The 129,286-nt window shown below is 42.5% G+C and overlaps 1 protein-coding gene across 4 annotated transcripts; it reads left to right on the top strand.

Moving 5' to 3' along the window:
- The first annotated feature begins 13,413 nt into the window (after positions 1 to 13,413).
- On the top strand, positions 13,414 to 84,719 carry AP3S1 (adaptor related protein complex 3 subunit sigma 1). 4 transcript variants are annotated; one of them, XM_056537429.1, is made up of 7 exons: positions 13,414 to 13,696; positions 23,445 to 23,536; positions 26,284 to 26,395; positions 53,067 to 53,138; positions 58,834 to 58,941; positions 83,298 to 83,323; positions 83,956 to 84,097. In XM_056537429.1, the coding sequence occupies exons 1-7, from the start codon at positions 13,628 to 13,630 to the stop codon at positions 83,963 to 83,965; spliced, it is 489 nt and encodes a 162-aa protein (XP_056393404.1). In that variant the 5' UTR covers positions 13,414 to 13,627; the 3' UTR covers positions 83,966 to 84,097. The 4 variants fall into 4 exon arrangements, with proteins under 4 accessions (XP_056393404.1, XP_056393402.1, XP_056393400.1 ...); XM_056537427.1 differs by lacking the exon at positions 83,298 to 83,323 and adding an exon at positions 77,317 to 77,358 and having other exon boundaries at positions 13,415 to 13,696; positions 83,956 to 84,075; XM_056537425.1 differs by lacking the exon at positions 83,298 to 83,323 and having other exon boundaries at positions 13,424 to 13,696; positions 83,956 to 84,719.
- The last annotated feature ends 44,567 nt before the right edge of the window (positions 84,720 to 129,286 follow it).

Below are 129,286 nucleotides of genomic sequence, written 5' to 3'. Positions count from 1 at the left end.
AAAGTTAAGGAAGGAAAATATATATTCCAAATGAATTATATATTGATTAACATATACAATGTTGAATCATAAAGTTAACATGTTTTTAGTTTTGGAAGACATCAGAGGGCTTCAGAGTTCAGCAGCAAATTTCCAATATTTCACAAAATGTTCAAAATTTGAATTTTTCAGGGACCAGTTCAGTTCTGAAGTGGATTTGAAGGGCCTTTATATTAGAAATAGCCCATAAATTACCCCATTATAAAAACTGCACCCCTCAAAGTATTCAAAATGACATTCAGAAAGTGTGTTAACCCTTTAGGTATTTCACAGGAAAAGCAGCAAAGTGAAGAGAAAATTCAAAATCTTAAAGGGGTTCTCCGGTGCTTAAACATCTTATCCCCTATCCAAAGGATAGGGGATAAGATGGCTGATCGCGGGAGTCCCGCCGCTGGGGACCCCTGGGATCATGCACATGGCTCCCCGTTTGTAATCAGTCCCCGGAGCGTGTTCGCTCCGGGACTGATTACCGGCAACTACAGGGCGGGCGGCGTGTGACGTAACGCCTGCGCCGGCGTGTGACATCACGCGCCGGCGTTACGTCACACGCCGCCCGCCCTGTAGTCGCCGGTAATCTGTCCCGGAGCGAACACGCTCCGGGGACTGATTACAAACGGGGAGCCGTGTGCATGATCCCGGGGGTCCCCAGCGGCGGGACTCCCGCGATCAGGCATCTTATCCCCTATCCTTTGAATAGGGGATAAGATGTTTAAGCACCGGAGAACCCCTTTAATATTTTACACTCGCATGTTCTTGTAGATCCAGTTTTTAAATTTTTACAAGGGGTAAAAGGAGAAAAATCCCCCCAAAATTTTAACCCAATTTCTCTCGAGTAAGGAAATACCTCATGTAAAGTGTTCGGCGGGCGCAGAGGAGGGCTCAGAAGGGAAGAAGCGACAATGGGATTTTGGAGAGTGAGTTTTCCTGAAATGGCTTTTGGGGGGGCATGTCACATTTAGGAAGCCTCTATGGTGCCAGAACAGCAAAAAAAAACAAACAACACATGGCATACCATTTTGGAAACTACACCCCTCAAAGAACGTAACAAGGGGTACAGTGAGCCTTAACACCCCACAGGTGTTTGACGACTTTTCGTTAAAGTTGGATGTATACATTTTTTTTTTCACAAAAATGCTGGTTTTCACCCAAAAGTTACATTTTTACAAGGGGTAATAGGAAAAAATGCCCCACAAAATTTGTAACCCCATCTCTTCTGAGTATATGGAAATACCCCATGTGTAAACATCAAGTGCTCTGCTGGCGCACTACAATGCTCAGAAGAGAAGGAGTCACATTTGGCTTTTGGAAAGCAAATTTTGCTGAAATGGTTTTTGGGAAGCCCCTATGATGCCAGGACAGCAACAAGAAAAAAAACCACATGGCATACTATTTTGGAAACTACACCCCTCAAGGAACGTAACAAGGGGTACAGTGAGCCTTAACACCCCACAGGTGTTTGACGACTTTGGATGTGTAAATTATTTTATTTATTTATTTTCTAAAATGCTGGTTTTCCCCAAAATCATACATTTTTACAAGGGGTAATAGAAAAAAATGCCCCCCAAAATTTGTAACACCATCTCTTCTGAGTATGGAAATACCCCATGTGTGGACGTCAAGTGCACTGCGGGCACAGTACAATGCTCAGAAGAGGAGTCACATTGGAAAATTTTGCTGAAATGGGGGGGGACATGTTGCATTTAGGAAGCCCCTATAAGCCAGAACAGAAAAAAAAAAAACATGGCATACTATTTTGGAAACTACACCCATTCAAGGAACGTAACAAGCAGTACAGTGAGCTTTAACACCCCACAGGTGTTTGATAATGAATGTTCATTAAAGGAGATATCCAGTGCTGAAAAACTTATCCCCTATCCTAAGGATGGGGGATAAGTTTCAGATCGAGGGGGGTCCAACCTCTGGGGCCCCCCGCAATCTCCTCTACGGGGCCCCAACAGCCCGCGGGTAGGGGGCATGTTGACCACTGCACGATGCGGCGGCTGACATCCCCCTCAATACAACTCTATGGCAGAGCCGGAGCGCTGCTTTTGGCAATCTCCTGCTCTGCCATAGCGATGTATTGAGGGGGCGTGTCGGCTGCCGCTTTGTGCGGTGGTCGACACCCTTTATCTGGCCAGAGAGCCAGGGCCCCGTACAGGAGATTGTGGGGGGGCCCATTGGTCGGACACCCCGCAATCTGAAACTTATCCCCTATCCTTAGGATAGGGGATAAGTTTTTCAGCACTGGACTACCCCTTTAACGACGCAGGACGTATATTTACGTCCTGCGCCGGCTCCCGCGATATGAAGCGGGGTCGCGCTGCGACACTGCATCACATCGCGTCGGTCCAGGCGCTCATCAACGGCCGGGACCCGCGGCGATGTCCGGCATTAAAGAGTACCTGTCATCATCTAAACTTTCCCTGATTCCCCTTCCCATCTGTCCCTTTCTCTAACTATGCCTATCCCTGTGTTTATTGAGGTTTAAAACGCTGTGGAAATACCTTTTTTTTATCCCTCTTCATTAGCTCAGGAGCACTGTCTTTCTGAGGGGTGGAAGGAGGCGGGTCCCGGCAGGCATGATGTCACATGAAGCTTGGCTGGGACTCTGCTTCTGCCAGTCTTCCTGTATGCTGCTCTCCCTCTGCAGCAGTGTTTCCCAACCAGGGCACCTCCAGCTGTTGCAAAACTACAACTCCCAGCATGCCCAGACAGCAAACAGCTGTCCAGACATGCTGGGAGTTGTAGTTTTGCAACAGCTGGAGGCACCCTGGTAGGGACGGCAGCCTGTCTCGCTCTCTCTCTCTACTGTGTCTCTCTGCACTAAAAAGTCAATGCTGAGAACCAGGGGCTGAGGGAGCAATTACAGAGGCAGCGATTAATATGAATGTCAGGGGGGGGGGGGGGGCACAGAGCAGGGAGTGCAGTGAGATAATACAATGTATAAGATAACGTGTGGTGAGGGGCAAGGAGAACACAGAGCAGGGGGGAGGGGGAGGTGACTGGCTGTTATATGAGAGGCATGTGCAGGCTTGTAGCTCACAGGCTGGGAGCGAGTCCTGAGCTGAGAGTACTGAACTTCCGGTGGAAGGACCAGAGCCCTTCAGCATTAGTCCTAAAAGCTGTACACTTACTATGAAAAGCATAGGATGCTGCTTGCAGACCAGGCATAGAAGAGTGACCCCTAGTGGCCAAAAGTATAAAATGAAAAAACTGGTATAAATATTAATATTTTTTAATGAAGATATATTACAATATATCTTCATTAATGATTATGAACAACATATTAAAAGTTTTTGTTGATGACAGGTGCTCTTTAACCCTTTAGAAGTGGCGGTCAAAGCTGACCGCCGCTTCTAAAGCAAAAGTGAAAGTATCACGGCTAGTCAGTCGGGCTGTTCGGGACCGCCGTGGTGAAATTGCAGCATCCCGAACAGCTTGCAGGACACCGGGAGGGCCCTTACCTGCCTCCTCTGTGTCCAATCGGCGAATGACTGCTCCGTGCCTGAGATCCAGGCAGGAGCAGTCAAGCGCCGATAACGCTGATCACAGGCGTGTTAATACACGCCAGTGATCAGCATAGGAGATCAGTGTGTGCAGTGTTATAGGTCCCTATGGGACCTATAACACTGCAAAAAAAAAGTAAAAAAATTGTGTTAATAAAGGTCATTTAACCCCTTCCCTAATAAAAGTTTGAATCACCCCCCTTTTCCCATAAAAAAAATAAAACAGTGTAAATAAAAATAAAAATATGTGGTATGGCCGCGTGCGTAAATGTCCGAACTATAAAAATATATTGTTAATTAAACCGCACAGTCAAGTCCAAAAAAGCGTATTTTGGTCACTTTTTATACCATTAACCCCTTAAGGACCCAGCCATTTTACACCTTAGGACCCGGCCATTTTTTGCACATCTGACCACTGTCACTTTAAATATTAAAAACTCTGGAATGCTTTTAGTTATCATTCTGATTCCGAGACTGTTTTTTCGTGACATATTCTTCTTTAACACTGTCACGATGCCGGCTGGCAGGTAGTGGATCCTCTGTGCCAGAGAGGGATTGGCGTGGACCGTGCTAGTGGATCGGTTCTAAGTCACTACTGGTTTTCACCAGAGCCCGCCGCAAAGCGGGATGGTCTTGCTGCGGCGGTAGTGACCAGGTCGTATCCACTAGCAACGGCTCAACCTCTCTGACTGCTGAAGATAGGCGCGGTACAAGGGAGTAGACAGAAGCAAGGTCGGACGTAGCAGAAGGTCGGGGCAGGCAGCAAGGATCGTAGTCAGGGGCAACGGCAGGAGGTCTGGAACACAGGCTAGGAACACACAAAGAAACGCTTTCACTGGCACAATGGCAACAAGATCCGGCCAGGGAGTGCAAGGGAGGAGACCAGATATAGCCAGGGAGCAGGTGGAAGCCAATCATGCTAATTGGGCCAGGCACCAATCATTGGTGCACTGGCCCTTTAAGTCTCAGGGAGCTGGCGCGCGCGCGCCCTAGAGAGCGGAGCCGCGCGCGCCAGCACATGACAGCAGGGGACGGGAACGGGTAAGTGACCTGGGATGCGATTCGCGAGCGGGCGCGTCCCGCTGTGCGAATCGCATCCCCAACGGCCATGACAGTGCAGCGCTCCCGGTCAGCGGGACTGACCGGGGAGCTGCAGGGAGAAAGACGCCGTGAGCGCTCCGGGGAGGAGCGGGGACCCGGAGCGCTAGGCGTAACAAACACAGTGGTAAAATTTTGTGGTAACTTGCATCCTTTCTTGGTGAAAAATCCCAAAATTTGATGAAAAATGTGAAAATTTTGCATTTTTCTAACTTTGAAGCTCTCTGCTTGTAAGGAAAATGGATATTCCAAATAATTATTTTTTTTATTCACATTTACAATATGTCTACTTTATGTTTGCATCATAAAATTGATGAGTTTTTACTTTTGGAAGACACCAGAGGGCTTCAAAGTTCAGCAGCAATTTTCCAATTTTTCTCAAAATTTCCAAAATCACAATTTTTCAGGGACCAGTTCAGGTTTGAAGTGGATTTGAGGGGCCTTCATACTAGAAATATCCCACAAATGACCCCATTATAAAAACTGCACCCCCCAAAGTATTCAAAATTGCATTGCGTCAGCATTTTAACCCTTTAGGTGTTTCACAGGAATAGCAGCAAAGTGAAGGAGAAAATTCACAATCTTAATTTTTTACACTTGCATGTTCTTGTAGACCAAATTTTTGAATTTTTACAAGGGGTAAAAGGAGAAAATGGATTGTTATTTTTGTAGCCCAATTTCTCTCGAGTAAGCACATACCTCATATGTCCATGTAAAGTATTCGGCGGGCGCAGTAGAGGGCTCAGAAGCGAAGGAGCGACAAGGGGATTTTGGAGAGTACGTTTTTCTGAAATGGTTTTTGGGGGGCATGTTGCATTTAGGAAGCCCCTATGGTGCCAGAACAGAAAAACCCCCCACATGGCATACCATTTTGGAAACTAGACCCCTTGAGGAACGTAACAAGGAATAAAGTGAGCCTTAATACCCCACAGGTGTTTCACGACTTTTGCATATGTAAAAAAATATATAATTTTTTTCACTAAAATGTGTGTTTCCCCCCAAATTTCACATTTTTGCAAGGGTTAATAGCAGAAAATACCCCCCAAAATTTGTAACCCCATCTCTTCTGAGTATGGAGGTACCCCATAAGTTGACCTGAAGTGCACTACGGGCAAACTACAATGCTCAGAAGAGAAGGAGTCATATTTGGCTTTTTGATAGCAAATTTTGCTCGGGGGCATGCCGCATTTAGGAAGCCCCTATGGTGCCAGGACAGCAAAATAACCCCCCCATGGCATACCATTTTGGAAACTAGACTCCTTGAGGAACATAACAAGGGGTACAGTGAGCATTTACAACCCACTGGTGTCTGTCAGATCTTTGAAACAGTGGGCTGTACAAAATTTTTTATTTGCACAGCCCACTGTTCCAAAGCTCTGTCAGACACCAGTGGGGTGTAAATTCTCACTGCACCCCTCATTACATTCCGTGAGGGGTATAGTTTCCGAAATGGGGTCACATGTGTTTTTTTTTTTTGCGTTTGTCAAAACCGCTGTAACAATCAGCCACCCCTGTGCAAATCACCTCAAATGTACATGGCGCACTCTCCCTTCTGGGCCTTATTGTGCGCCCACATATGGGGTATCGCCGTACTCGGGAGAAATTGCATTACAAATTTTGGGGGGCTTTTTTCCCCTTTTACCTCTGGTCAAAATGAAAAGTATAGGGCAACATCAGCATGTTAGTGTAAAAAATTTATTTTTTTACACTAACATGCTGGTGTAGACCCCAACTTCACCTTTTCATATGGGGTGAAAGGAGAAAAAGCCCCCCAAAATTTGTTAGGCAATTTCTCCTGAGTACGGCGATACCCCATATGTGGCCCTAAACTGTTGCCTTGAAATACGACAGGGCTCCGAAGTGAGAGCGCCATGCGCATTTGAGGCCTGAATTAGGGATTTGCATAGGGGTGGACATAGGGGTATTCTACGCCAGTGATTCCCAAACAGGGTGCCTCCAGCTGTTGCAAAACTCCCAGCATGCTTGGACAGTCAACGGCTGTCCAGCAATACTGGGAGTTGATGTTTTGCAACAGCTGGAGGCTCCATTTTGGAAACAGTGGCATACCAGACGTTTTTCATTTTTATTGGGGAGGGGAGGGGGGCTTTGTAGGGGTATGTGTATATGTAGTGCTTTTTACTTTTTATTTTATTTTGTGTTCGTGTAGTGTAGTGTAGTGTTTTTAGGGTACAGTCACACGGGCGGGGGATTACAGCGAGTTTCCCGCTGCGAGTTTGAGCTGCCGCGCAAAATTTGCTGCATCGCAAACTTGCAGCCTGATACTCACTGTAAGCCCCCTGCCCATGTGAATGTACCCTGTACATTCACAGCGGGGGATCTCCAGCTGTTGCAAAACTACAACTCCCAGCATGCACAGTTTATCAGTGCATGCTGGTAGTTATAGTTTTGCAACAGCTGGAGGCACACGGGTTGGGAAACACTGAGTTAGGAAACAGACAATGTTTCCCAACCAGTGTGCCTCCAGTTGTTGCAAAACCACTACTCCCAAACATTCTCAGGCATGCTGGGAGTGATAGTTCGGCAACATCTTTAGAGCCAGATGTTGCCGAACTACAACTCCCAGCATGCTTGGAGTTGTAGTTTTGCAACATCTGGAGGACTACAGTTTGCAGACCACTAATACAGTGGTTCCCAATCTGTGACCTTCCAGATGTTGCAAAACTACAACTCCCAGTATGCCAAAACTGTCCAGGCATGCTGGGAGTTGTAGTTCTGCAACATCTGAAGGGCCAGATGTTACAGAACTACAACTCCCAGCATGCCTGGACAGTAAGGGCATGCTGAGGATGTGTAGTTTTGCAACATCTGGAAGGGCACAGTGGTCTCCAAACTGTGGACCTCCAGACGTTGCAAAACTGCAAGTCCCAGCATGCCCAGGGCTGTCTGGGTATGCTGGGAGTTGTAGTATACAGGGTCCCATAACAGCAATGCATGTCGCTTTACGGCGACGTGCATTGCTGTAAAGGGCCCGACCGCGGCTGAAGATCCACTCACCTGTCGCCGCCGCCGTCTTCATCGCCGGGATCCGGGTCTTCAGGGACGAAGTAAGTACCGGGGCCGGGCCCCAGCACTCCCCCGTCCCCCGCCGCGTCCTCCGATCTTCCTCCCGTCCTCTCCGGACTTCCAGGGGCCGGGCAGGGCGGGAGGAAGTAACCGCCCCCCCCCCCCCCCCCTGCGATTGGTCGGTTAACTAACCGACGGATCGCAGGGGATCGGAGGAGGTGACAGGCTTGCAAAATTACCGGGCGTTCGGGTCCCAGAGACCCGATCAGCCCGGTATCGCCGCAGATCGCAAGGGCGATTTCCCCTGCGATTTGCAGCGATCGCCGACATGGGGGGCCTACATGGCCCCCCTCGGCATTTGCCCTGGATGCCTGCTGAAGCATTTCAGCAGGCATCCGCTTTCGATCCCCGCCCGGCGCGCGGCAGGGACCGGAAACCGCCAGGGCGTAAGTTTACACCCTGGGTCCTTAAGTACCAGGGCGCCGGGGCGTAAAATTACGCCCTGGGTCCTGAACAGGTTAAAAAATGAATAAAAAGTGATCAAAAAGTCCGATCAAAACAAAAATCGTACCGATAAAAACGTCAGATCACGGCGCAAAAAAATGAGCTGTCATACCGCCCTGTACGTGGAAAACTAAAAAAGTTATAGGGGTCAGAAGAGGACACTTTTAAACGTATAAATTTTCCTGCATGTAGTTATGATTTTTTCCAGAAGTACGACAAAATCAAACCTATATAAGTAGGGTATCATTTTAACCATATGGACCTACAGAATAATGATAAGGTGTCATTTTTACTGAAATATGCACTGCGTAGAAACGGAAGCCCCCAAAAGTTACAAAATGGCGTTTTTTCTTTGATTTTGTCGCACAATTATTTTTTTCCGTTTTGTCGTGAATTTTTTGGGTAAAATGACTGATGTCACTGCAAAGTAGAATTGGTGACGCAAAAAATAAGCCATAATATGGATTTTTAGGTGGAAATTTGAAAGGGTTATGATTTTTAAAAGGTAAGGAGGAAAACGAAAGTGCAAAAATGGAAAAACCCTGAGTCCTTAAGGGGTTAAAGTGGGATTTGAAAAGGAAGAATTTGATTTCTTTACACTAAAATGCTGGGGTTACCCCAAATTTTTCACGTTCACAAGTGGTAAAAGGAGAAAATGTCACCGTAAATTTGAAAATACACTTTTTTGCAGTAAGGACATACCTCATATCTGGACGTAAACTGCTCTGCAGGTGAACACCAGTCTCAGAAGGGCAGGAGCGCAGTCAGGGGCCTTGAGCATTTACATAGCTGCCTATGGAGCCAGAACAGCGGGACCCCCCCTCAAGGAGCGTGTCATGGGATACACTTAGTTACTAAAGTGGGGTACGGTGGGATGTAAAATGATAAAATAGGTTATGTTCCCAAAATGATGACCCAGAGCATAGCCAAAAGTAAAAAATATGCCCACCCCAAACCCTATACTCTGAATCATCATTCTGAGAATGTGATGAGTGTGGCCGTCCCTAACCTGTTGCCTCAAATGCGCACCCTGCTCAGGTGGAGAGAGAGCGCTGCGCATTTGAGGCAACATAAAAAAGTCCCCAATGATAGTGACTCAGTGACCCATTTTTTTTTTTTATAAAAGAGTTTTTGGGGCAATTTATTGGTTTAATGGGGTTAAAATATGGAATGTACTCTGGACTTGGTACATTGGGGTCAAATTATGGGAAATTAAAATGAAAAGAGAAAATTTAGTACTGCATGGAAGTGTGATACTCCCTGAAGCAGTTTTTAATGCAGAGGCCCGGATGATTGGGGCAAGTGTCACATTGAGTGGTGGTGTCCTTCCGAATCCCCCTCCTGTTACACACACTGCATTTTTACTGGGATCGTCCCTTCTTTCTAGTGTGGGGGACCTCACCTGGAAAGTGCTGGCCTGGGACGATCCTGGCACCTATAACTTCAGTTCCTTGGGAAGTCCGGCCTGCTCTTTCCCGGTCGCCAAAGATCAGGACCTTTAATACTTCTTCTTGGAACTGGAGGAATGTCCCTGTGTTGACAGCGTACTAGGACAGTACAAAAGAGTTGTACATGGCAACATGTACCAAGTAGACCGCAACTTTTTTGTACCATACCGTGTTTTGCACATAGCCATGTATGGCTTGAGAACTTGATCAGAAAGATCAACTCCCCCCATATACTGATTGTAGTCCAGAATACAATCAGGCTTGAGGACCGGTGTTGTGGTACCTTGCACAGGGACAGGTGAGCTGCTGTTACCATGAATAGTGGTCAGCATAAGGACATCCCTCTTATCCTTATACCTGACCAGCAACAAGTTCATCCCTCCAGAGACCCATAACTTTAATATTTTTCATCAACATTTGCCCACAGTTGTGAAGGTTTAAAAAATGATCTAGACAAGAGTCCATCAGATTAAACACATTTCACAAGTAAAAATTTCACACACGAAAATTTGCAGGTACTCTCACAGCATGTAATTAGCTTGTTTGGGACATGAACTCTGCACCCAAGGGTAACTTGGGATACCTGCGTATTTCACACAAGAAAAATAGGGCTTTAAAAAATATCATTTTGGGTGCATTTTATTAATTTCAGAATGCATATGTGAACAAGAGCAAATTGAAATGGGCATGGTCAGATCCAAAAATATTTTATATATTGTTACTGATGAAAATTAAAAACCTTTTTTTTAATATGATTGTTAAACAATTTTTAGAATATTTAATAAAGAAAATGGCTCCTGAAAATTCCACCACTAGGGGTCCCCACACCTACTGGGACACTAGCCAGTCCTGCAGCAGCATCAGGCTTGTCAATGAGTCATGGACAAGAGCTGAGTCATGGACAAGGCTGCATGAGCAGACACAACCAATCACCTCCCACCACCACAAGGGAGGGACACAACCCCTTTTATAACAAATATAGGTGATAGAGGCATAAAAATAAGATGTACATGGTCAGGATTAGGTACTGAGTAAGATATAGTTAAGACCTATAATTTTTAATGATGTCCTGAAAGCAAACAGTGTTCCTTTCCTTCTGGGTCCCACCGTTAAATCAATCAAATATGGCCTAAGCTGGGGCATTGTCAAACACGAGATGAACAGCGTAATAAAATATGGGGCATGTTTCCTCCTGTTTAAACGCAATGTACAAACAATATGTCCCACAAATGATGCATTTGTAAAAAAAAAAAAAAAAAAAAAAAAATAATAAAAAAATAGCATATTTAAATTTTTTTCACTGACTTTGCAACCATTCCATCCACACAAAAGAACTCAAAGTACTCACTTTATGGTCTAGGTATATACTTTAGGGGGTGTAGTTTGCAAAATAGGATCACTTGTGGGGGCTCTGTATGGTTCTAGCAGCTAAAACTCTTTGCAGGCATGAAGTGCGCGGCCTATAATCCATTTGGCCTAAAATGATGCCTTGAAAGCCGAATGGCGCTTATAATATAAGAAGCTACCGTATATACTCGAGTATAAGCAGTTTTTCAGCACGATTTTTCGTGCTGAAAACACCCCCCTCGGCTTATACTCGAGTGAACTCTCCGCCTGTCAATCCCTTTCAGTGGTCTTCAACCTGTGGACCTCCAGATGTTGCAAAACTACAACTCCCAGCATGCCCAGGCAGCCATCAGCTGTCCAGGCTTGCTGGGAGTTGTAGTTTTGAAATCTCTCGAGGTCCGCAGGTTGAAGACCACAGCGGCTTTCGTCATCATCCAGACCCCCCCTTTAGTTTTCTACTCACCTCCCCTCGGTGGGAAGAAAGGGTGAGCTGGTCCGGGCCATCTATGCTGCAGGGACCGTCCAGTGGGGAGGGTTAGTCGTTCCGGGCTGTCCACTTTCACCGGGGGGGGACCCTCTTCTCCACCCGGCTCCGGACTAGTGACGTCCACAGGTTGAAGACCACTGGATTGACAGGCAGTGATGATGAAGGGGGGGGGGGAGGGGGTGGGATGATGACAGGGGGATGATGAAGGGGGGGGGGGGATGATGACAGACGGTGATGATGAAGGGGGGGATGATGACAGGTGGTGATGATGAAGGGGGGGATGATGACAGGCGGTGATGATGAAAGGGGGGGGATGATGACAGGGTAATGATGAAGGGGGGGGATGATGACAGGCGGTGATGATGAAAGGGGGGGGATGATGACAGGGTAATGATGAAGGGGGGGATGATGACAGGCGGTGATGATGAAGGGGGGGATGATGACGGGGGTGTTAATGACGGGGGTCTGGATGATTACATGTAGGGGGATGATGTATTTCCCACCCTAGGTTTATAGTCGATTCAATAACTTTTCCTGGGTTTTTGGGGCGAAATTAGGGGCCTCGGCTTATATTCGGGTCAGCTTTTACTCGAGTATTTACGGTATGTGCAAAAAAAAAAAAAAATGTCTTACTAATGATGTATTTGTGAAAAAAAGCTAATTTATTTTTTTTCCCACTGACTTTTTAATAATTCCTGCTAAAAAATATGATGTTAAAATACTTACTATAACCCCTTAGTGAATACCTTTAGGAGTCTAGTTTTTAAAATGGTGTCATTTTAGGGTGTTTCTGTGTTTTACCACCTCTCAGTTTCTGCAAACCTTGCTTAGCATAAAAAAGATGTACTTGAAAAAATTTCAATTAAAATTGTTAGGATTCTAATACATTTAAAATGTTAATTTAAAAAAAATGATAACAAAATAAAGTAGTCATATGAAAGTATACGTTTTATTAACTATTTTCACAGTATGTATAAATATATGCAACCGATCATAATTTTTTGCATTGTAAAAAAAACTAAAAAAAAAATTACAAATGATATCGGCTTAGGCTGCATTCACACCATGTTTTTACGTTACGGGTGCCGGACCCGGCTGGGGGAGGGGCAAACGGTGACTCCGGTCAGCTAATTTTTGACCCGTATCCGGTTTTGTGACCAGACCTTAAACTGTAGTATACTACGGTTTTAGATCCTGTCAGGGAACCGCATACGAGTCAAAAACGAGCCAACCGGAGTCACTGTTTGACTCCGGTCGGCTCATTAAAGTAAATGGATTTCAGCGCTGGTCTGGCTGAGGTACGGGAGAGCCCGGTTTGCCCCTCCCCCAGCAGGATCCGGCACCCGTAATGTAAAAACGAGGTGTGAATGCGGCGGGACTGCATATGGCTGGGGGGGGGGGGAGCTAAAACCGGGCGCTCCTGTATACCTGCCGTATGCCGCCCGTATGTAATTCATTTCAATGAGCCAACCTTCACTCCGGTCAGCTCATTTTTGCCCCGTATGCGGTTTTTCCACCGGACCTAAAACCGTAGTGGACCACAGTTTTCGGTCAGCGTTTCACTCCCGTAAGCTCACTGAAATGAATTACATACGGTCCCTTATGGCTGAAAACGTGGTGTGAACCCAGCCTTACTTTTACTATTTACCTATAGTACAACTTGTGACAAAAAACAATGTCAGAATTCTTGTGATTGGCAAAACATTACCAGAATTATTCATTAATAAAGTCATATATCCCTGATTTGAAAAAACAGGCTTGGTCTTTAAGTGGTGTGCATGCTGGGAGTTGTAGTGTTGCAACAGCTGGAGGCACCTTGCCTTACAAGAACGTCTCCATAAGCAGTATAGCAATTCACATTACAGCCGTCATTCATTGACTCACCGCCTTCCCCGAGCCGCTTACACTTCTGGCGCGTTATTAGTGACGTCACGAAGCTGCCGCTGCCATTCCGCGATCGTCAACCCTTGCCAGTAACGCGCTGATTGGCTAGCCTTCCAGTCACATGACTCGAATGACGTGTCCCGGGAAGTGGCTGATGTAGCTGTATCGAGTGGGATCCGTGAATTTTAACGTGGAGCGCTGGAGACCCGGGCGGCGATCAGGAGATCACATACGTGTCCGGGGGCGACATCCCGGTCGCTTGCGCTCCAGTTGCACATTCCGGCGCCATCATGATCAAAGCCATCCTCATCTTCAATAACCACGGCAAGCCGCGGCTGTGCAAGTTCTACCAGCACTACGTAAGTGACACCTGCTGATGGGGGAGCGAGGGGGTGACAGATGTCGGATCAGCCACTGATGAACTACAACTCCCAGCTACACCAGTGTCAGGCTTTGTTCTGTGTTGGGTGGGCTCAGATGCCATGCTGTGCTGTCAAACCTTCTCATATGTCATAGGGGTCTAGTACCATGCATCCAAATAGGAGCCATGAAGGTAATGTGAACGAAGCCTGAGAAGAGTATTAGAAGATACATTCTACTGCTTTTTGAATTGGTCCATTATATCAGTGTTTTCCAACCAGGGTGCCTCCAGCTGTTGCAAAACTACAACTCCCAGCATGCTGGGAGTTGTAGTTTTGCAACAGCTGGAGGCACACTGGTTGGAAAACACAGCATTATATGACACTTAGGCAGGGGTCACACCGATCATCACAAATACCAGGTAAAATGGTTGACCCTGTTAACGTAAATAAGGTCCTCCAGGGGCCATCGATCTGCTCCTGCAGTTTTTCCCATTGTTCTGGGTCAGTGATGGAGTAGAACAATGGAAATGGTTAACAGCGAGATGTTACACACGGTGATGTCAGTCTAGTGACATCTGTCTGACCAGCCACTGGTATATGAACTACAATTCCCAGCAGGCCATACTTCGTTAGCTAAATTTTGGATTTTGTTTACGTCTACGTTGGGTGGACTCTTCAGATCGGCTGCTTTGGCTTTCTAGGCATGCTGGGAGTTGTAGTTTTTTGCAACAGCTGGAGGTACAATGGCTGGGAAACACTGCTCCATATCATCACTATAATACTTAGACCCTTTGAACTGAACATATACCTAAAGACTCCCATATGCATTAGGGAAAAGTTGATTCCTCCGGCTGGCTGGCTATGTTGTGTGTATGGTGAGAGAAGGATTGGGCAACTTGGATTTCAGTGCTTAACCCCTTAAGGACCGGAGGTTTTTCCGTTTTTGCATTTTCGTTTTTTGCTCCTTGCCTTTAAAAAATCATAACTCTTTCAAATTTACACCTAAAAATCCATATGATGGCTTATTTTTTGCGCCAGCAATTCTACTTTGTAATGACGTCAGTCATTTTGCCCAAAAATCTATGGTGAAGCGGGAAAAAAAATCATTGTGCGACAAAATTTTAAAAAAAACGCTGTTTTGTAACTTTTGGGGGCTTCCGTTTCTACGTAGTACATTTTTCGGTAAAAATGACACCTGATATGTATTCTGTAGGTCCATACGATTAAAATGATACCCTACTTATATAGGTTTGATTTTGTCGGACTTCTGGAAAAAATCATAACTACATGCAGGAAAATTAATACGTTTAAAATTGTCATCTTCTGACCCCTATAACTTTTTTATTTTTCCGTGTATGGGGCGGTATGAGGGCTCATTTTTTGCGCCGTGATCTGAAGTTTTTAACGGTACCATTTTTGCATTGATAGGACTTATTGATCGCTTTTTATTCATTTTTTCATGATATAAAAAGTGACCAAAAATGCACTATTTTGGACTTTGGAATTTTTTTGCGCGCACGCCATTGACCGTGCGGTTTAATTAACGATATATTTTTATAATTCGGACATTTCCGCACGCGGCGATACCATTTATGTTTATTTTTATTTTTATTTACACTGTGTTTTTTCTTTTATGGGAAAAGGGGGGTGATTCAAACTTTTAATAGGGAAGGGGTTAAATGATGTTTATTCACTTTTTTTTTGCACTTTTTTTTTGCAGTGTTATAGGTCCCATAGGGACCTATAACACTGCACACACTGATCTTTTACATTGATCACTGGTTTCTCATAAGAAACCAGTGATCGATGATTCTGCCGCATGACTGCTCATGCCTGGATCTCAGGCACTGAGCTGTCATTCGGCGATCGGACAGCGAGGAGGCAGGTAGGGGCCCTCCCGCTGTCCTGTCAGCTGTTCGGGATGCCGCGATTTCACCGCGGCTATCCCGAACAGCCCACTGAGCTAGCCGGCATGCTTTCGGTTTCACTTTAGACGCGGCGTTCAACTTTGAACGCCGCGTCTAAAGGGTTAATAGCGCGCGGCACAGCGATCAATGCCGCGCGCTATTAGCCACGGGTCCCGGCCGTTGTTAGAGGCCGGGCCCGACCCGCTATGACGCGGGGCCACGCCGTGGCCCCGCGTTATAGATCGGGAGTGGACACATGACGTTCCAGTACGTCATGTGTCCTTAAGGGGTTAAAGGGGTACTCCGGTGAAAACCTTTTTTCTTTTAAATCAACTGGTGGCAGAACGTTAAACATATTTGTAAATTACTTCTATTAAAAAATCTTAATCCTTCCAGTACTTATTAGCTGCTGAATGCTACAGAGGAAATTACTTTCTTTTTGGAACACTGATGACATCACAAGCACAGTGCTCTCTGCTGACATCTCTGTCCTTTTTAGCAACCATGCATAGCAGATGTATGCTAAGGGCAGCATGGTGGCTCAGTGGTTAGCACTGCTGCCTTGCAGTGCTGGGGACTTGGGTTCAAATCCCACTAAGGACAACAATAAATAAAGTGTTATTATTATTATTATTATAATAATGTCAGCAGAGAGAACTGTGCTCGTGATGTCATCAGAGAGCATTCCAAAAAGAAAAGAATTTCCTCTGTAGTATTCAGCAGCTAATAAGTACAGGAAGGATTAAGATTTTTTAATAGAAGTTATTTACAAATATGTTTAACTTTCTGCCACCAGTTGATTTAAAAGAACAAAGGTTTTCACCGGAGTACCCCTTTAATCCTTTAGTTCTTGCTGGCCATAAACTACAGCCAGAGGTGTCTGACAGCTTCTTTTTCCCCTTTCCCTATTAAAGGGAATCTGAAAGCAGGGTCACCCACATTAACCTGAATATACAAACAAATAGCGTGAGTGACCCTGGGTCTAACACTTCTTACCGGGTGAAAATTGGTGCAGTCATCCAGGAGATAATAATCTTATTGCTAATAAGGTAATTCCTTCTCATGTGCACTGGAGGCGGACCCTGCTGTATGTGTCATGCTTTCTCCCATCCACTCCGCCCCCTTCCCTGATGACTCCGCCCCTTCATCCCTTCTATTTCTCCCTTTTTCCTCAGCATGTCTACAAAGAGGCGGAGTTATTGGCCGCTGCGGGCTGGAGAAAGCATTGCTCATACAGCAGCAGCCATCTCCTCCTCGGAACAATAACCATATTAGCAACAAATTAAATGTTTCATGAACGGCTGCACCGATTTTCACATGGTAAGAAGCGTTAGAACCAGGTTCAACAGTACTATCTGCCTGTATACCCAGGTTCATGCAGGTGACCCTGTTGTCAGTTTCCCTTTAAAAACACATGCATGCACAGCTGAGCATAGCGTGCATGTGTATGGGGGCAGCAGGAGGAATAGTCAACTGAACAAGTATTTAACTGAGAGCCATCTATGGTGTGTGGGCTTCGGTGATTAGCCAAGCAGGGCGCGTTCCCCTCTTATATGCTATTTTAGCGGGACTCAATAACCTAACAGACCATTCTATCGAGTCCTGTTAAAGGGGTACTCCGGTGGAAAAATTCTTTCTTTTTTTCTTTTTTAAATGAATTGGTGTCAGAAAGTTTAACAGATTTGTAAATTACTTCTATAAAAAAAATCTTAATCCTTTCAGTACTTTTTAGCAGCTTTATTTTTTGAATTTCTTTCTTTGTGTTGTCCACAGTGCTCTCTGCTGACACCTGATGCCCGTATCAGGAACTGTCCAGAGCAGGAGAGAATCCCCATAGTAAACCTATGCTGCTCTGGACAGTTCCTGACACGGACAGAGAGCACTGTGGACAACACAAAAAAGAAATTCAAAAAATAAAGAATTTCCTCTGTAGCATACAGCTGCTAAAAACTACTAAAAGGATTAAGATTTTTTAATAGAAATAATTTACAAATCTGTTTAACTTTCTGGCACCAGTTCATTTAAAAAAAAAAAAATAAAAATAAGTTTTCCACCCGAGTACCCCTTTTAAATTAGTGTATATGGCCCGAACTGTATCACTAGGGACTCAGTAAGGGTCATCGGCGCCTGCTGCTGCCTGCCCTAGTATATGTTGTTGGTGGGATGCCTGTAGTGGACATCTTAAAAACACAGTAGGGGAGATTTAACAAAATCTGTGCACAGGAAAAGTTGCCCATAGCAACCAATCGGATCGCTTCTTTCATTTTGCAAAGGCCTTGTCAAAAACGAAAGAAGGGATCTGATTGGTTGCTATGGGCAACTAGGTTACTTTTCCTTTGCACAGGTTTTTTAAAAATCTCCCCCTTTAAGAACACACCATAACACTTTCAGGATCTATGGTGGAGATTTATCAAAAGCTGTGCAGAGGAAAACTTGTCCAGTTGCCCATAGCAACCAATCAGCTTGCTTCTTTCATTTTCATGAAGGCCTGTGAAAAATGAAAGAAGCGATCTGATTGGTTGCTATGGGCAACTGAACAACTTTTCCTCTGCACAGGTTTTGATAAATCTCCCCCTATGTGTTACAGCCAAACTATGTCAGCAAATTCCCTAAAATATTCTATTTGTGTGCCAAACACCATCTTTCTCGCTCTTCTATAAGCAATTGAATTATTGTGTAATATTTGAATGCTTCCCATGGTTTTCAGCGCTCCTCCTCCAAGGAGGCCCAGCCCGCTACAGTATATTGTCACAGTATGGCGTATATTGCTTTTATGTCCGGGCACATGTATTTTCTATGTATCTGCACTAACTCTTTTATTGGACATTCACACACAGTCTGGATAAATGGATGAGGCCAGCCGTCTCTCACATGACCCCGTGTAATGAGATTTAGTGACGGATGGCTAGTAACAAAAGGCGCGTTTATATAATGAAGGGCTGCGAATGCTTCCCAACAATCGCTACTCACTAAAGCACATGATGGATCTGTTGTCCTTTGATCAGTGAAGAGTAGCAGGACTGTCCCTCATTTGCACGGCTATTCCTGATATAGTGATGAAAGCGTCTGTTGTCTACTGTGTTACTGTTCATCTTTTATTACTATTTACACCTTCATTAAAGGGATCGCATGGAGAAGTGTTTAAAGCGCATCTCTGCTTGTATATTTGGAGCAGAATATAAGTAATATACTCAATAATCTACATTTATTGTGACTGTTAAACAGTCTTTAACAACCAGGGTGCCTCCAGCTGTTGCAAAACTACAACTCCCAGCATGGCCGGACAGCCAAAGGCTGTCCGGCCATGCTGGGAGTTGTAGTTTTGCAACAGCTGGGGGCCTCCTTATTGGGAAACACTGCTGTAAAGCACACAATGCAAATAAAAGAAGTATATGGGGGAATTACTCCCTCATGAGTGTCTTTGTTTTTCTGTAGGCCCGTCCAGATATGAGGTAAGCTCTGCTGCTCCTACACTCCTACTCCTACACCAGATCGGGCTCTGGTTACATTGGGGATGTTTATTAAGCTGGCATACTCTCTGAAGTTGCACCTTTTTGGGCAGGATTGGCAATATTGGCTTAAAACTCGCCATTTCTACTCAAAAATGGCCAATTTTTGAGGATTTATGACACTTGCACCAAGGGGACCTGATGGAGACTGGATGAAGGCTTGGCCCTCAATGGTGGGGGTGTGCCAAGCGCATGCCTTCCCCACATGCAACTTTCGGGCAGACTTGCCACACCTAAAGGTGGTGTGTGTGTGTGTGTGTGTGTGTGTGGCTGTCGTTACACACACACACACACAGACACAAACATATATATATATATATATATATATATATATATATATACACACACGTATGTAACGACAGCCACAGACCTGCTGATGTGTATATGGGTGGTGTACATATGTGTAACGGCAGCCACGGACCCGCTGATGTGTATATAGGTGGTGTATATATGTGCAACGGCACATGGGCGATATATATGCTCACTTGCAGACACGTAACATGAGATCCGGTTGAAGATGGGCGAGTCGGTCAACTGAGGCGAAGACTGCGATCATCCCCCATTTTTTGAACAACAGCCACCACTATGAGTATAATCTTTTCTCTTCCCCCTGTATTATTTCTGTGCTTTCCCCCCCCCCCCCTTTTTTTTAAGGAGAAGGGATGATAGTGATCTTTTTAAAACGGTCAGGATTTATGTTTTGAAAGACAGACTGACAAGACAGGTCTGGACATTGGGTGATGGAATTTAAGCTCTACCTTAGAGGCCCATACCTGATGGTTTGAGGACAGCAGGGGATCACCTTAAGAACCCCGTAAGGGGTCGGCAAGGTACAAGTCCCTCTTTAGGTCCCTTCCACAAATGTAGGTCGAGAAGAATTGACATCGTCCACAATCAGTGGAACCATTGCAAGAGGTAGCGGGACCTGGTGAGTGGTCACCCTTGTGCTTTTACAGACATGCAAAATGGTCTATGTTAATCTGTCCATAATTAATCTTTTATATTTAAGTAGATTAGGCTATAGTTACTTGGAATTTATTTGGTACATTATCTATTAGCCGACCGTTCATTGATATATGGCCAGGTATCTCTTCTGAAAAAAGCAAAAGAAAAAGACGAGGGGGGTACCATGTGGGCAGGATTGCCCATTTGTAACATGGCAGCCTGTGACATCTTGAATTCCAATGAGCAAGCGCAAGGAGGCGTGGCCCGGATACAGGACTGTGACAAATTTTTTGACCCAGTGATGTGGGTTGGCCGATGACGCGGACTGACGACTTCCGGTATGGCCGGAAGTTGTGATCCGGGACTTGCGCATTGAGTTTGTTTACAAACGGAGGGAGCGGAGTGAACAACCATGCGCTATTGGAGGAGTGACGCAGCCAGCAACAGCTGATGACCGCCCACTACACCGGAGATCATGAATATAGGTACACAATCGGACACTGGAAGTATTGTAACTTGTCACTTTCAAGTGGGGTTTTGCACTATATGATTATTGGAAGATGCTTTTGTTGTATATGTATCTTTATATGCTAATAGATCACTGTGAGTGAGATTGTTTAATCACTGTTTACTATATGACGTCACGGGATTGTGACAGTTTTTGACACCTCCCGCTCATCAATGTGTGCTAATTGAGGGGCCTATAAATATATTGTGCATTTCACTTGTGCTTGTGCTTGAGAAAGGCTCTATTGAGGAGCCGAAACGTTGCGCTTTTCTACAGATGTGTGAATAAATACACCCGCACGGGGTTACACGTACTTGGAATGCCGCTCTCTTTGTTTTGTGGTGAATTACTTGGGGCCTGAGTCGGACCCTGGAGCTGACCACCCAACAGGATCTGGAATCCTTGGCAACAGCCACGCATGGTGCTTCTTCATTTGGATTGTTTCTTATATATATATATATATATATATATATATATATATATATATATATGTAACGACAGCCACAGACCTGCTGGTGTGTATATGGGTGGTGTACATATGTGTAACGGCAGCCACGGACCCGCTGATGTGTATATAGGTGGTGTATATATGTGCAACGGCACATGGGCGATATATATGCACAATGGCAGACACAGACCTGCTGTAGGTATTAAAGAAGCAAGCGCCTCTTAGTAAATCCTCTTAGAAAATGTGAGGAGCTTCACTAACATGCAGCGGATAGTACATTTCTGCCATTGGGGTATGGCCATACATGGGTTATTGACTTGGAATGTGAGGAAACATATTGCACAGAGTACTTTTCTGTGGTGTCCTTTAGTGCTGTTTAGTTATACATCATAATGTGCTCAGATGCTCATACTAAGAGCTTTACCCATAATAATGCTGACTCTAAAACAGTTATTCAGGTACATATATATGATTTGTTGTATGATAGAAAAGCAGGCACATGAGCTTTATCTGTTCAATAAAAAACATTGGTAACTGCTCATATCTGTGCTTTTTATGCCTACAGCAATGTTTTTTTGCCTTTTTTTTTAAGGGTAGGCGTCACACGTGCCATATTTTGCTGCATATTTTCCTACACATTAAGGATGGGTACTCCCGTGGAAAACTTTTTATTTTTTTAAATCAGTTGGTGCCAGAAAGTTAAACAGATTTGTAAATTACTTCTATTAAAAAATCTTAATCCTTCTTTTACTTATTAGCTGCTGAATACTACAGAGGAAATGGTTTTCTTTTTGGAAAACAGCTCTCTGACATTATGACCACAGTGCTCTCTGCTGACATCTCTGTCCATTTTAAGAACTGTCTGAGGGTGGGTTCACACTACGTTTTCTCCCATACGGGAGCGCATACGGCAGGGGGGAGCTAAAATCTCGCGCTCCCGTATGTCACCGTATGCGCTCCCGTATGTCATACATTTCAATGAGCCGGCTGGAGTGAAACGTTCGGTCCGGTCGGCTCATTTTTGCGCCGTATGCGCTTTTACAACCGGACCTAAAACCGTGGTTGACCACAGTTTTAGGTCCGGTTGTAAAAGCGCATACGGCGCAAAAATGAGCCGACCGAACGTTTCACTCCGGCCGGCTCATTGAAATGAATGACATATGGGAGCGCATACGGTGACATACGGGAGCTCGAGATTTTAGCTCTCCCCTGCCGTATGCGCTCCCGTATGGGAGAAAACGTAGTGTGAACCCAGCCTGAGTAGGAGAAAATCCCCATAGCAAACATATGCTGCTCTGGACAGTTCCTAAAATGGACAGAGATGTCAGCAGAGAGCACTGTGGTCATGATGTCAGCAGAGAGCTCTGTTTTCCAAAAAGAAAACCATTTCCTCTGTATTCAGAATCTAATAAGTACTGGAAGGATTAAGATTTTTTTTAATAGAAGTAATTTACAAATCTGTTTAACTTTCTGGCACCAGTTGATTTAAAAAAAATTTTTTTTTTCAAGGGAGTACCCCTTTAAAGTCAATGGGTAACAAAAGACTCATCTGATTGTGCTACCTTTTGACTTCAATGGGTAGAAAAATACGCAGCAGCAAAATACGGCACATGTGACCCTATCCCAACATTTGTGGAATATTTTTTCCTTTATGATGTCTAAGTATCTTTGTGTATGTGACAGCACGTTTTGGACCAGATTAGTTATAGCTTTAAGCCAGCAAATGTTTATTCATATGTGAACCAGAAGCTTTGTTAAATAAGCCCAGGCTAAATAGTATAGCATGCTGCACTATTTTGTCTGACAGTAACTTGTTAGACCCCTCCAAAGTCAATGGAATCTGCCGGGTGCCATTGGTATCGAGCATACACAGGAAAGAAGAATGGTGGTGTGAACCCAGCCTAACACAGGAGATGCTGCACCATGATAATACTACCTATAAAGTACACACTGTGCTTTTGGTGTCTGATCCTATTATGAATGACAGAACCAGATAAGAGATAAGAATAAGAGATTGGTTCCCTGCACAGTCTCCGCACCGCAGAAACTGCTTCTGTATTGCTGTATGTTGTAGAGATGTCTGTTCTGCAAGGGTTATAGTTACTGAATGCACATAGTGCTGGCAGGACGCAGTCCACAGGGACGGATTCCAGAGATTGTTATCCTCCTGAGACTGTTAGACAAATACCCTTATAAGTGCGTATCAGTGCAGTCAGTGCATGTAGAATAGAATATTGTTCTGCTGGTTTACAGTATGTGCCTTGGTGCAGCGTTACAGGTTAACCCTTTTCTAGGATATTTACTGATAAGTTCCCGCAGCTGGTTCTCAGATGAAGCGTCCATGTGACTGCTCCCCCTTGGTAACACTGCTCTGTTCTCTTCCTCTGACCTAGTTTTCATACATTACTGTTAATCTTTATATTTTCAGAGTGAAGATATTCAACAACAGATTATCCGAGAAACATTCCATTTAGTGTCTAAAAGAGACGAGAACGTCTGCAACTTCTTAGAAGGAGGATTGTAAGTATAAAAAGCTTTGTGTCATTGGTCAGATCTGTGAAGATTTACATGAATAAGTCATAAATCGCTTCTGAAATATAAAAAATCACCCATGAATAGGAGTTCTTGAGTTGTCTGTCCAGTTGTTATATTCAGATATTCTTGTAACCGATCCATCTATTTTATGTGGCTTTGAAGAACCTAATTTCATCCGTCGTCATAGACAGTCCCTCTAAGAATGTGGGTCTCCCTACTGGCACCCCTGGCAAACAGCTGACTTTGCCAGGAAAGCTGTGACCTGTCGTGCATTTTCCTTGCAGCAGAAGTATTTCATGGCTGTAAAATGAATGGTTGTCCATGTAATGGAGGAAAGGCTTGAGTCAGAATGGGAGCTACGGAGCCATTTCTGAAAAGGTTCCCTCCCCCCCCCCCCCCCCCCCCCCTTCATTAAGTCTTAAGTCTCATTAAGGGAACTCCTGAGCTGGGGAACCATAATCCATCATCGGGCACAGGAGGAAGCCATAGGGTAAAGGATTACTGGGTTTTCCAGACTTATTATTATTATTAATACTTTATATTAATATTTTTATTATATAGTACTATATTATAATAGGTTCAGCAGCTTTTTAATATTCATTTTCCATCTTGTAGCCCTCAGCTGGCAGTCCCACACTAGGTACATTCCTGATCTAGAGACATCTCTTTATTTCTATTCTTTTGGGCCTCTGCAGTTTTGGGCTCTTAGTCATGTACTTCCTGGTTGAGAAGTTGCTCAGTACTACAATTCCCACAGTACAATTTATCACAGTATCTCCCTCTCCCCCTGCCTACTTTCCCCCCAGCAGTCCTACTAGTTTCCCACTTAGAGCTGTTGAAGAACATCTAATTTCACGGCATACTATAGCCCAATCAGTAAGATTGCACTTGCTGTATTCGTTGCCTGTCTGCTTCTCTGCCTGTGACATTACTCAGCACAAGGCAACATGCTGTGAGCACGGCTCATTCTACCTAGATGTCCCAATTAAGATACATATGTATATGACAGAGAGATGATATAGGCTGTAGGGGCTGGTCAGAGGTGGTGACATCACTCAGGAGCTAGACCTCAGAGACAAGATCCAGCAACATCTCCTGAGACAGCAGATCATAAAGGATGAGGCGGGGAGCTGGAGAATACCACACTGAAAATAAAAGAACTACACACTATACTTCCTGTCAGTGGTGAATCACATGCTAGTCAGTGCAATATATGAGAACACTATTTTAGTAAGTGAAATATCTTTCATAGCCTTATTTAAATACAAGGAAAACTGGGTTATAGTGCGAACAGAAGTAAAATGGAGTATCACTTACTAAAATTAGGTCTCCGTGTTGTCAAGATATGACCTTCCGGTATGCCGCACTATGTCCGCCCATCTCATGCTTGTTCATTTTTTTTTTCACTCTCGCGTTACTAGAAGTGAAGAAATTAATGTGCATATGAGGGACCGTCATAGTGAGGCATACAAGACCAAGGCAGATGAGCTTGAGAAGCTGCCCCGCCTTCATTGCATACGTAACAGAATTAGCATTCTAGCAACAGGGACCATATCTTCACAACTAGGGGACCAATTTCAGTAAATGATGCCTGATTTTCCTACTGCTCACCTGCAATATAACCCAGTGTATTGGGTTTAGTGTGGTGAACAGCCTGACAGTTTCCCTTTAACGGAGGAGAGTTCTTAAAAGGTGCACGGTATTACAAAGCTTTTCTGTTAAGGACAGGTGGAAAAAAAGGTACACAATATCATTTACTGACGTGCTTACTATTCATGTACATTACACTGCAAGAACAGTCGGAGTATATATATATATATTTTTTTTCTACTTTTATTTATTTATATATAATTTAAAGGGAACCAATCATCAGATTTTACCCTATATAACGCTTGGTAAAGCGTCATATAGGGTAAAATCTTTATTTTCGCCATTCCCGGGGGACGCTCCTGCCCCCAGGGATGGTGAAGATATGAAGTTATAAACTAGTCACCGCCGCCGCCGTAAGTAGTCACCTGGGCGGGGAGCTCTTCTCATCTACTCCCGTTCTTCGGCCGGCAGCGACGCCCCCTCCGCTTGATTGATGGGCTGCGTCATTGTTCCGCTCACTGAACAGACGGAGCAGAGTGATGACGCGGCCCGTCAATCAAGCGGAGGGGGGTGTCGCTGCCGGTCGAAGAACGGGAGTAGGGGAGAAGAGCTCCCCACCCAGGTGACTACTTGCGGCGGTGACTAGTTTATAACTTCAAATCTTCACCATCCCTGGGGGCAGGAGCGTCCCCCGGGAATGGTGAAAATAAAGATTTTGCCCTATATAACGCTTTACTAAGCGTTATATAGGGTAAAATCTGATGATTGGTTCCCTTTAATAATGCCTTGACAGGTTATCGTTTAGCATTTAGGGCCTGGGGCCAAATATGCTCTTTGGATATCTGCATGATTCATTTGGTGTTTTACATTGTCAGCTTTTTCAGGAATAACTGTATTTTATTATAAATAGTTTGTAACTTCACCGATAGATCTAATATTAGCTGAAAAAAATAAGCCTGTAGGAGTCAAAGAGTTAGTATATATAAAACATTTTTTCTGGTCGGGCTCAATAAATCTCTTGTTGAACATGAATGTTAATATTAATTCATGTGTAGCTAAATGCTTATTTTTAATATATAAAGTGGACTAAGCCGAAATAGCAGTGATGGATCAGGCTTGATTGATGTTTATTCTGTTTACAGGTTAATAGGGGGATCTGACAACAAGCTGATCTATCGACACTATGCAACATTGTACTTCGTCTTCTGTGTGGATTCCTCAGAGAGCGAACTTGGAATTTTAGATCTTATACAGGTAAGTAGTGCATTTAAAAACATTGTAAAGAGAGAAGAGTGCTCAGCACTGGAGATAAAGCTGCTTATATTACTAGTTCAATATCGGGGACTCTATTGTATGCTGATAGGAGGTACTTTTTGCTTGAGGCACAGATGTAAATACAATGTATAAAAGAACAAAAGTTGCAGCACAGCACTCCTTGTGCTCCAGAGTGCTGTGCTGTAAGTTTTTGCTCATTTACCTTGCATTTAAAAACATCCCATGATGGGGAAAATCTGGATACAGTAAGTGTGTAAACCCTAAAGACTGGAGAAGGATATGCCCACATTGATCAGGTCTGAGCCCCGTAATTTGGTAACCGAGAATGAAAACGCTTGCAGACCTTTGAAATCACTAACCCCCGCACCGATAACCTAGCACACATTGTAAGGGGTCTCATCACTAGGATACACTATCGATGTCTACTAAAAGAAGAAAAAGAAGACGGGGGGCACTCACGATTCTTCTCTTATCCGGACATTATTAGGAGGTTGTTACAGCAGCAGGGACGCCAGATACATGTTAAATCGCATCAGACCAGCACTGAACGGGAGCTATGATGGTGATAGCTATTTTGCGCCACTCCTGGCGCTTCTTCAAACCACCGCCGGGAGCGCCGCGAAATAGCTATCACCATCATGGCTCCCGTTCAGTGCTGGTCTGATGCGACTTAACATCTACCTTGCGTCCCTGCTGCTGTAACAACCTCCTAATAAAGTCCGGATAAGAGCAGAATCGTGAGTGCCCCCCGTCTTCTTTTTCTTCTTTTGGTTATTACTTTGTACTTGTGGGGGTTTGCACCGCGAGACGACCTTAGGACTATATCCACATTACATGTGCTGGTCATTGCCGTTACCTAGTCCGTGAAGTGCATTATTACCGCTAGTGCCGACAGCTCTCTCTCCCGACTATAACTATCAATGTCTGATTGACAAGATCACATTTATGTAACCCACTCTAGAATTAAGTGGTTATGCCCCTTGTCTTGGGTTGGCTGTAATGGAAGTCCATTAAATATAATGGTTAGCAATGCAACTATCCAGAATAAACTAAGCCTACAGGAGATGGAGTTGCCCTGGCCTTTCCTAGCACCATCTTTGTGTAGGTGAATAATCCAGCTTCTGTCGATCATTTTCCTCACATAGAAAGTTTTTGCCAGATCACAGCTATGATAAGCTATAATTCTTTAGATCATTCCAAATTGTGAGAAGTATTCTGGGGAGCCACATATTCAGAACTCCAGCAAACTGCAATGAGCCCACATCATAGTCTGCCTTTAATGTTATTACTTGGGACCCTTTCAGATGGGCCAACAGGAAGCGTATTGACCCTTCCAGATGGGCCATCAGGTAGTGTGCTGATCGGCACTGGTTTTCTGAAACTTCACAAGGCTCAATCAGTTGTGCAGCATCAGCACCTCTAGATCATTCATGTAGCCCATTAAATAAATCCCTGTTGGCTGCTCATCCTCTCTCTACACAGGGCAATGTGCAACCGATGGCGATAATTTATATGGTCGCAGAAATAATGGAATCAACTGTTGAACATTCGTTTGACTTCCGATGACTTGCCCTTTTACTTGGGACTATTATTGAAAATGAACATTTCTAAAAAAAAACGCTCACTCACCCGATACTTGGCCCAAGTAAAAGAGCCTTTAGAGCAGCAGTGATATCAAACATTACCATTACTGGTGAGAACTCACATTGGGAACTATGGTATTTACTGAAGTTTCTTTTCAACACTAGTTTATTAAAATGTTCCTGTTTATTAAACATGTAGGTATTGTAACCAAAAATTCTGCCTTTTAAAAAAAAAATCTAAAACAAGTTTTGTTAGGCTATGTTCACACTACAGAACTAACAAGGAAAATGTCCTTGCTTAATTCCTCTTGGGATTCGTGCCTTTCTGTTCCATGGTGAATGGACCAGAAATGATTCCTAAGCAGCCATCATGTTTTAGGATCCAATGAATAGGTACATTGTATGTGCTTCCTCCTATACATGTAAAATCTACACTCCAAAATTTTCCTGAGTTGTATTTTGGAAATTCTAGAATGAACCAGCACCAACTCTTGAAATTTTGAGGTATATCAATCCTTAAAGAGTACCTATCATCAACTAAACTGTCCCTAATCCCCCCACATCTGTCCCTGACACTCACTAACTCTATCCCTGTCATTATTTCTGCTTCAAGCCCCCTATAAATACCTTTTAGCTGTCCTGTTCGGCAGCTCAGGATTCTGCCATGTGCGAGGGGAGGAAGGGGGTATGCCCCAGCAGGTGCTACGTCACTGAAGCCTGCTGGGGAGGAAAGCTTCGACCCTCTCTTCACGCTGGACCGAGGAGAGCAGCGGAGCTTGCAGCTGCTGGCCGGCCAGGAGAAGGTGAGATCTTTTTACACGCAGCTCTGTCACCTGTCTCCAGTCAGCTGGCCATGTCCGCAGCTGCTGCGGGCACAGCGCACGCTCCTGCCTGTCTGATTGACACGTGTCCCGGCTGCAGGCTGAGATTTTGGACTCATGCCAGCCCAGCTTGAGTCAGAAATCTATAACGGACTAGCGGCCTGAACACGTAGGGAGCCCCGTAGTGGTGGTTATTACAAAATGTATTTTAACATGAAATATCCTTTTTTTTTTTTTTTTTAAATAGAATACATTTAGTAACTTGCTAGGAAAGTGTTAATGTCCAACATATTAAAAAATGTTTTCATGACAGGTACTCTTTAACATTGACCTTTTTGTTTTTCTTAAAGTGTTATCACTTACAAAATCTTTAGACATGTTGTCCAGACATGTCAAATGTTTCGATTGCACCAGGTTTCAGTCCTGAAACATGCTGCGATTGCTAGTTATAAGCCAAGGAAGTTCACGCAGTGCGCGCCTCAGTCCCTAGCCGGCCACCACATATGAACTTTTCGCAACATAGTCTAATATGGTGAAAATATTGGGTTTTATTGTCAGCCGAGCTGCCATGAACTCCCCTGGCTGGTAACTCACATTTGCAAGGTGGCGTCATCAAAACTTTTGACATATCTGGGCAACATGTCAAATGTTTTTTCAAATGATAGTAACACTTATAAAGGATTAAATATATAATTAAACCCTTGAAAGAACTTTGTTATTAATAGTATTAATAATAGTTATTAATAGTACATATTGGTGCTGAGGAAGGTTGCACACATGGAAGGACTATTATATCAGAGTGATCATGTGGGTTCAGAAGTTGTCTGTTCGATCACTGCAAGAGCCTAGCAATGATGGACAGCCAGGCTCCTTGTGTAAGGGCTAGGATCAGTCATAACTCCATTTGCAGCAGTTTATCCCATTACATGCCACAGTCAATAATTGCATCTCAATGGTTACAGGTAGGGGGCACCTTCGAGTGCCAATAGGTATGCCAGTTACGACATACCAGAGGCGTTAAATACAGTAATATATGTGTACAAAAGCATTATACAAGCTATCACAAGATCACATTGTGAAGTCCTAGTGAGACTAAGAAGTAAAATATGTATATTGCAAAAAAACTGAAATCGTCAGCACCTTAATTAATAAGATGAGGACAAATGTGCAGGTGCACGTCGCCATGGCAAATGCAAAAAAACCATAGGAAAAGGTTGCAGCAGCACTCTACAAATGACAAGGCACATGTGTACTGTAGATATGAAATATTTAAACTCTCTTACTGCTATATAAACTATAAATGTAAATTTTAGGCTCTTTTTGATCACAACATGCTATATTTTTGCTTACATCCCAGAAAATAACAACTAGTAATGTACATGGACCCAAAATGGTTGTATTAAAAAATAATAATAATTTTACTCTTCCTGCGAGACAAACAAGCCCATATACAGTTACATCAACAAAAAAGTAGGTTCGTGGAATGCAGTAGGCATTTCCATTAAATGTGCTATCAGTGTACAAAACTAATAAAACGAAAAAACTTTATATATTTAGTATTGCCCATCAAACAAAGGCACACTATAAATGTAAAAATGGCAGGAAACAATGTGGTGTTTTTTATTTTCATTTTTTTATTGTTTTTTTTTATACAACAGTAAGCCGACATGTAAAAAGGGATATTGATACAAAATGTATTATAATTTTTAATTATACAGCAAAATATCCTTTATTTGCTGAAACTAGAATACCCCTTATGACCTAAAAGACTCCACTACAGAAATCGAATATTCGGTTACAAAATCTACATAGACGCGTCTGTCATATGGGGCTGGTCGGTTACTCTGACAGTCGATTCAGTAAGTAGAAGTGGTACTGTCTGAAGTCCTGTTACTTCTCAAGGTAATTATGTTGCTTAAACGCTATTCAGAAGCTGGTTATTGATCCCAGGCTGTCATATCATTTTACTTGAGATGGCAAGGCTGAAATATTCATGAAATAATAGAAGACTGCCATGAAATATTCATGCAGGACTGACCTAGATATTGAGATCGTGTGGCTGGTTGTGCACTGTATGTCGGGCCCTTCAAGCAGCATTAGCCATGTGAAGGATGATATTTCGCTTTGCTCCCCTGGCGGTCGACATCATGTTGTCTGTATTGATGTTCTGTAATCCAATCGCTTACTCTGTTGCTTTATATAATAGGTACCAAATTGTTAACAAAATATGCGTATGATGAAAGGATTGTACAGAGAGTATATACAAGCCACTTCTAGTGTTTATAAGGTACCTACTGTATTCCTTATTAGTCATGTCCTCATATGACAGAATGTGATATGTCATCATAGTTACATTGCCATCCTGTTAAATGGGAATAAAACAAATGCATTAACCTGTTAACTACAGTTTCGGCATCTTTTGCCAGGGCTTAAAGGGGTACTCCGGTGGAAAACAATTTTTTTTTTTTTTTTTTTTTAAATCAACTGGTGTTAGAATGTTAAACAGATTTGTAAATTACTTCTATTAAACATCTTAATCCTTCCAGTACTTATCAGCTCTTGTATACTACACAGGAAGTTGTTTTCTTTTTGAATTTCTTTTCTGTCTGACCACAGTGCTCTCTGCTGACACCTTTGTCCATTTCCGGAACTGTCCAGAGCAGGAGCAATTCCCATAGCAAACCTATCCTGCTGTGAACAGTTCCTGTCACGAATAGAGGTGGCAGCAGAGAGCACTGTGGTCAGACTGGAAATGCATTTTAAAAGAAAAGAACTTCCTGTGTAGTATACAGCAGCTGATAAGTACTGGAAGAATTAAGATTTTTTAATAGAAGTAATTTGCAAATCTGTTTAACTTTCTGGCACCAATTGATTTAAAAAAAAAAAAATAATAATAAATTACTATTTTCCACCGGAGTACCCCTTTAACTAGCAGTAGATTGATGGGCACTTTTCATAGAATCCATAGACTCTTCAGAACCATTTCTGCCAGATCTTTTGCGTTGTACAGGGAATATATTTGGCAGTGCTGCTTTATACGTCCTTTTAGCCGGATTACAGATTACATGATCTCTGGGATGCTGCTTCCTGCCTCTCAGCTGCTGGGTGTATCTTAATTCAGAACAGTTATCACCATTGTCAGGACTGTGTCCTCCTAGCTGTGGTAACAGGTGAAAGCCATAGTGTAGGGTCACTGTCACGTCTTAAGGTGATCATTTTAAGGGTAGTTGTACAAGAAAAAATATCTGAAAGTTAATAAATATTAAAGTAAAGCCCTGCCATTTTGGCATAAATTATGCCTTGCATTGGTAATGAATCTGCCCCAAAGCGTACCTCATGTCACTAGTTAAATTAGAAGGTTTATCCAGCAGTGTTTTTTTTTTTTTTTTTTTTTGGGTGGTGGTGGTGGGGTTCAATGCTGCCCAGCCTTGAAAAATAATAAAAAAAATAATAAAGTATTTAAGTTGCTTCCATGCCGCCGATACCTGTCCTGTTCTTCAGCCAATATCTCTAATGCATTCTCTTGCCCTACACTTCACACTATTGGCATCACCAGGGGAGTGGGGGAAGGTAAGTTAAAGTTTGTTATTTTTATTGTTGCAGCTGGGGCAGAATGGAAAGAAAATGCTCAATGACCACTTTAATTTTAAATTTGGCACCTAAATGCCAGAACGGGCCGTTGTCCCCACTCCCCACCGTGTATAACTTTGCGATAGGAGTGAAAGCTTCCCAGTCTTCAGAGCACCTGCCTCCGGTGTAAGATCCAGCTTAATATAATTCTGCAGCACAGGGTCTCATGCTGGAGACTGTTCTGTGCATACGGAGTGGGAAGTTTCTCCTACCGCATATTTATATACGATGGGGAGAACAGTGCCTCGGTTCAGGCATTCAGGCAAATTTGAAATATGTTATTTTGAAAGATAAATACATACACAGTGCTGCCAGAAGCACAGGAGCTCTGGCGATACACTTTAACTATGTAGATGCCAATCGATAGCAATAATAGCCTCTAAACAGCACCAAAACTGAAGCACATTCTAACTGTCTAGATCAATGTTTCCCAAACGCGGTCCTCAAGCACCCCTAACGGGTCATGTTTTCTGGATTTCCTTAGTCTTTCACAGGTGATATAATTGTGGTGATACCGGATTCACTGACCAGAATTATATCACCTGTGAAAGACTAAGGAAATCCTGAAAACATGACCTGTTGGGGGTGCTTGAGGACCGCGTTTGGGAAACACTGATCTAGATGGTACGATTGCTATCAGATCTAAAACATTTACAGGGTTCAGAACATAGCAATGCAAACATATTTTTTAAATTTTTTTTTTTTTTTTTTTTTTTTTTTTTTTTTAAAGCAGTAACACAAAACACAAATTTGGCATCATTTTGTTGGTACTGACCCTGATAATAAAGTAAATGGTTTTTGTTTTGTTTTTTCAAATTTTACCACACACATATTTTTTGGGGGATTTTGCTCTAAAATATGCAACTTGTCCTGCAAAACAAAATGTGAAATTTGCCTGGTTGAAAGGGGTTAAACAAAACTGTCAAAAATTAGTTTGCAGTGCATTAATTTAAATGTCCCAGAATGCAATGTATTAGCAGTGAAACATACGCTTGTACCTGCCGACACATATTCCAACTGTTGCCACTAGTAATGAAGTCCTGCTCTATAATATAAGCTGTACACGATAAGGAAAATACAGCAGTTAACTTATCTGCATTATATATATATATATATATATATATATATATATAATATATATATATGATTTTGGCTTACTCAAGTTCATTTGGATGTAGTCTTGCTTTTTTATGTCTGTGTCAACAGTAGGGTCTTCCTGGGTCTCCTGCCATAGTTTCATTTATTGTAGAGGTTGACGGATAGTTCGTGCTGACACTGATGCTCCCTGAGCCTGCAGGACAGCTTGAATATCTTTGGAACTTGTTTGGGGCTGCTTATCCACCATCCAGACAATCCTGCGTTGACACCTTTCATACATAGCTTTCATACATAGCTACAGTGCTATGGGTTGCAAACTTCTTGATAATGTTGCGCACTGTGGACAAAGGCAAATCTAGATCTCTGGAGATGGACTTGTAACCTTGAGATTTTTATATTTTTTCCACAATTTTGGCTCTCAAGTCCTCACACAGGTCTCTTCTCCTCTTTCTGTTGCCCATGCTTAGTGTGGCGCACATACACACAATGCAAAGACTGAGTGAACTTCTCTCCTTTTTATCTGCTTTCAGGTGTGATATTTTTATTGCTCACACCTGTTACTTGCCCCAGGTGAGTTTAAAGGAGTATCACATGCTTGAAACAATCTTATTTTTCCCCAATTATGAAAGGGTGCCAATCATTTTGTCCAGGCCATTTTTGGAGTTTGGTGTGACATTCTGTCAAATTTGCTTTTTTTCCTCTTTTTTTGGTTTAGTTCCAATACACACAAAGGGAATAAACATGTGTATGGCAAAACATATACGGCAATCCTTTTTCTGCGAGAAATACTTAATTTTCTTGAAAAATTTCAGGGGTGCCAACATTTACGGCCATGACTGTATTAGGGATCAACAGATATCGTTTTTTTAGGGCCGATACCGATAATCGGTGCAGGTTAGGGCCGATAGCCGATAACTTATACCGATATTCCGGTATAAGTTATTGGCTATTTAACCCCCTGCGACACCGCTGCAGATCATTGATTTAAAGCGAGCGCTTTAAATCAATGCACTGCGGTCGCTTTTGCAGGGCCATAGGCCGCCGCCGCCGCCACCACCCGCTTCTCTCCCCCTACCTGTCAGGGTGGTCCGGGCCATCCATCCTTCCTTCCTGTAGTGTCCGGGGGCGTTCCGGGTGAAGAGTGAACCGGTCCGGGCTGTCCTTCTTCTCCGGCGGTCATCTTCTCCACTCCGGGCAGGCTCCGGCCTAGTACGCTGCAGTGACGCCCGTGCGCAGCGACGCACCTGACGTAGCGGCGTCTATGCAGTGTACTAGGCCGGAGCCTGTCCAGAGTGGAGAAGATGACCGCCGGAGAAGAACAGCCCGGACCGGTTCACTCTTCGCCCGGAACGCCCCCGGACACTACAGGAAGGAAGGAAGGATGGATGGCCCGGACCACCCCCATTACGGGTAAGTTAAAAAATTTTATTGACTCGGAGGGTGGGGGAGTGGCCCGACCGGTATAGCGGTATGGGCAAAAATCCATAACGGTATACCGCCCAGCATCACGGTGGGGGGTGCGACGCGGTGCGGTGGGTCGCCGGTGCGGCAGGTCGGGGGGGGGTGGCGGTCGCGGTGCGGTGGGGGCGGTGCGGGGGGCGGGGCATCATCGGCTTATCGGCAAGGTAATTGCCGATACCGATAATGCCCAAAATCGTGATTATCGGCCGATAATATCGGCCATACCGATAATCGGTCGATCCCTAGACTGTATATATAGCACATGTAGAACAGAAAGGCATGGCACTCACCAATGGCATTAAAAACTTCTTCTTTAGCTCAGCGTGAAGCTTACAGGTGCATACAGAAAGCAGGAACGGACGGACAAGGGTACGGGGATGGCTCCACGGGCAACAGTGCTGTTTCACGCAGTTCGTGCTTCTACTGGCAAGTAGAAGCGCGAACTGCGCGAAACGGCACTTGTACACTTCGGGGGAGATTTATGAAAGGATTTAGACTGTTTTTTCCTGTTTAAATTAGTTGCACAGAAAGTCGCAGTCTAAATATGTGTGACTTTTTTGCGACTTTTGCTTTAGAGGATTTTTAGAACATGATTCATTCTAGTCTATTTTAGACAGAAAAATGCATTGGTACTGAATTTATCAAAAACGACTTTTCAGCGACAAGTCTCATCCGCTGAAAGTACGCTGAAATGTCAGACCATGCTGGAGCAGGTTTAAATAGTCTAAAGCATAGATCCCGAAGTCTGTGCGCAGAATTTATCAAGAGCCGTGCGCCTTCTGATACATTAGGCGCACAGTAGACCAGCCTAACCCTCTGTAGTTTGGTCTATATTGATGCGGGACATAGAAAGCTTTGATAAATCTCCCCCTTCAAGTTGAAATAAAGAAGAAGGGGGAGATTTATCAAAACTGTCTATGTCCCGCATCAATATAGACCAAACTACAGAGCATTAGGCAGGTCTATTGTGCTCTTAATTTATCAAAAGTCGCACTTTGCGCACAGACCTGTATTTTAACCCGCGACAACATGGTCTGACCTTTCATTGTACTTTCAGCCGATGCGACTTGTCGCTGAAAAGTCGCTATTGATAAATTCAGCGCCAATGCATTTTTACATCTAAAATAGACTAGAATGCATCATGTTCTAAAAATCCTCTAAAGCAAAAGTTGCAAAAAAGTCGCACATATTTAGACTGCGACTTTCTGTGCGACAAATTTAGATGGGAAAACACTGTCTGAATCCTTTAATAAATCTCTCCCGAAGTTTTTAACGCCGATGGTGAGTGCCCTGCCTTTCTGTTTTGCATGTGCTATGTTGGATTGTACTTCTACTAGTGGAGTTTGCTAATAATATCCACTCCAAAGGGGGATTGTTATCACTAGCAGTGCCGAATGTTTCTACAAGTGGATTTGTAATTATTATATATAGTTTACTAAGTATACATGAGCTTCAGAAAAACAGCCCTGTCTTGTATGCTTAGTTATCAGTGTGAATAGAAAAAAAAACATTTTGGGAATTCTGATGTTAGATAAACCAATCCATAAATAATATCAAAGTAACCTGCATGAGGTAAAATAATTCCCGGGATAAGCTGTACACAGTTTCAACAACAAAGCGTGCTGATGGAGGGGGAATACCCATGAAATATAACCTTTAATAAATATACATTAAAATCACCAAAATAATCCAATAGTGCTCAAATCACCCAGCACCAAACAAAAATAATAATGATAATCTGCAGCTACCACATGTTGATGTGGATTTACATATGAATAGTGAATAGTTTTAATGAAGAAAATCCCGACGCGTTTCTGCCTCAGTAGTGTGGCGTCATCAGGGGAATTACTATATTATATGTAGGACTAAATTATTCCGTCCATACATAGAGGTTAGCTGCAATAAACATTCAAGAAAAACGGAGACCAAATGTATATAGTGATATTAGGGGTGACACCCGATACATAGTGTACACCCCCTATTGAGTAGTAAGCAGCAGTATTTCTGGAGCTGAATACGGTCCTCAGGGTAACCTGCAATTCAAACACAGATATATACAGGGACTCAATTTATGCTCCTCCACAGTTAAATACTGTAAAATGGTAGCCATTATGTTGCATTATGTTGTCGATACCTAAAGTTAAAAGGCATATAGGGTCCCAATGAATATACAGCAATGGCTGGTACCTGCAAAGCAAAACAGTGCAAAGAGCACCGGCTAAAGTACTCGCTATACTGCCGCCTTGACTTCGGTTGAGGTGCTCCGTGTATGCGCCTTTACCCGTGGCGGGGCGGGGAGCTGTCTAGTTCTGATGGCTGCTAGGCGCTCACTGGAGCCCTCACCGGCGTGTGATGTCATATCCTGCAGCCGGAGCGCTACGTCATAGCGTCCAGCCCTCTCTGACATCAACAGAGGGAGGTTTGCAGTGTGACAGTTAGCGTCCATAGTAACGGCTCTACAGAGGTAGTATTAGCAAGTTCAAAGACTTGGTGGTATTAGTTGTGGTGCGTGCTGACCAGGATAAGGAGCGGGGGGGGGGGGGGGGGGGGGGGGAGGATCGCGACCACACCGTGCCCCATATCATAACCCACCTACACTCTTTTTGCAGTAATAATTGGTCATAATTCCCTCCCCTAACTGGGGGTTTAACTTTTTCCAGTACAAAAAATTTAAAATCACCTTATATGCAGGCCCCCCCCTGGGGGATTCAGTTACATCACAGGTTGCATGTATACCCTCGGGAATGGTATGTTACCTGGTTCTTATCCATGCTAACAGGGAATATGGTGGTTATTGTTAGGACCTGGTTCTGCTAGATACTATATGCCAGTTAATATATACACCTGCCTGTCCCATGTGGATGCTTCCATGTCTGCATTAAAACTATATACTTATAATAAGGGGTTTCCTCCTCCCCCCTTTTATCCCCTGCCCCCCACATTGTTTATGCTCATGATCGCCTTCTCGGTCATCTGTCTCGCGTTAGTAAGTTATCTCTCACTCATGATATACATATATATATAATAATCATGATTTAACTTTAATGCTGTATGTACCCAGGATGAGGAGGGACAGGGGAGTGGAGGAGGATCTCCACAACTTAGCTCGCAGGTCCCTGTGCCCTTATTATGATATGGGGCACGGTGTTGTCTCGATCATTTCCCCCCCCCCCCCCCCCCGGTTCTTATCCTGGTCAGCGAGCACAACAACTAACACCACCAAGTCTTTGAATTGGCTAATACTACCTCTGTAGAGTCTAAGCGAATTGCCTCCGGTTCATATTAATTGCAGCCGTTACTATGGACACTAACTGTCACACTGCGAACCGCCCTCTGTTGATGTCAGAGAGGGCTGGACGCTATGACGTAGCGCTCCAAGCTGCAGGATATGACATCACATGCCGGTGAGGGCTCCAGTGAGCGCCTAGCAGCCGTCAGAACTAGACAGCTCCCCGCCACTGCGGGTAAAGGGAGCACCTCAACCGAAGTCAAGGCGGCAGTATAGCGAGTACTTTAGCCGGTGCTCTTTGCACTGTTTTGCTTTGCAGGTACCAGCCATTGCTGTATATTCATTGGGACCCTATATGCTTTTTCTCTGTAGGTATCGAGGAATATTATTGGGGCATGTGAGTGATGCAGCAGATATCTATACATGGCTACCATTTTACAGTATTTAACTGTGTGGAGGAGCATAAATTGAGTCCCTGTATATATGTGTTTTAATTGCAGGTTACCCTGAGGACCGTATTCAGCTCCAGAAATACTGCTGCTTACTACTCCTATAGGGGGTGTACACTATGTATCGGGTGTCACCCCTAATATCACTCTATACATTTGGTCTCCGTTTTTCTTGAATGGGAATTCTGATGTGTCTGCATGCTTCTTTTTTGAACAGTAGATGGTGCCAGAAACTCTTTTTTAAGCTACTCTCTTCATATTGTGTTTCTTTCTAGGGACAAGTTTAGAGAGTTTGCAGCTTTTTTTAGGTTTGTTCATTACGAGTGTCCTTATTCTAGAAGGCAGCAACACATCCACTTACACAATACACGTGTAACCTAGTAGTTGTCTTAATGAATTTCCACTAAATAGAATTTATTTCATCATTAATATTGTTACAACTGTTGTGGAGCAACTGCATTTACATGACGGTTTTCACGACTAGAAACAGTAATGGCTATTGTTTCTCTCAGAATTTGCAGCAGAATCCCATTGATCTCGATGTGATTCTGTTGCTCAGTGCACACTACAGAAATTCCAAAGCGGAACTTCCGACACTAATTTGGATTCTGCTGAAGGAATGAACATGTTCATTCTTTTGGCGGAATCTGCCTGCAAAAGCCCATTGGTCAATGGGACTTTGAATTGCAGGGGCTAATTTGCACAACAAATTCTACACAAAAAATTAACCCCGCACGAATCCACTGATGAAACTTGGCAAGGAAGTTCCTTGTAAATTTACTTAGTGGGCCCTTACCCCCTTCTGCATTTGCAGGACATTTGCCCAAGGTACAATTTTTATGCATTTTTTGTTTTTTGTACATCTTTGTATAAGTTTTTACTGCATACAGGGAGGGGGGGGGGGGTCTACATTTTAACTTATTTTGTGACTTTTCACGTGAATTGGTTATACCCGACCTTATTAAAGGGTTATTTGGCAAAAAAATGGCCAGCATTCGGAACTGAATGTTCCGAACACAGTCTTCACGCTGCAGTGGTCGGCCACATCCCTTGTGCTGGGTGCCCGCCACAACTTTGAGTTGCGTAGCTGCACTCCGATCCTGACAGTTAACCCCTTCAGTTAAAGTCAGCGTGACTGCAGCACCAATCGCGGTGACAGAGGGAGGGAGCTCCCTCTGTTCTCCATTGAGACCCTGTGATGTAATTGCAGGGTCTCATTGGTAGCCATGGCAATCAGAGACCTCCGAACAGTCTCTGGTTACCTGGCTATGGAAGCCGATCAGGCTCTGCCCGAGGCAGAGGCTGATCTGCTATGCCTGTCATTGTAAAACTAAAATAAAAAGTAATCAAAATGTCCCATGTGCCCCATAGTGGTACCACTTAAAATGTCAACTCCTCCCGGCAAAAACTTGCCACCACACAATATTGTTGGTATAACTATAAAAAAAATACAGCTATCAGACAATGGCGGTGCGCAAACAAGGTTTTTTTTTAATCAGAAATTGTTTTTATAGTCTAAAAGTAATAAACCATCAAATAAAGTACATAAATGAGGTATTGCCATAATCGTGCCATTGATACTACATGGTAAACCCCGTAAAAAAAAAAAAAATAATAATAATAATCATCGTGCCAAAATTACTGCTTTTTGGTAATCCTGACTTACTAAAAATGTTATAAAAAGTAATACAAATGTCAGACATAACCCAAAATAGTACCATTAAAAACCATTGCTTAAAAAAAAAATAAGACCTCACAGAACTCCATTGGTAAAAAAAAATAAGTTACAGCTCTCAGAATATGGTGACACAAAAAAAAATGTAACAAAAAATTTTTTGGTGATGTAAATGGGATAAAGCATAAAAAATTATATAAATTACGGTAGGTATTGCCATAATTGTCCAAACTGCAGACTAAAAGTACCATGTTATTTAAACAGCATGAAGAATAACAGTAAAAAAGTAAATAAAAAAGTCGATCAGCGATCGCGATCAGCGTCACATGTACCAGTAAAAACCTCAATTTGTCCCGCAAAAATATTTTGGCATACAAAGGCCTCTGCATCTTGATTAGATGCTTACAAAATATCCTAAATAAAAGGAAGACCCAAAATCCACACGGTGCTCCGTCATGTCGGAGGCCTATGTGTGAGACATGTCAAGGGCCACATATGAGAGATTTCTAAATATGTCAGAATTAGGGTAAATAAATATTGAATTGAATTTCTCTGTCAGCACCCGCTGTGTTACAGAAAAAATGGAGCAAAATATCATATTTATGAACAGAGGCAAACTTAACAGGCACTAGATGGCTAGTGTGAACAGAGGCAAACTACTACACTAGTTTAGATGCAGAGAAATACTTGGGGGCAATGGGGGCAATTCAAAGTTCCTTTGACTAATGGGCATTTCCGGGTGATACCTCTGACAGAATGACTGTTCTTTCGTCAGAATCTGGATGCACACTGAAAGTTCCTCTATGGAACTTCTGTAGTGTGCACTGAGCAGCAAAATTCCATTGAGATGAATAGGATTCTGCGGGCAAATGGACTCTGATTGGAATTCTCAGCGGAAAATCAGTATGTATGCTGTCTTAGAGAGGACCTGTGACCTCTCCTGGCCATCATATTTGAGTTTTTAGTATATAATTGCATACCTTAATAAAATAACAATTCTGTACATCTTTTCCTATTATGTTCACACAGGCAATGTCCGCGCAGAAAATTTCCGTGCGGACATTGGCCCAACAGCGGGGCTCTGGCAGAACATGGCAACGCTAGGACTGCTCGAAAATGTGCTGTCTCATAGACTGCAATGCATTTCCATGCAAACTGCGGCATCTGGATTTTGCTGTGTGCACAATGCAGCAGAAACCCATTGATATCAATGAAACTGTGCTGCTGCGGAATCTCCGTGCAGAATCCATGGAGGCTGATTTCACATCACTGTCAAGCTCTGTTTGCGGAGTCCTTTCAAATGAGGTGACATGAGCAGAAAAAATACTGCAGGTCCATTTTATGCAACTGCCCATCCAGGTCCGTTCTTTGTCACTGGAACAAACTGCAATGGAGCCCCGACTCAGATGTGAACATGGCGTAACACTGTGTTGTGCCATTCATGTGTTTATTCTTACGGGAAAAGTACGGCTAAATAGCCAATGGAATGTTACCAGTCGAGGCATGTCCATACGACATCTGCTGCTATCCACACCCAGTTGGCTATTTATTCATGCTCTTCTAGTAAGAAAAACTTCATGTGCATGTAAAGTACATCACCGATACAAAAAAGTGGGGTAAAATGTATAAAGCCATGTATAAGTGTTATTTATTGAAAAGTCAACATATAAGGGTTGTCCATTTGTGGACCCCATTTATCAAAACAAAAATGGCATTATTGCTTATTTCAACTAATATGCAGTTTCATTTCGTGCATGGTTATTGGTCGCTATTAGAGATCAGCAAATTTACAGTAAATTCGATTCGTCACGAACTTCTTGGCTCGGCAGTTGATGACTTATCCTGCATAAATTAGTTCAGCTTTCAGGTGTTCCGGTGGGCTGGAAAAGGTGGATACATTCCTAGGAAAGAGTCTCCTAGGACTGTATCCACCTTTTCCAGCCCACGGGAGCACCTGACAGCTGAACTAATTTATGCAGGATAAATCATCAACTGCCGAGCCGAGAAGTTCGTGACGAATCGAATTTACTGTAAATTCGCTCATCTCTAGTCGCTATCATGACAATGGACTTTTTTTGTTCGTTTATAAAAATAAAAAAAAGTCCTTCAAACTTCAGTTTGTGAACATGAGTAGTAAGGTTTTTGGTTTCACTTTGTTTTAGTAGCTTCCATTTTCCTAGCTGTAGGTGGATAACTTTGACGGTAAACTGCATTTCCAAAATATAGTCAATGCCATCTCTAATGTTTATCTTGAAAAATGAATACTGACTTTTCCAAAGTGTTTTCTTATCTTAAGAGAAAACGCTAATGGAGACTGTCACATTTTCTGTACAACCAGTGTAATTCTGAATGGCAATTTTCTGTCCTCCCCCTGGATATCTGTCAGGAACCTTAGGAAATCTGTCCGGTAAATGCCGTAGCTTGAGTCACTGGGAGTTATAATAAACTTATTCCTCAGCGCTATACGACACAGGATGTTTTCACTGCTTGTAAGGACTAGAATAATAAAGGTGCACAATTCACGATGAGAGATAAGAACTAGGTCTGGAGAAACAGTGTTTAAGGACTCACGTACATTGGCACGAAGCCTGTACCGCTGTACGGTTGTGCATGGAGCCTTTGTCGCTTCATTCATTCGTAGCCATGTGCGGATATCCTTTTCCCCTTCAAGCATTGCTACCTCTACTCTGCAGATATGGAGTTCTATATGAAGAACAAGGCATACAGAGGTACAGTACAGGGCTTATGGACCACTGTGGCAACATATGGAGTCCCTATGGTTCCATAGAACAGACCTATAGTACTCTGTGTGCCTCGGTGCACCATCATATTCTTCTGTAGACACAATTCCTCAATGAGAGGATACCATTTCAATTGTCATGCAACATATAAATATTACTAAGGTTCAGAATGGGCCTACAGTACTCTTTAAACCTTGTGTTACTTACACAAATCCCTATGGCTATGTTTCTACACAACTCATTTTTAGTGCTTGTGGTCTGCATAAAATGCCACTAAAAAAAACCTGCCCCCTCATGTGGCACAACCAAGATGCGGTATTTGTGGTGTCTTTAAACCCACCTTGCATTTTTCTTTTTTCTTTTTTTGCCTCCCATAAACGTATTTGGGAGGCAAAAAAAAAAAACGGGATTCCCTGAAAAAACAGCATAGTCTCAATATGCTGTGGAAAATTCTTAGCAATACAGTGGTCCCTCAAGTTACAATATTAATTGGTTCTGGGACGACCATTGTATGTTGAAACCATTGTTTGTTGAGACCAGAACTCTATGGAAACCTGGTAATTGGTTCTAAAGGCACCAAAATGTCATCCAAAAATAGGAAAAAGTGAGAATTAAAGAAAAATAAGTAGATAACTAAAATAGATAAAGCAAATCCTTACATATAAAAGTAAGGAAGATCTGCTGGAAGCTGTAATCACTGTCTATGTCAGTGTTTCCCAAGCAGGGAGCCTCCAGCTATTGCAAAACTACAACTCCCAGCATGCCCGGACAGCCAAAGGCTGTCCGGGCATGCTAGGAGTTGTAGTTTTGCAACCACTGGGGGCACCCTGCTTGGGAAACACTGGTCTATGTAGAGGACAGGAGCTTCTTTGAGGTCCTGTACAGTACAGGCACTGTCCTAAAAAAGTAACATGGAGTCACCCTCACCTGGTGTCCAAAGGAGCAGGTACAGGTAAAGTATACAGAACATGTAATACCTCCCTGTACTGTAGGGGGCGTTACCAGACACCAGTCAGTGCATACGCTTCAGTAATACAGGTGTTTTACCAGTAAATTGCCCATTCTGATTGGTCGGTTCTTCCAGCCATTGACACGTTTCACAGATCTGGAATGTCCGTAACATTGTATGTTGAGTCTGGTTTCAAGTTACAATTATCCAGCAAAGACCATTGTATGTTGAGGCCATTGTAAGTTGAGGGATCACTGTACACAGGTGTGCTCATCCAGGAGGCATCAGAAACGAGCGCTCCCTTGGTGAACTTGCTGCGCACATGGAGGCTGGATGGAGGGCGCATGCCCTGTGGACTTGGATGCCAATCACACAGCGGTCCCAGTGCTATAGTAAAGGATGTTTACGTGGCGGACATGGAACATTGTGAACCCCTGGCCACGCCTACCTGACTGTTGGTGTTTGCTATTAGAGTTTTTTTTTTATAAACCTCAAAGCTGCTATCAAGGTGGCAAAGGTGATGCTGCATTATAAGTCTAAAGTCCTTAACATACTGGAGTTGGTTTATATGGGTCATAATTCACGACAGCTGCACGTTAATGTTTGGGTGGGAATGTTTATTTTCTTAGGTCTTGATATTTGGCTAAAGATGAGGATTGTCTCAGCCATATTATTCCCCTCACAGAGCAGATAATCTTTAATTCTCCACCCCTGACTTGTTTGTTGTATTTTGTCCTCTTTATTTACATTTGTTCTCAATTATGTTTGGATGGAGTTTTACTATTACAACAAGCTGAGATGCTTTACATTTTTGTGGGTAATTGATATTCTAGTAATGCTTCGAGCTTGAGTTGGTTCATTTTCTTCTAGTTATTTTTTGGTTTTACCGAGTGAACTTTCAGGTTTTCCATCTCATTAAAGTAATCTTCATGAGCAAATAGACCCATGCTAAGATTTCTTGAATTGATGCCCCACTTTTGTTGTAGTTAGCTTATATACAAATGAGAATCTTTTTATAATGTTTTATTACCTTTTTGTGTTGTTTTTTTCTTAAAGGGGTTATTTCCGGGATTTTTAATAATCAACTGTCTAATGACAGGAACCGATCAGTTGACTGCAGAACTAGGGTTTGTTCACACTGCGGAATTCCGCTCGCAGAATTCTGTCTCAAATTAAAGCCTATAGACCTCTATGGGGTCCCGCACACCCATTCACACTTCTGAATTTCTGTTTGTGGAATTCCGCAAGAGGAAATCCAGAAGTGTGAATGGGAGTACAGAATCCTGTAGAAGTCTATAGGCTTTAATTTGAGGGGGGATTCTGCAAGCGGAAATCTGCCGTGTGAATAGACCCCTAGTCGATAACATTTTCCTTTCCTGAGTTTTAACAGTGGCTCCCAATACTCAGATACCCCCAGGGACTAGTGCTGTCAATATTGGGAACAATTAGCAGTCATGCAAGAAATTCATACAAGAAGGTCATATCAAAAGCAAATGACAACTTACAATTAGATATCAGTAGCCGGTAAGAGTCGTATTCCTGCATGGAGTAGTTGTCTCAGCAAGACAACACAGACTTAAAGGGGTACTCCACTAGAAAAAAAAAATTTAAAATCAACTCGTGCCAGAACACAGATTTGTAAATTACTTCTATTTAAAAATCTTAATCCTTCCAGTATGTATCAGCTGCTATATTCTCCACAGGAAGTTATTTTCTTTTTGAATTTACATACTGTCTGACCACAGTGCTTCTGACACCTCAGTCCATTTTAGGAACTGTCCAGAGTACAAGCAAATCCCCATAGCAAACCTCTCCTGTCTATTTTAGGAACTGTCCAGAGCAGAGGTGTCAGTAGAGAGCACAGTGGTCAGACATAAAGGAAATTCAAAAAGAAAAAAACTTCCTGTGGAGAATATAGCAACTGATAACTACTGGAAGGATCAATATTTTTAAATAGAAGCAATTTATAAATCTGTTTTACATTCTGGCAACAGTTGATTAAAAATTTTTTTTTCCAGTGGAGTACCCCTTTTTAAGGAAATATCTGACAACACATAGGTTGAGCTCTGCAATACCGAAGAAAATTTAAATGCTAAAAATCCACATAGACTGGAAAGATATAGACAGCACTTTTACAGCTAAGAACTAACTAAGGCGTTACCTAAAACCAAATACAACAAAAGGCCATAATACAGCAAGATCTAACCCTCCTGCCAGCAGCTAATATGGAAGATGACCGGTCCTGCCATGCATAAATATTCATGGCATGGCTAATCTTCCTCCACTGTCCTTAGATAGCTGCAATAGCTTTTATATTTTTGTTTTGCATTATCGCTATGAATGCAAACAACAAATGCTAGAAAAATATAAAGAGCAGCCTCTTGGCCTTATTTCTACACTCTGCAGAGAGACAAAAGAAACAGTTAAATAAGTAAAAACATAAAAAAAAAAAAAAAAAAAAGGCTAATTATGGTAATTTATCTGTCTTGTTGAGTTATTGCGGTACTATGTCATATGTTGATTATCATATTGTTTGTGCAGAAGGGATCTGGAATGGAGTTCTATTTCCCTGTCAATGATTTCACACAATGTTGTACTTGGCTAGTAGTTATATAGTCGTTCTGTTATCATATTTATGTCATTCCACAAATATTTGGTGGATTAGGCAATAGCAGTTTTCTTTTAGTATTTATTAGATTTAGGTTACATTCACTTGTACCAGGTTTGCTGCAGATTTGGTTTTGAAGCTGGTAAATAAATGTAACTAAATTATTGAACACAATGTCAAATCTGAAGCAAGGATGGTATGTGGAAATGTAGCCTTAGGAGGCTTTTGAGGAAATATACATAAAAAAGACCTTTTCCTTAGTTTCATATAGTTGACAGTGTTTCACACCCCTGAAACATTTTTTTTCTTTTCTTATATATATATATATATATATATATATATATATATATATATATATATATATATATATATATAAATATAAATATAATTTATTTATTGTGTCCTGAAAATTTTAAATATTAGTTAAGTTCCCACCTATCTGGCAATTCAGTTAAAAGTACCGTATTTATCGGGGTATACCACGCACCGGCCTATAACACGCACCCTCATTTTACCAAGAATATTTGGGTAAAAAAAGTTTTTTACCCAAATATCCATGGTAAAATGAGGGTGCATGTGTGCGCGTGTATACCCCGATATACCCCCAGGAAAGGCAGGGGGAGAGAGGCCGTCACTGCCCGTTTCTCTCCCCCTGCCTTTCCTGGGGTCTAGAGCGCTGCTGCCGGCCCTTCTCTCCCCCTGGTTATCGGCGCCGCTGCCCGTTCTGTCCCCCTGACTTTCGGCGCCGCTGCCCCGTTGCCTCCCCCGATCCCCGGTGGCATAATTACCTGGTTCGGGTCCGCGCTGCGGCAGGCCTCCGGCATGCGTCCCCGGCGTTGTTGCTATGCGCTGCACGGCGCGGCGCATGACGTCAGTGCGCCGCGCCGTGCATAGCAACGACGCAGGGGGCGCACGCCGGAGGCCTGCAGCAGCGCGGATCCAACCCAGGTAATTATGCCACCGGGGATGGGGGAGGCAACGGGGCAGCGGCGCCGGCAATGGGTGCCGCTGCCCCTTCTCTCCCCCTGGCTGTCGGCGCCGCTTCTCTCCCCCTGGCTATCGGTGCCGGCAATGGGGCGCCGGTACCGATAGTCAGGGGGACAGAACGGGCAGCGGCGCCGATAGCTAGGGGGGGAGATGGGCCGGCAGCAGGGCTCTAGACCCCAGAGAAGGCAGGGGGAGAGAAGCGGGCAGCGATGGTCTCTCTCCCCCTGCCTTTCCTGGGAGTGTATCGGCGTATAACACGCACATAGACTTTAGGCTAAAAATTTTAGCCTAAAAAGTGCGTGTTATACGCCGATAAATATGGTACATGAAGTACAAAAATTGGCTCTAACATGGCCCTTTATGCAATTTAAATGAGCCCCAATCTCATAGATTGGTGCTTGCTTAAAGAGACTATTACAAGGTGGTTATGGTGAACTGGGGCCTGAATACATTTTGGGAGAGTAGCAACATTACAGGTTATGATATTACATTTATGGGGACAGAATAGTTGATCCAGGGATTTATTCTGATCGCCATATTGGAGTCAAGAAGGAATTTTCCCTACTATGGAGCAATTGGCATCAGCCTCAAAAGGGTTTTTTTCAAGGTACAATGAAATCATTTTTCGTGTTTCACCTGTACGGATTTATATCTGATCTGTTTATCAGTTGTTGTATAGCTTTTATTTTGACAACTGTATTTTCATGCATCCTGTTTGAGGCCTATTAATGGTTTATATACTGAAAGCCATCCATTCACTAGTCCTCTGGGTCTTTTTTGTGTGTAAGAAGAAAAATTCTAAAAACTTAAATAAAATAAATATTAATTTAGACATACAAAAGAACTGTATTGTTCAATGTGAAAGTCCCTTTTGCACCATTTGTACCATCTGTGCACACATGGAGAGTTTTCCCACTGTACCGTATAAACAACATTAGAATAAAAGATCTAAGGCACCCGAGGTCTAATAACACCACTTGCTTCATTCAGTGATCCATAAAGTACAGCAGTGTTTTGGCCATGTGTGTCTTGGCTTGGTGAAGTCCATTTATGGCCAAGTAACTGCTGTACTTAATGGATCACTGAATGAAGCAAGGGGGTTTATTAGACCTCGGGTGCCTTAGATCTTTTATTCTAATGTTGTTTATACGGTACACTGGGAAAACTCCATGTGTGCACAGATGGTACAAATGGTGCAAAAGGGACTTTCACATTGAACAGTACAGTTCTTTTGTATGGTTAAATTAAAGGGGTATGCCGATGGAAATTTTTTTTTCTTTAAATCAACTGGTGCCAGGAAATTAAACAGATCTGTAAATTAGTTCTGTTTAAAAATCTTAATCCTTCCGGTACTTATTAGCTGCTGTATACTACAGAGGAAGTGCTTTCTTTTTTAATTTCTTTACTGTCTGTCCACGGTGCTCTCTGCTGACACCTCTGTCCATGTCAGGAACTGTCCAGAGCAGGAACTATACCCCATAGCAAACCTCTCTGGTTCTGGACAGTTCCTGATATGAACAGAGGTGTCAGCAGAGAGCAACCTGGACAGACAGAAAATTAATTCAAAAAGAAAAGAACTTCCTCTGTATTACTGTATTCTGGCCCCGCAGAAGCTGATGCAGTTCAATTATTTAATGTGCCCGTTTTAAATCCTTGAACTGCAGCAGCTTCTGCGGGGCCAGAGTCCCGCCGCTGCCCAATTCCCTCCCTGTCCCCGGTTTTATAGTTATATGTCCTGGGGACCACGCTCCTGCGCTGTCACTGTGCGCTGCGCAATGACAAGTGAAGTCCTCGACGCGATGTCACTCGTCAGTGTGCGGCGCACAGGATGGCTCAGGACGCCACCGGAGCCTGAAGGTGCGCAGTCCCCAGGACATGTAACTATAAAACCGGAGAAGGGGATGTAATCAGGCAGCAGCTGGCTGCAGGACTCTGGCCACGCAGAAGCTGCGGCAGTTCAATGATTTAAAGCGCCCACTTTAAATCATTGAACTGCAGCGGCTTCTGTGGGGCCGGAAACAGTTTATCGGGGTATGCACACACACACACGCACACACACACGCACACACACACACACACACCCTCATTTTAACAAGGATATTTGGGTAAAAAAACTTTTTTACACAAATTTCCTTGGAAAAATAAGGGTGTGTGTTATAGGCTTGTGCGTAGTATACCCTGATAAATACGGTATACAGCAACTGATAAGTACTGGAAGGATTAAGATTTTTAAATAGAAGTCATTTACAAATCTGTTTAACTTTCTGGCACCAGTTGATTTAAAAAAAATATATCTAAAAATGTTTTTCCACCGGATTAGTAATTTGTTTAAGTTTTCAGAATTTTTCTTCTTCGCACAAAAAAGACCCAGAAGATTGATGAATGGATTGATGTCAGTATATAAACCATTGGTAGGCCTCAAACGAGATGCATGAAAATACAGTTGTCAAAATAAAAGCTATACAACAACTGATAAACTCCTCTGTTGTATTTAAATTGTTTGAGGGTTTTCTAAGAGATGCTATTTTGGAGTATCTTGATAAAAATAAATGTATGACCCCATATCAGCATGGGTTTATAAAGGAATCGGTCCTGTCAAACTAACCTGATCAGCTTTATGAGGAGGTGAGCTCCAGACTGGACCAGGGGGAATCAATGGATGTCTTGTATATGGATTTTTCCAAAGCATTTGATACATTGCCACATAAAAGATTGGTGCATAAAATGCGAAGGATTGGACTGGGGGAGAATGTGTGTAAGTGGGTAAGTAACTGGCTCAGTGATAGGAAACAGAGGTTGGTTATTAATGGGAATTATTCTGATTGGGTGACTGTTACTAGAGGGGTACCACAGGGGTCAGTCTTGGGTCCTGTTCTATTTAATATATTCATTAATGACCTTGAAGAGGGGTTGAATAGTAAAGTAGCAATCTTTGCAGATGATACTAAACTCTGTAAAGCGGTAAACACTACAGAGGACAGTGCACTGTTACAAATGGATCTGGATAGGTTGGAGGTTTGGGCTGGGAAGTGGCACATGAGGTTCAACACTGATAAATGTAAGGTTATGCACATGGGGAGGAAAAATCCAGCCTGTGATTATGTATTAAATGGGAGATCACTTGGGATGACTGACGTGGAAAAGGATTTAGCAGTTTAAGTTAATAGTAAATTTAGTTGTAGTAACCAGTATCGGGCAGCTTCTGCCAAGGCAAATAAAATCATGGGGAGCATAAATAGGGCATAGATGCCCATGACAAGGAAATAATTCTACCACTGTACAAATCACTAGTCAGACCACACATGGAATACTGTGTACAGTACTGGGCACCAGTGTACAAGAAAGATATAGTGGAGCTGGAGAGGGTTCAAAGACGGGCAACCAGAGTAATACGGGGAATGGGAGGACTACAGTACCCAGAAAGATTATCAGAATTGGGGTTATTTAGTTAAGAAAAAAGGAGGCTTAAGGGTGACCTAATAACTATGTATAAATATCAGGGGACCGTACAGAGATCTCTCTCATGATCTGTTTATACCCAGGAGCAGTGAGACTATGGTACTCTCTGCCTGAGGAGGTGGTCATGGGGAACTCTGTAAAAGAGTTCAAAAGGGTTCTGGATGCATTTTTGGAGAATAATAACATCACTGGTTATGTATACTAGATTTATAGGGACAGAATGTAGATCCAGGAATTTATTCTGATGCCATATTTGGAGTTGGGAAGGAATTTTTACCTCTATGAGTTTTTTTTGTTTTTTTTACCTTCCTCTGGATCAACTCAGTAGGGACTCATTAGGGTTATAGGTTGAACTTGATGGACTCTGGTCTTTTTTCAACCTTATGAACTATGTTACTTTAAACATATTAGATATAAATCACTACAGGTGAAACTCGAAAAATTTGAATATTGTGCAAAGTTTTTCAGTAATGCAACTTAAAAGGTGAAACTAATATATGAGAGAGACTCATTACATGCAAAGCAAGATAGTTTAAGCCGTGATTTGTCATAGTTGTGACAATTATGGTTAAAGCTCAAACACCAAAGCCCCCCCCCAAATGACTATGATTTGGGGAGCCATGTCATCTGCTGGTGTTGGTCCACTGTGCGTCATTAAGTCCAGGGTCAACGCATCAGTCTGCCAGGAGATTTTGGAGCACTTCATGCTTCCTTTCCTTTTACGTTGCACTAATTAAATACCATTGACTTTTGCACCATATTCAAATTTTTCAAAGAGTTTCACCTGTAAATACCAGAATCATGGGAAGAGAAGGGAAAAACTGCCCATCACTATACCATATCCAAAGTTTACCACTTCATTGGTCAAGCATGGCAGAGATATTGGTTTGATGTGGGACTGTATGGCTGCTAGTATAACTGGTTCCCATGTATTAATGTGACTACTAATAACAGCAGAATGAGTCCTAAGGTGTACATGGTGTGTAGTTAGATGAGTGCTTCAAAACTTATTTGACAGTACTTAATAGCATCGGGGGATTACTCGAAGCATACTGTAGGGGCCCATTCACACTTTGGATTTTCCAAACTTTATCCCGCTTGGAAAATTTGGTGCAGCAGCCTCCCATTCTCTTCAATGAGATTCTGCTGCGCCATTAACCCTACAGAAATTCCAGACCCCAAATGAACACTCATAAACATGCACTCTCATAGAATTACATTTGCCATTGCTTCGTGTTTTGGTTGACATACCCCATTCAGGTAGAGCGCCAGACGGGAGTTCGCGGGGGGTCCTAGTAGTCAGGCCCTGCCCCTACGACCAAAGGCAAAGAAGAAAATGTCTGCTCTCACCACAGGATTCCTTTAAAATCAGGTCTGTCTTCAGGCAATAGGCAATGTCCATACATCAGGATTCACACCCGAGTGCACAGGGAGAGAGAGCAGCTAGCGGCTAGGCAGCCGAAGTATACTGGAACAACAGCACCATTTCACGTCTGTGATGCTTCTTCCGGTTCCTTGATCTAGGAACCGGAAGAAGCGTCACAGACGTGAAATGGTGCTGTTGTTCCAGTATACTTCGGCTGCCTAGCCGCTAGCTGCTCTCCCTCCCTGTGCACTCGGGTGTGAATCCTGATGTATGGACATTGCCTATTGCCTGAATAAAGTCCTGATTTTAAAGGAATCCTGTGGTGAGTGCATTTTCTAATTTGCCTTTGGATTTATGGAAATTGCCTTTTTTCCTTGATGTGTCTGGCACCCCATAGAACCACACTCACACCGGGTCATTATTACATGGTCTCTCTCAGCTGCAAGCATTAGGTGTTGCACTGCCCATCCAATCTACGTTCTATTTTTTTGCCCTGCCCCTACGAGTTGACATGTATATGCTTTCATTCAGCCAGTTCTGTGTTTAGCCTTTTATCATTATTATCTTACCAGATTGTCGCTTTTTATTTTACAGGTATTTGTGGAAACTCTGGACAAATGCTTTGAAAATGTCTGTGAACTGGATTTAATCTTCCATGTAGATAAGGTATTTCTTTCTCATCCTCACATATTACTAAATGTGATTTTAATTACCATCTACTTTACCCATTCTAAACTCTGTATATATTATTGAGGCAATACTGTCTGTAGGCCTTGTACTGCAGAATTATTTATTTTTCCTTTTCATCAAGGGTTATCCTACTAGCGCAGCATATCACATCCATTTTTATATACAATTAAGTCAATCTAACTTTTATTTATTTACCGTATCTTTTTTATCTCGGGAAATCTGTTTTTTTCATGTGGAACATTTGGTTTCCTCTAGTTGTACATTAGAAAATATCACTGGTTGACTCTTGGATCAGGAGAGGGGAGGGACAGAGAGATGGGGCGCCCAGGGAACAGATACTTACTGTCTGGTGGATTGCTGATAAGCTTTGTTTGTGAAAAACCATTTCAATTTCATTTTTATTACCCAGCAATGTTCTAATTGGTGAATGTCTCCGTTTCCAAATATTTTGAAATAGGAATCTTTAGCCAGAATATAATTCAGACCATACTTTTACTTGGCTGGTTAACCACAACCATATTAAAAGGAGTTGTGCAGTCTGGACAAAATATCTTCATAGGTTTTGTACACATATATGCACAGCCATTTTTGTTAGGCTGGGTTCACACCTGCGTTGGGTATGTTTGTTTCGGGGTATATCAAAAATACTGGACAAGTTAGCATGGAATCCTGCCCTGTTTTGTCTGGTAAACTCCCTGACACCAGCCATGAAACCCGATAGCCCTATGGGCTCTGTCAGGTCTAAGTGATCCACCAGCCCCATATTTTCCTTGTTGTGCTCCAGACCAGCGGAAAATAAAATGCCGGTGTATGGGCAAGATTGAGGGAGAGATGTGCTTTGTACCTTTTCTTCTAAGTATAGGAAGCTCTCCTCATGTGACATATTAGGGCATATTGTAATGGGTTACATAAACCCTTCTAACCCCTTCATGACCCAGCAAATTTTGATTTCTGGCTTACGTTTTTCTCCTCCTTACATTCTAAGACCCATTACATTTTTTATTTTTCAACTGAAAAAGTTTTATTAGGGCTTATTTTCTGCGTGACGAGTTGGACTTTTCACCGATACACTTTTTTAAAATCATACAATGTATTACAAAGCCAGGAAAAAATTATATGCAGGGCAAAACTGAAAAAATATGGAATTGCACAATTTTGTAGTGCAATAATTTTTTTGGGAGTTCATCAGTAAATCTTGCATTCCATCTTTATTCTATGAGTCAGTACAATTCCAATGATACCAAACTTGGATAATTATTTTGTTTCGTTTTATGGTTATAAGAAAAAAAAAAAACTTTGTTCATTACCATGTTCTCATCCCTATAACTTTTTTATTTTTCCACCTACGGATGTTTGTTAGGGTTTGTTTGCGCCATGAGCTGTCGTTTTTAATAGTACCAATAGTACATTTGCGTAGCTCTGTCTTTTTGATCACTTATTATGATTATTTTGGGATGTAATGTAACCAAAAATCAGCAACAATTTTAGCGTTTGGATTTTTTTGTATTGTTTTATATTTTTTAAAATTTTATTTTTTTTACACACACTTTTTTGCCCCCCCCCCCCCCAGGGGCCTATCATAATCAATCATCAGATTGCTAAAGGCTGCCAAAGGGAGCCCTAAGCAATAACAGAGCCAGGGAAGATGCCAAAGGAGCAGGTAAGAACTTGGGCTTCCCTAGCAACCCATAGCCCCCCGTGATTACATTGTGGGGGGGGGGCTACGGGACCACTACACACCAGTGAATAGCGCCATTTAATGTTTAAATGCCGTGATCTGTATAGATCACAGTACAGTATTTAGACAGTTAAATGATGGACATCGGCATGATCTCCGATGTCCGTCATTACCAGCAGATATCAGCTGCTGGTAGCAGCGGACATCTCCCGTTCATGACTCAGGCCGCCGTGGGGGGAAAGGGTTAATAACTATTGTGACTCAGTGCTACCTGTCAGTATGCCATTAGTAAATGTTGGACCTTTCATACAGATCCAAATTTCTTATCTCCATTAACTTTTATGGCTAAAACGCTACTTGATGTTCTGGGTATAGGCCACATTCCTGTATAAAAGTACAACCAAGTGTGTGTCCTATTATTTACTATGAATTTGGAACAAAATCCGTCTTTAATTCAGTTGTGTGCATTGCCCCTCATTTCTATCCAGGAAGATCATGTTGCACCTCCATTCTCTTAATTCTCCTTGCTATAGATATATACATATTGGGGGAGAATTCACCAAAACCTGTCCAGATGAAATGTTGCTGAGTTGCCCATAGCAACCAATCAGATCGCGTCTTTCATTTTTGAAAAGGCCTCTGAAAAATGAAAGAAGCGATCTGATTGGTTTCTATGGGCAACTCTGCAACTATTCCTCTGGACAGGTTTTGATAAATCTCCCCAATTGATACTGAAGTACAGAAATGTAGATTTGGCCACAGCAAGTACATGATAGTCTTTTAAAGAACTCCACATCCATATATCTGATTAATGGGCAGCAGCATTTTTCTTCCAGATTATAACTTCTTAGCTGTTCCTTCAAAATACATGATCACAAAGATCAAAACTTTCCCTCATTTCCGCTTAACTTTCCTATCTATCTTGCTGCCTCTTGTGAAACAGATGTGAAATTCTTGTTTATAGTGAAACTTTCCACCAGTCGTCGGTGGAGCAGTCGTTGAATTTAAATGAACAGATGCCAGATGGCTCTATTTAACTTGGATGTGCAGGAATGAAGTATAATATTGTTCTCTTTCTTTGTTCTGCTCTTGAATCTTTAATTTGTTTTTCCACGATGAACTCAAACATTTTACATACATTCTGCTTATTGGTAAGAACAGCGGTGACAATTCTGGGCTCCGGAAAGGAAATATTTATATCTTTGCTACAGTAAACAACTAAACTTTTTAAAGTGATATTACAATGCATTAGTTAACACTTTTCCAATTGTCGGTATAACAGGAAACCATCTGACAAGTTGTTACGTGTGTTTGATATATAATATGTATTCGCAACATGCAGCCATATGTAAGATCACACGCATGTATTATTAACGAAGCATTTTTCACACACGTCTGTTTTAGGCATTATTCACATTTTTGTCTTTTTACTTAGAAAGTGTTGGCAGATGAGATGTAAATAGAGGCCTAGTTACAGGGATGGAATGCTACGTTAACTGTAAGGAGCCTGCTAGACCAGTCCTGGAGCCATTCTAATATTTTAGTGCCACAACAACGGATGCTTGTAGCTGAAAGCCCAAAGAGTTAGGCCTAGTCACATTTTCTTGCTACTTCTTGGTGTTCGTCCAGGTCATGTAGATACAGCAACTATAATATAGGCATCTGTACAACAGGGTGCAGGGGTCGCATCATCTATATAGGCCTCTGTACAACAGGGTGCAGGGGGCGCATCATCTATATAGGCCTCTGTGCAGGAGGGTGCAGGGGGCGCATCATCTATATAGGCCTCTGTGCAGGAGGGTGCAGGGGAGGCATCCTCTATATAGGCATCTGTACAAGAGGGTGCAGGCGAGGCATCTTCTATATAGGCATCTGTACAGGAGGGAGCAGGGGAGGCATCCTCTATATAAGCATCTGTACAGCAGGGAGCAGGGGGCGCATCATCTATATAGGCCTCTGTGCAGGAGGGTGCAGGGGAGGCATCCTCTATATAGGCATCTGTACAGGAGGGAGCAGGGGAGGCATCCTCTATATAAGCATCTGTACAGGAGGGAGCAGGGGAGGCATCACCTATATAGGCATCTGTACAGGAGGGAGCAGGGGAGGCATCCTCTATATGGGCATCTGTACAGGAGGGAGCAGGGGAGGCATCCTCTATATAGGCATCTGTACAGGAGGGAGCAGGGGAGGCATCCTCTATATAGGCATCTGTACAGGAAGGAGCAGGGGAGGCATCCTCTATATAAGCATCTGTACAGCAGGGAGCAGAGGTGGCATCCTCTATATAGGCATCTGTACAGGAGAGAGCAGGAGAGGCATCCTCTATATAAGCATCTGTACAGGAGGGAGCAGGGGAGGCATCCTCTATATAAGCATCTGTACAGGAGGGAGCAGAGGTGGCATCCTCTATATAAGCATCTGTACAGGAGAGAGCAGAGGAGGCATCATCTATATAGGCATCTGCACAGGAGGGAGCAGGGGAGGCATCCTCTATATAGGCATCTGTACAGGAGGGAGCAGGGGAGGCATCCTCTATATAGGCATCTGTACAGGAGGGAGCAGGGGAGGCATCCTCCTATATAGGCATCTGTACAGGAGGGAGCAGGGGAGGCATCCTCTATATAGGCATCTGTACAGGAAGGAGCAGGGGAGGCATCCTCTATATAAGCATCTGTACAGGAGAGAGCAGGAGAGGCATCATCTATATAGGCATCTGTACAGGAGAGAGCCGGAGAGGCATCCTCTATATAGGCATCTGTACAGGAGAGAGCAGGAGAGGCATCCTCTATATAGGCATCTGTACAGGAGAGAGCAGGAGAGGCATCCTCTATATAGGCATCTGTACAGGAGGGAGCAGAGGTGGCATCCTCTATATAGGCATCTGTACAGGAGAGAGCAGGAGAGGCATCCTCTATATAGGCATCTGTACAGGAGGGAGCAGAGGAGGCATCATCTATATAGGCATCTGTACAGGAGAGAGCAGGAGAGGCATCATCTATATAGGCATCTGTACAGGAGGGAGCAGGGGAGGCATCCTCTATATAAGCATCTGTACAGGAGGGAGCAGGGGAGGCATCATCTATATAAGCATCTGTACAGGAGGGAGCAGAGGTGGCATCCTCTATATAGGCATCTGTACAGGAGAGAGCAGGGAAGGCATCCTCTATATAGGCATCTGTACAGGAGGGAGCAGAGGTGGCATCCTCTATATAGGCATCTGTACAGGAGAGAGCAGGAGAGGCATCCTCTATATAGGCATCTGTACAGGAGGGAGCAGAGGAGGCATCATCTATATAGGCATCTGTACAGGAGAGAGCAGGAGAGGCATCATCTATATAGGCATCTGTACAGGAGGGAGCAGGGGAGGCATCCTCTATATAAGCATCTGTACAGGAGGGAGCAGGGGAGGCATCCTCTATATAAGCATCTGTACAGGAGGGAGCAGGGGTGGCATCCTCTATATAAGCATCTGTACAGGAGAGAGCAGGGAAGGCATCATCTATATAGGCATCTGTACAGGAGGGAGCAGAGGTGGCATCCTCTATATAGGCATCTGTACAGGAGGGAGCAGGGTAGACATCCTCTATATAGGCATCTGTACAGGAGGGAGCAGGGGAGGCATCCTCTATATAGGCATCTGTACAGGAGGGAGCAGGGGAGGCATCCTCTATATAGGCATCTGTACAGGAGAGAGCAGGGAAGGCATCATCTATATAGGCATCTGTACAGGAGGGAGCAGGGGAGGCATCCTCTATATAGGCATCTGTACAGGAGGGAGCAGGGGAGGCATCCTCTATATAGGCATCTGTACAGGAGGGAGCAGGGGAGGCATCCTCTATATAGGCATCTGTACAGGAGGGAGCAGGGGAGGCATCCTCTATATAGGCATCTGCACAGGAATAACCCGAGGTGCCATCATCTTCCTGTCAAAAGTTTTCTGCACAGTGTACAATAAGTAGATGTTTAACTGTTTACTTTCTAATTTTATTTTAGGTACACAACATACTTGCAGAAATGGTGATGGGAGGTATGGTTTTAGAAACCAATATGAATGAAATAGTAACTCAGATTGATGCTCAGACAAAATTGGAGAAATCTGAGGTAAGAACTTTTTATTATTTTTATATTTCAAAAACAATATTTTATCATCCGACCCAGCACACTAGGGTGCCTGTACATTGAACCAAAATCCTCTGGGTTTCCTCACATAAAAAGTCCCTTTTTCTCTGTAAGTCCACACTAGTAGACATGCACTACACATACAAACCCCTGTGGGAAAAGCCTGGTAACAAGCCAGGACAGTAGCGGGGCGAATAGCAGAGGTAGGGAGCCGCACTGTGAGACTGGGATCAGGGCGGCTCTTTAGCCTAAATCTGTTTTTGGCCAGTTTCCTTTAAAACTAGTCAATGATGCAGATGTTGCTGTGGATACTTTGCATTGCCAAAACAAAATCTGCAACACTGTGGGTTTGACTGAAAATCGCAACAAAAAAGGTCAATGTTCTTGCAGTTCTTACATATTGTCAGTACGATTTCTTGATCTTAACCCCTTTGGTGCCATTGTCTGATGCTGCAGATTGTCCACGTGCAGGTACCTTGTGGAACATTTTCACTATCCGTCCTTTGTTCAGGCACCCTTAAAGTTTTATTAAACAACCCTCTTTCCTCCTGCTGTTATCACTGGGGAAGATTTTGATGCACCCAGTGTAGTATGCATGGTGCCCAATATAGTCAGTGGACTACATGACAGCACTAAGTATCCCAGAACATGAGCCACTTTTCACAGCTGCTCTCTGATTTGGCTAATAGAGCACCACTGAGCAGGTGACCCCCTGTTGACACACATGTGCCACAGTATGACTTTAAAGAAGCACTCCAGGATTTTTTTTTTACCTATATAGTGCTGCATAGGCTATTACTGTAGAATAATGTAGGGGTTATTGTTTGCCTTTGGCTTACCTGTTTTAGCTGATGTAGCATGCATTGGTTTTCAGCCATACTGATTTGCATTTCCACAGGGTAATGATTTTCTAATTCTGCATTTCCCATGTATCTCCTGGCTTTACAGATAGAGGATGTGGAGGCTCATCACTGCAGTTCACATAATGAGATCACCTGGTGATCTAGCACCTAGCTAGACTCCAGCAGGCAGCAGCCTAAACTGCTGAGACTTCTAAGTGGGTTGCTGTCAGGTCACATTATGTGCAGTGTTGATGCAATATTTACTCAAAATGCATTTGAAAAGAAATATTGCCATAAGGAGAAAGGTATATGACCTATAATCACAACGGAGGTGTTTTATGAAGATTTAAAGCCTCCAGGCTTCATCAACACATCTGTGAGCAGCCAGAAGCGTTGTGATGGGTGATGACGTAATTCTGTAGTCAGCTGACTCGGGACAGACCACTTAAATCTATGAAATTTTATGGTGGTCTGACTGCTTGTCACATGGTCCAGTTACAGTAATAAAACTGGTGAATTCAGCGGTGCTGGAAAAACACAGATGGCACAGTCGGAATATTGATGGTAAGTATTAAAAATGTAAAAGAAAAAATCCTGGAGTGCTTCTGTATGTACGTTTTTAAGTAAATCAACATTCATACGACAATTTTGCATGGAGTAATAAGTATAGAGCACATTCATTAGATTTATCTGACATGTGTCCAACATAAGCAAATAGAATTTGGAACATCCCCAGTAAGTCTCTTTGTCTTGTACTCCTCAATCTAGTAGTCTTAACTCTATATATCTTGATAACATTGATATTTATTATATAGCCGTTGCACGTCACTGGTACAAAAGTGATGGCAAGGATGTTTGTTTTACTTTAATAGTAGCTTATTTTTAGAACTTGGTTAAAGACTTGTCCATGGTGTGCTTAGATAGTCTAGCTTTATCCCTACATGGTAGATTCAGCTAAAAGACCTGTCATTAGAAAGGCCTTTAACCTTTATATATGTCACTTCATTCTTACATACTCTTATAAGCTATGGACAAGTAGTAAGGTGAGTTCTTCCAAGACTTTACAGGCAGTGCTGGAATCGTATGAAAATGAATGAAGTATAAAGTTTCTGACGTTCCAACCTTCACCCCTCCCCCCCACTCAAATATTCTGTCATTCCCTGCACTTCTTTGCTTTCTCTATTAATTTCTCACAATTTTTTAAGGAAAACTGTCAGCCTGTTCACCCACACTAAACCCAATACACTGGGTTATAGTGTGGGTGAACAGGAGTCCCACGAGGGTCCAGAAGGTCCTGAGATATGTCCCCCTGAAGAGCCTCTGCTTAATTCAGTGAATAGCACACAGGAGGCAGGACTCCGCCCACTTACTTTACATATTCATTGTCTGTGACTCCAAATCCTAGTGAAGTGGAGTCACATACAATGGATATGTAAATTGAGTGGGCAGAGCCAGGCATGCTGACAGTTGAAGTGGTGCAACATCTGGAGGGCCACAGTTTGAGGCCACTGCCATAAGCAGAGTATAACCATCTTGCACAAGACATGAAAAGGTGGAGCAGTCATCAATGTCTTGTGGCTTCAGTACAATGGTCAGCAGGCACCTAAGAATTAACCCCTTGCCGCAAAACGCCGGGTTTATACGGTACTGCGGCACAGGAGGGTTATGAAGCGAGCTCAGGAGCTGAGCTCGCATCATACCCGCATGGTCCCGGCTGCTATCAGCAACCAGGACCTGTGGCTAATGCTCAGTCGGGCTGATCGGGACCATAGCGGTAAAATTGCGATGTCCCGGTCAGCAAAGACGCAGCAGGAGGATGCCTTACCTTCCTCCTGCGCGTCTGATCGGCGATTGATTGATTGCTACAAGCCTGAAATCCAGGCTTGATCAATCAACCGCCGAGAACACTGATCAATGCATTGCAATGCAAAGGCATTGTTCAGTGTATTGAATCAATGTACTACATCTTATAGTTCGCTATGGGGGCTCTAACATAAAAATAAACAAAAAAATAAACATATGTGGTATCACCGCATGCATAAATGTCAGAACTATAAAAATATATTAATTAAGCCGCACGGTCAATGGCATATACGCGAACAAAAATTCCAAAGTCCCAAATAGCATCTTTTTGGTTACTTTTTATACCATAAAAAAATGAATAAAAAGCAATGAAAAAAGTCTGGGGGGATAAATAGCCGATAACTTATAGCGGAATATCGGTATAAGTTATCGGCTATTAGCCCTAACCTCTACCGATTATCGGTATCGGCCCTAAAAAAACGATATCGGTCGATCCCTAGTATCATTTTAACTGTATGGACCTACAGAATAAAGAGTGTGTCATTTTTACCAAAAAATGCACTGCGTAGAAACAGAAGCCCCCAAAAGCTACAAAATTGTTTTTTTTTTCTTCCATTTTGTCGCACAATGATTTTTTTTTTCCATTTCGCCATAGATTTTTGGGTAAAATGACTGATGTCATTACAAAGTAGAATTGGTGGATGGGGGATAAAATGTTTTATTTTTTTTTTTTTTTATCAGATATTTTTTATTAACAATTTTAAACATTTTATTAAACATACAAACGAATAAACTCCCCACAGCACCCACCCTCCATGTAAACATTCCGTCACTTCCCCACAAACTAAAAATCTGCAATTATTATGACAACACAGCAAATGTATAAAGTTAGATCAAGCATTGAGAGTGTCAAACCAGACTTCGGCGCCACCAAACAGCTTCAAGCAGGAGGACGCACAAAAATAGAACAAGCACATCACAAAGACATTGCCTCTACAAAGCAAAAATGATCACACAAACACATATATCACACCAAACACTACAACCAACAGACAAACCAGAACTGAAGATACATCCCCGGAGGGTCCAACTTCCGCACCCAGGGCCACAAATACCATCAGACTTGCGCTCAACCTTACGTTTGATATAATTCCTTTTTCCATCCGCACTATGAACGTAACATGGGCAATAAGATCAGCCACTGCCGGAGGGGTAGGTCTAATCCAATACTGTGCAAACAGTTTATGAGCTTGATACAGAACTCGCAAGATACCTATTTCCGCAGCCTTGGGCTCCTAACTGCAACCAATGAGACCCTACAGGCACACTTTAGGGACAGGAGACAACGTAACTCCATAAATGACCCAGAGGGACTCGAGAGGCCAATACACTATAAATCACCAAACCCCAGGGCCGTAGCCCGGGGTGCAAAACACCTCTGTTTATTCCCCCTCAAAAATGTATAAAATATAACTTTTATTGTGTATCTTAAAATAATAAACCCAGTATGTGATATTAAAATTGTAGTGCCAAGTGGGATGGTATGAGTATGTACTGAGCAATTTGCTCTTAGTATCTAGGGTTCTGCAGAAACCCAATATCCCTTACGAGGCACTAATTAAAAACACTAATTTGCCGCCTCTACATGTTTCGCCGTCTCCACGGCGTTTTCAAGAGGCAAAGTGTGGCAACATCACTCCAAAATGGCGGCTGGGACTATTTATAGATAAGCCCCTTGACATCATCAGCCTAGGACCAGTAGTAACTACCAATAGAAAGACCTTTTATATCCCTCCAATCCTGTGTAGATATCTACAGTCACTTCCGGGTTCATACTTATTGCTTAAACCAATGGTCAGATATTCAGGTACCTTACATCATCAAATCACGTCAGATGGTCCGGACACGTCATCTCCCTGTGTCAGTGACGGCTCCTACTTCATCTCCGTGCGCCGCGCAAGTGCACTGAGACGCTCCGTCCCGCTGTTGTTATCTTAAGTAGTGAGTGGATACGCGCATGCGCTCTCACTCAGTTTACAGCCCGCTGTCCAGGGGATGTGTAATGCGCATATCCCCATACTTCTGTTAAGTCCGCATTCAGCGGTTCGTCTGCGCATGCGTGGGATGAAAGACCTATATGACTGTGATGACTCTCCTTACATCTACGAGAACAATGGATGCGTCTAAAAAAGTGAGGTGCATCGGGACATATGATGGACATACTGATCAGGTGATGGCAATAATGCGAAGGCATTGGCACCTGTTGACACGTGATCAGCATTTGGCACCAGTTATCGGTAAATTCCCAAGTATTACCTTCAGGAAGGGTCCCAACATCAAAGATCAACTGGTCCATAGTCACCTTGGAACCACAAGGAATGTTGGTTGAGGAACACTACAGTGGGTTGCTATCCCTGTGGCCATTGCAGTTTTTGCCCACAGGTCAAGAAAGTTAAAAGGGTGGTCAATCCGGTGGATGGACACCAATACGAGATTAGGCAGTTCATTAACTGTAGCTCTCACCACATGATTTACATAGCTCAGTGTCTCTGCCCTAAGTGGTATGTGGGCAAGACCACACTGGAATTTCGGAAACGTATTTCACAACATCAAAGTTCCATTAGGACAGAAAAGGATACACCAGTGTCCAGACATATGAGGGCAAATCATGGAGGACGAATCAAAGATTTACAGTTTATGGGGCTCTGCCAGCTCAAATTGGGCCCACGTAAAGGGGATATTGATAATCTCCTATTACGTGAGGAGGCCAAATGGATTTGGAGGCTACGCAGCCAGGCACCGAATGGTCTAAACGAACGGTTTTCATTTGCAGCATTTCTCTAATTCACATTACCTTAAAAATCTTTCATCATAATTGATTGTTTCCCAGTTTTTAACCAAGCTAAGAAATGGCGGGTTATTTGTATTATTATCTACATACATTGTGGGGAAGGTCCACATGGTTTTGTATAATGGAACTGAAATATTAGGCGGTTCCGAAAAGTAGTTAAAAATGGACACTCAGCCAGGTAGTTGACCAGTCTATTTTTGACCAACATATATTAATTGATGAATTAATGGACTGTTGCTGAAATACATATTTAGCCAAGTGTATGACCTTGATCTTTGAACCAATATATGTGTCTATCGAATGAGATAGATTCACTACTTATTCACCAGGAACATACCATGGAATATACTTACCTGGCCATTTACTAAAGGAATACAATGTATCCATTTGATATGATTTAGGTCAGAATTCATATTCCTGGTTATAATAATATATCACATGGATCTGGTTATTAATAACCTATTACACACTATACAGGATAATCAACAAGAGCACGATATTTATGGTTAACACAGGTACATTTATTATATTTATATTTTTACATCATTGAATCATTATGATACCATAGCGTATCAAGGTGATGATTGGATGTTATCCAGTCATCACAGTCATATAGGTCTTTCATCCCATGCATGCGCAGACGAACCGCTGAATGCGGACTTAACAGAAGTATGGGGATATGCGCATTACACATCCCCTGGACAGCGGGCTGTAAACGGAGTGAGAGTATCCACTCACTACTTAAGATAACAACAGCGGGACGGAGCGTCTCAGTGCGCTTGCGCGGTGCACGGAGATGAAGTAGAAGCCGTCACTGACACAGGGAGATGACGTGTCCGGACCATCTGACGTGATTTGATGATGTAAGGTACCTGAATATCTGACCATTGGTTTAAGCAATAAGTATGAACCCGGAAGTGACTGTAGATATCTACACAGGATTGGAGGGATATAAAAGGTCTTTCTATTGGTAGTTACTACTGCTCCTAGGCTGATGATGTCAAGGGGCTTATCTATAAATAGTCCCAGCCGCCATTTTGGAGTGATGTTGCCACACTTTGCCTCTTGAAAACGCCGTGGAGACGGCGAAACATGTAGAGGCGGCAAATTAGTGTTTTTAATTAGTGCCTCGTAAGGGATATTGGGTTTCTGCAGAACCCTAGATACTAAGAGCAAATTGCTCAGTACATACTCATACCATCCCACTTGGCACTACAATTTTAATATCACATACTGGGTTTATTATTTTAAGATACACAATAAAAGTTATATTTTATACATTTTTGAGGGGGAATAAACAGAGGTGTTTTGCACCCCGGGCTACGGCCCTGGGGTTTGGTGATTTAAAGTGTATTGGCCTCTCGAGTCCCTCTGGGTCATTTATGGAGTTACGTTGTCTCTTGTCCCTAAAGTGTGCCTGTAGGGTCTCATTGGTTGCAGTTAGGAGCCCAAGGTTGCTGAAATAGGTATCTTGCGAGTTCTGTATCAAGCTCATAAACTGTTTGCACAGTATTGGATTAGACCTACCCCTCCGGCAGTGGCTGATCTTATTGCCCATGTTACGTTCATAGTGCGGATGGTGATTTACAGGAGACAACGTCACACCAAATACCATCTTGATAAGAGGGGATAAGATGTCTAATCGCATGGGCCTGCTGCTGGGACCCCCCCCCCGCGATCTCCATGCAACACCCGCATTCTATACCAGGCTGCTGCTCTGTGTTTCCAGGACTGGAGATATGACATCACGCCGCGCCCCCTCGTGACAACACTCTACGCACCCCTCTATTCATGTCTAGAATTTCCATAGGGTTAATAAACCAATTGAATAGAAGTTGTCTTTCTTTGCAAATAAATCCTCACTTTTGCTTGTTTTTCCAAGCATTTGCATTTTTTAAACATTACATGAAGATTTGGAAACAGAATTACAACCTTTCTGCAGGAAATTGTTTACATCACATATAAAATTACAAGCTATACCCAAATGTATAATCTAAACTAAATATATATAGCTTTATCTGTGACTTTAGAGATGTTCCTAGTTTCACCATGAGAGTCCATGCCCATAAATGCAATGGCATTTCTCCATTTATTGTAATTGCTTGTCACTTTTCATTATACAGATAAATGTGGTGTATTTACGGCACCAGATCAGCTAACCATGGTGCTTATATCTTAGGGGACATGAATCTGTATAATTGAGAAGAGTCACTGAAGAGCAGATTGCATTCATATGCAGGGCCATAGCCACCGTGTGAAATAATCAGAATACATGATGAAAATAATTAAAATGATACCAATGAACCAATAACATGCAGGCTAATTTCTCTCTGTAAATGGTGTATTATCCTTGGTGATACTGACCCTGTTCAGGGGTCACAAATGGAGGATAGGTTGTCAAGATGGCCTCTCACCTTGACCAGTCTAGTGGGGTAGCAAGTTGAAGAGGAGAAAGCTGCTCAGTCCATGAGGTTACAGGAGATGGGGTCTACCCATCCGGTCCAGAAGCGATGAGAATGAAGTAAAAAGCCTCTATATCATATGGCATATGATTATTGAAGAGTATAATAATAAAACAATAATGCATTTCGGGGGTTTATCCCCCCTTCAGATTGTCAACCCCCAAAACTTGTTTTTATTATTATTATTATTATTATTATTATTATAATACTCTTCAATAAACTTATGCCATAGGCATTGGAACACTATCTACGGATTCAATTGAAGTAAAGCAGCGCCTGTGTCGAGGCTTTTTACTTCATGCTTAGTGCAGGGCATGAGAGGGCGGTACTTAACTCATGGATTCTAATGGGTCATGCACCACCTCTTTGACTCTGCAATAGGCATCGAGATTGTTGATCCAAAAAGTAGACTTTGTCTGTCTTTTGCAGTTGGAGAAAGCTTTAAGATGTCAAAAGTTTGGAAATGTGAGAGACATGCTCTTTCATTTTAAATGGCAAGCTTTAGAGTGCACTTTAATTTTAGTGGAAGAATATATTGCGCATAGTATAATGGGTAACTTTAAAGGGTTAGAAATACCAGCAAATGTAGTTGTTACTGTGGTTGTAAACAGGAATCTGTGTGACATTAGAAATCCTAAATGTCAAAAGTAAACCCTGTAATTGAAAATACATGGCCATGGACTAAAAGGTTTAATAAAACTTTGTGACATTGCAGTATATTAAAAAAACATTAAATAGTGAATTCTTATATTTGCAGTTTCTGTACTGTACATTTGTAGGGAGCCTCACATGCATTCATTGCTAGCAACATGTTTGAGGTAATTTAGACTAAACAGATCTATGGGCCTGTTAAAATGAGTCTTACTACACTTTTACACCATTCCATGGCTTATGTGCCTGTTAAAGGCAATATCTAACCTCTCAGATCTGAAAACCTGTCCTCGGGATAGGTCATCAATATTAGATCAGGGGGGATCTAACTCATGGTAATCCTGCTGATCATCAGTTTGACGGTGCAAAGGTGAGAAGACAAGCACCAAAGCCTCCTCATTGTTTACATGTGCATTCTTGCACTTGCCATACTTTTAGTAGTAGTAGTGGTGGCACAAGGTACTGCAGCAGAATACCATTTAAAGGGGTACTCCGGTGGAAAACTTTATTTTTATTTTTTATCAACTGGTGCCAGAAAGTTATACAGATATGTAAATTACTTCTATTAAAAAATCTTAACCCTTCCAGTACTTATAAGCTGCTGTATGCTCCAGAGCAAGCTGTGTAGTTCTTTTCTGTCTGACCACAGTGCTCTCTACAAACACCTCTGTCCAGGGCAGAAGCAAATCCCCATAGGAAACCTATCCTGCTCTGGACAGTTCCTGACATGGACAGATGTGTCAGCAGAGAGCTCTGTGGTCAGACAGAAAAAAAATAAAAAAATAAAATAAAAAAACTTCCTCTAGAGCATAAAGCAGCTGATGAATATTGGAAGGATTAACATTTTTAAATGGAAGTAATTTACAAAATCTGTTTAACCTTCTGGCACCAGTTGATTTAAAAAAAATGTTTTCCTCCAAAGTACCCCTTTAAGTGAATGGAATGACACTGCAGTTCCTTGCATCTCCACTACTAAAAGTACTGTGCTTATAGGAACAGAGCAGATGTAAACTATTAAAAGGGTGCAACACTTACCTGAGCCTTCAAACACAGGATTGTGGGGTGCTAGGAATCAGACCACCCACCAATCTAATATTGATGGCCTATATTGAGGATGGTTCATCAGTTCTCAAAAGCTGAATATTGCCTTTGTAAATGATCAGTCTTGGGCACACCGAATGGAGACGTGCATTTTTTCCCGGAGGGAATTGCAAAGTAATCTCCAAATGTATACTCAAAGCAACAGTCCACATTAAGGGTTACAAGAATTTCCAGTCTCCTTGAAGTTATTGAAAGCTGTCTGCAGAATAATGAAACAGGGGGGGGGGGGAATCTATTATAAGATTCCAATATCTTTCAGAGGAATTTAGCCCTCGTGATTGTAGGACAAATATGCAATTATTTATGATGATGTTTTCTTTTAACCCCTTAACTACGCAGGACATAAATGTACGTCCTGGTGCGGTGGTACTTAACGTACCAGGAAGTACATTTACGTCCTGTACGTGACTGCGAGCACCGGAGCGATGCTCGGGTCATGCATGGCAGTTACTGAGTGCTGATAGCAGCCAGGGACCCGCCGGTAATGGCCGACATCCGCAATAGAGTGGATGTCTGCCATTAACCGCTCAGATTCCGTGATCAATACAGATCACTAAGTTATGAGACGGGCACCGCTTAATATCCCCACTGCAGGGTGCAAACTAGTTGCTACAATACATATGCAATACACTGCAAAAAAAAGGAAAAGCTAGCAACCATATAAAGATGCACACCAAAAGATTTATATTTCAAACCATCTGTACATGTAAAAAGTATCTTTATTCACACATCGGAACATACAAAGAAAGAGAGTGAACAGACATTTAAAAACATTTAAAATACCATAAACACCGAAAGGATATGGGTTGTCCCAGCCAAAATTCAAGTAGAGTATAACAATACTGATCATGGCATCTGAGGGAGTGCTTCAGAAAAATGCATGATCGGATCACCTGCATTGCTGCCTTGGCGATCCGATCATCCATAATGGCAAATGGTCCCCTCACCTGCCTTCGTCCATCTCCTGTTGTCTTCTGCTCTGGTCTGAGATCGAGCAAACCAGAGCAGAAGATAGCAGATAACACTGATCAGTGCTATGCCCTGTGCATAGCACTGAACAGTATTTGCAATCAAAGGATTGCTATAAATAGTCCCCTATGGGAACTATTAAAGTGTAAAAATAAAAGTAAAAAAGATTTTTTTTAAAAGTGAAAATTAATAAACATATTTGGTATTGCCGCGTGCTTAAATATCCGAACTATTAAAATATAATGTTAATTATCCCATATGGTGAACAGTGTGAACGTAAAAAAAAAAGTCCACAATTTCTGCTTTTTTTTTTTTTCCCATAACATTTTATTCCCCAAAAAATAAAAAATAAAATATTAAAAGTTTTACATATGCAAATGTGGTATAAAAAAAAAAGGTACAGATCACAGCACAAAAAATGAGCCCTCATACCACCGCTTATACGGAAAAATGAAAAAGTTATAGGTCAGCAAAATAGAGGGATTTTAAACTCACTCATTTGGTTAAAAAGTTTGCATTTTTTTTTTAAACGGTACAGTAATTGAAAAGTATGTTATCATAGGTATTTTAAAGGGGTATTCCATGCCAAAACTTTTTTATATATATCAACTGGCTCCGGAAAGTTAAACAGATTTGTAAATTACTTCGATTAAAAAATCTTAATCCTTGCAATAGTTATTAGCTTCTGAAGTTGAGTTGTTGTTTTCTGTCTAACTGCTTTCTGATGACTCATGTGCAGTTCCTATGGGGATATTCTCCCAGCATGCACAGCTCCCGGGACGTGACATCATCATTGAGCAGTTAGACAGAAAACTTCAGAAGCTAATAACTATTGAAAGGATTAAGATTTTTTAATAGAAGTAATTTACAAATCTGTTTAACTTTCCGGAGCAAGTGGGTATATAAAAATGTTTTTGTCTGGAATACCCCTTTAATCGTATTGACCCACAGAATAAAGAAAACATGTAATTTTTACCATAAATTGTACAGCGTGAAGACAAAACTTTTCAAAATTTGCAAAATTGCGGTTTTCTTATCAATTTCCCCACAAAAATAGTATTTTTTTGGTTGCGCCATACATTTTATGGTAAAATTAAACATTTCATTACAAAGGACATATGGTTGTGCAAAAAACAAGCCCTCATACTAGTCTTTGGATGTCCTTAAGGCCCAAATGGGCGGGGTTAAGGAATGTAAATTGTGTTTGGTGCCATATCAAAAGCACCACCTTATTCATTTTCCATCTGTGCTAATCTATCCTACTTTTGGAAAGCCTTATATGTAATCATTTAAAATGATATTTAGTTGTAAGCAAAATGTACTCCTATCACTTATATGCAGCCTGAATCGGGTTCTTACTTACGGTTGGCCTTGCCCGATAGATCTCTCCCAATATCCAAACCCGAAGAGGTCTATCAATTAAGGCTGGTGAGGCAAGAAGAAACCGCAGGGGTTGATCCTGATTCATGATTCGGACAGCATGAAAGTGATGATGACTGGTTCTCTTTAGGGCGTGAAACTTGATATCAAGCTGAGATAAATTTGAAGGAGATTATGATAGAAAGTGGCTCCATAGCTTTGCAGCCAGTAAGAGTTACATATAGTGTGAAATATACAAAATATATATAATCCTAAAAAACTTTATTAGAATCCTCACATCCTGATGGGAGTTAGTTAGTAGTGTAGTTGGATGACATTTTTAACATGTACCGTATATACTCGAGTATAAGCCAACCCGAATATAAGACTATGAAATACATCATCTACCCCCATGTCATCATCCAGACCCCCGTCATTAACACCCCAATCATCATCATCCTGTCATCATCACCCTGTCATCATCACCCCCGTCATCATCACCCCCTTCATCATCACACCGTCATCATCCCCCCTGTCATCATCCCCACCTGTCAATCCCTCACTGGTCTTCAACCTGCGGACCTCCAGATGTTGCAAAACTACAACTCCCAGCATGCTGGGTGTTGTTGTTTTGAAACCTCTGGAGGTCCGCAGGTTGAAGACCACTGCGGCCTTCGTCATCATCCAGACCCCCCCCCCCCCCCCCTCTTTAGTTTTCTACTCACCTCCCCTCGGTGGGAAGGAAGGGTGAGCTGGTCCGGGCCGTCTATGCTGCAGAGACCGTCCGGTGGGGAGGGTTAGTCGTTCTGGGCTGTCCATTTTCACGGGGAGGCCCTCTTCTCCGCTCCAGCCCCGGACTAGTGACGCTGCCTTGACGACGACGCTCAGGGACGTCTAACCAGTGAGAGTGGAGTGGAGAGTCTCCACTTTTCTAGAAAACATTTTATTTTAAGTAAATAAGATTTACTATACTTTTTTACATCTGATTTTAAAGGTATCACTTTAAAGGGGTACTCTGCCCCTAGACCTCTTATCCCTTATCCAAGGGATAGGGGCTAAAATGTCTGAAAGCAGGGGGCCCGCCGCTGGGAGCGAACTTCGCTCTGGGCCTGATGACTAGCGATGTGGCGTTGACGTCACAGCCACACCTCGTGACATCAAACACTCCCTCTCATTGCAAGTCTATGGGAGGGGGTGTGATGGCCATCACGCCCCCTCCCATAGACTTACCATGAGGGGGCGTGGTCGTGACGTCACGAGCCTCCGGTGCTGCAGCCGGCGTTCTAAACGGATGCTGGGTGCTCCTTTGGGTTGGAGATAAGATGTCTAGGGGCAGAGTACCCCTTTAATATTACCTTTTTTATTTTATCTCTAAAAGCAGTCACATCGATAGCCCGTATTTAGAATTCTCGGCTATTGATTTAATTCAAAGTGTCAGCTAAATCTTTCAAAACCTAAATCAGCAGTATAAGATGTCTATTAGTATCATCCATGTGTAATGCATGTTAGTGTTTAGGTAGATAAGATAGGGAGTTAGTTAGAGAAGATAACACTGGGGATAGGTCATGCCTGAGAATATTACTCTTTGCCACATTCCAGTCTTAAACCGTTATCATACATGGATGCATCAGGGTTCCCCCCTGTCTGTCTGAAAAGTTCAACCCCAGAGAAAAAATTTGCCTTAGTTCATATTAGTTTAAAAGACTTCTGAACAATGATGTCTGTTTCTTTTACCACCCCAGAGTATTGATCCAAAGTCCGATCTATAGGAAAGAAAAGCATGGCATTAACTTCGCCCCTGACATGCTACATAATCGCTGCTGACATGTAATGTCAACTATCCAAATATTAGCATTGCTCCATCTTCAAAATATTTATCATCAGGCGTTATTACTTTAAAGTTCCCTGTGTCTTTTTCTACCTATGGTTTGCATATGATACTTTTCGGAACAATTACTCACCAAAACTAGAACAGCTAAGTCAGAAAGACCCATATAAAATTAAAGGGGTATTCCTGGAAAAAACTTTTTTTTATATATCAACTGGCTCCAGAAAGTTAAACAGATTTGTAAATTACTTCTATTAAAAAAATCTTAATCCTTTCAGTACTTATGAGCTTCTGAAGTTAAGGTTGTTCTTTTCTGTCTAAGTGCTCTCTGATGATACGTGTCTCGGGAACCGCCCGGTTTAGAAGAGTTTTGCTATGGGGATTTGCTTCTAAACTGGGCGTTTCCCGAGACAGGTGTCATCAGAGAGGACTTAGACAGAAAAGAACAACCTTAACTTCAGAAGCTCATAAGTACTGAAAGGATTAAGATTTTTTAATAGAAGTAATTTACAAATCTGTTTAACTTTCTGGAGCCAGTTGATATATATATAAAAAAAAAGTTTTTTCCTGGATAACCCCTTTAAATCTGAAATTTTTGCATGAACTGGAAAGTGATCAGAAATGTATACACTTCATTGGTACAAAACATATAAAAACACATTAAAAAAGGAGATGTACTATGCAGAAGAAGGTTCCAAGTCTCTATGCAGGTTGCCATCTGGTATATAGTGTGGCAATAAAGTGAGCACCCAGTAAGGGGCAGATAAACAAAGACACCCATCACATGTGCACAATAAAAATATGCCTAACAATATAGCCGTATACTATTAAAAGGAAATAAAAATGTCCATCTCTGTCCAATTATTTTATGGCATGATGATATGAGCAAGAAAAGTGCACATTACAATACCCACCAAATACACAGTACATGCTGTGCAACAAACAACCGAAGGGTAAGGTGTATCACCTGTCCAAGTGGACCTTCCCAGCAGAGAGACCACCTGAATCAGGTGAAAAAGTGTCACCGCTGCAAAACAATACACGGACAAAGTGTCACAAGTAACAATACATAATACAGCACAAAACCATATGTAAACACAGAGCAGACATGTGGAGCAGCCCAACATACATTTCAGCCACTTCACTTCTTCATTTGTGCATGTAAAGAGTGTATTTGTTTGTCTGTCCCCTTACTGAGTGCTGACTTTATTTCCACACTGTATACTAGATGCTAACCTGTATTAGGACTTGTGGTGTCATCTTCATATCCTTTTTAGTGTTTTTTATATGTTTTTTACCAATAATAATTTTAGATAATTTTCTTGTCCATACAAAAATTAGTTTTGGTGTTCTCTCTATTCAGAACAATTACAAGATTTCAACAGAAAATTAGCAATTTACTGATCTAAATCTGTTATTGTCAGGCATCATAATTCCTTTAGAATTACAGATATGGGTGTCAGGTTCTGGTAGTTCACCTCTTTGCTGCTTTATAAACCATATGTATTCAAAATAGAGAGCTGGCACACCACCTGAGCCCCAAATGTTCAGTGATTGTTGTTTATCCATTTTACAGAAGATAAAATGCCGCTATTTCTATAGCAATAAGCAGGCGTTTCAGGCAGTGGCCTTCATCAGGCTGCTGATGATGAAATGTCCTGGGAGTAGACCAGTGCATTGATACAAATGTACAAATACAAAATATGAACCCACTGCCCACTGAGAAGTTCTAAGGGGTGAATTGAGCTAAAAGTGAAATGAGCTCAGGAAGTGAAATAGTTTCCAAAGTTATCCATCTGCTCTTTGTATCTTAATTATTTTGGTGAAACATCTGTCTTTGAAGAACCAAGCCAGCCTCTGGATTCCTGCATGTTAATTCCCCTGGTTCTAAAGCCAAGTCATATGTTTATATTGTATCTTAAAGGAACCTTTTTTTCCATTTTCAGAAATGTAGCCCATATTTGACCTAAAATGTTACGAGGCCCTCATAACTACATACTTAGAACCCAAGAAAAAAAAGCAGAAAAGATATACTTGTTAGTATTTATCGAAATTAATAAAATTCATTACTAAAAAATTACAGTATAACTGTAGTGATGTCATAGTTTGAAATTCTCTAAAGTGTACCTGTAATAACAAGAAACATATTGTAGGGACATGTCAAAAGTTTTATAAATCGAGGTCTGAGTGTTCATAACCCGACTGATTTCAAACTCGAGCAAGGTGAGAATTGCGCACCCTTGTCTGTAAGACCGGGACAGCACTGTTGACTTACATTATTAGTCCATCCTGGTTACGTGATACAGCCAGAACAGAACGTGCTAAGCAACCACATCTCTGGCCTCACTCTCTTAATTCGATAGGGTTCTGACCACTCAGACTCCGTCCAATTTGTTTTAATTGCAGTTCCCATTTAAATGGCTACTGTCATTAGGACAAACTTTTGACATGTTCTAGCGACATGTAAAATGTTTTGATTGGTGTGGGTCTGAGTGCTCATTGCTTCTTCTCCCGGCTCTGTGTCACGTGATTGAGACAAACTTGCCATGTAAGTCTATGAGGGTGTCTCAATCACGTGACACAGGGAGGGGGGGAGGCAGGGAGCGGAGCGTGCAGTTGCACGGTTTTCTCCCTTTTTGTTCTCTTGATCAGCAGAGACCACCTATCAAAACTTTTGACATGTTGCTAGAACGTACCTAATGACCGGTATACTTTAAACATAATGGGCAGATTAACCACATAGATTAGGAGGTCCTGTTGTCAAGATGCTCAACAACTCTGAAAACCTTTCCAGGAAATAACTTCATATTTATAATGGTACATTTTTCAGAAGAGGCCTCCAGCTTTGTATTGAAGCCATAAAAACAGAACGTCCACCCTGCCAGCAGTGTCTCCATTTATATATTCTGTGCCTCACAATGTTTTTTTTCTTTGTTGTTGTTGTTGTGTGTTTATTTTTTTTATTTTTTTATGGGGGCTGCTGAGCCTTGACAGCATTATTTTGTTTGGGGAATGTTATGCATTCCTCAATCTATTTGGTCAAACTGTGCCGTCCATAAAGGTCGGCTTTCCTGAGCACTTCATGAACATCAGTGCACATGTATGGTACCTAATCTACATTGATGTTCCTCATAGAGTTCTGCTATGACATAGAGCGTCTGAAACAATAGAGTGATTTATTTCTGTAAGAATTGGGTTAGCAGGTTGTATTCCCATCACCAGAAATCTGAGAGCAGTACCAACAGGTTTGAGTGCCCTGTAGACACTTTTCTTCCTGGAAATATGAGGCAGCCCAAGATCAAAATTCAACGGCTTGATAGGTCTTATGTACACGTAAGAAGACAATTTTAACTATGGTAGGACCAACCAAATGAACATTTTCTGACTTTTTTTCCCTCCCAAAAATAGTCTGCGTTGCATCGCTTTGACCATTTGGTGCATGAATGACTGGGCGTATATTTATCGGTGTTAATTGAGTTTTTGGGTTCTTGCTTGATAAAGGGGCATTCCAGTATAGTTCATTTTTTGTTTATTTAGCGGGGGGGAGGTATAAAAATAAAACACGGGTAACTACGCATTTCCATCCTATCTAGTGACATGTGGCACCCTGCTGCTCACCGCTTCTTAATGCTTCCGAAAAGAGATGTCTCAGCCAATCAATGACCAAGACAGGACGACACTGTGGCCAGTGATTGGCTGCTCTGCCGTCCTATCTTGGAAGCAGGGAGATGTAGAGGTGCTGTAACTGGTGCTACGTGGGACCGTGCTAGGCAAGTATCAAATGTTTGTTTTTTTTGTTTTTTTATACCGCCCCCAGCAAAACATGTATATAAAATATTGAATTATGTAATACCCTTTTTAAAGTTATGTTTTCAAATTTATGCAGGAACTTTTGAAGAGTTTTATCCATGGCTTACCCCACTGTTTTCATTCTGTATATATGTTTGATTCTCTCCCTTCTGTATCCTTATGGTTATTGTTATATTGCCCTTTATCTATGCTCATAATGGCAGCTATTTTCCAGACTGTGTCTGTCTTGGTGCCTTGGGAATAGTTATATTGTTTTTCAACAGTAGGTTGTATTCCCAAAGGTAGAGGCTTGCACTGAGGAACAAATGGCTGCTTGTACTGCGTGTAGATGAGGAAAGGACAGTAAGGACTAAGTTTACTAAAGCGCTTTGGAAATAGTGACCCTAGGCTATTACTTTTTCTCACACATTTTCTAGTATAAAAAGAAATGTGTATTTTTGAAGATGCATCTTCATGGCTTTTTCCTTTTCAAATTTACGACAAATCAGCTTTTAGTTCAAAACTCAAGTGAGAAAATCCTGGATCTCCAGTTTCCGATTAGCAAGCTTTAGTGATCTAGTTCCATGAATTTCTTTCACAGTTTCCTGTTTCTCTTATGGATTTGTTCTTTAGCTGACCTCAGGGAAGAAATTGTTCATATAAGCTTTTTTTTTTAGTTTCCTATATTCTTCTCTCTTACAGAGTTTTATCTTTCAATCACCCAGACAGGACAGGTAGACCAAGGTACTGCTACCAAATATACCTGATGCATTGAGAAAGGCAAAGCAAAATGATGTCAATGACATTATATTTAGGCCAGACAAGCCAGTATGACCCTATACCTATAATCGTGCCAGCCACACTTACTACTGATTTACTGCTGATTTTTTTAATTATTATTTTTGTTTTTGTTTTATTAAAGCATTTTACTAGATATTACAACATTTCATGCTTTTTTATTTTGCTCATCACTCTTTTTTTGGTGTCCGAATCAGTTTTTTTCTAATGTTTTGCTACAATGTAGTAATTACATTTAAACACTAGTCTACGAGAGAGTTAGATTTTAGGTACTTATCTCTCGGTTTGTACCTTTTAATTAAGACCCTTTGTTCTTGCATCCATCTTCTTTAATGTGTGAATACAGGGATTGTCATCAGGCATCCTGTTAAATTTAATGAATGGGAGATATACTATTGAAGTGGTGAAAATTCATCCTGCCGCAACATGATGAAAAGGGGTATTTAATCCTAAAGGGAAGTAAAAAGGGAAAACAATTTGGAAGTGTTTTGCTTTTTCTCTTGCAATCTGTTCTGAATGCATATGTCTTGGCATATAGAAATTGTTGCCTACAACATTGGCACCCATTATTTAAGGAATATTAAATATTCCATGTAAAATATTTCCTGAGTTGAAGTGTTTAGTGGAACGATTTGAAGATATATTCATACACTTTGTGGAAAAAAGTATTAGTACACCTAGATATTACACTAACATGAGTTACACCATGGACATTACAGGGGTACTCCGGTCTAAAAAATATTTTTTTTCCAAATCAACTGGTGCTAAAAAGTTATACAGATTATACAGATTAGGAATGCTAAAGCATAAAGATGTCCAGTGCTGTCCTGCAGATAGGGGATAAGTGTCTGATCATGGGGGGTCTGACCGCTGGGATCCCCCGCAATCTTCCTATAGGCCTCCGGCTCGGCCCCATCTTAGCTCCTATGTGTGTGTAATTTCGCACACAGCACGTTAGCTGGTCCAAACACGCCCCCTCCATTCATCTCTATGGAGAGGCGGAGACACAACATTTGTGTGTCTCCGCCTCTCCCATAGAAATGAAGGGAGGGGGCGTGTTTCGGCCAGCTGATGCGCTGTGTACGAAATGCGCTCTAACACTGCAGTGCCGGGAGCCATGTACAGGAGATTGCAGGGGGTCCCTGCAGTCAGACCCCTGCGATCAGAAACTTATCCCCTGGCACTAGCCAAACCCAGCGAGTTCCATTCTAATGTCTTATTAATTAGAATAAGGTTTGTGCACTGGACTTGCTGAGCTGCATCTTTCCATGCCGAACTGTGCAAGGCATGGCACCGCATCTCTGGAGTTAAACTGTAAGATAGATGTCCTAATACTTTTGTCCATATAGTGTATGCTTGGATACTGAAAGGCAGGTGACACAAAAATAACAAAACAAAAACTTAAAAAAGGTCTACAAAATGACATGATTATTGGTATCCCTTGTTCAGTTCGATGTACAAAATCAAAATGCGGAAGGCTCCATTAGAATCCTCCCTTGCAAATTCCGATATAAAAAACTTTTGTCTCTGGGCACCATGTCCGAAATCCAACGGACCCTTTTATTGCCAGTGGGGTCCATGTTAGGTGCCATCCTTTTTGCTACTCATGGAACTGTCAAGTACCGTCCTGGATGTGGTGGAAAGAGGAACATTTTTCAGAGAACCCTAATAAAGTTCTTTTGAAATGTGGCAAAAAACCATCTACAACATCCGAATAGCTTCACACTGAGCTGGATACATTGAACCATGATTTTCAACCTCTATGGCAATGCGTACCAGCATTATATACAGTGAAATAAAGCTCGGAAAAGGATTCATAATGTTCTGAGACTGCTTTTTTGTCTCTGGGAGTGGAGACCGTGAAGTTGTTACAGAAACAAATAAATCAGGGGAATATCACAACATTTTGATATGTGCTACCTAGTGTAAGAAAACTAGGTTTGAATTAACTAAAATGATAATGAATAATGACCAAAAGCCAAATAACCGAAAGTCCACAAGAATATTAATGAGTCAAAAATAGACTATTTTTTGCTGGGCAGCAATGAGCCCCTGATATGAATTCAGCTCAAAAACATCCAGGAGGAAGGAGATTCTGTAAAAAGCTTATAGATTAAAGTGGAGAATGTCGAAAATGGTTCTCGATCTGATGAACAGGGGGTGCATAGTCAAGCCTATTGCAGCTAAATACAATGATGGTGCTCCTACTAACATTTCTGAATGTACAACCTTAGCACGGATGGAATAAGACAGCAGATGACCAATTACTGCTGTATAGCTGTTAAAACAAAACAGAAGAGTAAGACTCCAGTGGCCAAATGAGTGAAAAAACAGACTACTTAGCAGTGGAAAAAACACTGCCTGGTAGATGAATCCATGTTTCTATTGTACATTGCTGATGGGAAATTCAGAATTTTGCGCAAGAAACAGATATTGATGACCTTATCCAGATGGGTGCTTACAGTTTAGGCTGGTGGAAGAAGCATAATGGTGTGGGCTGTCAGATTTTCTGATACATGTGAATGGATATTTGGGCTGAAGGGCTTATCTAAGCATTGTGGTTGATCTAGTTCATCCATTGTCTCAGCTGTTTACTATGTGACAGAAAGACACTTAAAGAAGGACAATAAAGAGGCATGTAGTCATGGATTGGTTCCCAGGAACTTGACAGTGAGTTTTCCTGGGTTTACTGTCTTTCATATTCTACAGATCTTGATACTATAGAGAATCTCTTGAGCAATTTGTCTGCAACTGCAAGAAGCTCTTCTGTCTGCATGGGCCAATATTCCTGTAGCACAATTTCAGTATGTAGTGAAATCTACACCAAATTGAATTTCTGCAATTCTAAAAGCCAGAGAAAGTCCAGTGCACTACTAAATGTGGGTCTCTAATAAAGTGGCCATTACTGTTTCAGTAGATTGCTTCTAACACATCACACTTTTTTTTTCAAGACAGTGGCCGGCATTTATCATTGTAGGTGTAAGTGAAGCATTTATCATTGTAGGTGTAAGTGAAGCATTTTTCTACACTTTTTTTTTGTGTTCTGGTAATGTGTAAGAGCACCACATTTATTAAATGGTCACAGAGCATTTGATACATTTTGTGCAGGTCACATTTTCAGAAATTTCTCTCTTCACATACAGCAAAAAACTAAGCTAAGTCTGGGCTGGTGTAGTTTTAGAGACTTTTCAGTGGCTTTGCACCTTTTTTGCACCTTTTTTTACAAAAAAGGTGCAGTTCATAAAACCCTTCCATATCATGTGTATTGCCAAAATCAGTGGATTGCAACTCAAAATCAGCAGAAAAGTGTAAACCAAAAAGCGCAAATATACCCTGCATGCGCCTTTTGTAGACACACAAAAGAGTCTAAAGACAGTGATAAATGTCGGCCAGTGTCTTTTCCATCCAGGCTAAAAAAAAAATCCCTACACACCACACATATAGCATATCGTTGGTTGTAAAATCCCATTATATATTAATATTCTATGGACATGACAGATAACAAATCTTAAGTTTCATCATCCCATTATCCAGAACATCATCACAACATAATGCTTATTGGTTCTAGTTATTGCTACTGCAAGCAATAATATTACAGTGAATATAATATGTATAGCATGTCAGAAACTCTTTCACTTGATTAATTTCTAGTTATGTTTATCACACCCTTATGGTGGTGTGAGGCATTCTGTATATATGCATTTCATTCTATATACAGTTTTTTGGGTGACAGCACTACCTTACAGAGGTTGACATTTTGTAGAGTTATCCTCTATGCACAGTAAAAGGTATATCTGGCTGTTCGTGGGTGGTGCAACTTTTGGGGCCCCTAGTGATTTCGATAAGAGGGACCTCAGTGCCACTGCTCCATTTATTCTCTGTGGGAACTACCAGAAAGGGCAGAATACTGTAGTCCACTGTTTCCGCGTCTCCCATAGAAAATGAATGAAGTGGCAGCACACACTATTCTAACCGGAAAATGGATCCCCAATCTTGAGCTCACAGGAGACTAGAGCATTAAGACCCCCTACAATCAGCTAGTTATCCCTTAAAGGGGTAGTCCAGTGGTGAAAAACGTATCCCCTATCCTAAGGATAGGGGATAAGTTTGAGATCGCGGGGGGTCCGACCGCTGGGGCCCCCTGCGATCTCTCTGTACGGGGCCCCGGCTCTCCGCCGAGATAGCGGGTGTCGACCCCCGCACGAGGCGGCGGCCGACACGCCCCCTCAATACATCTCTATGGCAGAGCCGGAGATTGCCGAAGGCAGCGCTTCGGCTCTGCCATAGAGTTGTATTGAGGGGGCGTGTCGGCCGCCGCCTCGTGCGGAGGTCGACACGCCCCCTTCCCGCGGGCTGTCGGGGCTCCGTACAGGAGATCGCAGGGGGCCCCAGCGGTCGGACCCCCCGCGATCTGCAACTTATCCCCTATCCTTAGGATAGGGGATAAGTTGCTCACCACTGAATCACCACTGGACTACTCCTTTAAGTTTTTTCCTTTGGTTCTATTTATTCAACAAAAATTAAAGAAAACTTTTTAGCTGGAAGGTACTTCCCTTTTCCAGCTCGATTGCTTTCATTCTTAGTTGTAGTAAGTCTACATGATTAAGTCCCCTGTTTTTTACCCATATAACATCATCTTTTGTGAAATGACATCACCCTGTAAATGGAAATATCACTATTATATGCAAAATGGCAAACAAAATATGCCTTAGGTTTATGTTGAAGACATCAGTGTAAAGCATATAAAACTAGATACAGTCCTCCTTTTATTGGATTTTTACTTTTGAATTTACATTTAACAGTATTTTTTGTTGTCTTGTTTATTTCCTTTCATCTTTGTTTTTGTTTGGTTTACATATCATTTCTTTATTTTTTTTTTTCCTTTCATTTTGTGGATCTGGCATTTCAATTTGATATAGTATATAACCATATTCCTACATTACTATCCTTGTGATTTTCATATATTTAAATTAAACAAGTGTCTGTACAAGTCTCCGATCAGTTTGGCCTCATTTTGATATACTTGCAGACTTCATTTTGTTTTCTTTCTCAAATTCATTTAATTTTTGAGTCATTGAGATAGCGTATCATTCTCCTTTACCCTTGAACCCATTACCATCCCCATTTTATCCAAGCTTTATCAGCTCATTGGAACTAGTTAGCACGTGTCTGTGTCAAACCCTTATTGGTCCTATCCTAATTCTGACTTGTAACAGTCCTGGTTCGGAAATAGTTTTGTTGTTGTTCATTGACTTTTAGCTACCTTTTTGTGATGAAATACGTCCACTGATGTTTCACCAGAATAAAAAATAATAATTTGACGTCAAATATGCCGCCGGTTTTGTCTGATAAATAATCCTATAGATATTGTGGAATGTTTATATTCAATCAATATTAGATGTGCCAATCTATCGCCATTAAATGCACATGAAGTGAAAGTTATTTGAAGTTGTGCATTTCTTTACACATCTGTTTATTGCATAGCAGCTGACTACATTTTACAGTTGTAGCTTTTATTATAATACTATATTTTTTTCAATTGATAGAATGAGCTACAAATGTACTGCTATATAGACTTAGAGGGGTTGTCCAGCACAGAACATGCTACTTACCCTTGCTTCCCGCTTAACTTTTTAGGGAGTGTTTTTACAAAGGACTATACTATTCTTATGTGCTTAGATAACCCCTTTAATAGTCATCCATCCTGATCTATATGTCACGGATTATCGTTATGACTAAAGTCATCTTTTGTCATATTGTGTGCTTTTTTGTGTATGGGCAAATTCTGGCATACATGGTTTAATACCAACTTTGTACCGTCTTTAGGAGGGATTTATAGCAACGATTATATTTATCTGGATTGTTGTATTTTATTTATATTATAGGCCCTTTCCTTGCAGAAACATTACAGGTAAACTGGTATACTGGTACACTATATGTGTGTTAACATACTTAAATGATAACATTTATTAAATGATTCCTGCTCTTGCTTATTGTATGGTACTGTTTTATGCAGTGTACTTGTGATGGTGCTAGATATTTATACATTTCAGGTGTACTTACCAAAATTGTTATACGTGTTAATACAGAACTCCAACAATTTGTTAGATATAGAATTGCATCATCACTCTTTTTTTTTTTTCTCCTTAAGATACAAACCTACTTATAATAAGGAAATTAAGTTATAGGCTTTGTTTAACCGGTGACTTTTGACGGACTACCTTATGTAAAATTCTGTGTCATTCAAGAAGAGAGATTTAGGAGTCAGATCTGTTTGGAACATAAGTTGGTAGACCCAACAGGCAGGGAAAATAACACCCCAGCACCTCATGAGCCTTCTCATAATCACCTTAATGTTCCAATTGACATTTCATGCCTCTTTTTGTCTTTGTTCCATGTCTAATCCTAAATTCATATTAATCCATTTCATGCCACCTAGGTGACTCCCTGCAACTTGTAAACATCAGCGAAGTCAACTGATTTTAATAAAAACATGACATTTATCTTGTTTTTCTGTGTTTTTTTCTTCTACTCTATACACAGGCCGGATTAGCAGGCGCTCCAGCCCGGGCGGTGTCTGCGGTAAAGAATATGAACCTTCCAGAGATCCCACGAAACATTAATATCGGTGACATCAGTATAAAAGTACCAAACTTGCCTTCTTTTAAATAGCATTCCTTTGTCCTTTCCTTTTTTTTCAAGCTGAGATATGTTTACCAAACAAAAATACATCTACGTGAAGGAACTGCTTGGGTTTTGTGCAAATTTGGATGTTGAATGTGTATGTTGCCCTTTTGCTAAAAGAAGAAGCTCCTAGCTGACTGCAATGTGTTTTAAAATGGTATAACAACTCCTATTTAAGGCATGTTTCTATGTCTTGGCTGCTGCCGTGTTCAGAGAAAGTGTTAACAAAAACAAAAAAACACAAAAAAAAAGATAAAATAACTTTGTTAAATTTCCAGTGTTGCTATGTTTTGTATCCTTTTACAGTGCATAATTTCTATTCTATAATGAATCATATATGCATCATTCCTACATGTTCCTCTGTTGTCGCATAGATTATTTATGACCATATTATGAATGAATGAAATTATTACAAATCACATTTTTTCAATGCATTTCAAGGTAATGTTTCTGGTTCTTTGTTCATTGTGTCGGGGAGAAAAGTGTACAATTCCAATGTTTATCACTGGGTTTGTTTCTTTTTAGATTTTGGCTGAATAAAAATTAACTATTTTAACACTGTAATAAATTGCTAAAGTCTATTGTCATGGTCTCTGTAAAATAAAAATTTTATGAATGATAAAGTACGTGTGCTAAACTTTTGCTAGGGGCATTATATTGGCTTGGTATTTTTACTTTTTCAGGACTGCAAAAATCTGATGTAGTTTTAGGTCAGATTTATGCAGAAATGTAGAAAATTCTGAAGGGTCGCAAACTTTCAGGCAGCACTGTATGTACAGTAAGCTCATTTAGTTGCTGGGTTTAAAAAACTGAGCTATGGGGATAGCAACCACATGATGCTACAGTGTGGAAAATAATTTAGTAAGTGGAAATAACAGGAAATGTCTAAAACACCTAAACAGCAGGAAACTTACAAGGCTGATTTTTTTTCATCGCTAACCAGAGGGTTCCTTTAAATGTTGTGTTGCTCATGTTTATATGATTGACGGAAATGTGAACTGTGTAGTGATCTTCAAACTAAAAGCATAACATGAAGATACATTATAGCATCAACAAGGGCTGAAGCTGTTTAAAGGGGTATTCCAGGATTTTTTTTTTATTTGACTATGCTACAGGGGCTGTAAAGTTAGTGTAGTTCATAATATAGTGTCTGTACCTGTGTGTGACGGTTTTCTCACAATTCTTCTGTTATTATCGCCCCAATATTTATTTTTAACAGCATGCAAAATTACTCCTATCTCAGGATTTCCCAGGTTGCAATGCAGTGAGACCTGACATCACTAGTCAGGTGATCAGAGGGAGCCAGTCCTGCTTCAATTTTGCAACAGCTGTAGGCCCCTGGTTAGAAAACACTGTGTTTCAATGGGTTTGGTGGCTGATGTGTGGGAGGGAGGAAAGTGACCTCATACTTGCAAGCATGGAACTATGGGATGTGTAGTTTAGAGAACAAAATCCATCAGGAAATACCCAGTTCTGGCAGGTATGTACTAAAAATCACCTTATGGGGGAAAACCCCTTTAAGGGTTTTCTGGATGGACATCCATGGAATCTTAAATAGCAAACGTTAACAATGTTTACGCTGAATGGTCACTTTTTGAAGGCCTTTTTAACATTGCCGATTATCAGTCAAATATATATATATATACTGTGTGTATGTATGTATATGTGTGTGTGTGTATATATGTGTATATATATATATAATTATACATATTATCCATATTATACATAAACATATATTAACCAAAGAAAAAATTGCAGCATTACTTAACAAGTCCAATACATGTGGTGCCAGCGCCCAACAACCAGATAACTGTTCCAGTAGCAGCACTCCAAATCCAAAATAAAGTACAGATTTATTTTACTACTGTCGCATTGACAATATTTCAACGTCTCAATGACTCCTTTATCAAGCATGGTGATACACACACATTAGGGGGCTCAAATAACCAAACACATGATAGATTATTACAATCAATTAATACAAAGTGATTAGTGAGAATTCCAAAAAATGTACAGGCAAATACATACAAAAGTGCATATAAAATATTCATTAGTGATACAAGTTATATTACATATGTGAAAGTTCCTAGTGCATATAAAAATGTGTCTAAAAAGACTTGAATTACCAGCTTCATTATTAAATGGCTAATAGTTTATTATAAACTGTTCAGCTGTTAGCAAACATATACAATCAGTAACATGATTAATCATATTTACAATGATTGGTGGGGGTCTAACTTCTGTGACTCCTGTGATCTTGGGAATGAAGGGGATATTGCTCTAATGTAGCACGATGTCCTCATGTTCACATCTGAGTCTTTCCCTGCATATCAGAACTCTTGGGCACCAGTCTTTACCTGGAACTACAGCTGACTCAGTCTAATCTAGGGCCCTAGATGTCATTCTAAAGTTATGGCTTACTGGTAGGACATCATCTTTTGTGAAATGACATCACCCTGTAAATGGAAATATCACTATTATATGCAAAATGGCAAACAAAATATGCCTAAGGTTTATGTTGAAGACATCAGTGTAAAGCATATAAAACTAGATACAGTCCTCCTTTTATTGGATTTTTACTTTTGAATTTACATTTAACAGTATTTTTTGTTGTCTTGTTTATTTCCTTTCATCTTTGTTTTTGTTTGGTTTACATATTGTTTCTTTTTTTTTCCTTCTATTTTGTGGATCTGGCATTTCAATTTGATATAGTATATAACCATATCCCTACATTACTATCCTTGTGATTTTCATATATTTAAATTAAACAAGTGTCTGTACAAGTCTCCGATCAGTTTGGCCTGATTTTGATATACTTGCAGACTTAATTTTTTTTTTCTCTCAAATTTATATAATTTTTGAGTCATTGAGATAGCGTATCATTCTCCTTTACCATTCCCATTTTATCCAAGCTTTATCAGCTCATTGGAACTAGTTTGGAACTTATTGGTCCTATCCTAATACTGACTTACATGCTTTCAAACCATTCCTTGAGAAAACCACACAAGGTTTTTTAACAGTAGCCCTTGTTAGTCTTTGACTGATCACCAGACCTCTTTTGAAGTTTCTCATTCCACTTAATTGGTCCATTCTAACGTGGATTCACGCTAGAATCCACGTTAGAATGGAAAAATTAATTGGAATGAGAGACTTCAAAAGAGGTCTGGTGATCAGTCAAAGACTAACAAGGGCTACTGTTAAAAAACCTTGTGTGGTTTTCTCAAGCAATGGTTTGAAAGCATACTAAGAATGTTGTAACTGGAAAAACATCCAGAAAAAGTAGACCTTGGCAAGCAAATTGGTACTTCGTAATATTCTTCAAAAATCCATGCCACTGCTTACTGTGGTATCAATTTTATTGAAAAAACACCCCATTTTTCAGAGCCCCATTGTGCTCCAACCAACAAATCAAATTTTTTAACAAATATAGGACTATATAGTTAAACCAAAAGCTATCAGCTAGCATAGACAAACTGATAAACTCTTTCAGGATTTAAAGGGGTACTCTGCCCCTAGACATCTTATCCCCTATCCAAAGGATAGGGGATAACATGTCAGATCGCCAGGGGCCCGCCGCTGGGGACCCCTGCTATATAGCAAGCAGCACCCAGCTGTAACTGCTATCGGAAGCGCTGGAGGATCTCAGGCTAATTCCTCCCAACCACGGGGACGGAAGATCGTGACGTCACGACTCCGCCCCTGTGTGACATCACGCCCCGCCCCCTCAATGCAAGTCTGTGGGAGGGGGAGTGACAGCTAACCTTATATTTTAATAGTTTGGACATTTACGCACGTGGCGGTACCACATATGATTATTTTTATTCTTTAGTAAATTATTTTATTTAAAAAATGGGAAAAGGGGGGTGATTTTAACTTTTAATAGGAAAGGGGTTAACCCATAGGGGGCTAAAACATGCAGTCTTCTGACTGCATACACTGATCAGTACTATGCAATTGCATAGCATTGATCAGTGTAACCAGCATTTTGCTGCTCTAGCCTGCTGCGCAGGTGAGGACCCTCCAGTCGTCCGGCAAGCTGATCGGGACATCGCGATTTTGTCCCGATCAGCTCCATGGAGCTTCCGGATTCTTTTACTTTTACTTTAGACGCCGCGATCAACTTTGATTGCAACGTCTAAAGGGTAATTGCTGGACATCGGCATTAGTCTCTCCACCGGTGAGAACGGTTTAAACCCGTTAAACTGGACCATGGTGTACAGGTACACCCTGTGTCCTTAAGGAGCAGGGATGCAGGGCATATGCGTACGGCCTGCGTCCCCAAGAGGTTGAAGAGGTTATCCAGGAATAAAACAGAGCTGTGCCTGTCCTCAGGTGGTATTACAGCTTAGCTTCATGGCGTTTTTTTTTTTTTTTCAATTTTGAAGCGCTAAAACACTTGCAGGCTCAGCTATATATATATATATATATATATATATATATTCTTAATAGTAAACAGGGGTGCTACCGTATGTACCATTTAATAGTCAAAGCAAAAAAAGGGAGAGAAGTACACCGTGTAGCGCACACCCAATCAATGTACAAAAAATCTTTATTAGAAAATGCATAAATCACTTAAGACAACAAGAAACCCCCATAAAAACATTTAAAAGATGCATTAACATGCCCTTCCACAACAGGGGGGAGCCAGTAGGACCCCTCCCAGGACACCGGTATAAATATATATGTTCTAACACCGCCTCTAAACATACATCCAAATAACAAGATAGTTCAATGTCTATACAATCTGCATATGTTACCACAGACTCCCTGCCAAATACAATATACAACTTGTAACCCCCTGGAAATCCCCAAGTATAGCAGACAGGAAGCTAGGAAATGCAAGAATCAAGAAGTAATGTAAAGGATTTTGGTAAATATTCTGGCTTTCAGATAAACTGGAATAAATCAGGATTATTAATGTTGGTAGGAGATAGCCAGGGCTGCCAGGGAGTGATACATGTTTTGCAGGAAAACGAGGCCCTGAAATACCTAGGAATTAAGATTTCGAGAAATATAGAAGAGTTTGCCCAGTTGAATATTACTCCATTGAGACAAAGTAAGAAATAAAATTCAAATATGGAAAAAGTTGCGTATGAATATGGCTGAAAGAATTACTCTGATAAAGACAATTATTTTCCCTATGGTTTTGCATGTGATTAGAGCAGCACCAGTTTGGTTAGGGGAACACCATTTTAATAAAATACAGAGTGAGATTAATGATTTTTTTATGGGATGGGAAACAAACACGGATGAAACACACATTTTTGAGTCCTCCTTTGAGTAGTGGGGGTTTGGGTATACCAAATATGCAACTGTATTATATAGCGGCACAAATTGAATACATGATAAAGGAAGATGATGTTTTAAAAGTTTTTTTTTCTAAATTAGGTATTAGGGGGGATAGCACTTTGGAGTTAATTGAAGGGGGAAGATGTATGCACAGGGGAAAAATCCCCACTTGTAATATGTTTAATAAAGTATGGAGATTCACAAGACGTTTATTAGGGATTAAGGGTAGTATGCACTACACACTAATGTGGGGTAATGGAAATTTTCCAGAAATGTTGAAACTAAAGGAATATGTTAACTGGGAAAGAAATGGGGTTATTAGAGTTAAAGATTTTGTGATAGAAAGCACGTTAAAAGAGTGGAAAACATTTAATAGGGAATTTAGTATTAGTCAGAGCGATTACTTTTCATACTTACAAATCAAAAGTGCTTTTGAGAAGGAGAAGAACCACCCTAGATGGGCAATAAATAGACATGAGTTAATTGACTATATGTTTGGGCTTCGGTCCTCCTCGACAAAGGTATTAGGTAACTTATATAAGGGCCTAGTTTGATTTTCCGTTGAAAAATTTCCTCCAAAGAGTAGGGATAAATGGAAGCAAGTAGTAGGTCAGATCGATGGGGAAGAATGGAGGGAAGTGTTTATAAATATTTCCCAATCATCTCTCAACATGAACCATAAAACTTCTATGATAAAGCTGATACATAGGATCCCATATATGCCGGGGTTCTTGTATCAGATAGGAAAAAGACTTGACTCTAAATGTCCGAAATGTAATATGGAAGGTGCGGATTTGTCACACATGGTGTGGAGCTGCCCAAAACTGCTTTCTTTTTGGATAGGGGTATACAAGATGGTAGAAACGAAATTGGGTACTAAGATAAGCTTTGATATTAAAACTGCCATTCTAGGGATAGGACTTAGGGTGCAGTGTAAGAACAGTGTTCTGATAAAGGCTTTCGGATTAGCTAGAAAAATTATTCTTAGGAGATGGTTTGCTCCCCAGGGCCCATGTTGGGTCGAGTGGCAGAGGGAAGTTCAACAAATGAGAAGATTTGAAGCTATTTACTATCAGGGAAAAAAGATAGGTCAAAAAGTTGAAAACGAGTGGAAGAAATGGGATGAAGCATCCTAGTTGGTAGTGGGTGGGGGGATAGGGGTGTGGGTGGGGATTATTTATATTGTGTAAAGCGAATTTTGAAATGCATTATTGTAATTTTGTAATTTGAAAAAAAAAAAAAAAAAAGTAATGAATGATCCCTATACAGGCGTCCCCCTGAACCCCACGCGTTCCGTCACCTACTGGTGACTTCCTCAGGGGTGTCATTGTCTCACAATGATTTTCTTTTCCGTTTTGCCATAGATTTTTGGGTAAAATGACTGATGTCATTACAAAGTAGAATTGGTGGCGCAAAGGATAAGCCATCATATGAATTTTTAGGTGCAAAATTGAAAGAGTTAGAATTTTTTAAAGGTAAGGAGGAAAAAATGAAAATGCGAAAACTGAAAAACCCCGGGTCCTTGAGGGGTTAACTAAAAAAATCTTTTAACCCCTTAGGGACTCAGCCTATTTTCACCTTAACCCCCTTAACGACGCAGGACGTAAATGTACGTCCTGGTGAGCTGGTACTTATCGCACCAGGACGTGCATTTATGTCCTATGCATAACCACGAGCATCGGAGCGAAGCTCGCGTCATGCGCAGCAGGTCCCGGCTGCTGATAGCAGCCAGGGACCCGCCCGTAATGGTGGACATCCACGATCGCGCGGATGTCCACCATTAACCCCTCAGATGCCGTGATCAATACAGATCACAGCATCTGCAGCATCGCGGTACTTTGGATGGATGATCGGATCATCCAGCATGGCGGCCAGAGGTCCTCTCACCTTGCTACGGCCGTCTCCCGGGGTCTTCTGCTCTGGTCTGCGATCTAGCAGACCATAGCAGAAGATGACCAATAATACTGCTCAGTGCTATGTCCTATGCATAGCACTGAACAGTATTAGCAATCCCTATGGGGACTATTAAAGTGTTAAAAGAAAAGAAAAAAGTAAAAAAAAAGTAAAAAATCCCCTCCCCCAATAAAACTTAAATTGTCCCATTTTCCCTATTTCACCCCCAAAAAGTGTAAAAAATAAAAATAAAAATTTATATGCATATTTGGTATCGCCGCATGCGTAAATATCCCAACTATTAAAATAAAATGTTAATGATACTGTACGGTGAACGGCGTGAACGTAAAAAAAAGTCTAAAATAGCTGCTCTTTTTATAAAATTTTATTCCCAAAAAATTTATTAAAGTATTAAAAGTTTTATATAAGTAAATATGGTATCAATAAAAAGTACAGATCATGGCGCAAAAAATGAGCCCTCATACTGCCGCTTATGTGGAAAAATGAAAAGGTTATAGGTCTTCAAAATAGGGGGATTTTAAATGTACTAATTTGGTTAAACAGTTTGCGATTTTTTTAAACGCAACAGTAATAGAAAAGCATATTATCATGGGTAGCATTTTTATCGTATTGACCCAAAGAATAAAGAACACGTCATTTTTACCGTCAATTGTACGGTGTGAAAATGAAACCTTCCAAAATTTGTAAAATTGCGGTTTTCTTTTTTATTTCCCCACACAAATAGTATTTTTTTTTTGGTTGCGCCATACATTTTATGGTAAAGTGAGTTATGTCATTACAAAGGACAACTAGTCCCGCAAAAAACAAGCCTTCATACTAGTCTGTGGATGAAAATATTAAAAAGTAATGATTTTTTGAAGACGAGGAGGAAAAAATGAAAACGTAAAAAAACAGGGGTTAAGGGCTCAGCAAATTTTCGTTTTTGGATCTTCGCCTTTTCATAACGCTTTCAATTTTACACCTACAGACCCATATAAGGGCTTGTTTTTTTGCGTCACCAATGGTACTGTGCAATGACATCACTTATTTTAGAATATAACCTGTGGCGAAAACCAAAAAAAAAAAAAAGTATTTGTGGGGGGAAATTAAAAAAAAATGCCATTTTGTAACTTTTGGGGGATCCCATTTCTATGCAGTGCAATATTTGGTAAAAATGACACCTTATCTTTATTCTGTAGGTCCATACGGTTACAAGGATAACCAATTTATGTAGGTTTTATTTTCTTTTAATACTAAAAAAAATTATAAACTACATGCACCAAAATGAGTATGTTTAAAATTGGCATCTTATGACCCCTATAACTCTTGTAAGTTTTTCTGTGTACGGGGTGGTATGGGGGCTCATTTTTTGCACCGTTATCTTTTTAGTTTTTTTTGTTTTGATGGGACTTTTTGATCGCTTTTTATTCATATTTTTATGGTATATGAATTGACCAAAAATGCACAATTTTGGACTTTGGTATTTTTTTTACATGTACGCCATCAACCGTGTGGTTTAGCTAACCTAATATTTTAATAGTTCGGACATTTAGGCATGCGGCAGTATACCACATATGATTATTTTTATTCTTTATTTCATTATATTATTAAAAAAATGGGAAAAGGGGGGTGATTTCAACTTTTAATAGGGAAGGGGTTAATGAACTTTTTTAAAACAACTTTTACAATTTTTTTTTTTTTTTTAGCCCCCATAGGAGACCAAAACATGCAATCTTCTGTTTGCATACACTGATCAGTGTAACCGGCGCTCTGCTGCTCCTGCCTGCTGCGCAGGCATGGAGCAGTAGATCGCCGATCGAACAACAAAGAGGCAGGTGAGGACCCTCCCGTCGTCCAGTAAGCTGATCGGTACATCACGATTTTGTCACGATAGTCCCGATCAGCTCAGCTCAACTTTGATTGCAACGTTTAAAGGGTTAATGCCGGGCATCGGCCCGATCGACCGTGCCCGGCATTAGCCGTGGGTCCTGACTGTCCGATGCAACCAGGACCCACCAGGTTTAACCCGTTCTCTGCTGGTGAGAATGGTTTAAACCCGGTAAACGGGACCAGGGTGTACAGGTACACCCTAAGTCCTTAAGGATATGCAGGGCGTATGCATTTTTTTTTTTCCACAAATTTTAACAACTACTAAAGGGCTGAAACAATTATTGATGCACCTCTAAATTAATTTAAATTGGTAATAGCTGGGAAAAGTGTAAATTTGCAGAAATACTGAAAGGAAAGCTGGATCAGAATTCTATCATAATCTGGTATTGTTTAAATCCGATTTAAAGCAAAACATATGGTATAGCTGATGATGTTAGAAATCTATATAACTATATATACATATATACACACAGTTGCAAGAAAAAGTATGTGAACCGTTTGGAATTGTTTGGATTTCTGCACAAATTGGTCATAAAATGGGATCATATCTTCATCTAAGTCACAACAATAGACAATCACAGTCTGCTTAAACTAATAAAACACACAGAATTAAATGTTACCATGTTTTTATTAAACACACCATGTAAACATAACTGGTTGAACCTACTTTGGCAGCAATAACTTCAACCAAACATTTCCTGTAGTTGCAGATCAGACATGCACAACGGTCAGGAGTAATTCTTGACCATTCCTCTTTACAGAACAGTTTCAGTAAAGCAATATTCTCGGGATGTCTATTGTGAATCGCTTTCTTGAGGTCATGCCACAGCATCTCAATTGGGCTGAAGTCAGGACTCAGGACTCTGTCAGGACTCTGAAGTCAGGACTCTGAAGGCGTATTTTCTTCTGTTTGTGCCAGTCTGTTGTTAATTTACTTCTATGCCTATGCTTTGGGTTGTTGTCCTGTTGCAACACCCATCTTCTGTTAAGCTTCAGCTGGTGGACAGATGGCCTTTAAGTTTTCCTGCAAAATGTCTTGATAAGCTTGGGAATTTGTTTTTCCTTTAATGATGGCAATCCACCCAGGCCTTGACGCAGCAAAGCAGCCCCGAACGATGATGCCCCAGCCACCATACTTCACAGTGGGGATGAGGTTTTGATGTTGGTGTGCTGTGTCTCTCTTTCTCCACACAGTGTTGTGTTTCTTCCAAACAACTCAACTTTGGTTTTATCTGTTCACAGAATATTTTGCCAGTACTGCTGTGGAACATCCAGGTGCTCTTGTGCAAACTGTAATCGTGCTGCAATGTTTTTTTTGGACAGCAGTGGCTTCATCTCTGGTATCCTCACATGAAATCTATTCTTGTTTAGTGTTTTACGTATCGTAGAACACTACGGGATGTTAGCATATGCCAGAGACTTTTGTAAGTCTTTAGCAGACGCTCTAGGATTCTTTTTCACCTCATTGAGCAGTTTGCGCTGTGCTCTTGCAGACATCTTTACAGGATGGCCACTCCTAGGGAGAGTAGCAGCAGTGCTGAACTTTTTCCATTTATAGACAGTTTCTTACCGTGGACTGATGAACAGCAAGGCTTTTGGAGATAATTTTATAGCGTTATTAGTTGAAGCAGACTGTGATTGTCTATTGTTGGGACTTAGCTGAAGATCACATTTTATGACCAATTTGTGTAGAAATCCATATAATTCCAAATTTTTCTTTCAACTGTATGTGTGTGTGTGTGTATATATATATATATATATATATTACAGACTGGTAAATATATAATGGGATATAGATGTGGATATTTAGATATATACCCATACTAGGGCTAAACAAGGGAAAATATTGTGGAAAAAATGTTTTTATGTGAAGCTTTTTCTTTTTAAAGTCAATTTCACTACATGGCTTTTAAAATACATATTTATTAAATCATTCCTCCGTATACCACATGAAATGTCAAGCACGAATGACTAGGTGCGCATACATTAAATGTACAGAAAGGAGACGAATCACAAGGGACTGGAGAGCTTTATATAGCTTTATATATCCTGAAAGCTGTAAGAAAATTTCTCTTTTGCATCCTTTATCATTTTGATAATTATTAGAAATCTATAATGCTCAGACACCCTGTTGTACTATTTCAACTAAGAGAAATCCTGCTTACTACAAAGTGGCCTGAATCTTTTGAGAGGTACTTTGACATTTCTGTCAGATGAAATATAAGACACAAATTTTGTTCTGCCACACTATTACTGTAATTTGGCAAATGTGCAAATGTTTGTTCTAAAACAGCAGAATTATGGAACCAAAAGTTGTTGACATCACAAGAAAAGATTGGCACCTCTATAGGGGATGGGAACCAATGCAAAGAACTGACCAGACAGCATCAGAGGATATAGCAGTGTTTCCCAAACGCGGTCCTCAAGCACCCCCAACAGGTCATGTTTTCAGGATTTCCTTAGTCTTTCACAGGTGATTAAACTGTGGTGATGCCTGATTCACTGACCATAATTATATCACCTGTGAAAGCCTAAGGAAATCCAGAAAACATGACCTGTTGGGGGTGCTTGAGGACCAAGTTTGGGAAACACTGGGCTATAGTAACATAGTTCACGAGGTTGAAAAAAGACCAGAGTCCATCAAGTTCAACCTATAACCCTAATGAGTCTTTACTGAGTTGATCCAGAGGAAGGCAATAAAAAAATTAAAAAAAACTCATACTAGAGGTAAAAATTCCTTCCCGGCTACAATATGGACAATAAATCCCTGGATCAACCTTCTGTCCCTATAATTCTAGAATCCATAACCAGCGATGTTATTACTCTACAAAAATGCATCCAGACCTCTTTTGAACTCTTTTACAGAGTTCACCATGACCTCCTCCTCTAGCAGAATATTCCATAGTCTCACTGCTCTTACAGTAAAGAATCCCTGTCTGTGCTGGTGTAGAAACCTTCTTTCCTCTAGATGTAGGGGATGCCCTCTTGCTATAGATACAGTCCTGGGTATAAACAGATCATGAGAGAGATCTCTGTACTGTTCCCTGATATATTTATACATAGTTATTAGGTCGCCCCTAAGCCTTCTTTTTTCTAAACGAAATAACCCTAATTCTGATAATCTTTCTGTGTACTGTAGTTCTCCCATTCCACGTAATACTTTGGTTGGCCGTCTTTGAACTCTCTCCAGCTCCACTATATCTTTCTTGTACACTGGTGCTCAGTACTGTACACAGTATTCCATGTGTGGTCTGTAGGGATGAGCGAATCGAATCTGATAAATCCAAATTCGTTACAAATTTCAGGAAAAATTTGATTTGCAATGAATGAGAATATCGCTGCAATTTGATTGCGTGAATCGCTTCATTTAAACTCCATTTAGTACGGTCCAGGCTCCAGGGCATCTAAAATAGCAGATCCACATGTGAGGACATGGGGCGAGGAATCCTGAGAAGGCGGGAACAAAGGTCGGTGGGATGACCCTGAATCACATGCTGCATGCAGCCTATCAGCAGCCAGCCACCCCTGTGATGTCACAGCCCTATATAATCAGCAGCCATCTTGCGGCCAGTCACATCAGCATTCTATTACAGAGAGAGAGGGACAGAGAGCAGTGTGTGTTGCACAGAAAAGCATTTTTACAGCAACGATTCACCTCATGACCAAATCCAGCCTAGAAGCACTGATAGGGAAGGGAGTGAGATTGAGAGAGAGAGAGAGAGAGAGAGAGAGAGAGAGAGTGCAATTTTGGGTGTAGTACACAGTGATTGTGTGCTGCAGCACTGGTGTGTACTACAACTGAAAAGCTAATAGTAGCCAGCCAGTTAGGGTGAGCATATTGTCCTCTATTAAGTGTAACCTGTGCGTACATTTAAGTGGTGTACCATTTTGTTCCTGTTAAAGTCTTAAGGGCCTAGATACTGTGAAAGTCGAGGCAAAAGTACACACCTGTTTGGTGTTGTAGACAAATACTATTTTATGCGTAGTGGAGCATATTGTACTCCCCTCATATACGCACTAAGTATGTTAGGCAGAGAAGTGCCAGGACGTGCACAAAGGAGTGCCAGAGGCCTAAATTTATCAGGCAGAGGTCGCAGCAGACTAGGGGCGAGTGGCAGCAGGAGTCGCAGCGAGAGGCCTGAGCTCCCGGTATCAGCTAGCAGTCGTGTCTCGACCAGCAACCCATCTGCTGTCATCAATTGGTTAACACGGTCATCCACTTAATCACGTGACATCTGACACCCCCAGTCAACAGTCGGTGGGTTCTTTAGACACAACCCTCAGTTGGCATGGCCCCGGAGCAGTCCCTGTCCAAACATTGCCTCTGTCCTATTCTGTTCTCTCCCCCACAGAAGTATCTTATGCTGTGGGTTCAGCTCCGCTATTTAGTGAGGACGATCTAGAGGACAGTCAGCAGCTACTGCCCAGCAAAAAAGTGGAGGAGACATCCGCCACTTCCTCCGCTAGGCGACCAAGTAGTGATGAGAGCGTTCAGGCTCCTGAAGCAGACACTGTTGAAGAACCTGAGGAGGACATCAGTAACGTGCAGACACAACTCGATGATGATGATGAAGCCGATCGCACTTGGGAGCCGGGTGCAGAGGGGGCTTAATCATCATCAGGAGAAGAGGGTTGCAGTTTGCCTGTGAGGCAGCAGCTGAGCCAGCAAGGTGGTAGCATGGTTAGCAGAAGTGGAAAGTCGAGCCAAACATGCCCGGGGTAGACCACCTGCTTGGTGGCAGCCTACCTTCCTGGGAGGTTTTGGAACAAGGGTTCCTGGAGTCGGCAGCTGTAGCAGTCAATCAGTGCGGACTGTTGGTGGGAAAATCAGCTATTCGGCAGTGTGGCAGTTTTTCATCAAGCATCCGGGGGATGTTAACCTGGCCACATGCAAGATGTGTGGGCAGAAGGTGAAGCGTGGCCAGGGTCCCAATGTTAGCACCACGGCCCTGAAACAGTAAATGCAGCGTCACCATAAAGCAGCCTGGGAGAACCGTGGCTCCGATGTGGTGGTCCAGCCTGCTGCATCACCCAGTGGCACGCCGCTCCCTGTTTTAGCCAGCCAAAGCTCCACCACCTCAGCCGAAGGGAGCATGTGTCATACCCATCTTCTGTTGCTCCAGATGCTCCTGCTCTTCCTACTTCGAGTCAGTCATTCCGCCAGCAATCCATCGGCAAAGCCATGTCCAAGAGACAACAGTATGCGCCCACTCATCCAACGGCGCAGAAGCTGAATGTGCTCCTGTCTAAGATGCTGGCGCTACAGTCCCTCCCTTTTCAAGTGGTGAACTCTGCACCTTTCAGAGAACTGCTGGCTTGTGCCGAGCTGAGGTGGAGAGTCCCAAGCCGTAATTTCTTTGCGAAGAAGGTAGTACCAGCCCTGCACAATTTTGTGGAACAGAAGGTGGGCCAGTCCTTGAGCCTGTCGGTGTGTACCAAAGTGCATGGCAGCGCCGTTGTGTGGAGCTGTAACTATGGTTATGGACAATACATGTCCTTTACGGCCCACAGGGGGAATGTGGTTCCTGCACCGCCACAACAGCACTGCACTGACAAGTCTCAGTGCCCCTCCAGCATATCATGCGTGCAGGGCTAGGCAGTGTCACACTGTTCTTCACATGGTTTGCCTTGGCGAACTGAGTCACACGGGAGGAACTGCTAAAAGTTATTCATCAAGCAATCGAATCATAGCTTACTCCACAAAAACTGGAAATGGGAACCATGGTGACCGAAAACAGGAAGAATATCTTGTCTGCCCTGCGACAAGGAAGCCTGAAACATGCGCCCTGTATGGCACACGTGTTCAATCTGGTTGTCAAGCGGTTCCTGAAGTTTTCCCCCCATCTGCAAGACATCCTAACAATGGGAAGGAAACTTTGTATACACTTCAGCCACTCATACACCCTTTAAGATAGCCACATCATTGGTCAGTCGCCTGGATTACGGGATGAACAACGTCATTCCACTGCTTCATCTACTACAGAACGTTTTGGAAACAATGGCTGGTCAGGGTACTGGAGACGTGGCACCTACATCTTATGGCCATATAAGCCCTGTAGGGCGGCTGAACTGGAGGGGCACAGTGTAGCACAGTTTAGATTTCGCGAGATGGCGTTTTTTCTAGTCATCTGACAGAAGAGGAGGAGCAGGAGCAGCCAGGAGAGCTAGAGGGTTATGAGGAAGGTGAGACAGAGGACCCACACATTGCGGCAGTATGCAGTGGAGATAGAGGCAAGAAGTCCCTCCGAGTCACTTGTACAAATGGCACGATGCATGCTCGCTTGCGTAGTGACCGCCAAATTGTCACCATTCGGCAGTGGGATTACTTCTGTCTCTGCACTTTATTGGACCCTCGCTACCGGCACAAAATGGGGGCCATTTTTACACCCACTGAGAGGGAGTACAATCTGACCTACTAAAGAGACATCCTATGTAGTAAGTTGGCTGCTGACTATCTGCGCCATTGTCCATCCTCTAACAGTTCTGACTCGGGGGGCCCTCTGCGCTCACCTTCATCTGCCATGGCTGCTGGGGAGGGGTGGGGTGGCAGGAGCAGTACCGGCTCCATCAGCAGCAGCCTGAGTCTATAGTCGCTGATGAGTAGCTTTCTTCACCCGCATAGTGAAGCAACTCATCAGCAGCAGGTACACCTGGAGCAGGACCTGAACCAGCAGGCGATGGCATACCTTGACATGACCCTGCCAACACACCTTAAAGATCCGCTGGACTTCTGGGCAGCCAAACTTGATTTGTGGCCACAACTAGCAGAGTTTTCCCTGGAAAATCTTTCCTGTCTGGACAGTAGTGTGCCATTAGAGCAGGTGTTTAGTGCGGCGGGGGCCATAGTAACCCCAAGGGGAACTCGTCTGTCCACGAAAAATGTGGAGAGACTGACCTTTGTGAATATGAATCAGGCATAGATCAGCCAGGATTTCCACCCACCAATGCCTGATGCATGAGAGTAGATTGACCATGGTGCCCACACCAACACTTCACAAATACGGATAGTGCTAAACATATTTAAGGCGCTGCTCCCCAGTTACAGACATTCCTCCACATTAGACCACAAGTAAATATTGAGGATATGCATTACCTAAACGTAATTTTTAATAATATGTCCCTGTCCCTCCCCGGAGCGCTTGCGGCGTTCTTCTGTGTGCAGCGCCCCGGTCAGACCCGCTGACCGGGAACGCTGCTCTAGTGTCCCCAGCGGGGATGCGATCCGCGTGGTGAGACGTGCCCGCCCGCGGGTCACATTCCGATCCTCTCACCTGCCCCGTCCCGGAATTAAAAATGCAAGAGTAGGGCCTTACAGGGGAAGTTTTTACCCCCATCGGTTACAATGGACCATACTTTGTTCCCTTCCACCATTTAGAGGTCTTTGCATCACATCAATACTTCGTGGTGTAGGTGGCACATTGTGTTCTTTGCACACCTATCCTTTTGTTTGATAAAAAAAAAATTTGGGTCCATATATTTTGTCCCAAGCATATTATTAAAAGTTAAGTTTTACATAATGCATAGCCTCAATACTTACTTGTACACACTAACACTTTTAAAAAGAGACTGTTTTCTTCTTCTGTCTACCTGCCTCAGCTACTATTCTGATCCTGCCACCCGCCTGATGCCACACATCTGATGCCAAATTCTCCTTTTTTCACCCACCTTCGTCACTGGGAACTGGTATTGCCACCCAACAGCACCACTCTGTCGCCGGGTTACTTTCAGGACTCTTGATGCTGCTGCTGCCACCTCTTGGCTGTCTCATTCTGCCACCATATGTTCTCCTCATGTTGATGCCACCTTCAGCCTGTCTCATTCTGCCACTATATGTTCTCCTCATGCTGATGCCATCTCCAGGCTGTCTCATTCTGCCACCATATGTTCTCCTCATGCTGATGCTATCTCCAGGCTGTCTCATTCTGCCACCATATGTTCTCTTCATGCTGATGCCAGCTCCAAGCTGTCTCATACTGCCACCATATGTTTTTCCAGGCTCCAGGCTGTGTCATTAAGCCACTATATGGTCTCCTCATGCTGTCGCTAACTCCAGGTTGTGTCATTCAGACACTATGTGGTCTCCTCATGCTGCCGCCAACTCCAGGCTGTGTCATTCAGCCACTATATGTTCTCCTCATACTGCAGCTACCTCCACACTGTGTCATTCAGGCACTATATGATCTCCTCATGCTTCTGCCACCTCCAGGCTGTGTCATTCAGCCACTATATGCTGGCGCCAACTCCAGGCTTTGTCATTCAGCCACTATATGTTCTTCTCATGCTGTCGCTACCTCCACGCTGTGTCATTCAGCCGCTGTGTCATTCAGCCACTATATGGTCTCCTCATGCTGCCGTCACTTCCACCCTGTGTCATTCAGGCACTATATGGTCTCCTCATGCTGCCACCACCTCCATGCTGTGTCATTCAGCCACTATATGGTCTCCTCATGCTGCCGCCGCCTCCACGCTGTGTCATTCAGCCACTATATGGTTCCCTCATGTTGCTGCTACCTCCACGCTGTCATTCAGGCACTATATAGTTTACTCATGCTGCCGCCACCTCCACGCTGGGTCATTCAGCCACTATATGGTCTCCTCATGCTGCTGCCAACTCCAGGCTTTGTCATTCAGACACGATATGTTCTCCTGAAGCTGCCGCCACCTCCACGCTGTGTCATTCAGCCACTATATGGTCTCCTCATGCTGCCGCCAACTCCAGGCTGTGTCATTCAGCCACTATATGGTCTCCTCATGCTGCCTCCGTCTCCACGCTGTGTCATTCAGCCACTATATGGTTCCCTCATGTTGCCGCTACCTCCACGCTGTCATTCAGGCACTATATGGTCTCCTCATGCTGCCGCCACCTCCACACTGGGTCATTCAGCCACTATATGGTCTTCTCATACTGATGCCACCTCCAGGCTCTATCATTGTGCCTCTCTGCGACAGTGATTCTAATAGCGACACCTCTGATCTGCATGTCATACTGAATAACAGTATTATTTCACTAATCCAGCACACACCCAATGCGTGTTACAGCAAGGCAAAGTGTTCTACATTCCTATTGAGGCTCTCTGTAGGCTATAAATAGCCGTTTTTAATAGCAATTCGCCACAAGTAAATTTGGACCGAAGCAAATTTTTTTGGAAAATTCTGCAAATCAGCCGAATCGAATTTAAAAAAAATTATCTAATCTCTAGTGGTCTGTCTAGTGATTTGTGAATTATTTCCTTGTCGTGGGCATCTGACCCTATTAATGCACCCCATGATTTTATTTGCCTTGGCAGCAGCTGAACGACACTGGTCACTACAGCTAAATTTAATATTAACTAAAACTCCCAAGTCCTTTTCCGCGTCAGTCGTCCCAAGTATTCTCCCATTTAATACAAAATCCCTGCCCAGATTTTTTCTCCCTGTTGCATTATCTTACATTATTCAGTGTTGAACCGCATCTGCTGGAATTTGTAGTTTTGCATGTTTTACAGTGAAGGGACCACAACTCCCAGCATGCCCAGACAGCTAAAGGCTGGCCAGGCAGGATGGGAGTTGTAGTTTTACACAGGTATAGAGTAGTTAGCATAGCGTAGCATAGTTAGTGTAGCGTAGTGTTTGCACAGTTTTAGCGCAGTTAGTGTAGCGTAGTGTTAGCGCAGTCTTAGTGTATTTAGCATAGCTAAGTGTTAGTGCAGTTTTAGCATAGTTAGCGTAGCATAGTGTCAGCACAGTTTTAGCGCAATTAGTGTAGCGTAGTGTTAGCGCAGTTTTAACATATTTAGCGTAGCATAGTGTTAGCTTAGTTATAGCGTAGTGTTAGTGCAGTTTTAGCATAGTTAGCGTAGTGTTAGTGCAGTTTTAGCATAGTTTGCGAAGCGTACTGTTAGCGCAGTTTTAGTGTAGTGTAGTGTTAGAGCAGTTTTTGAGTAGTTAGCGTAGCGAAGTGTTAGCGCAGTTTTACACAGGTGTAATGTAGTGTAGTTAACGTAGCATAGTGTTAGCCCAGTTTTAGCGTATTTAGCGTAGTGTTAGTGCAGTTTTACACAGTTGTAGTTAGCGTAGCGTGGTGTTAGCATAGTTTTACACAGGTGTGGTGTAGTATGCGTAGCGTAGTGTTAGCGCACTTTTACGCAGGTGTAGTGTAGTTAGCGTAGTTTTATACAGGTGTAGTGTAGTTACCATAACGTAGTGTTAGTGCAGTTTTAGCGCAGTTAGTGTAGCGTAGTGTTAGCGCAGTTTTATCTTATTTAGCGTAGTGGAGTGTTAGCTTAGTTTTAGCGTAGCGTAGTGTTAGTGCAGTTTTAGCATAGTTAGCGTAGCATTAGCGCAGTTTTAGCATAATTTGCAAAGCGTACTGTTAGCACAGTTTTAGCGTAGTGTAGTGTTAGAGCAGTTTTTGCGTACTTAGCATAGCGAAGTGTTAGCGCAGTTTTTGCGTACTTAGCATAGCGAAGTGTTAGCGCAGTTTTAGCGTATTTACCATAGCGTAGTGTTAGTGCAGTTTTACACAGGTGTAGTTAGCGTAGCGTAGTGTTAGCATAGTTTTACACAGTGTAACATAGTGTTAGTGTAGTATTACACAGGTGTAGTGTAGTTAGTGTAGTGTTAGCGCAGTTTTGCACAGGAGTAGTTAGTGTAGCATAGTGTTAGCGTAGCTTTACACAGGTGTAACATTGTTACCATAGCGTAGTGTTGAAACAAAAATGTAGCCAGCACCTAGCCCAATACACGGGTGCACGCTGCTGTGAAATAGGGGAGGGGATGCACGGCTACAGAGGGAGCCACTCCCCCCTATATTGCACAGCAAAAAACAAAATGAAACAAAAATGTAGACAGCACCTAGCCCAATACACGGGTGCACGCTGCTGTGGCAAGTACAAGACATGTAAAAAAAAGAAAAGAAAATGGCAGCAGCACACTTGGTCAACAAAATGGAGTCTCTTAGCGCACTTTTTGATCAAAACGTGTCCCCCATCCACCACGTGGACGTGGCCTCACATAGGATGGGACCCTAACATTCACTCACCTCAGGCTGGGCGACATGCTGGATCCACTAACAACCTAAATCCACCTCCTGTGAAATAGGATCCACAGCAGCGTGCACCCGTGTATTGGGCTAGGTGCTGGCTACATTTTTGTTTCATTTTGTTTTTTGCTGTGCAATATGGGGGGGGAGTGGCTCCCTCTGTAGCCGTGCATCCCCTCCCCTATTTCACAGGAGGTGGATTTAGGTTGTTAGTGGATCCAGCATGTCGCCCAGCCTGAGGTGAGTGAATGTTAGGGTCCCACTGTAGCCGTGCATCCCCTCCCCTATTTCACAGGAGGTGGTTTTAGGTTGTTAGTGGATCCAGCATGTCACCCAGCCTGAGGTGAGTGAATGTTAGGGTCCTATCCTATATGAGGCCACCTCCACGTGGTGAATGGGGGACACGTTTTGATCAAAAAGTGCGCTAAGAGCCTCCATTTTGTTCACCAAGTGTGCTGCTGCCATAGCATAGTGTTAGCGCACTTTTACACAGGTGTAGTATAGTTAACGTAGTGGTAACGTAGTTTTATACAGGTGTAGCGTAGTTACCATAGTGTAGTGTTAGCGCAGTTTTACACAGGTGTAGTGTAGTTAGCGTAGTGTTAGCATAGTTTTATACAGGTGTAGTGTAGTTAGCGTTGTGTAGTGTTAGCACAGTTTTACACAGATGTAGTGTAGCTAACTTAGTTTTACAGGCAGATAAAGCGTAGTTTAGAGTGTGTAGCTTAGGGTGTAGCATAGTCATACAGTGAAGGGGCTACAACTCCCAGCATGCGCAGACAGCCAAAGGCTGTTCAGGCAGGATGGGAGTTGTAGTTTTGCAAAAGTAGCAGAGGCAATTGCCCTCTGCTATGTTAATGTAGCAGAGGCCATTGTGCTCTGCTACGTTAACGTAGCAGATGCGAGTACGTCCTTGTACGTTAAAGTAGCAGAGGCAGTTGCACTCTACTATGTTAATGTAGCACAGGCAAGTGCGACCTGAGCTGTGCTAGTTACTTCATTAGGGGTATACAGCCGTATATATAGATGGCTATATACAGTGATCAGAAGGCCACTTACCCACCTCCGTTCCTGCTCTGTCACTAGATGTGGAGCAACACAGCAAGATGACAGAGCTGGAACAGGGGTGGTTAGGCTCTCCAGGAAAAGAACCCCCAAAAATGTGCTAACCCATTTTTTGTGTTTTTCTTCTCTTCTCATTTCAGATACGTGAATGCAGAGGACTACGTCGAATTCGGTGAGCGGCGACGATGAACTGCATTTTTTGTTTTCTTTTAATAAAATGGTTACAGAGGGCTGTGGGGGAGTGTTTTCCCTAATAAAAATGTTTTAACTTGTGCTTGTAGACGGAGTCCATTACTAAGCCAGAGCTTAGCGTTAACCCCAAAAATTGCTTGCGCTAACCCCCAATTATTACCCACCACCACAGGGGTACCGGTAAGAACTGATACCAACAGGCCTATAGCGCCCGTAAGCCTAGGCGTTAACAGACTGGCATTATTTAGGCTGGGGATGGTTAGTAACAATGGTCCTCACCCACCCTGGTAACATCAGGCTGTTGCATATTTGGCACTCTGGGCCTGTTGGTATATAAGATGGATTCATGGATTAAGCCTGTAAAGTAATAAAAAAAAAAACACGCACAAGTAAAAAAAATATATTAGGAAAAACACTTCCCCACAGCCCGCGTTAACCATTTTATTTAAACAAAACAAAAAAAAATGCAGGTCATCATCGTAGTCCACCGAATGTGGATGTATTCCTCCACTTTCACGTATCTGAAACAAGAAGAGAAGAAAAACACAAAAAAATGGTTTAGTACATTTTTGAAGGTTCTTCCCTTTGAGAGCCTAACTTACCACCCCTGTTCCAAATCTGTCATCTTGCTGTGTTGCTCCATGTTTAATGACGGAGCAGGAACTGAGGTGGGTAAGTGGCCTTCTGATCACCATATAAAGTCATCTATATAGATGGCTGTATACCCCTAATGAACTATTTAGCGCAGCTCAGGACGCAACTGCCTCTGCTACTTTAACGTACACGGATGTACTCACCTCTGCTACGTTAATGTAGCAGAGCACAATGGCCTCTGCAACATTAATGTAGCAGAGTGCAATTGCCTCTGCTACTTTTGCAAAACTGCAACTCCCATCCTGCCTTGACAGCCTTTGGCTGTCTGGGCATGCTGGGAGTTGTAACCGCTTCACTGTATGACTAAGCTATATCCTATGCTACACTCTCTAAACTATGCTTTATCTGCCTGTAAAACTAAGTTAGCTATACTACACCTGTGTAAAACTGTGCTAACACTACACTACGCTAACTAAACTACACCTGTGTAAAACTGCGCTAACACTACGCTACTGTAACTACGCTACACCTGTGTAAAACTACGCTAACACTACGCTAACTACACTACACCTGTGTAATACTACACTAACTCTATGCTAACTACACTACAGCTGTGTAAAACTGCACTAACACTACGCTAACTACACTACACCTGTGCAAAGCTACGCTGTGCTAACTACGCTAAAACTGCTAACACTACACTAACTGCGCTAACACTACGCTACGCTAAAACTGCGCTAACACTACTCTATGCTAACTATGCTAAAACTGCGCCAACACTACTCTATGCTAACTATGCTAAAACTGCGCTAACACTACACTATGCTAACAACACTACGCTAACTACGCTGAAGCTACGCTAACACTACACTACGCTAACTACACTAAAACTGCGCTAACACTAGGCTACACTAAATACGCTAAAACTACACTACACTAACTGCACTAAAACTGCGCTAACACTATGCTACGCTAAATACGCTAAAACTGCGCTAACACTACTCTATGCTAACTATGCTAAAACTGCGCAAACACTACTCAATGCTAACTATGCTAAAACTGCGCTAACACTACACTATGCTAACAACGCTACTCTAACTACGCTGAAGCTACGCTAACACTACACTACGCTAACTACACTAAAACTGCGCTAACACTAGGCTGCACTAAATACGCTAAAACTGCGCTAACACTACACTACACTCACTGCACTAAAACTGCGCTAACACTATGATACGCTAAATACGCTAAAACTGCGCTAACACTATGATACGCTAAATACACTAAAACTGCGCTAACACTATGCTACACTAAATACGCAAAATACGCTGCACGAACCCTACATTACGTTAACTGCGCTAAAACTGCACTAACACTACGCTAACTATGCTAAAACTGCGCTAACACTACGCTACGCTAAAAATGCTAAAACTGCGCTAACACTACACTACGCTAACTGCACTAAAACTGCGCAAACACTATGCTACGCTAACAATGCTAAAACTGTGTTAACTCTACGCTATGCTAACTACGCTAACACTACCCTACGCTAACTATGTTAAAGCAACACTAACACTACACTACGCTAACTACACTAAAACTGCGCTAACACTAGGCTAACTGCGCTAACACTACACTAACTATGCTAAAACTGTGCTAACACTATGCTACGCTAACTATTCTATACCTGTGTAAAACTACTACTTCCATCCTGCCTGAACAGCCTTTAGCTGTCTGGACATGCTGGGAGTTGTGGTCCCTTCACTGTAAAACATGCAAAACTACAACTTCCAGCATGTCTGGGCATGCTGGGAGTTGTAGTCTCTTTACTTTAAAACCTATAACCTACCTCCTTTCACTATTAAACCTAAGCTACGCTAACTACGTTACAATCTAAGCTAGCTACGCTACACTAATGCTAAACTATGCTACCCTATGCAGGTTTCCCTCTCTCCCTGCATGCTACGCTACCTACGCTAACTACGTACGCATGCGTGCACAGTTTTTTACGGACTACTCTGAACAACTGCGCATCTACAAATTGTAGACAACTGCTTGCGCGGTGCAGACAACTCCGCATGCGCAGGGCTACGCTAGCGTCACGCTCCTAACGCTGCCTATGTTAGCCCTACGCTGTAAGCGGAGTGCTGCGCATGCGCTCTCAGTTTTATATGAATCCAGGAAAACTTTACATCACCGGCAGCTCAGTCGGGCTGTGGTATCCCGATCAGCTGTACAGACACGAGCAGGGTCCCTACCTGCCTCCTCGTTTTCTTATCGTCGATTCACTGCTCCGTGTCCTAGATCCAGACAGGAGCAGTGGAGCACCGATAACACTGATCAATGCAATGCTATGGCATAGCCTTGATCAGTGTCTGCTATCAATGTACTGCGTGTTATAGTCCCCTATGGGGGCTATAACATTGCAAAATAAATGTGTACAAAAAATAGTTAATAAATTAGATTTAACCCCTTTACCGAAAAATGCACTGCGTAGAAACAGAAGCCCTCAAAAGTTTCAAAATGGCGTTTTTTTTTTTGTTGCACAATGATTTTTTTTGTTTGGTTTCGCTTTAGATTTTTGGGTAAAATGACTGATGTTATTACAAAGTAGAATTGGTGGTGCAAAAAAAAAGCCATCATATGAGTCTGTAGGTGCAAAATTTAAAGGGTTATGATTTTGAAAAGGTGAGGACGAAAAAACGAAATTGGAAAAACCCTGAGTCCTTACGGGGTTAAAGGGGTACTCTGCCCCTAGACATCTTATACTCTATCCAAAGGGAACCCCTGTGATCTCTGTGCAGTCACGTGCAGTTGTTGTGACATCATGCCACGCCCCTTCCATTTATGATCAAAAATGAATTATGAATGGTCATCAGTGACTAATCTGTGGAGATCTGAACCCCAGGACCCCTGTTAATCTGTTACAATGCTTGCTGGTCACAAAACAACAGAACTGGACTTCACTTATAAGATCAGTTTTCCTAGGTTCGAACAGTGGCTCCTGGTACTCAGATACCCATAGGACTTACTGTAAAGCAAGACAGTAGCAAGAAGCCCCTTACTGTCCCTGCAAATATCTCTAATTAACGGTAGGGTCACACATTGCTCATTCGCAGCATATTTGACACTGCAGATTCGCCGACTGCAGTCACTAAAGCTAGCTCCATGCTGCGGCCCTGTGTAGCCTTGTGTGTCTGCTCATAGCAGATCTGCAGTGGGAAGTACCCCTCTTACCGTCACATCCCAGGGTCACATGTGCAGTGCAGTGTACCAAAGTGCATGTATGTGAAATTTTTTTATCCAAACGCAAGAAAAGTTGTTTTTCCTCTAATACACCATTTATGATCTGTTCCTGGCTTTGGCTTCAAACACTTCATGTGAATATTGGAATGTGGAAGCACACAGGAGACTGTAGCAGCCAAGTGTTTCATGTAAGTGAATGGAAAATATAATTTTCACTGTATTTTACTGTATGTTTCTTCTGCAGGTTTTATGTTATTTTAGCAAACTTTTCACATAATGAAAAGACATTTCCATTGGCTGCTACTAAGTGCTGATAAATTCAGTACTTTTTAAACATTGAGACCTGCCAAGCTGAAACATTGAGACAAATGGCTACATAATGTTCCTTGAAGTGTCAAATTTTGATCCCTATGTACAATGCTTTTTATGGCACTATGGTTATGCTACCCTTGCTTCATTCCCTTTAGACCTTTCACTAATCTTAAACTCTTGGATAACCTTTTTGGAAAAACACAGCTTAAGATTGCTGACATCGAAGGTTTTGGCAAATATTTAAAGGTCTGTTTCTAACTTCTACCCACAAGGCAGTGGCATACTGTGATGATCTGTGCAGCCACGCTGCAGGGTATATTTTTTTTAATGTTTTTTTTGCGTGAGATTTCCAGATGAGTTTACAAAACAGGACCTGTGGTCATTTCTAAAATCGCTATATACTGGTATGCATAGATTCCTTAGGAGGGGCTGATCACACACATTATTATGGTTTGTCGATGAGGGAGGCGTAGACTAAAGGTGACCATACATTTTTAACAACTGTCAGCCAAATTAATTCTCTCCCAACCTCCCCATGTGTTCAGCACAGTCAAGCATTCATGTGTTATCTATGATGATAGAAAGGGTAAGCTGCCTTACTGATTTATCCTTCCTAGAATATTAGGGTCGGGCTGAAAAAAATGTAATATGCCTGACCCTTCTCTCAAGAAGCCGTCATAGGTGAAGGCGGTGGGTTTAGTTGACTGTAGAATAAAGTATATAGGCACCCTAACACTATAAAGAAGCTTAAAGAGGCATGTGGCTGACACTGTAAACATGGCTTTTGGGCATATACCGACACTGTGGTGGAAGGGTGAGTAGAAGCCCCCAAAAGAGTGGCACTTAACGTCTCACACTCATACGGACACTAAAAAAAAGTGCCCAACTTGTCTGTCCTTTTGTGTTTACAGGTATGCAGATTTGTTTCTAAATATTAATCTTTCAGAAACAAAGTAAACATAAAAACATGACTCAAGATTAAACGGGTACTCCACCCCTAGACATCTTATCCCCTATCCAAAGGAAGATCTTGACGTCATGACTCAGCCCCCGTATGACATCACGCTCTGTCCCCTCAATGCAAGTCTATGGGAGGGGGCGTGACACCCCTCCTATAGACTTGCATTGAGGGGGCGGGGCTTGATGTCACACCGGGCGGAGTCGTGATGTCACGATCAGACCCTCCAGCACTTCCAGAGCAGTAATAGGTGGGTGCTGCGTGCTATATTGCGGGGGTCCCCAGCGGCAGGACCCCCGCGATCAGACATCTTATCCCCCATCCTTTGGATAGGGGATAAGATGTCTAGGGGTGGAGTACCCCTTTAAGGTTACTCAGGTAAGGTGACTTGTGGTTATTAATCATTGCTGTCTTAGATAAGGATCACTGTTATATCATTTACATTACCCTCATAGACACGTGAAAGCCTATTGTAAATGTAAACTCTTTTAGAACAATTAACTGCAACCCAACTATATACTGCACATATACTGCACAGGGTAAGTTAGAATGTATACAGCAGGAATAGTGCACCCCTGTCATTGAAACTTTTTACGCTTTGCAAACAAGAAAAATATATTGCCATGAGTCAGTGACCACCACCCATAGCACAATAAGTTCCTATACGGCATAATAATGCCAGGAGTCTAAGCACACAAATTGCAACTGCCTCATAGGAGTTTTATTTTGTCTTCCACCCTATTAATATGCTCCAATAAGTTATCACAAACATTATACTGAAACAGATATGATGAATGGTTTATGGATTATCATCATTTTGGTCTCTATGGCTTTTTGGGTACTTAATGTGCTTTATAACATAAGAACAATTTGTAATGTTGATTTGTGAAAACAAGAAACAGTATCATAGCCTCCACCTAGAATTCCTGCGGAGATGATAAAATTCTTCTTTGTTTCCTTGGAATACAGATGGTTGTTATAAATGAGTAATGACCACATGGATCCTCTTTGTTTCCCAAACATTCCACATGTTATTAGTATTAGAAGTATATAGAAAGACAGGATTACATTTGTCTTTGGGATATTTTTCCTTTTAAATGTGAAAGTGTATTTTGGAATGTGCTTTAAAAATATTTACAATTCCAATACTACGTTATGGTATCCACAAGAATAGATGCTCGGTAAGTAACTCTTTCAGTGTCAATGTAATTCCTTTTCAGGTGGGCACATTGGTGGTCTATTGACCTCACAGCTCCTGGTAATTCAGTGGGTAAGGTATCATGGTTCACTAGCTGGCTCTACCCTTACCAGTAGTTTACACCATGTTCTGGTTTGCTGTTGGCATATATAGTATATCCCAATGTAAATGCTAACATGCTGAAAGACTTACCACCAAAAGAGTGTCTTATTAGTATATATTTATTCAACATATGTCAGGATTTACTGTATTTTTAATACTATTTAATACAACTGGGCACATTTTTTGGGCATTCAGTGACCGATGCATACAGTTGCATATATCTGGCCATAAGTTCCATAAGAACAATTAAAACTGTAGTAAAGAGAAGAAATGCTGCATTCCATCGCAATTGACTCTTCAATCTTCCAACTTTATTTTCATGATAAAAACATATCTATAGATGAGAGTGTACAGGTAGGGATGCGGGATGAAAGCAAGGCAGGGGAGAAACAGAGGTGCCGGCATCTGTTTCTCCTCTGCCTTGCTTCCATCCCGTTGCCCGGCCTGTACACTCTCATCTATAAATATGATTTTATCATGAAAATAAAGTTGGAAGATTGAAGATTCAATTGTGGTGAGTGTACCATATATTAATTTTTTTGTTACATTTATTTGCTGGACTTTCGCATGATTTATGTGTAGCCCTGCCACATTAACATGAGGGTGATACAATAGCCATGGTCTAAGGAAATAACGGTAATGAAGGGTTAATTAAATTTGTTGCCGATTCATTCTTTCCTACATATTTTTTGTAGATAACAATAAAAATTGTCCTACCAGATGTGAACTCCAATTGTGGTGAGAATGTAATCTAACTCCAATTTTTTTTTTTTTTTAAAGTATTTATTTTTGTAAATTTTCAAGAAAAAACGCATCATAACATAACAAGAACATTCCAGGTTGCACACTAAGAGCACCCAAAATGTAACCAGAAAATGCTCCATATTATAGTCATAAGACAACCAGCATAATGACAGATATTTCAGAAGAAGGCAACGAGCATAGCAGTAGAACGATATAATAGGCCAAGAGCCTGTCCCCTGGAGTACTACTCAAATTTTTCTTGACAAGAGAGAGTGAGAGAGAGAGAGAGAGAGAGAGAGAGATGACATACACTACCCACTCCTTCTGAAAAGAAGACCCACCCAGAACCAGTGGACAGAGGACCATATAGCAGTGTTTATATCTTTTCCTATTACTATTTTGAAATTCCATATTGTATTGGTTCATTTACATAACATTTTACTTCATCACATATATAATTCTGCTGAATCATCGGGGGGAAATTATTTCTTCTTGTTCTTCTTTCAGCTTCTGAATGTGTAATTTTGTCTTCCTAAAAAAATGGAAATGGATTTAATTCAGGAAGAGCACATTGTATAATTTACTCTCTCTAATTTTTGGAGGTTTGAATAGGTTTTCTGGACCATTTGACACATTTAACTAGGGGCAGGCAAGGACAGAAAAGTTAAGAAACAAACTCCCCCCTCTGCTTGCTCCTAGTCCAGTACCATTCCTCCAAGGAGGTCCTAAACACTTAGCCCAGGATGCTGCAGCCAATCATTGGCCTAGCAGGTCTGTGCACTTTCATGTGACTACTGAGGTAAGTGTTTAGCTACAGTGTTCTTGCATTATTGGTACTCTTGCAGCAAGCAGTCTAGAGCAATGTTGAAGCTGAAATGGAAATGAGCAGAAGCGTAACTATGGTTTTTGTTTTATTCTTACCTTGCTTGACTCTGAGTAATTTTGTTAAAGGGTCCGGAAAACCCCTGTTAAGGCTTTTATGTAGATAGTGCCTACAGCAACTTAGCTTGCCAAAAAATAAAATAGAGCATCTACGTAGACTTTCCCTCTCAACAGAATATAGTATAAAGCCAAGGAATCTTTTCTGGTGCAAAACAAACAAACAAACAATATTAAAACACACGGAAAATCCTAAATCACAGACCCTGATGAACCCCAGTGACAGTGAAACACATGGGGCTTAGTCTCCAAATCTCAGACAGGCTTGGACAGGTTTTGTAATGTCTGTTTATCTGTATTTTGTATTTTCTGCTTTGGGTCCTGTCTCTTCCATAGAGATGAATGGAGGGGGAGTGTTTCGACCAGCTGACATGCTGGGTACAAAACATGCATTATCAGAGCTGAGCCGGAGCCAAGTGATCAGAACCCCCGTGATCAGATACTTATCCCCAATCCTGCAGTTAGGGGAAACATTTTGATTCACTGGACATCTTCTTTAATGGAGATCTGCTTGAAGAGATACATGTTTGATCGTGGGGGGTCCGACCGCTGGGACCCACCGTGATCTCCTGTACGGGGCCCCAGGTCTGCCACGACTCTCCCCATGCAGGAGGCTTGTTGGCCCACATTCCCCCTCCATGTATCTCTATGGGAGCGGCGGAAGTGCAGCGTTTGTGCACCCCTGCCTCTCCCATAGAGCTGAATGGAGGGGGCGTGTCTGTCGACCTCTTAGTGAGGTCAGCGACACAAGCACTAGCTGCGCAGAGCCACAGCAGTGCCGGGTCCCCATATGGGAGATTGCAGGGGGGGGGGTCCCAGTGGTCAGACCCCCCCCCCCCCCCCCCCCCGCTATCAAACAATTATCCCAAGTTATATACCGCTGCAGATCTCCTTTGTGTCTGATCCCGTGCTGTTATCATATATTCTGTTGTGAGATGCAGTCTACACACATACTCTCTTCTTTGTTCTGCAAATTGCTATGGCTTGGGTATGTTGACAAGCACGCGATTCTCATATCTGATGATGCCTGGCCGCTTCCATTACTGTTAGTACTGCATCTCAGCACTTTTTCCCTACAATTGTAGTTTTCAGTGCTTTTGATATAGGCATTGCATTAGATTCCCTATATACAGCTACTTGTTTTTGATGAACTACCAATGGTTTACTGAATCAGCAAAACTAGATGGGGTCATATACTCCCGTGACATCAGAGTTATGATATATCCAAGCAGTCCAACTATTCCACTTCAAGTAATATACAGCATATTTTTATTGTACAATATATGCAGAAAATGAAATTGGTTCTTATTGGTGCTATTTTCTGGCTCAGAAAGTGTAGTAGACTCCATGCTAAGTGCATATTTTGCTCACAATATGTATTAAATTGGAGATATTTTTAGTTTAAAACCATGGGAAGTTTAGGGTAAAAGGAAGAAAAAGCTGAATAACACATTTCAAGCTCTAGTCTGCTTCTACTATAAAACTTGAATGGTATTGTTGTAATTTACTTCTTAAATTAAAATGTTTTATTTTTTATTTATTTTTTTTGTCCTTTGTTCCACTGCCATTAGCTCATTGAAGTGGATTATCTATGGAAAGAAATTCAATATGTGACATAGGATTTTTCTCAACATTTTATTTTTAATTTTACTTAATAGATTGTCAAATTGTACATAACTCTATTGCTTCTATTTTAGCATTTACACTTAAAATAGCTAACTAAGAAAGACTTGAAAATACCTTTTCCTAAGTCAAAGAATACTGGGGTTATTATTTTCTAATAATGTAGAATAGATACCTGCAACGAAACATGGGTCAGGGACTGCACTCATTATTATGAAAGGAATCCTTGTAACCTCATGGTGGGGGTTTTAGTAAACATGCATAGTGTGCCAAAACGTATTGTGTGATTTTCCTAGTATTATATCTTTTTTTTTCATCCTTTTTTATAACATTTACTGATATCATGCAATATTATATTCTTCTGAATTGTGTGATAAACATTTTTAACGTTTATATTAGAAGTATTGCTATGCTTTTATTCACTTGAACTGACATGTCTGTTTTAGTAAATGCTTATGTTCCCCTTAAGGGTATGTTCACATGTGGAGTTTATGCGGAGGTTTTATGTTATTCTCTATTATTTATTCATACAGATTTATTTGTCATGAAATTTTCTGCATATATGCTGTGAACATACCATAAAACAATACTGGAGGTGCCTTTCTTAGAACTACTTATTGTGGCATTAACCCTTAGGGACTCAGCCTATTTTCACCTCGTTTTTGCATTTTTGCTTTTTCTTCCTTCCTTTCTAAAAATCATAACTCTTTCAATTTTGCACCTACAGACACATATAAGGGCTTGTTTTTTGCATCATCACTTATTTTAGAATATAACCTGCGGCGAAACAAAAAAAAATTATTTGTGGGGTGAAATAAAATAAAAAACGCCATTTTGTAAATTTTGGGGGCTCACGTTTCTACGCAGTGCAATATTTGGTAAAAATGACAGCTTATGTTTATTCTGTAGGTCCATACGGTTACAAGGATACCCAATTTATATAGGTTTTATTTTATTTTAATACTTAAAAAAATTGTAAACTACATGCACCAAAATTAGTATGTTTAAAATTGGCATCTTTTTCCATGTATGGGGCGATATGAGGGCTCATTTTTTGCACCCTCATCTTTACTTTTTATCGGTACCATTTTTGTTTTGATGGGACTTTTTGATCGCTTTTTATTAATATTTTTATGGTATATGAATTGACCAAAAATACACAATTTTGGACTTTGGAATTTTTTACGTGTACGCCATCGACCGTGTGGTTTAGCTAACCTTATATTTTAATAGTTTGGACATTTACGCACGCGGCGGTAACATATATGATTATTTTTATTATTTATTACATTATTTTATTTAAAAAATGGGAAAAGGGGGGTGTTTTAAACTTTTAATAGGGAAGGGGTTAATGAACTTTTATTACACTTTTTTTTTTTACAAATGTTTTTTATTAGCCACCATAGGGGGCTACAACATGCAATCTTCTGATTGCATACACTATTCAGTGCTCTTTCATTGCAAAGCACTGATCAGTGAAACCGGCGGTCTGCTGCTCTAGCCTGCTGCGCAGGCATGGAGCAGTAGATCGCCGATCGGACAACAGAGAGGCAGATGAGGTCCCTCCCGTCGTCCGGTAAGCTTTATTGGGACATCGCGATTTTGTAGCGATTGTCCCGATCAGCTCCGCTGAGCTGCCGGGATTATTTTACTTTCGTTTTGGATATTGCGATCAACTTTGATCGCGGTGTCTAAAGGGTTAATGCCGGGCATCGGCCCTATCGGCCGTGCCCGGCATTAGCCGTGGGTCCTGGCTGCCCGTGGCAACCGGGACCCACCAAGTTTAACCCGTTCTCTGCTGGTGAGAACGGTTTAAACCCGATAAACGGGACCAGGGCGTACAGGTACGCCCTGAGTCCTTAACCCCTTAACGACGAAGGACGTATATTTACGTCCTCCGCCGGCTCCAGCGATATGCCGCGGGGTCACGCGGTGTCCCCGCGTCATATCGGGTCGGTCCCGGCGGCTATCAATGGCCGGGACCCGCGGCTAATACAGGACATCACCGATCGCGGTGATGCCCTGTATTAACCCTTCAGACGCGGCGATCAAAGCTGACCACCACGTCTGAGGTGAAAGTGAAAGTAACCCGACTACTCAGTCGGGCTGTTCGGGACCGCCGCGGTGAAATCGCGGCGTCCCGAACAGCTTACAGGACACCGGGAGGGACCTTACCGGCCTCCTCGGTGTCCGATCGACGGATGACTGCTCCGTGCCTGAGATCCAGGCAATAGCAGTCAAGCACCGATAACACTGATCACAGGCGTGTTAATACACGCCAGTGATCAGCATGAGAGATCAGTGTGTGCAGTGTTATAGGTCCCTATGGGTCCCTTTGGGTAAAAAAAAAGTGTTAATAAAGGTCATTTAACCCTTTCCCTAATAAAAGTTTGAATCACCCCCTTTTCCCATAAAAAAATAAAACAGTGTAAATAAAAATAAACATATGTGGTATCGCCGCATGCATAAACATCCGAACTATAAAAATATATCTTTAATTAAACCGCACGGTCAATGGCGTAAGCTCAAAAAAATTCCAAAGTCCAAAAAAGCGTATTTTTGGTCACTTTTTATACCATTAAAAAAATGAATAAAAAGGGATCAAAAAGTCTGATCAAAACAAAAATGATACCAATAAAAACTTCAGATCACGGCGCAAAAAATGAGCTCTCATACCGCCCTGTATGTGGAAAAATAAAAAAGTTATAGGGGTCAGAAGATGACATTTTTAAAAGTATAAATTTTCCTGCATGTAGTTATGATTTTTTCCAGAAGTACGACAATATCCAACCTATATAAGTAGGGTATCATTTTAACCGTATGGACCTACAGAACAATGATAAGGTGTCATTTTTACCAAAATATGCACTGCTTAAAAACAGAGGCCCCCAAAAGTGTCAAAATGGCGTTTTTTCTTCGATTTTGTCGCACAATGATTTTTTTTTCTGTTTCGCCGTGAATTTTTGGGTAAAATTACTAATGTCACTGCAAATTAGAATTGGTGACGCAAAAAATAAGCCATAATATGGATTTTTAGGTGGAAAATTGAAAGGGTTGTGATTTTTAAAAGGTAAGGAGGAAAAAACGAAAGTGCAAAAACTGAAAAACCCTGCGTCCTTAAGGGGTTAAGGATCGGGGATGCAGGGCATATGCATACGCCCTGCGTCCCCAAGAGGTTAAAGGGGAACTCCGGTGGGGGCGGAGCCTGACCGCTGAGCTGGATGGCCGCTTAACTGCGCTGCTCTCCACGACCGAGACCTGAACCGACCTCATACAGCTCCTCATCTCACACCAAAATGGGCAGAACGGATCGAGATTGTGCTGGTGCCACCCCTGGTCCACCGAAATCTAACAAGAACCAGGCGGACATGGCAAAATACCTGAGGGCAAAACGTGGGATTAAAGGCATTCCCGAGACATACGCTTCGGAAGCCCTCCGTGGCGTCACCATGCAGATTTTCGCCTCCTTGCTAGGAGATGAAAGAGCGGCAGCCATTGTTATAGAACGGGTCCACAGGGCGCTTAAGCCTAAGCCTCAACCGAACGAACCTCCCAGAGACTTGGTCTGCGGGCTGCTCAGCTATCTGGACACCGCTGCGGTCCTCAGGGCTAATAGAGAAACCGAGGACTTGAGATTTGAAGGTATGCAGATTCAGATCTACCAAGATATCGCTCCATCCACGCTGGCTAAGCGACGTCTCCTTAACCCCCTGCTGCAGAAACTCAGAGAACACCACTTACCTTACATGTGGTTGTTCCCTTTCGGCATCTCCATACTGAAGGGTGGAAAAAGGATCTCTATCAGGTCTCCAGATGAGCTCGATAAAGCCTGGGCGCTGCTGGAAATTGACCCAATTGCCATCCCCTCCTGGCTGCCAGTGAATATGTGCCACACACTGCCGTCGCTCCCGAAGCAGATTAGAGGCCCGCGAGCAGAAAAGCCTAAACCTTCTAAAGCCCGCAGACATGCAGCTAAGCTACAGATGGACTATGACACCACCTGATCTCCACCGGTCTCCTGTCCGATAAGTATATTGCCTTCATTTAAGATTTAAGTTTTCTAGTTACTATACTGCCCGCCTTGGCCGTTATAGCCCGATTGCAGAGCGCCTGGCTTATTGTTGCTTGCCTGGAACTACTCAGCACTTGCGGAACGACCCTGCTGTGTTCTAACTGTCGGTGGACTTCCATTGTTCCACAGCCTGACAGCCTTTGTGTTACTCTACAGCTTGACCTGTCAGTTCTTAATGATGTGGGGCTGCGATGCAAAGTTTCCCCTGTAGCGCTGCATATTGCATTTCCCTGGCCTTTCCCCCCCATCTCCTGGCCCTATACCGTAGATCACGGCATCTCTCGCTGCCACCACCCCCCCCCCCCCCCCCTCCTTTCAATGCATAGTACTTGCTCGTGACTGCCACCACCCACAACCTGCTAGCCGAGAGCTACCCCCTTGCCACCCACATGATTTGGGTCCTGGACTTCCCTGCTCCCATGGCCCCTTCCCTAACCCTTTCTTGGCCCCCCGAGGACACCTGGAGGCATGGGATCCACCGGTCGAACGGGCCACTGCTGTATGCTCCACTCGGTCATCTGAGGTATAGCTGGACTCTTGGCATCCCATGGACTGGCACGAGGGACACGCCTTGATACCTACCAAGTAGACGGGATGAGCCACTGCTGAGCTCCCTCGGCCTTGCTTTGATACCTTATTTTTCTAAGGGGTCCGTGTGCGGTCTAACCGACTGGCGGGGGGGGGGGGGGGGGTGGCTGGCTGGCTGGCTGAGTGGCTGGGAAGGGGGGGTCATGTCATGTCATGCTGTGTCATGTTGTTTCATTTAATTTTATTTTATCTGCTTTAACCTAATTTGCTGTGCATACTAGTCTGGGATTCTTACAGCTAGCTACCTATTACAGTGGGTCCGTACTTAGCCTGCTATTTGTTCCATGCGGGATGTTCTGCACATATGTTACTCTGAGGGCTGTATTTCTTAACATTTACCTATTTTAGAGTTTTAAGGTTCTAATAATGGTCGATTTGGTCGTCGGTTCAGGAATTTATCCGTAACCCTACTTTCTACACCCACCTTTTTCCTTCTCTCTTTGTAGAAAGGCTATCCCCTCTTCATTTCCCCCCTCACCTGTACGCCTTAGTACTTCACCATCCCATTGGCTGCTTTATCACCTATAGTGAACTGTTTCCCCCTTTTTTCACTATCTGACCCTCTCATTCTTTCCCCTTTCTGCTTCTACTCCTTCCCTCCGTCTCCCCCCCCCCCTTCCGCTTGGTGCCTTGTTCGGTCTACCCCCGGCCCTAGTGCGTCTCCCACCAGTCTCGTCTTGTTTGTTGTGTCTCCCCTGTCTTGTCAACCCCTTGTTCGCGCTTGCTACATCCAGCTGCTACCCTGTGTGCCATGGCCACTCTCCAGTTTATGACGTACAATGTACATGGCTTTAATTCTCCATGTAAGAGACATAATGTATTGTCTTTATTGCAGAAAGAGAAAGTGTCTGTACTGTTCTTACAGGAAACACATTTTAAGAAGCATAGGATTCCCAAACTACCTTCTAACTACTTTTCTCTTTGGTTTCATAGTGGGAGCTCGAACTCCTCCTCCAGAGGGGTATCTATTGCACTGCAGAGGGAGGTCCCCTTCCAACTCCTTGACTCTTACGACTCAGCTGACGGGAGGGCGCTGTTCATAAAAGGTAGGATCGGAGCCGTGACATACACTTTAGCCTCCCTTTACGCCCCAAACAAGAAACAGATTCCCTGGCTGTTGGGTACATTGGAGAGATTGAGGGCCTTCGCGGAGGGTCCTATTATCATAGGAGCTGACTTGAACGTCGCTCTAGAACCCCTACTGGACTCCTCTACGCGGAGGTCGGCAGTCCGACCGGTTGACCTGCGCACCCTGAGGAACAAACTACAGGAGTTGGGTCTTGCTGACATCTGGCGTCTGCACAACCCAGGTGACCACTCCTACACTTTCTTCTCCACCCCCCATCAGTCTGCTCAGCGCCTGGATTACCTCCTCTGCCATGAAAGCCTCCTACCATCGTTCCACCACTCCACAATAGCACCTAGGACTTTGTCAGACCACTCACCCGTCACTGCCGCGTCCACTCTCACGCACCTCCCCAGGCGGGACTGGACATGGCGCCTAAATGACTCCTTACTGTCACATCCAGAAACGGTTTCTAACCTCTCATATCAAATTCAAGCCTTCTTTGATATAAATCTCACTCCAGACGTTTCCTGGCCAACGGTATGGGAAACGCATAAAGCATACATGCGAGGCATCTTAATTGCCTTAGGCTCTAAAGTCAAGAAAGAGAGGGCACGAGAGGTCTCTTCCCTATTGGAGCGACTTACCGAGCTCGAGAGACGATTCAGAGCTCCGTTCTCCCCATCCGTTGCCCGGGAACTCACTTCTGTTCGGGAACAGCTGCGAGATATACTCACCCAGAAACATGCGGACTCTGTAATCCGCTTCCGTCAAAAGTTATTCCAACACGGGGACAAGGGGGGGCGATTGATGTCGGCTATGATTAAGAAGCGGAAGGAGAAAACATTTATCCCTGCCATCAAAACAGACGCACACCAACTAACCACAGACACTAAGAAAATAGCCTCGGCTTTCACGGACTATTATACTACCTTATACAATATCTCCCCCCATGTCCCTGACCACACACAACGATCTCAAGCTATAACATCCTTTCTGCGCTCGCTGGCATTACCTACCTTGACTGCAGAGGAGGGTGCATCCCTCTTGGAGCCTTGCACCATTGAAGAGGTACAGAAAGTACTACAATCCTTCCCTAACGGCAAAAGCCCGGGCCCAGATGGACTTAGCTTGACTTACTATAAAACATTTCAGGAGGTCCTGGCCCCCAAGTTGATGCACTGGTGCAACGCTCTATTGGAGGGGGGTAGCCTGCCTGCTCAAGCGCTCGAAGCACATATTACTATCCTTCCTAAAGAAGGCAAGGATCATCTCTTATGTTCCAGCTACAGGCCCATATCCTTACTCAATATTGACGTGAAGGTGTGGGCCAAGGTGCTAACGCTTAGACTGGGGCGATATCTACCACACCTCATACATCCGGATCAAACGGGTTTCGTGCGCGGCAGGGAGGGCAGACACAACGCCCTTAGGGTGATGCACGCAATGCATTATGCTAGGTCCACACACACTCCGCTTATCCTCCTCGGCACAGACGCCGAGAAGGCATTCGACAGAGTTTCCTGGCAGTACTTACAACACATATTGGCCTCCTTTGGAGTGCCCCAGGCATTCACAGCAGCCGTCATGTCGCTTTACTCGAGCCCGAGCGCGCGCGTTAGGGTCAATGGCACTTTGTCCCCCTCCTTCCAGATCAGAAATGGTACCCGGCAGGGGTGCCCCCTGTCCCCTTCATTGTACATCACAGTCATGGAGACGCTATTGCAGGCTTTACGGAGGGAGAAGTTGATTGAAGGCTTGGTGGTGGGTGAGCATGAACATAAAGCCGCTGCTTTCGCGGACGATCTGCTCCTTCTCATCACGAACCCGGAGACCGCCTTACCAAAAGTACAAAACTTGCTAGACCATTTCGGCTCGCTTTCCAACTTCAAGGTCAATTACACTAAGTCGGAAATATTGAATGTTTCCCTGCCCAACACTAGAGCCGTACTCTTACAAAACTCCTCCCCTTACCGATGGCCGTCAGACCACATTACTTACCTAGGCATTGCCTTGCCCCCATCGCTGTCCGACCTGTTTACAGCCAACTACGTGCCTATGTTTGCAAAACTGAAACGACAGTTAGAGTCTTACCAGCTGCCCTTCCTGTCGTGGATGGGTAGGCGGAATCTACTACAGACGTACATTATGCCCTCCATCCTGTATTTGCTCAGAATGGTACCTATTGCCTTACTGACCAAGCATTTGCTTCAATGGAAGCGATTGTTCTCCTCCTTCCTCTGGTCAGGCAAGAAGCCACGCTTGCCGTACAAACTCCTGCTCAGGCGTAAATCACACAGGGGCATAGCTCTCCCGGATGTCGAGCAATGGTACCGGGTGGTGCATTTGCAGAGATGGACGGAGATTTACTCTCGCACTAGCCTTCTGCAGGGCACTTCTTTAGAATCACTACAACTAGCGGTACCTGATACCTCACGCGAGAGAACACTCTGGCTCCCTTCGACAGACATACTCACCCAGATAGCTAACCCATTGCTGCGGGGCACACTCCTGCTTAAAAAGGCTTTTGATAGGTCGGGCAGACGTATGGTGGGAGGCAGACCTACCCTGTCCCCAGCTTTACCGAGCTCACTGATTCCGCACATCCTGACGCCCCACGCCTCGGAGGTGGATGGTGTTTGGAGACATCTTAGATCCGTACCGCTGAAGCTTTTGTGTAGGGATGGCCACCCACCGTCTCAGGAGGTAATCCAGGAGCTGATCCCGACTACGACTCTAAATTTCATGCAAAGCTACATTATACGGCGCACATGTGCCTCCTTATTGAGGCAATATGCCATCGGCTCCGACCTATCCTGGATAGACAGACTAGCTTTCGCCACCACAGACATTGACACTAAGCCGCGGCTTTCTGTCTTCCGCTCACATTATATGGACGAGGATGGTGCTACTCCCCCGCTTTTCCTTACCTCTTGGGAAAAGGAATTGAAGGTTATCCTCACTGACGCTGACAAGAAGAAGATTCTAGATAGCTCTCATGGGTTCTCTAGATGCGTTAGGTTACAGGAAGGACATTACAAGCTGCTAGTTAGGTGGTATAGGACACCAGAGCTGCTCAGACATTGGGGCCTCACACAGACATCGGAGTGCTGGAGATGTGGGGGTGACATTGGCTCCCTATCACACATATGGTGGCACTGCCCCCTCCTAACAGACTTCTGGAAGGGTGTGGGGGAGACTATGACTGAGGTGACTGGCACTAGGGTTGACCTTACACCACTTCAGATCTTCCTAGGGCTCCCGGGCTCGGGGTGCCCCCTGCATCCCAAATCCCTGACAGCGCATCTACTCACGGCGGCTAAGGCCCTTATCCCGCTACACTGGCGTCAGACCACTCCGCCAACTGTTGATGAATGGAAGGGCAGAGTCTCACAGATATGCCGCCTGGAGGAATTGTCGAGCTGGGGGACTCACACACATGACCGTTTTCTGCAGACGTGGACCCCGTGGAGGAGGTACCTAGCCTCCCCTGGAACTCCCTAATTACTGCTCACTGTTTCCTTTGTTTCTTCTGACCTTTCCCCACATACCACGCACTCTGGTTTGGATGTACCGATTGAACTCCATCAGTACTGCACTTTACCCACATTCGCGTCTGCCCTTGTCCTCATGTTCTCCCACGCCCCTCACCTCTTTTTCCTCTCCCTATTGTGTCCTTCCTCACCCCCATCTCATCCATTACCCTCCTATTGTGGTCGCCCTCCTTCCTCCACCTTCTCACCCCACCTTTCTCTTCCATCACTTTCTAATTCCCGACCACTTGCTTTATGTTCTTCACCCCCTACTCTTTCTCTCCATCTCAATTTCTCTCCACGCTACCATGTAAGTTGAATCGTCTTGCCTGAGGCAGACTATCCATGGTACACGGGTGCAGCTGGCCTCGCTCGTGGACAGTGGGTCCTCTCTCACATCCTTGCATATGTGTCATGTCCCTGGCCCGCAATGTCTCTTTTGTGGGTTTTTCAGGGGTCTTGTACATACTTAGGACTCATTGTGCAGACACCTACTGTTTATTAGTCTGTCGAATGTCTTAGGCGCTATGTACTTGTGAACTTACATATTTATTGTTGTATTCCTTGGTTGACTCAACTGTTGTGTCTTGAAAATTCATAAATAAAGAATTGATAAAAAAAAAAGGGGAACTCCGGTGGAAAAAAATAATTTCAAGTCAACTGGTGCAAGAAAGTTAAACAGATTTGTAAATTACTTCTATTTAAAAATCTTAACCCTTCCAGGACTTATCAGCTGCTGTATACTACAGATATACTACAGAGAAATTTGTGAAGTTCTTTTCTGTCTGACAACAGTTTTCTATGGAAATATGATTCTAATATGGACAGTTCCTGATACGGACAGATGTGTCAGCAGACAGCACTGTTGTCAGACAGAAAAGAAATTCACAAATTTCTCTGTTTTATACAGCAGATAATAAGTACTAGAAGGATTAAGATTTTTTAATAGAAACGCCTGCTCGGCATAGACAGGAAATGCTAGCTCGGGATAGACAGCACAGACAGATATTGTCCTCTTGGGATGTCAGCAGAAGTTTAGTACAAGAGGACAGCAGCAGTGGTGAGGAAGTAGGATGGGTAAGTATATGTCTTTGTTACACTGGGGCTTGTGCACCGACCTGGTCACTTTTTACAGAAGAAGTCCAGCTCCCGCATCCAGGAGTAGGTTAAATGGTGAAGAAATAGCTGATACTTGGCCTCCGTTCCCGGGGGTGGCCCAAAGCCTAACCAGTTTAGTAGCATGGCTGTTCCATATCCATTGCCCATTATACATGTGTATGTACTACTGCAAACAGCCCAGCTCTGGTTCCACCCACTGATATCAGGAGAATGAGAAATAGCAGTGAACCATGAAGAGGACTCTCAGGGGCTCAATAACAAGTGCAAGCGGAAATTCAGAAGTGTGAATGGGAGTGTGGAATCCCATAGAAGTCTATGGACTTTAAGTTAAGGTAGAATTCTGCAAGTAGAAATTCTGCCACGTGAATAGACCCTTAGGCTAGGTTCACACTACAGAATCTCTGGGCAGAATTTCTGCTGGAGATTTAGCCGGCGGCACTAAGACCGCATGGGCTGCATTGCCGTCCCCATAGACGGCAATGCATTTCTGGGTGGATCTTTTGGGAGATCTGCTCAGAAATGCATTGACATCTATGGGGACGGCAATGCAGTCCGTGCGGTCCTAGTGCCGCCATTTTGATCTCCGGCAGAAATTCTGCCCAGAAATTCCACAGTGTGAACCCAGCCTTAAAGTATTACAATCACCATCTCAAAGAATTTCTTTTACAGGATTTTTTTTATTTTTTATAATGATCGGTATGCAAAATGTGTTATTGAGCGTAATCCAGCTACATTTAGTGTTGGCCAAGTAAATATTTGATGTTATATCCATGATTTCTGATAAAAACTTTCACCACCAGAAAAATATTATTTTTTGAGAACATCTGGGAGCATCTGGAATGACAATTTTAGGATTTTGAGGGGCAGCAATAAATTCCCCATCAGGGACTGATCCAAAATCAAGTGTTTGCCGCACCCACCATATGTGATGCATATCCCTTCTTCTCTACCCTCTGAGCACTGCTCATGCACTTCAATTGATCTATTCTATTTTGATGTCTAGAGCTATAAATCAGGTAACATTATTTTCCTTTAATCTTAATTCAGAAAAGGCAAAGTGTGTAATCTGAGAGATGATTGGATTATTGTAATTGAAGTGAGCATAACAGCTGGTTTGAGGACTTCAAAACCTTACTTTTCTATCATGTCCATAGAAGAGAAAACACTTATCATTTGTGCTGTTAAAAATGTCTGACTGAACTCAACAAAGGAAATTACAAAACTCACTCAGCATCAAAACAGAGTTGTATGGTAGTAATAACACAGTACAAGGCGGTAAACATTAGTTCAGGAAACAGTTGGTCCAATCTGGCCATCCACCTGCCCCAACACCAGATTTTTTTATTTTTTAATAACTCTCATCTGAGGCTACAGTCATGCTGTTCTGTCTGTGCACTGGAAGGGGCTTCATTCCTAGCATATCCCAGATCACAAGTCAAGCCACTTTAAGAGCAGCAGTGGTTCCTGGGAGCACATGTTCTGTGCACACATCTGCTACCTATTCTGAAGTGTCCCTGCCCTGTCTGGAATGTCAGAGGCATCTGGAGAAGGGACAAAGTGGTCTGGGGGACAGAGGGATGTGGCAGAAGAGGGGTGTGTAGGAGAAGGCAGAGGAGTCAGGGGGAGGGCAGAAAAGTCTGAATGAAGATTGTTCGGAGGAGAACAGAGCAGGGGAGAAGAAAGTGTGTGGCAGTATTAATTTGTAGCAGACAACAGAGAAGACTATTGTGTATTTTGCCTGACTGTGTCTCATTAGTGCTGTGAGTACTGTGGTCACTTGTAAGTTCTGCAGTGATGGTAGAAACTATATCCCAATCTGTGGCTCTCCAGCTGTAACAAAAATATATCAATATGCTCTCTAGGCATGTTGGGAGTTGAAGCTTTGTAACGCCTGGATATCCACTTGAACTTACTTGATAGTTTGGTGTCTCAGCAGTCTATTTTTGTGCCCAGTCCGGCCATGGGTCTAATTCAGGTAAAGTACAGGGGGTCATAAATAGCATAATCAAGCAAGTTGGGTAAAATATATTGTAACAAAGAGCAGGTATTTACAGACCACCAGAAAGGTACAAGGATTTAACCACTATAAGGGTATGTTCACACAGGCCTAAAAAAAGTGCAGTTTCCAGCTCCCATTGACTCCAATGGGAAATGCTGAAAACAGCACTAAAAACCAGAATTGATAGATAAAGTAACATGTTACCTTTTCAGAGCAATTAAGCTTGAACGCTCACATTGAAATAAATATGATCTTTAAAAAAAAAAAAAAACACCAGAAAAACCACATTAAAAGAAGCACTAAAACCAGAAGTGGTTTTTCAACAGTTGCTATTTACAGGCAGTTTTTTAAGAACTCATGTACTGAAAGGTTGGAGTTCAGCGAGTGGAAAGCTTAGTGTCCCTATTTCAATTATAGGGAACAGTGGAACAGTTCAAACAGGTGGTGACATCACATTGTGAACAACTAGTTTAGACCACTGGCATGCGATCTTAACCCATAGAGGATGCAGGGTGTACCTGTACGCCCTGGCTTCCTGGTACTTGATGCATGAGGATTAGAGATGAGCGAACCAAATACAGAGAACTGACTAGGATTTTTTCCGGTTCGGCAAATACTCAAGCTTTTACCGGTTCGGCTTGCGTGAGCCAGTAGATAGAGCGGAAAACCGTGGAAACATGTTTTTTTGGCAGATGGAAAACGTATGGTGGGCAGGGGGTGGTGTTATTACATCAGGGACATCAGCATATCACACGATAACCCAGGTTTATTTTGTCAATCAACACAAAGGCCAATAGGACACAGCAAGGGGGGGGGGAGGGCATTTTCACACAGATAAGAGGGCACTGACATCACCCACTGTGTTTATGGCGGCGGAACTGCTTGAAAAAGAGATAGGGAGAGACAGAAATAGGGACCGTAAGTGATTAGAAAGATAGAGAGATACAGATTAGAAATAGAGACCTTGTGTGTGTGAATTGGATTCAATCCCCATGCAAGAATATTATAGGGGCTCCTATACACCACAGCATATAAGGGGACATCCTAATCACAGCCTCTGAAGGGCTCATCTTTTGCTACCACAAATCCAAAGCGTTTTTCCAGGCTCATACCTGCATATACCTGAATTAAACAGTATTCCTCAACCAGCTATAGTAGCCAGTGAGGTGTAGTGATCTGTGCCACCCACCCACAAAGTATATTCAAGTGGCACCTATATACCTTTAGGGCCTGTCAACAAAGTAGTGATTTATTACTATAATTGTGTTCTTGAACCAGCTAAAGTAGCCAGTGAGGTGCAATAATCTGTGCCACCCACCCACAAAGCACATTCAAGTGGCAACTACATACTATAGGGCCTGTCAACACAGTTGTGAATATATTAGCTTGCCACAAACACCTTCAGTACTCATTGTGCTGTCATCTTTGCCATGCAAAAAGCATGTTGAAGTTCCATGTATCTAACCTGTAGTGTTAATACAGTTCTGATGCATTTAATATTGTTCCACAAACACCAAAAAAGGATAAAAGTAAAAAAAAATGTCTGGAAAAGGAGACAGCAGTTTGCTGTCTGGGCATACTGGGATTTGTAGTTTTGCAACATCTGGAGGGCCACAGTTTGGAGATCACTGTGCAGTAGTCTCTAAACTGTAGCCCTCCAGATCCCAGCATGCCCAAACAGCAAACAGCTGTCTCGGTATGCTGGGAGTTGTAGTTGCGTACCTCCAACTGTTGCATAACTACATCTC

This window comes from Hyla sarda, chromosome 1 (genome assembly GCF_029499605.1).
Source record: "Hyla sarda isolate aHylSar1 chromosome 1, aHylSar1.hap1, whole genome shotgun sequence".
Classification (NCBI taxonomy): Eukaryota; Metazoa; Chordata; class Amphibia; order Anura; family Hylidae; genus Hyla; species Hyla sarda.
Note: the sequence above shows the minus strand (reverse complement) of the source record. Positions and strands in the feature narration are given on the sequence as shown.

Bases quoted from the DNA above. Each gene is read 5' to 3' on its own strand.
- AP3S1 (XM_056537425.1), top strand. From the start codon at position 13,628: ATGATCAAAGCCATCCTCATCTTCAATAACCACGGCAAGCCGCGGCTG. The intron at 13,697-23,444 runs GTAAGTGACACC...TTATATTTTCAG, and splicing joins GCAAGTTCTACCAGCACTAC to AGTGAAGATATTCAACAACA. The intron at 23,537-26,283 runs GTAAGTATAAAA...TTCTGTTTACAG, and splicing joins AACTTCTTAGAAGGAGGATT to GTTAATAGGGGGATCTGACA.